Source organism: Rousettus aegyptiacus, unplaced genomic scaffold, assembly GCF_014176215.1.
Source record: "Rousettus aegyptiacus isolate mRouAeg1 unplaced genomic scaffold, mRouAeg1.p scaffold_m13_p_16, whole genome shotgun sequence".
Classification (NCBI taxonomy): Eukaryota; Metazoa; Chordata; class Mammalia; order Chiroptera; family Pteropodidae; genus Rousettus; species Rousettus aegyptiacus.
In genome coordinates, this window is record NW_023416291.1 from 20,273,217 (window position 1) to 20,383,865 (window position 110,649).

The 110,649-nt window shown below is 37.1% G+C and overlaps 3 protein-coding genes and 2 pseudogenes across 6 annotated transcripts; 2 read left to right on the forward strand and 3 right to left on the reverse strand.

Moving 5' to 3' along the window:
* The first annotated feature begins 1,091 nt into the window (after positions 1 to 1,091).
* LOC118612549 lies at positions 1,092 to 1,210 on the forward strand (annotated as a pseudogene).
* Positions 1,211 to 32,374: 31,164 nt separating this feature from the next.
* CCDC25 (coiled-coil domain containing 25) lies at positions 32,375 to 66,017 on the reverse strand. Of its 2 annotated transcripts, XM_016144630.2 has the most exons (9): positions 65,897 to 66,017; positions 61,608 to 61,655; positions 57,556 to 57,595; positions 53,360 to 53,411; positions 48,533 to 48,608; positions 43,144 to 43,247; positions 42,729 to 42,931; positions 35,173 to 35,218; positions 32,375 to 32,443 (listed from the first exon to the last, which is right to left on the reverse strand). In XM_016144630.2, the coding sequence occupies exons 1-9, from the start codon at positions 65,922 to 65,924 to the stop codon at positions 32,414 to 32,416; spliced, it is 627 nt and encodes a 208-aa protein (XP_016000116.1). In that variant the 5' UTR covers positions 65,925 to 66,017; the 3' UTR covers positions 32,375 to 32,413. The 2 variants fall into 2 exon arrangements, with proteins under 2 accessions (XP_016000116.1, XP_016000117.2); XM_016144631.2 differs by lacking the exon at positions 65,897 to 66,017 and having other exon boundaries at positions 61,568 to 61,642.
* Positions 55,207 to 55,322, reverse strand: LOC118612678 (annotated as a pseudogene).
* A 1,585-nt stretch (positions 66,018 to 67,602) lies between the features above and the next one.
* ESCO2 (establishment of sister chromatid cohesion N-acetyltransferase 2) lies at positions 67,603 to 88,520 on the forward strand. Its single transcript, XM_016144632.2, has 11 exons — positions 67,603 to 67,969; positions 68,864 to 68,932; positions 69,632 to 70,463; positions 72,229 to 72,277; positions 75,668 to 75,725; positions 77,140 to 77,266; positions 78,339 to 78,470; positions 79,372 to 79,461; positions 80,183 to 80,326; positions 82,539 to 82,714; positions 85,650 to 88,520. Exons 2-11 carry the CDS (start codon positions 68,880 to 68,882, stop codon positions 85,780 to 85,782), a joined length of 1,794 nt encoding a protein of 597 aa, XP_016000118.2. The 5' UTR covers positions 67,603 to 67,969; positions 68,864 to 68,879; the 3' UTR covers positions 85,783 to 88,520.
* Positions 88,521 to 92,557: 4,037 nt separating this feature from the next.
* On the reverse strand, positions 92,558 to 108,798 carry PBK (PDZ binding kinase). 3 transcript variants are annotated; one of them, XM_036233574.1, is made up of 9 exons: positions 108,555 to 108,798; positions 108,347 to 108,454; positions 107,501 to 107,578; positions 104,896 to 104,989; positions 100,740 to 100,882; positions 100,042 to 100,211; positions 98,473 to 98,602; positions 93,978 to 94,160; positions 92,558 to 93,506 (listed from the first exon to the last, which is right to left on the reverse strand). In XM_036233574.1, exons 3-9 carry the CDS (start codon positions 107,556 to 107,558, stop codon positions 93,307 to 93,309), a joined length of 978 nt encoding a protein of 325 aa, XP_036089467.1. In that variant the 5' UTR covers positions 107,559 to 107,578; positions 108,347 to 108,454; positions 108,555 to 108,798; the 3' UTR covers positions 92,558 to 93,306. The 3 variants fall into 3 exon arrangements, with proteins under 3 accessions (XP_036089467.1, XP_016000119.2, XP_036089468.1); XM_016144633.2 differs by lacking the exon at positions 108,347 to 108,454 and having other exon boundaries at positions 108,555 to 108,797; XM_036233575.1 differs by lacking the exons at positions 108,347 to 108,454; positions 108,555 to 108,798 and adding an exon at positions 107,877 to 107,895.
* Positions 108,799 to 110,649: the final 1,851 nt, after the last annotated feature.

The following is a 110,649-nucleotide window of genomic DNA, read 5'->3' on the forward strand; positions in this document are numbered from 1 at the left end:
AATATATAAAAATTAGTTGTATCTTTCTATACTAGCTACAAAAAAATTGAAAAATGAAATTCAAGAAATATCGCAATAGTATCAAAGAATATAAAATACTTAGGAATAACTTTAACAAATTTTGTGTAAAATTTTTACATAGAAAATTATAAAAAATTGCTGAGAGAAAATTTTAAGAACCAGAATAAATGGAGTGGTAGACATATTCATGGATTGGAAGACTCAATATTGTACGTTCTCCCCAAACTGATCTAAAGTCAATGCAATCTCAAAGTTCCTGCATGGTTTTTTTTGTAAAAATTGAGAAGCTGACATTAAAATATATTTTTAAAATATAAATGAGCTAGAATAGTAAAAAGAAAGAAAAAATTCTCAGAAAAATAAAACAATTTGGAGGATTTACGTTTTCTGATTTCAGTGGTTACTTCGAAGACACAGTAATCAAAACGGAATGGTATTGGCACAAAGCTAGACAGGCAAATGGAACAGAAGAGAGTCAGAAATAAGCTCAATATTGATTGGTCAATTGATATTTTACAAAGGCACCGAAGACATCAATGAGAAAAAGCCCCTTCAAAAATGGTGCTGGAACAGTTGGATATCTATATGGGAAAAAATATATCTTAACCTTTACCTCATACTCTATGCAAAAATTAATTCAAGATGAGTAAATATAAAAGCCAAAATTATAGAACTTTTAGAATAAAACACAGAAAAATACCTTCACGATCTTGGGGTGGCAAAGATTTCTCAACTAAAACAAGAAAATAAAAGAAAAAATTGATAAACTGGATTTCATGAAATTCAAATCCACACATTAAGAGATCCAGTTAAGTAAATAAGCATGTTACACATTAGGAGAAAATACTGGACAAATAATTTATAAATGGACTATATGAATATCTCTTGCAACTCAGTAATAAGAAGATAAGCAACCCATAAAAATGGATAAAATGCTTGAGCAGATGCTTCACAAAAGATATTAGTGCATGAGAAAATGGCCAGCATCATTAGTGATCAGGGAAATGCAAATTAAAACCACAATGAGATACCGCTACATACCTATCGAAATACAATTAAAAAACTACCATGCCTATGGCCATGCCACCTTGAACAAGCCAGATCCCGTCTGATCTTGGAAGCTAAGCAAGGTTGGGCCTGGTTAGTACTCGGATGGAAGACCACCTAGAAAGACCAGGTGCTGTAGGTGTGAAAAATAAAAAATAAGGGATTGTAAGCTGACAAGATCCTTGCGATCCGTGAGGTCAACCAAGGGTTGCCTCACCTAGAAAAACAACAACAGCAACAACAACAACAACAACAACAACAACAACAACAAAACTGACCATGCCAAGCGTCAAAGCAACTGCAACTCTCTACACTGTGGGTAGGAATATAAAATGGTGCCATCGCTTTGGGAAATAGTTGGTAGTGTCTTAAAAAGTTAAACAAATACCTATATTGTGGTCCAGCCATTCTACTCCTAGATCTCAGAGAAATAAAAACATAAATCCAAAAAATAATTGTGCAAGAATAGTCATAGAAGATTTTTTCTTAATAACCAAAAGGTAAAAACAAACCAAATGTCTATCACCAGGAGGACAAGTTAGCAATCCACATCCATACAGTGGAATTCTACTCAGGAATAAAAAGAAAAATTTTAATGTTAGACACAAAAGTACGAATGAATCTTAAAATAATTATGCCGAGTGAAAGAAGCCCTATTTAAAAAAGAGTATATAGCATACGATTCCATTTATATAAAATTCAAGAACAGGCAAAACAAATCAAAAATGGTAGAAATAAGATTAGTGGTCACCTGAAGCAGAAATGGGGTATAATTGACTGTACAGGGGCATGAGAGAATTTTCTGAAGTCATAAAAATGTTCTGTATTTTGATGAGGAATGATGGTTTATACCAGTGTATAAATTTGTCAAAACTGACCAAATTACACACTTAAAATGTGCGCATTTTTTGTATGTAAGTTACATATCAACAAAATTGATTATTAAAAAAAACTAGGATATTACATTTTACTCACTAGAATAATTAAAATTAAAAAGACTTAAAATGTCCAATGTTAGTGAGGATGTTCCTGGTAGAATTTGCCTTAAGTCTTTGTGCACAGACCTGGTGTTTCCTTTGTGGGAAGGTCTTAAACCACTGCGTTAAAATGGTAGAATCTCTTTGGAAAATTGTTTGGCAATTTCTTATAAAAGTAAATATACACCTACTCTATGATTCAGCACTTCCACTCCTAGGTATTTATCCAAGAGAAATAAAAACATATTCCACAAAAAGAGTTGTGTAAAAACATTCATAACAGCTTTATTGTAATTGCCCCAAACTGGAAACAGCCCAAATACCCATCAACAGAGGCATAGATAAATAAATTGTGGTGTTTTCATGCAATGAAATATGAACTACTCAAAAAGAAGGAAAAGGGAAGGGAGAGGGGAGGATAAAAAAAGAAAAGAAAGAACAACAACAAAAATACAAGCAACAACATAGAAAACACTCAAAAACACTATTGAGGAAAAGCTAGATCTAAAAGAGCATGTGCTATGTATGCTATATATAGGATAATTCCACTTATATTAAACTGTGAAAGAGGCAAAGCCACTCTACCATGCTAGAGATGAGAATGAAAGATCAGAATAGCTGCTGCCTCCGGTTATGTACAAGAAGAGCCGGGATTGATGGAAAGAGCATAAGACAAGTTTCTGCTGTTGTGGAAATGGTCTCTATATAGACAGATGTGTGATTTATACAAGTGTATGCATTTGGTAACACTGATCAAACTATACACATGAATTGTACATTTCACCGAATATAAATTAACTCAATTTTCTTAAAAAATGTTTATAAAAATCACAAAAAAATACAAATTCACTTCCAGAAGTTTATGAGTCAAAAAAGAAACTATAATAAAAATTAGGTTGAGATAGATATAGGAAATACTTTAAAGCTATTTTATAAGGAAAAGACTAAATCTCAGAAGTTGAGGAATGTAGCTGAGGCAGGACTTGGAGAGAACACTTAGAAAAATAAGAAAAGCTAAAATTAATGAGCTAAGTGTCCAGCTTAAAACGTTTGAAGAAGTACACAGAATACACATAAAGTAGAAAGAAGGAAATAATAAGGGGCAGAAATTAATTAAATGGGAAAAATGGGACTAATAAAATTGACAAACCCTAAACAACATTGATCAAGAAAAATGAAAGAGGGTATAAATAAAAAAATTTAGGAATGAAAGAGATGGCATAAAAAGGAAATGTTATAAACATTTGATACCACAAAATTTGAAAACTTACAAGGAACAAACAAATTTATAGGAAAATATAACTCACCAAAACTATTCGAGAAATAGAAAACATGAATATTCTGAAACCATTAAAGAAATTAATCAGTGGTTTAAGATTTTCCCACAAAGGAAACACCAGGTCTATGCACAAAGACTTAAGGCAAATTCTGCCAAAACATTCAAAGAAGGCCCAATTCCAATCCCACACAAACTCTTCCAGAGAACAGGAAAAAATAGGGAATATTCTCCAACTTACTCCATGAGGATAGAACCCCTTGTTATCAAAATCAGAAGAGAAAATGGATGCAGAAAAATCATTAGTACATTAAGTGGCCATCATGACTTTTAAAGAATTTAATATCAAACTAGGGAACTTTTAAACCTCAAATATAGTTATCCACCAAAAAAGTCCATAGCAAATATCTTTTCCTAAAAGTGAAAAACTTTTTTGTAAGGCGAAATTATTCCCTTTAAGAGAACCAGACATTACATACCTCCTGATATGATGCAATAGAAAGTACACAGCACCACCTACACGCCCTTGCCAAAAAAAAAAAAAAGGAAGAAAATTGACCCTAGTTGTAATCAAGCCTCTAGATATATCTTCCAAAGGAAGAAACATGTTAACACTATCATCATGATCTTCAGGTGTTGGCCAGTCAAATCCAGAATGATTCAGTTTCTTCAACAACAAAAAAATGAAATGGGAAAAGTAAAGAGTAGAAGGAATGCTATAGATTGAAAAAGACTTACATTCCATTTCTGGTTATTTATCTGAAAAAAACAAAAACTCTAATTCAAAAAGATACATGCACCCCTATGTTCATTGTAGCATTCCTTACAATAGCCAAGATATGGAAACAACCTAAGTGTCCATTGATGGATGAATGGATAAAAAGAGGCGATACATACATATGATGGACTATTACTCAGCCATAAAAAAGAAAGAAATTTTGCCTTTTGTGACAGCATGGATGGACTTTGAGAGCATTATGTAAGCGAAATAATTCAGACAGAGAAAGACAAATACCATATGATCCCATTTATATATGGAATATTGCGAAAAACTAAACTCATAGATACAGAAAACAGATTGGTAGGTGCAGAGGCAGGGGCTGGGGGGTAGGCGAAATGAGGGAAGCATGTCCAAAGGTACAAACTTGCAGTTATAACGTAAGTAAGTCCTGGGGATATAATGTACAGCATGGCGACTGTGGTTAATTAATATTGTATTGCATATTTGAAAGTTGCTGAGAGTAAATCTTAAAAGTTTCATCACAAGAAAAAAAAATTCTATAACTATCTATGGTGATAGATGCTAACTAAACTTATTGTGATGATCATTTCACAATATATAAGAATACTGACTCATTTTGTTATACATCTGAAACTAATATAATGTTCTATGCAAATATACCTCAATTTAAAAAAAGAGAATTAAAATTAATCTTCCAGTAAAACTTTATTGAAGAGAGAGACTAAAGAGCCATATCAACTAAATGCAGTGTGCAGACTTTGTTTGGATTTTAATTCAAACATACCAAGTTATAAAGACGTTTTTGAGAAAACCATAGATATTTGAATGCAGATTTGTTATTAGACTATATTCGGAAATTATTAAGTGTGGTAATGTATCTCTCCAGGCCTAAATCCTGCCTGTCCTGTAAACCAGCTCGAATGTTGCCTACGAGCTGTTATTCGTTTACTGAGCATCCACTCCCTCTTCTTCAAGTAACAACACCTCTATGTTACTTTGCATAAATACCTATAATCACTTCATGTCATTCAAATGGGATCGATCCCATCACTCACATCCCCCTAGTGACTCAGGTCTGACCAGTGAGAATACTATTGCTCTGGCCGTAATTATTGCAGGAATGGGCATGGTACCCAGGCAGGACCAATTAGCAAAAGAGTCTCATCTCTGGACTTTTGCTGGGAATATTAGAAAAGAGGCACTTTCTCCATGTGGGGTCAGAGACTGTAAAAGCCTGGAGTGGTTGTGGCCATTTGCCTAAAAATGAGAAAGACCCTGTCTAAGAAAGAAGTCACAGTAGGAAATCAGAGACTCAAAGCTTGATAATATTATAGTCCCTGAATATAGCCACACTTCCCCCACTCAAACCAGTCTCCCCTTCCATCTTCCAGTTAATTAATTAGGGAGGGAGGGAGGGAGGGAGGGAGAATGTGCGTTCTCTTTAAGGTCAAGAGCAAAGGTGTCTGCTGCTACCACCACCCATACTGAACCTTGAACCTGAGGGGCCTATACATTTTAATGAAGAAAAAGAAAAGAAACAAATGGTAAAAGTCATAGTCGCTGACACATGGTATAAAAGGTAAAAGGCACATGGTGTCTGAGATATTTTTTGCCTCTTCTCTATAATGATGAGCTCATTCATTCAACATTCTTTATTTTGCCATTTGCCTTTTACGCTAAACTTAATAACCCAGCTCTCACATGATTACATGCCTGCCAGTCAGAAGGTCCTTACCCTCTCCCCCAGCCCCCCTACCCTCAACCCTCCCCCCCCAACTCAAACTACTTGGAGAAGATTTTCTTTGGTCCCTTCTCTTCCCTAATGAACAGGAAGCGGAACAAGGCTGAAACCCGGTAGAGGCATGGGAAAAGCATGTGCTTGTCTAGATTTGAATCTCAGCTTCGACTAAATGTGACTTTCCAAGCCTCACTTTCCTCATCTATAAAGTGATGATAAGAAAAGCCCTCAGCAGAGCTGTTGAGGTTTAAGTGACAGACTGGGTGTGAACGTCCCCGGCACACTGCCCGGCACACTCTGGTCTTTCTGCCTCCATACTTGTTGCTGTTCTCCTTAACGCAACCAGAGCTTTTGGTCTTGTTCTAGTGTAAATAAGACCACATCTATTCCGTGCCCAAAACCCTTCCAGTAGTTTCCCTTTCCACTTAGAATAGAATCTAAACTTTTTTTTTTTTTTTTTAGGTGAGGCAACCCTTACTTGACCTCACAGATTGCAAGGACCTTGTCAGTTTACAATCTCTTATTTTTTAATTTTTTACTGGTTTTCCTAGGAGAAAATCAAAACTCTTTAAGGAGGCTCATGAGGCTTGGCTTGCTCTGGACCCTGCTGGTATCTCTAACTTGTCCCTCTGCCCCTCATTCGCTGCCCCAGACACAGTGGCCTGGAGCTTCCTCAAACAGGCTAGGCAGGTTCAATTCGCAGGGTATGAACACTTGTGGATTTCACTGCCTGGAAGTCTCTTCCCCATGACCTTCATATGGCTGACTCCTTCTCATCCTTCAGAACCCCATTCAAATGTCACCTCTTCAGGGGGGCCTTCCTTGATCATCTCTTCAAAAGTAGGGAGAGAAATTAACATATGGGGATGGGTGAGCTCCAGATGGAGCACTTCACACCTCCTTCTTGCACAGTCTGGTGTGTTCTCCCACTAGACTGTAAGTCCTTGAGGACAGATGCTATGTTTCATATGTGCATCTTTGCTTCTCCAGAATCGGGTGCTAAATCTGTGTAAGTTGAAATGGGCCCTAGGCTATTGGTTTCAAGGAAGCTGGTCCTGGGTCAACTGACTGACCGAGTAGGTTATTACTGAGCTATTGTCTCTTAGTCCAAAACTCTGTGCTCTCTGTGCCTGATTTATGATGCTGGGATTCTGCCAACCTCATTTCTCTTACCCAATTGCCTCCCTGTTGTACTCTGCCCAGAGAGGTCACTACATAGAGACAGCAAGACTGGAGGAAGGGAAAGAATCACTCTTTCCTGTCTGCTTCCTGTAAGCTTTGGTTCTTGTAAGTATCACCCCAACCTCCCTTCTTCACCTGTAACAGCAACTGAATCCAGTCCAAAGTTCGTTAGACACAGAAGCAGTCTTATTGCATCCCCTGCCCTCCGTTGGAAACACCAGCCTCAGGGGGCTGGATCCCCTTCTCTGGGCTCATAGACCCCAGCATCAGTTGAGTGGAACCCCATCTTTGGATATCTGAGTTTCAGCTTCGTGAGTTCCTCCTCCAAGTTTCTGAGTTATAATAATTCGATCTCGCTCTTTTGTTCAACCAGCCTGGAGGTGGTAGCTGCTTCCTGTAGTTGTTACCTCCATGACACCTTAGGGCTCTCTCCTTGCCTTTTCTCTAGTGGAAAACTTTGTTCCGGTCAACACTGTTTCAGAAGTGATTTCTGCTCCTGAGTGGACCCTGAAGACACAGCAAACCAGGAAGGCAAAGGTGACAAATCAGAGCATTCCTTCAAGCGTGGGGCCAAGAGGAGCAGAGGCGACTCAAGTTAGACAAATAAGAGAAGCCAGGAAAAACTAGCAATCTAATGGGTTCCTCGGGGTTTCAGGTAGGAGAAAACTCTGAGCCTACATAAGGCTGGATAATAGGAACGGGTCCAAGAAACTTTGATTTATTCAAAAATATGTATTGAATGCCTTCCGTACTTCAGGTAGTCTAACTAAAAACAATGGACGGAAATGGATTCTGTGACCAGTCATCGTACCTATATTAGTGACCCGTGTACAGTTTGTATTCTAAAATTATTTCCACCTTCAGGAAGGAATGTTTTGTTGTACTCATGACTGATGGTCAGTGATGACTTATGATGGGGAAGAAGGGAAGAAAGAGATAGAAAGGACCCAAGATAAAGGGGAAAAACTGCCAAAGTCTTTGATAGTGACCAAAACAGGGGGAAAAAAAAAAAAACAAAAACAGAAAAAAAACTTTTAAAAAAAGGCAAAAGGAAAATTTAGCATAGAAAACAACTTCTCCCTTGTCTTTGCATTTTATTAGTTAGTTTTGTTTTTGTTTTTGTTTTTTACCTATTAACACTTCTTCCTGATTCACTTGGGTGGTGTGGTGGAAGGCAGAGGTTGAGAGAAAGCAAAGTTTCAGAGCTTCATAGACCTAGAGAGAAGATCGCAGTATGTATGATTGGATGCCGTGAATATGACTAGAGAGGCATTCAGGAAGGACATCGACTCAGGGCTTTTCAGACTTGCTTAAGAGGAGAAATCTTACCTGGATCAATAATAAAATAAACCAGGAAGGGCCGCAAAGGGACCTCTACGGTACTGGCAGCATTCTGTTTCTTGACCTGGTGAAGGTTACATGGGTACTGGTTTTAAACTTATTCTTAAAATGTACATACACGTTTCGTACTTCTCTGAATGTAGGATGTAGTTCACACTTTTTCTTTAAGAGGGTGGGCTGGAGAACTAGGGTAAAGAGGCTCTCCTTAGCAGCCCAGGGCACCTCCTTAGAACCTGGAATTCCATGAGAAAGACGGAATATACTAGATACCAACCCGTTCGATCAGAAAAGGCTTGAAAATCAGAAGCAGCACCTGAAAGGAGCATGTGTTCAGACAGCCCAAAACGGTCCCGAGAAATTTGGTAAGTCAGTTCTGGAAGTGCCCAGGGGAGAGCCACTCTCTGGGTTCAGGGGTCTACAGACCACTCCACCAGTTCCAACTAGGGGGCTGACTTGGGGGAACAGTGTGAACAGCTTTTGTATCCTCACAATCTGGAAAGCTGAGAGGGAAAGGGCTTCGTGCCAGGTTAGGGGTAGAAGCTCCCGCGGAACGAGGAAATGAAACAGGAGCTGCTGATCTAAAGTGTGATTGCCCCGGGGCAGCCCAGAGCTAAACCCAGGGACCCAACCTGATGTTAATCATGCGCAGAGCTGGGTCTTCTTTCTATCTCATCATCTTCCCACACCACAGAGGAGGGACTCAGGTGAATAGAGCAGGCTTCCCGAGGCCCTGCCTTTGGGAACAAAAGTCCTCTTGTGTTTGGGCATGGCTCTTGTGTTAGAATGTAGGTGTGCAGGTACCTAATTGCTCTAGAATCTGGGAAACTCTGTGTTTTGCGGGTGGCTCAGCCGGGTCATCTCAGAGCCGCAGGGCATCGCAGAACCTGGTGGGATGGAAACAGGCCCAGGGGTGCTCTCTCAGATCTGCTCAAGCTGAGCCAGACCCAGCGGAGGATCCTGAGCCTACCCCTGTGACGGATTTGAACCAAAGAATTATTTAGGTTATTTATCATGAAGAATACTTACTTCTAGAGACCAACTATCTTCATCCTTTATCCAGAGCAGATGCAACCTTTCCCTGAATTAGCGTACCTGAGAGACTGATCAGAGTTGCTCAATGACTTTGATATTGTCAGCACTTTGATGAGCTTGACTTTCTTGGGCAAAATATAGAAATTACTTAACTCCATCCCTCACAGCGTCGTTAGAAGAACAGAGACAAAAAGCATATATAATGGTATCTCTGCTTGGTTTCCTCCCATCATATAGTTTACAGGCCAGGGCCACCTATTCACAAATGAGCAGCCGACATGTATTTCAAGAAGGAAGAGAAACATTATCCATATTTTAAAATGCACATATCCTTTGACTCTTTAATTCCACTCCTGTGTTCTCATCCTGTCTTTCTCGCATATACATAACCTGCATCCAAAATGATGTATGTTCAGGATGTTTATTGTTCAGTGTGCAATAGCAAAAGATTGGAAATTAATCAGAATTCCCATTAACAGGAAACTAGATAAATTATGATACATTTATAACATGGAAAATTCTGTGGCTGTTAAAAAGTGATAAGGCAGTTCTCTATGTACTGATAAGGAATAAATTCCAAAATATACTGTAAAAAAGAGGGAGGATGTAGATAAGGTAAATGGGGTTAAATAAATAATGACGGAAGAAAATTTAACTTTGGGTGGTGAACATGCAACGCAATATATATATATATGATATATTATTGAACTGTACACTTGACACCTATATCATTTTATTAACCACTGTCACCCCAATAAATTTAACTTAAAAATTTGTCAAAAGCAAGGTGCAAAAGAGCATGCACAGTATGCTATCACTTAGGTGAACAATAGAAAAATATAAATATATACAAAGCTGGTTTTCAATGCCGAGAACCTCTTTGGAAGATCCTTAACAGCTGGATGCCAGGAGATGCCTCCGGGAAGGGGAGCCGTGGAACCAGGCAGCAGAGGCAGGAGGGAGGCCTAAATTTCCCTATATTCTTTTGCCCCTTTTGGATTTCATGAATGTGTTAAGCGATTATTTTTATTTTAAAATATAAAAAGGAAAGAGGTCAGGCTGCCTTTCCAAAGCAAGGAGTATTCGCACTGAATCCAGACGGAGAGAGGGTTCAGCAAATCATCCGCCAGCACGGCTTTGAGGGAGCACATATTCTCACCCCGAGGCCCAGCAGTCTCTCACCCTTGGCCAGAGTGGCAGAATCACTGAGAGACTCCACTCCCCTTTATTTTTCCTCTTTCTAAACTCTGTCTCCTTCTCTCCTTGCACTTGTCATGACATCATGTTTCACTTCAATATATTTTCTTAACATGCTAACATTTCCAACTAGACCACTGATTATAAATGATGTCGGCACCCCTGCTGAGACAGGAAGAGGCTGAGTGCACTCACCCAGTCCCTGTTTCTCCTTGTGCGAGTAACTTCTGGGAAGGCTCTGTTGGCTTCATTAATCCTGCTGAATGACTCTTTTATCACTAGTGGGATCTTTTCTTCCTCCTGACCTCATCCCCAATACCTTCTCCTCCTAGATCTTGGGTCCATCTCCTTGTGAGTCCTGTGACTCCCTTTCTGCAATTTTCAATTACTTAATCTCTGTTTCCCTCACCCTCCTCATTCTCCTGTGCCTGATCACAAACCCTGCCAGATCACTCAGGTTCCAGGTGAGAGATTATAATACACAGGACCCCTAAGATCTGACCATTTCCATCAAGGCCAGGCTGGATCATGGGTCTACTTCCCACATATCTTCTTCCCTTTATTCCAACCTCATGAGCCTGGGAACTATATGCCCTTTGATTACATTTCTTAATAGACATCTTTCTGTTGAGAAAGAATTGTATAGTGAAAAGAGTCCAGATCCGAACCACAGAGTTGTTGGTTTGAGTCCTTGCTCTGTTTTTTGATAGCTATGTCTTGGGCAAGTTACTTTCACCTCATTGAATTGTAGATTTCTTTCTGAAAAATAAGTGTAGGATCTCTTACTTCATAGAGCAGTAATGAGGATTAAATAAAATGTGTAAAGGGTATATTTTAGTGCCCTGACTCAGAGCCAGTGCTTCTCCAACCCCATTTTGCCAACTTCATTCTACAGAAACTATGCCACAAACACTAACATACGCAGAAATACCTCTTATCAGGTATATATATCACATGTAAGTCATGTGTAATAATATAAACATGTAGATATATATAAATTGATTTATATACATACCGATTTACAGATATATAAATCATATTGCTATGACCCAAGAGACAAGAATGTTTTTTTTTTTAATATCAAAGAAAATAGAGGAAAAGCATGTATAGAAGAAATAAGGAATGAGCTGATAGTTGAGGAAATTATTAGCTCAGGAGATGAGGAAATGTGTGGGAATAAGTAAACAGCTCTGATCAATAAGAAGCTGGTAAGTACAAATTATTTATGATTTAATTTGTGAATCTGACCCACCCAAGATAACAGGAATATGGAGGAGGAATGGAAGCTGACCATAGAGAGACCCTGGTGCCTATTTATGGCCTGTGGGGAGTGACTCACTCATATATTAGCAATTGATTTTTCTATGTCCAACATGCTACTGTTATAATATCTTCTTAACACATTATAGGCACATACATTATAAATGCTCCATAATCTTATTATTTTTCTTAAAAAGTCAGGTGTCTTTTAAAAAAATTTAGAGAAGATAAAAATCCCATAAATTTTAAGAGTTATTTATTCACTTGCCATTTCTGCTGCTCATTCCTTCTTGTAAATCTTCTTAAGTATCTATCTGATATTTCCTATTAGCATGAAAAATATCCTTTAGCAATTCTTATAATGTAGATATTCTGGTTCTGAATTCTATTAGCTTTCATTTTTCTGAAAATATCTTTGTTTTCCCCTCATTTTTGAAGGACATTTTTAATGGATATAAAATTCCATCTTTTAGAACTTCAAAGATTTCAGTCATTCATTGTCTTGTTTACTGCGTCTCATAAGAAATCAATATTTCATATCATTGTTCCTTTGTATATAATGTGTCTTTTATTCTGAGTGTTTTCAAATTTTTATTTTATTTTATTTTACATTTTATTTTTCAATTTTATTTTTGGGTTTGAGCAGAACTGACTAGTAAGTGCGTAGGTGTGGTTTCCTTTGTTTTCATCCTCATTTTTTCTTCTAGTTTTCCAATTTCATGTATGTTGTCGGACTATTTGATGTTTTCCCATATGCCCTGAGGGTCTGCCCATTTTTCTGCTGTATTTTTTCTCTTTATTCTTCAGTTTGGATAACTTCTATTGATCTGTCTTAGGTTTACTGACTTTTTCTTTGCCATTGCCAAGGTGCTGTTAAATACGACCAGTGACCACTTTACATCAGTTTATGGCAATTTTCAGTTTTAAAAATCTCCATTTGTCCTTTTTTATAGCTTCCACTTCTTTGTTGAGATACCTTATTTTGTCACTCATTACGAGCATATTTTCCTTTAGTTCTGTGAACATATTTATCTGATATGGACACAGACCTAAATGTAAGAAGTAAATCTATAAAACTGTCAGAAGGAAACATAACAGATAATTTTTTATGACCTTGTAATAGGCAAAGATTTCTTAGTATACAAAAGTCACAAGCCATGAAAGAAAAATCTTGATAAATTGGATTTTATCAAAATTAAAACCCTCTGTTCTTCAAAATATACCTTTAAGAAAATAAAAAGGCAAAACCCAGACTAAGAGAAAATAATTGCAATACACATATGAGACAAAAGATGTACACTCAGGATATATAATGAACTCTAACAATTCGATTTTTAAAAAGACAAACAACCCAATTTTAAAATGGGGAAAAGACTTACAAAGACATTTTTTAAAGGAAGATATATGAATGACATGTGAGTAAAAGTGTCCAACATCTCGTAATATCTTATTGTAGTTACATTTGCATAAATTTAACTACAATAAGATATTATGAGAATGGCTGAAATTTTAAAAACTGACAATAATAAGTGTTGTTGAGAATGTGGAACAACTAAAACTCTCACACATTGATGGAATGGGTTGTAAAATAGTACGACCACTTCAGAAAAGTTAAGCAATTTCCTATCAATTTGAACATATATTTAACCTATGTCTTAGCAGCTCCACTTTTAGGTGTTTAGCCAAGAGACATGAAAACATATAACCACACAAAGACTTGTACATAATATTCATAACAGCATTTCCATAATAGCAAACAAATAAACACACTGGAAACAACTCAAATGTTCATCAACAGGTAAATGGATAAACAAATTGTGATTATAGCTATACCCTGGAGTAAAAAAAAAGAAACAAAACTACTTTGATATACAACATCTTTGGTTTTCAAAAATGCTGAGCAAACAAGTTAGACTCTAAAGAGCACAGATTTTATGATTTCATTTATATGAAGTCCTAGAATACATAAAACGAATCTATAATTGTAGAAACCAGGTAAGTGGTTACCTGGGATGGGATAGTTAGGATGGGACTGACTACAAAGGAGCACTAGGGAAGTTGTTGGGTGATATAAATTTTGATCGACGTTGTAGTTACATGGATATATGCATTTGTCGAAATTCATTGAACTGTACATTGAAGTATGTACACTGTATTGTATATAATTTATACCTCCATGCAGCTAGTTTTTTTTTTTTAATCCACCCATAGCTCCCCACTGCTCACAAGTGTCACTATGGTGAAATTTACCAGCTCTCCTGCCAAGAGCTAGTCTCTGCCTCCACCGAGGGCCATGCCTTTGTAAACCCTCTACTAGACCAATCATCACATGCTATTACACATTGGTCATTGTTTCCATACCATGAGCTGCTTGAGGTCTGGGGCTGGTGTGATCAACTGTCCAGGTTTTTGGTGCTAGAACTGGGAGAGTCCTGGGGAAATTGGGGCAATCATTCACCTTACCTGGGAGCTTGGGTTCAGTACCATATCAGACACATGGTGTATGTTAAGTAAATGTTTGCTGAAAGCTTACAATATATGGGTTAGTAGGGGTCTGAAAGTTGTTCTACTTTGATGCCTTCATGCAAACTGAGCCCCAGAGAGGTGAAGCCAGAGGCAGGGGCAGATCCAGGCCCAGATGCCAAACTCAGTTGTGTCCTGCCCATGTCTCCGGCTTCTCTGCCATGCTCTTGGGTGTTCTGGAAGGAGATAAACAAGCCCTATTTAATTTTTATGTAGCAGTGAACATCTTCCAGAGCCTCATCTACAGGAAGCACCCCTCCCTGTCGCCTGCCTTGCCATTTCCCCGCTACAGTGAAGTCATCTGACCCCAAGTGGCCCACAGTTTTTCTTTTCCCCACCTCCCAAACCTGCTCCCCAGTCCCAGGCTGCCTGGGATCAGTGCTGACCTTTCAGGGAGCAGTTTGCTGGGAAAGTGCCTTTATGTAAACAAAAACAGCCTTCAGGTTTTCCAGAGGCCAGCTTGTTTTCCCTCTCAGGTCCCTGGCAGAAAAATAACAAGTCGGAGGGAGAAGAGGGTGACAGAGGGAGTGACCCTGCCTCCCCGGACCCTGGGCGTCTGTCCTCTCGGGCCCGTCCCTCAGGGCCTCCTTTGTCAGAACTCGGCTCTCAGTGGGGACAGGGTATTGGGGGGAGGCCAGGGATATTTAAACAATGCCACTGTGTCTGGCAGCAGGAGCTGGATGCTTGACCTGATTAGGCTCAGTAAGCCTGGGGAGAAAGAGGGAGCAAAGGCAAGCTTGAGAAACTGTTTTCTATCCCTACTCAATGGGCTTTTCTTCCCTGCGTTTCTGCCAGGGCCTATTCTGGGTAGAAAAGTCCATATCGTCTTATTGCTGCAGGCCCATGACGGTCTCTCTCCTCTCAGCCTGGACAAACACTTTGACCTGCTGTCCCCACGTCCTCTTGTCTTTCCTTCCAACCAACCAGCTCCCAAACAGAGAGTGTTTATCACACTTGCAGTGCTCCTGCCTCGGACCTTGCCAGGGCCCAAAGCTGGGCCTGGGAGTCCAGCTGGCGCCCACATGAAAGCCCTTCCTGCTGAGAACCCACATGGAACCAAAAGCTGCCCACACCCAAGCCCTGGCCCAGGGGCCCTGAACACAGGGCCACGGAAACTTGGCCTCAATGCTCCAAGGGGAAAAACAGCCCTGAGCCACACAGGAGAGGAGCCTCCCTCGCGGGTACATCAGTCGAGAAAAGAGCCGTGCCCAGGAGCACTTAGGACGGCCCTATTGTGCAGCACCTGTGCCCAGCACAGGGCATTCAGAATAGGGAAAAAGTGCTCGAGGCAGCACTTCGTGTTTGTTAGTACAGGTGGAGGGAAAACAGGAGTGATTTCCACTGCATCGGCAGAAAAGCGAAAGCTGAGAAGTCAGGGCTGAGGTGGGAGGGGATGTGCGGGGGTGTGTGGCTGGGCTGAGAATCCAGGTTTGACTTTTGAAATATTAGCAAAAGGCAACAGGCTGGGGCTTCCGTGAGAGAAACGCCTGGTCTCCCAACTTGGGTGTGGAGCCCGGCCTGGTCCTGCAGTGGAGGTGCAGCCTGGGGAAACTGAGATCCCGGCTGCGGGGGCGGGGGATGGGCGCTGGCGGTAGGCGGGATTGTGACTTGCTCAAGGTGGAGCTTCAGCTACAAACCCAGGACTTCTGACTTGCGGAGAATCCTCTAGTGCATTTTGAAGGGTTTATTCTTACAGAGAAACCTGGGAGGACAGACACCAAAATGGGAACAATGTGGTCAGGGGGCGACGTAATTTTTTGTCATAGTCTTCGTTTGTTGCTCACCTAAACTTACCGATAGATACATATTTGCAATGAGCAAGAATTACTCGTGTCAAACATTTAAAGGAGAAAAAATAATTTTTAAGCAAAATAAGGACCTGGCATATAATAAAAAATAAATAAATACATGTTAGATCTTATCAGCTAAGGTGAGAAGGATATGAGAGACGGAAGGGGGAAAAAGGGAGAGAAACATTCAAAAGGAATCGAAGAGAAGAAATCGAAGGAATGAAAGAGGGAAAGTATAAACACGAAGGAGAGAGAGGAGCATGGGTTAATGCTCCCCTCGCAGCTTCCTGGGGCTCCGTGCTGGCCTCTCAAAAAGTGAGGTGCTTGGGACAGCAAAAGAAATAGTCATCAGGGGATCGTTTCATAAACTATATAAATGTCTAACCAATGTATTGCATAATTGAAACTCATAATGGCAATAAAACAGAAATAGCGGTCAGTGCCCTCTCGCTTTCCTTAGGGTCAATATTACAGACCGCGGGCTGGGCTGGAGCAGAGGAGCTTCCTGAATTAGCTGTGGCCACAGCTGTGGGACAGGTAAAAGCGGAACCCCTGCATGGGATTTGTTTCGTATCTTCAGTTAGGTGTCTCTCTCTCTCTCTCTCTCTCTCTCTCTCTCTCTCTCTCTCTCTCTCTCTCTCTCTCTCTCTCTCTCTCTCTCTCACATACACACACACACACACACACAGAGCCAGAAGACACTAGGCCAGCCTCCTTCAGAAGCATCATTCAGAAGCATCATTCTGGCTTTGAAATGAGTGCTCTTCTTGTCTCTCTCCCGAGGGAGGAGCTGGAGATGAGAGAAGGGCGTCTTTGCTGCCAGAGCCCCGCAGAGTAACCAAACCATCCTTGGTGACATCATATTTTCTGAGTGGATGTTTGCTTAAAAGCTGCAAAATAATCTGAACTTTCAGCCCCTGACTCTCCCCAGAGGGCAGCATCCTCTGAATTTGGCCAAAACGGAACTCACACCTTGGCTCATTAAGGGAGCCACCAGTGAGGGCACCAACAAGCTGCCTTCCTCCTGCCTCCTGCTCTGCACCTCCCACGAAAACCCTCCCAAACCCTCCCAGTCCGAGCGTCTCTGGGTGCTAGGGGCAGAGGAAATGAGTGCCGAGGCGGGGCTGGCCAAAGGAGGGGCAGGTCTAAGCAGCCTGCTAGTGAACAAGGGGCTGACCCACACCTGCTTCCCTCTGGGGCTGGTGTGGCGTTTTTATTATGGGCACTTGCCTGGCAGGACCCCGCTGCAGGGCCTTGGCAGACCCAGGCAGGAGCAGCTGGAGATCAGTGCTGACGGTAAAGCCACCCCAGAAGGCCCTGGAAATTTAATCCCCAGGGTGGCCAAAGTCAACATCTCTTGAGCCAGAGGCCAGGTGCAGGAAAGCGAGTCCAGGTGCAGCTTGAGAGATGACGTGTCCATCACCCAACCAGACTTCCAGGCTTTGGAGCCAGAGGGACCTTGATGCAGACCCTGGCTGGGTAAACTTGAATAATTGGCTTTCTGCATCTGAACATGAGAATTCAATCATTTATTCATACATTCATTTGTTCAACAAGTATTTGCTCAATGCCTACTATGTGCTAGGCACTGCTCAGCACTGGGATATGCGAGTAATCCAGCTGTCGTCCCTGCCCCAGAGGAGCCAGCAGCTTAGTGGGGACAAGCAGTGCTCCTCTCGAGAGAGAAAAGGGAAAAGACGAAATTATCAAATAAATCGTATAAGAAACAGTCCCGGAACGAAACAGTACATGTCACTGGATTGGAAGAACCTGCCAAAGGCCCAGAACAAAAAATTTAAAAGACTTTAAAAAAAAATCCCAGAACACCAAACGTAAAGCAAAGAACTTAAAAGTTTCCAGAGACAAAACAAAAGAAGAAAATTTAATTCTCATCCATACTACCTTAGGGAACTACGGAAGCAAATATGCCAGCAAAACAAAAAAAGGTGAACCCGGAAAGAAAAAGCTGCAGATTCCAGGAAATGGGGTTGCAGCTCAGAGAAGTGGCGAAGAGACGTGTCAGAGGACACGCTAAAGCAGACCCAGGGAGTGAGCGGGCTGTCTGGGCGGGAGGAACACGGAGGGCTCTCAAACGAGCTCTCTAGAAAAAACAAAGACTTGATCATGTAAGTGATATGGTAGATTATACGATGGAGTTTCTAAAAAGAAGTGTGGAAAATTATGCACGTTAAAAAAAAAGAGAGAGAGACGAATAATTCCAGGAAAAACCAAGAACTATACAGGAAAGAGAACACAATCAAAATATACTATTTGACTCTGCCACGAACAAGATTTATAAAGTCTCTCTAATGTAATGATATTACTGATTACTGATATGAAATAAAAAAGAGTGATTAAGCTATGCTGAGAGGACGGGGAGATGACGGGTGAGGGAGGGAATAGGAGCTAACATACAACACAGCCTAACACACGCCGATAAACACACCCGACAATGAGATGTCCCAACAAAGCAGTTTAAGCACATTATTTTTACGCTATAGTGATAACTACCAAAAGAAATGGGAGAAAGTAATTATCTGGGTGGTGGGTAAGGGGACAGACAGACAGTTTATAAATGTGAGGAACGGTAAACCAGAGGAGTACTAGTTTTCATTACAGACTTTTACAACCACATGTAGATATTTCTTTTATATATTTTCATTAAAAAATTAAATGTAAATAGAATAGCAAAAAGAGAAATGCTGAGTTCCCATTCTGCCCATCCGCTCCCCCTAGCATAGTAGCTCTTACATTTCAGTGTCAGAAAAAGGGAGAAAGGCAAGTTGCTGGAAAGCCATCTAGTCTCTGACTGTCTTCTGAACAGGAAACCCCGAGATGAAGCTAATAAAGTACCCAACACAAAATATAACATCAAGAAATGTCAGTTTCCCTTTCTTCTTCCTTGATAATCACTTCCCTCATATATTTGTTTACTTAATTAAATGATCACAGTTCAAAGAAAGGCAAAGGATCAGGCAGGATCAGATTCCAAAAGCCATGGTCAGGAGATTTAGTGACCATCTTGAGTGCATGGTGTCTAACCTGTGTGATCACCAGAATCTCTTGAAAAGATCTCACAAGAAAAGATTTCTGGGTCCTGCTCAAGACCTGAGGTAACTCGAACCCAAGAAGGAGGAATAAGTGACCAGGCCAGGAAAAGGAAGGACTAGAAGGCGGCCCCAGACTCCTGTCCACAGCACTGTGACCTCCTCGCACCCATCTAGGCTTCCACGCCACCCTGGTTTTCTCTTTAATGCACCCATTGGATCCAGGAAGCTCCACCGTGCACCTCATTGGACAGTGTTGTTGAGATTAGGTGCTGGGACGGGGGGAGGACTAGAGGAGATGTTTCAAGGCCTATGGCAGGTGGCTCAGACTCACCTGCCCACCCTCAGATTCCCCCAGACCAGTGGAGCCCCGTTACTAAGGCAGCTGCTTGGCTTCCTTAAGTGCCCTCTGTGCCCAGAGGCGTGGGATGAGGGCCCAGGGCTGGAGCCAGAAAATCCAGCTGTGTCATTTGCATGGCCAGCCTAGTGCTGATGCTTGGTTCCAGCCAACTCTGATTCATATACTTCATCGCTTGGCCAGAATCCCACCCACTGTCCCTCCTTCCTTCCCTCCCTCCAGATCTCCCTCCTGGCTGGCCCAGGCAGCTCCTGCCCTAGGACGCAGATGTCAGGAACCCCAGTCAGCAAATTCAGTCGTATGTGGTTGCAGAAAATCAAAGAGAGACTTCTTTCAGGCTTGAATACCACCCTCCCCCTGCCCCCGCCCCATACTCCTTTTTCCTATATTCTTAAAGCTCGGGGCCAAGAAAAGTCCTCTTCAGGAGAAGGAATTGAAAATAAAAACTATCTCCTTACATTTGATTATCATTTTCTATGTGGAGGCTCTTTCGTATATATTATCTCAGATATTCGATCCTCACAAGCGCTCTTTACCGGAGGCTCGAAATCCAAAACCCTACACCGCCTGCCACTGCATCAACCTCACCTCTTGCTTCTGCTTCCTTATTGTTGGGTAGAGGGAGAAGAAAGGTTTTCTGTCAAAGGGGACGCTATTAACACAACACGTCAGAGGATCTTTTGCTCCCTTGGAAGAGTTGGGAGGCAGGCTCCGGAAGGCACCAGAGTCAGAACCACCTAGGCAGAAATCAATGGGCACATTGTATTTAGTGACCTTTAGAAGTATTATGGCTCATTTAAAGCATAACAAAAGTGGAGAGCAATGAACTACTATGCACTGATCGCCCAGATTTAAAAAAATAAATCGACTCACGGCCACATTTCCTTCAATTGTATCTTTGCCACTTCATTCCCCATCTCCATTAATAGATTGTTTTGAAGCAAATCCAAGTTATAATCAACTATTCGGTCACTGTGCAAATTTCCCCCAAACGTACATATAGAATTTGGTAGCAAAATCTCTTTTAAGTTTCTCTGAATCTCTATAAATTCCTGCTCTTCCTTTTTCTTTTTCTTTTTTTTCTTATAAACTTCATTTATTGAAGAAACCAGGTCATTTTTTTCCTATCGTTTCCTATAATCTGGATTATGCTGGTCACATTTTTAAAAGATGTTCCTCTGTCCCAAGAATTTCCTGTAAACTGAGAGTTAGATGTATAGATGTGAGGTATGATTTTGAGTCAGAAGAGGCGGCACTGTACCATTACGGGGTATATAGTGTCTACTGGTCTCTCTTCAGTGATGTTAGCGGACACCGATGATCATTATCTAGGACCATCAGGGCTTCACAGGATGGTGATTCTAGCATCTTATCTTCACTTACCAGCTGAAATTTCTTCTATAGAAACTTTTGCTCGCCAGATAACAATTACTTTGAGGTGCAGTTCTTATGGGAAAGTCGGATTAAATTCTTGATTCCCTTTTTGGTTTTCCAGTTTTCAGAATGAGTTGATTCCCCCAAGATGACCTGAGTTCTTTTTATTGTTTTTATTATTATTATGAACTCCGGTTTAAACAATTTTGATGTATTTCAATCTATTGCACCTATCATTCTTTTTTTTTTTTTTTTTTTTTTTTTTTTTGGTGCACAAATAGTCCCATCTTTGTCTTCCTTAGGTTATTTTCTGAATTTTTCTGACCCGATCTCAGTAGCCTTTGATAGTTTACTTGCTTTCAGAAATGAAATTAATGTTCTTGGCTTATCTTGTTTATTTCCTGTCTTAGATCCGTAATACAGCATTCTATTTAAGGAAGCTTGATTCCTTTTGGTGAAAAACAGTATTTAGAATTAATGATCTGGGCACAGGAAGCATTCATTGCTATTAGTTGATCACTGTTTCTGAGAGTCTTCAATGGACAGACCTAGGAAATACATTCTTTAATGTGTATTTTTTAAAAGTATTTTTTACTTTTGAAATATATTATTTAAATTTATGAAAAAGTTGCAAGTAAGGTACAAAGAACTCCCCCCACCCCCAAATCATCTGAGAGTAAACTGCTGGCATAAATGTCCCATAATCCTCAAATACTTTAGTTGTATTTGTAACAAACAAAAACATTTTCCTCCATAAGCACAGTATAACCATCGAAAACGGGAAATGAACATTGCTACTTCACTATGTAATAATTTCACACCAGCCCACCCTTTTGTGATTGTATCAATAATGTCCGTGACTGATAACAAAAAATCCTATTCATAATCACACACTGCATTTAGCATCACATTTCTTTAGTCTGCTTCAATCTAGAACACTTCCCCATCTTTCCATGAAATTCATGCCTACTACAAGGCAGGCACTGTTCTAGATATTGGAGTACAGAGTTAAAGAAAGGTCCTCTCTTATGGAGCCTATGTGGGATCAACCTCAACAGACACAAAAAATATGTAGTATGGCAGATGGTGATACACCCCATGGATAAAAATAAGAAAAAAAAAAAAAAAGGCCTTTCCCCCCACCCCCCCAAAGCAAAAAGTAAATTAAAAAACAAAGCAGGAAAGAGAGCAGGGTTGGTTCATTGCCCATAAAGGCCCTGGGGTTTCAGCGTTCCGGCCCTTGGCCATGACTGATAAAGACCAGATAGGCCCTGGTGGTCTCTGGTGAGAGAAAAGCGGTGAGACTCCAGGCCTTGCTAGGAACACGCAGGCCTCGGGTGCTCAACCGTAACGCAGGGATGAGTCAGGTGTTGTCTGGCTTTGATTAGCTCCGTAAGTTTACATGCGTTTGCAATTTCCCAGTAATCAATGTGCATCGCTAACTTAGGAGAGTCAAATGAAACAAAATGTTCATGAATACTAAATCTAAACATAAGGATGGCATACCAGTATGACATTTGTAGACCTCAAATATGTATTAGATTGTGCTGGTTTCTATTTGATTTTGAAAGCCAATACATATTTTTAAAGGTCCCCCGGCCAAAAATAAATAAATAAATAAAAGTCTCCCATGTTTGAATGCCCTGGGAAAGCCTGTTGGTATTATGCTTATAAAGCACCTTGTTAACGAACTCCCTGAATTGGGGCAGGTGGTGCTGTGGCCTTGAAGATGAACAAAGGTCCAGGCAGACCTTGCTTGCAGGTCACTTATTGCTTCTGTTCTTATCCACTCTGGGCTTCTGCATCTATACACGGTAGATCATCTTATCCCATAGGAGGGTTTGAGAGTTCAACAAAAATCACTCCTGGCCCTCACACAGATCTCCAAACTCTTGGTGCCTTCATTCCTATTATCCACAGATCTCTCCTTGAAAAACCATCTACCAGATTCCCAGCCACTCTCCGATCAGGCTCAGCCCCACTCCTGAAACTCTGAGTCCTAGAGCTGCTGTCACAAATACCCAACTTAAACTCCAGCTTTATCATTGTGAATTTCTATTCACGATCAACCCCTTTCTCTCCCTCACCCAACTCCTTTGGCAACGCGGCATTCCCCTGTACCACAGGGACACCTCCCATTGCCGTCAGTCTCTGGTCAGGCAGCCTCCAGACCATGAATTTATTGCTGTCTCCCTGCTCCTCTTTTGAAGTTCACATCATCTGGTTCTGGCACTTTCCCCTTCAACTCTAGTGACTCTAGAACCTAATGCGTGGGCCTGATGCCCCGACTGCCAGCGGTGCTCACCTGAGCCTGCTCCTGCCCTGCTCACATCGCCCTCTGCTCTGTCTCAGTGGCATGCAGTACCACTTCCCCGGGCCACATATCCTCTTCCATCTGATTTCCTTACCCTGGGACCTAGACCCCCTCCACCCCTTTGATGCTGCCCTCCCGAAGGGCCTGAATTTACCCCTTAGAAGGTAGCCCCTCAGCCCTGGGCTATCCTATCTTCTTTCTCCTCTCCTGCTCCTTGGCTGGCAGAGAAAGTTATCATTCCATGCCAAATGGACCCACTACAAAATCATTCTAACCCTATCACTGCTTTTTGGCAATTCGATTCATTTCTCATAATTTCATGCTTTTCATTACTTCAGTGACTATCTCGAACTTGCCCTTCACGCTCAAATTCTTAATCCCACTCCTGTGGTCAATTTCTTAAAATTACTTCATCACTTTCTGGAAGCCAACCATTAAGAGTTTTGTCCTCTTCCCTTCTCTGCACTAAAAATGCTTTCCTCGTCTCAGTGGATTAGTTAGTTGCCTTTTGTCCTCTCTGAGTCATAACTTCCTGGCACAGATAAAGGATGCCCCAGGTCTTGAAAACTGGTGAAGGGAGGTTACTCAAGTGTTATTTGTGAACTCTGAGAAATCATGGAAAGCAACAGGTCACATAGTTCTGATTTTCTAAAGATCAATTTCCCGTAACAACAGGCTTGGTGAGCTTGCCATCAATCTTGGGCAAAATTATAGGAACCAAAGGGATTGCTTTATTATTCAGAAAATAGTACAGCAATTACCAGGAGCCATCGTGAGTTCTCTGAGCTTCATTTTAACAAGGTTGCTGGACTGGTAGATCAGGAAAATGCAATAAATGTTTTATCTGGATTTCAAGCAAGGTGATTTTTGATAACTATCTGAATAAGTAAGAAAATACTGTCTGAATTAAAGTAAAATTAGGAGGATTAGTTACTGGATGAGTCTAGTCAAAGAGGTGAGTCACTGATTCATCCCGGGCAGAAAGGATGTTTCTAGAAGTCTGCTGAAAGTATTACCCTGAGAGCTACTCCATTCAACATTCTCCCTAATTTTTTGGATGACAACAGAGAACTGTTTATAAATATTATAGATATTATTTGTAAAGGGGGGATATGTTAGAGAAATAATTAAGGCCAGAATGAACTCAATAGACTCTAACAAGATATCTTTAATAGAGAAAATTCATTAAACACATAATATCAAATGAAAACGAGTAATAGAAAAAAATTACAATAAGATTCTCTATGTGTAAAGTTCAAAACCAGCAGAACCAAACAGTGTGTTGTTCTGGGAAATGCACGTAGGGGATAAAAGCCATGAAGAAAAGGGCGGAATTAGCACAAGTCAGGAGAGTCGGGAAGTTGGGGAGGGAGGTGATTAGGAACAGGCACGAAGGGGGCTTGGAGGGGAGCAACTGTTCTACTTCTCAGCTTGAGCGAAAGAACACACGTATTATATTATTATCTTTCCATGTTCTCTTTTGGGTGTTTGTTACATTTTACAATAAAAAAAATTTTTTTAAAGCAAAAATTCTGAAGTCCTCTTGTTCAAGAAAAGCCCCAAAGCCCCAACAGTATGATCAACATGATGTGTGGAAAAGACTTAGGGGTTTAGTTGACAATGGACATCAGAGTCAGGTGACCTAGGATACATGGGAAGAATGGTCTCTACCCTGCTGAGCCGCTGGGGTCATGACCAGGGACTGGGCACAGTTGGGGAACTGCTCGTTCCTTGGGAGTAAGGGAAACAGGGCTGGTGGGGGGACTTCATCCTGTGATGTGAGGGCCATCTGTGTCCTCTGACGCCTGCTTTTCCTGCTAATGTAGTGTTTAGGAGCAGTCACAGGTAGCATTTGACAACTGTCTTCTAACCTTTAGAGCCCTGTGTGGCTCCAGAAGACAAAACAATGGTTAGAAGTCCCTGTGAGGCTGACTTTGGCTCAATAAAGTAACTTTCTAATAGCCAAATGGCTTTATAAAGTAATGAGCTTCCCATCTCTGGATGTATTCTGTTTCAGGGTGGTGTAAAGGGCCCAGAAGAGTACAATCAACTTTGATGACCTTTTGGTTCCCTTCCAACCTCCATAGGCTACGATTCTATGCAATTCTATGATTCTAGGGAACCTGTGCATTATGCCTGCAAAGAAAAACTAGAAGCTGATTCTAAAACAAAAGAGATTGGTTTTTAAATATAAGCATTATATTATTTTGACAGGCATTTTTTTCAAATCAATACATGGTATTGGTTCCATCTATTTCTAAGATTTCAGTGGTAAAGAGCTTTGAAACACCCTCTTCAGAAGCACAGCTTTTCCCAATGTGCTTTAAAATTCTTGGTCCCAGAGGGTGCCTGTGGTCAACCTCCCATCCAACTGCAAGAACACAGTATGGACTCACAAGGACATGGAAGCTGAGACCATGCTGTTCTCTCCTGCCACCTGCTGGTCCTTCCTTTCATCTCTCGTTTCTCCAGGACACTGGTGGTGTGCACTCAGGATAATACATTTCCAGGAGGCCCCTGCCCCCCAGAATTCCCAGGGTGTGTGTGTGTGTGTGTGTGTGTGTGTGTGTGTGTGTGTGTTGGGGGGGGGGTGGTGCCCTGCCTATATGGGTAAAGCTTAAGTGACTTCCAGTGGTGTCTACTAAATCTAGGAAAATCATAAATTCACAGATGAGAACCGAAAGACATCTTAGAACTCATTCTAACCCAGAGTCCTCAAACTGAGAGCCCATGAGCAATGTATAGCCCACAGACAGGCCTGGTGTGGTCCAGCAGTGTTGAATGATTTTGAGCTAACATGTACAAATTGGGCAATTTGACTTAAAACAGATTCATAATGGAACTGACTACTGAATATTCACAGTCTCTAAGCTAAGAATGGTAAGTAGTTGAGTACATCCACATTCTCCTTGCAAGACATACCACTAACCAGATTACAACAATGCTTGTCACAAAAGACCTCTACCCTTCCCTTCTGTGGAGTATCAAGTAGTAACCCTCCTGAAATCAACCTTCCTAGCCTCTGCCACACTTCTGGAAGAGCCACTGGCTGGAGAAGAGGAGAGAAGAGGGGGTGAGCTGGAAAAGGCAAAGACTCAGGCTTGAACTAGATGAGCTGATGTTTTGAATTATATCTGTGATTCCACTTTTGATGAGACTGGAATTTTTAAGACATAAATAGAAGTTATAATTTTAAAATGGAACTGTACCTGTATTGAGAATTGATTAGAAAGTCACAGAATCTTATCTATTTGTCCAAGAGGTCATCAAAGGGTAGAGAAATCAGAATATTGTTGAAGAAAGGGACTGGAAGAAAAAGCCTTTTCTTTTTTCCTGCCCTATCAAGTTCAGAACCTTCCATGTCTCAGTTATTCATCAGTTTCTCTTATAAACTTTATTTCTCTATGGCAATTTTAGCCAGAGCTGAGAAGCAGCTGTCCCCCTTAGAAAAGCTAGGAGCTCACAGTGTGTCCATGCGCTGGTTCACCTCACCTTGCAGGCTCATTTCTATTACCTGCCTGACCCCTGTAGCACTGGAATCCTAATCCTTGCTCTAGTCCTATTCCTCATTTTCCATTGGGCGCAAGGAGACCCAGGGGGAATAGGTGACTTCTCTAAGTTACACAGGAAAGTAGCTGAGTTATGTACTAAAATCCACTCCTAAAAACAATGTCTAGCTCCCTTTCCTTCATTATACTGTCCACATCCTCATCCACGCTAGATCTTTTCTATCCTTTTGACCTGGTAAGAAGCAGCACTAGGACAATTGGGCAGCTAAGGTAGCAGCGTGGAGGTGGGAGAGAATGAAAGGGGCGCTGGGGCACCCAGGAACATTTTCGGCTGCCTAAGGCCAGTACTGTTCCCATCACCTCCCTCCCTGCCCTGAAGCATAAACTGAGATGAAAGCAAGAGGCAGTCTTTGTCCTTGGTTCATTCTCCCACTGAGCTCAGATTTTAATGGAAACAGTCTATTCAGAGATAATCCTGTAACTTGGTGTCCAAGGCGAGTCTGTTTAGTGGGTGGGGACATCACAGCACTCCTAACCCCTCGTTCCTCTCCATTTCTGAACTCCTTATCTTTCTCTAAGCACCAGCAGCCAAGTGTGATGTCTGAAAAGTGGCTGGACATTTTCTCTTGGGTTAAATGCTCAGGGTGCAAAGGCAGAGAGAAGCCTCTCTCGTCTCACTCCTTAGCTGAGTCACTGGTACATCCAGGCTATAAAGCAGGCAGAACCCTCAAGCTCCCCGAGTACAGATCTACTGCCTTTAATAAAGCTCCCCAAGTCTAGAACTACTGCCTTTAATAAAAACCTGGTAACACGGTTGCCTCCAAGAAGGGAAACTGGGAACACTTATCACCCTATATACCCTTTTCTCCTTTTTACTTTATTTTTTAGAGTTTTAGAGATTTACTCCAAAACTGAGAACGTACAGATTTCCCACTTACCCCTACACACACACACACACACACACACACATACACACACACAGACTCCTTCATGATCAAATTGCCCACCAGAGTGGTTCATCTGTTAAGAGTCAATGACCCTACACTGACAAGTCATTATCACCCAGAATCCACAGTTTACATCAGGGTTGGACATTCTATGAGCTTGGACAAATGTGGAATGAATGACATGTATCTATTATTATAGTATCATACAGAATATGTGCCCTATGCCCTTTACACCTATCGAATTTTAAACCACATGTGTACCTCTTCATATAATTTAAAATGTTTCAAAATCTTCTCAACTTGGAAACCCTGGAGTTAGAGTTGAGTCGAATGGAGGGAGGGGCTTCACTTTGAGGGGTGGGGGGCAGGAACATGGACTGCCTTCTCCCTTCTTGTTGAAAAAGGAAACTTCTTCCAACCTTAGGCACCAGTAAAGCTTTTTCTGTGACCAAATTTAAGCTTTGTCTATTTCAGACCTTCCATTCCTTTCTAAAGACTCTTAAAGCAATTCGTTTTGAAAAAAGTTATGTAAACCTCATTGATGCTGAGTACATTAACTAAAAAATAAAAGTTCCAGAAGGGATGTAATAGAATGAAGCTAAGGGCTTCACAACTGAAGATAATCTTGGTGAGCCTGAGCTGGATAAACAGGCACACTGCCTCTCATATTTTCTTCTTTACCTTTTTCAGTCTTTAATTTTGACCTGTTGACCTTGAATTTAACCAAAGAGCTAAAAAGGTTCAAGACCAACAGACCAGCCTATACACCTGAAAGGTTCCGTTCTCATAAGCATGTCCCAGAAATCATAAGCGAATGTTAGCCTTCTCTATGCAAGGCAAACTGCTGAGGCAGAAACCAAAATACCAGAAAGAGTGCAGGCGGCTAAGACCTCATCTAGGCAGGAAGTACAACGTCAGGCCATTAGTCTTATATTTTTACTGCTGTGGTTATGGGATGGGGTTGATGTGGGAATGAAAAACAATACTGACTCTGGAGAATTCCTTCTTTTTTTCAGTGTTATATACTGACACCCACTCACCAGGCTTGGAAACTAGCAAAAGTTCCATGGGACTTCTAGGGTGAGCATTCACTTCCCCTGGCTTCCATTCCTTGGCTGTCAGTAAAGGCAGAAAATGCCAAGCCAACGCCAATTGGTGCATGCCGACGGCAGAGACCTGTTTCTTATTTTATCTGGCTACAGTGCAGAACTATAGTCACCACCACTAAGGTGGAAAGCTGGGCATTCCCACAACAATTGAGACGACCATAAAAGGCAAAACGAAGCAATCAAAGTGAGACAGAAAGACAGAGGTATGTATATTCTTAAACCATGGTCAATACATGGCATTCCGCAGGCATTTTCAGGTAGCCAAGAATCTCCTCCCTACTTGCTTAAAATAAGTATGCATAGCCTATTGGTGAGACTAAGTCAGTCTTGGTAGAACCACACACACTTGGTTCTACTCAAACTATAAGCTTTCATTGTATTTTATATATCATTCATCCAGGACATGGTTGGCATCACCTCATTTGTGAAACGACACAAGGCTCATAAAAGTCCCTCGCCCACGAGTGCCTGGAGAAGAGCCTATCTGGCACCAGCAGCGCTGTCCTCATTTCTGAGCTGTCACATACTTACTGGAGTTAGATGGGTTCAGACTGGCATTTAGCTTGGACTTTTAAGTTTCTAATTTTACACTTTTGATTACGGTTTATTTTTTACGGTCTACTTTAAAATCAAAAGGTCACCCACTCACTCTACTACAATCACTCCGAGTGTGGGATTTGTTATTCACAATGCCGTGCTTCAAAATCGAACAGAGAAAAAGCAGGTTTCAATATCACGGCCCAGGAAAAATTGGACAAGCGATCCCTTTCTCCATCCTGCTCAGTTTTTCCCATAACCGGTTCCAGCCTGGAAAACAGGAGCTTCCCCTCTCAGACAGATGCAAAGGCGGGAGGAAGTCCTAAGCTGGAAGCCAGAGCTGAACTCTCCCTCTCTCATCTTGCTGTACGTGGGCCACCCCTTTCTTTCTGAGTGGGGAAGACTGTGGGCACTAAACAGTTATAAGGCTCACAAAAATCCGAGCTTCAAGAGAGTTGAGAACAGTACAACTAAACAAAAGATGCGGGTTCAACTAAAGCCTAATGCCTTTTGTTAATGTATAAGCCTTCTATACTTTGGTATACTTCCCCAATACCTGTTCCAGCAAAAGCAGTGTGACAAAGCTCCCCCGCCCATACACGAGAAGCCTAGATCAACATAAACAAATTCTAAAGCTATAGGAACATAACAAAACAGAGTTTGTGAAGTAGATTAAATAACAATGTGAACCTTATTTACATGAGATCAAACAGACTGAGAACACCGGAGGCAGAGTTGGCAAGACAAAGCTTCCAGGATGAGTGAACTTGATCAAGGGCACAGCTTATAAAAATACCAAAAACCTGGAATTTTCCTATAGGAAGTTTAGGAAACATGCCAATAGCAAGAAATGAGAGATGACTTTAGTGCCAACGGTCTGACCTGTTGGCACTGAATCAACGTCCTCAAAAGAAAAGATCCTTGCTTTCTCTGGGACCAAGACAGCTGTGGGGAAAAAACTACCCAACACACAGGCAGGGGTAGGACGAAATCAGCACAGCGCAGCTGAAGATTCAAGCGCTTGGAAATCAACTGAGAGAATTCAGAAGAGGGCTTGACATTTTAAGCCAGCATAAACTGAGAGTTATGAAACATTTAAAATCTGGACCCCAGGATCTCTTACCCTACAGTAGAAAAAGATGCAGTTTTCAAAAGCTCGATCTATATATGTTGCAATGTGGGGTACAAAGGAGTCCTTCAGAAAGTAGAAAGTTGAGGTGATGCAGGTGATGCCGAGGCAAAATTTCCCATTTTAGATATTTGCAGCAGAGTGTCAAAGAAGTGCCTACAGTAACCAGGCAGGAGAGCATGGCTATTAACTTACACTCAATCAACAACGCGTCTGGGGAAGGTCATCCACTTTGGCTCACTGGGCTTCTGGGGGAGGGACGCATTTACCAGTGAAGGAGGAGATGATACCCCTGTACAACCTGCCAGACAGAGCCTTTGATAGATGCGTTTTTTTTTAAAGCCAGAGCCCTTTCACAACCAGCTTGGGGATGGGGATAACAAGCAAATTCTAAGAATTTATATATCAATGTCTTTCCATAAAAAATGATTCTTTATTATTATATTTTTAAATCACAAAACTCCAGGCTGAATATCATTAGAGACACACACACACACACACACACACACACACACACACACCACTAATTTCTGGTGTTGTCTCCCATACTCCATCACAAAATTTGGCCGAGGTATGCCTCAGGGAATTTTCCAGTTCAACCCCATACACCAACTTGGGATAAACAGAAACACTGAAGTCTTCTGCTTTTACCCACATTCCCAAAGTGCTAATACCAACAGAATCTGGTAGAAATCATTTTTCCTGGGTTAGAATAAGAACGAGAACAAAAATGCTGCATGTACACTCTGGGTGTGGTTTGCAAGTGAATTCATGCGCCTTCTGACCTGCAGGCTTTGTTCTCTTTCCCTTTCATTGTTTTGCTTTGTCTCTTTACAGGGGTGGCCTTACACACTTCAGTAAAAATATATCTTCTATTCAGAATCACACTGACAAGCAGGTGGTTTGAATGAGTAGTGCTGTTACATATTAAGTTACTGAGTCTACAATAGAGAAATCTAAACTCTGGGGTTATAATTCAAAATAAATATTATTTCAAGGTAAATAAACAAATTACTTGACTGGCTAGTAAAATGTTTAATTCTTTCTAGAATCATAATTACAACATGGAATTCTGCTTTATGCTGTATTCCGAAACAAAAACTAGGTAACCTACACCTTCAAAATGATTCACAGAGCAGCCTTTCCTATTTCTCCCTCAGTGCTGAGAAATGACTCCAGGCTCAAAGTTGTAATTTACGTGGCTTGGGTTACCTGGTGCTCAAGTAAAAACTGCCACCAAGGCCCAACCTCGACGAACACTGACTATTCCTTTAAGTATGATGGTTGGAGGCCCTCACTCAGAAGAAGTAAGGATGTAGAAAGTAGAAGCTAGGGCAAGCTGAGAGCTGAGGACCACTTGCTAACTGACTCAGACAACACAATGGAACGTGAATACTGAAGCCAGCAATTATCTGAAAATATCAGTATTACCTTCAAAACTCATATGCTTTTTTTTCTACTCAGGAAAATGAGGGTGAGGGGGGACATTCCTATATATTGCTCGCCAATATAGTCCTTTTAACAGAAGTGAAGCTATTTTAAGACTATAAAAAGCTTTTCGAGACATCTGTTTTCAGGGACAGACTATAGTACCAGAAATACTTTTCAGAGTTGGTTCATTCCAAAGTCTATCCCAGGAATAAAGGCAGCCAACTTTCATGAAGTAAAATACCAAGACATGTTCTGGCAAAAATATTTTCACTTTCCTAAAGTTATATGCTGTCTTCAAGTCCAAGTGTGTGTGTGTGTATGTATATATATATATATATATATATATATATATATATATATATATTCCCTATCTCTCAGCAAAAAAATGAACAATTTTTTTTTAAACTCCCAAGTTGATATTTGTGTAGAATGAACGCAAAATTTTGGCTGTTTTTGTAATTCAGAACACAGATGGAATCAAAATGTCTGCAACTGTCCTAAATTCACATCTTTAAAAGGTCCTTTTCTCCATTCACATGAATTCATCTGAATCGTTGCCGTCCTGCAGGAAACAAAAAAGTGAAACCATAAAAGCCTTCAAAATAAATAACCCAATTTTTTAAATTTATAATTACTCTTAAGTAATAAGCCTCCTTATGCCTAATCACGGAGCTCAGAAAGTAAAAGATAGTTAAATTCACTCATAACTTCTTGCCTTAAATTGTTAGTTGTTTAGAACTGGATAAGCAGCTACATTCTCTACTGTCCTAGATTCCTAAACTGAATAACAGCATTAGAGATGTTGTAAGAGTCATCCTGTATCTTTGAAGGTCAGCGTTAGAGCACAAACTCAGGATGAAAAACTTGCTAATATAATTTAGACTGGTGACAATGGAAGTGCATTACTCATAAAGGCTGTGAGTTACACTTGCAAAGAGTTCCCATGTGGCTGAGAATCTGTATTTTAGGATCATAGTAACTTTTAAATACATATCTGAGATCCAAGACTTTATTTGGACAATTTTTATAGTTTAGATTCCCTTAAAGAGTCAACATGTTTTTCAATATAGCAAAATAGGTTTCCTGTCATCCGCTTATAAAAAGTGGTAAGCAAATAAAATGTTAAAAGTAATTGTTTATGGTTCCCGATACCAAATTTACAAAGATTAGACAGAAATTATAGATTGAAAAAAATTATTCTAAATAAAAGAGCACAAACTCAAAACCAACTTCAGAGTGAAAATAAGTTTTCCTGATGAACTTGTATGAGCTAAATTAAAAATCAAGTTCCATCTTACATCTTCAACTGAAAATCAACAGAACATGCTGCCAACTTGGATCATTAAAGGTCTGTATGCCCTCAACAGAAGACAGCTACAGGAGAATTAAAGCTTGTTCTTTTGAAATAAGGAAAAAAGCTGTAAGAGTCCTTAAGAGTCCTGCTGCTGCAAGAGAGAGAGAATAAACACCCAGTACAAAGCTTCCTTGGAAACTTGAACCTGATTCTAACCTGGAGCTCAAGAACAGGGGTGGCAAGCAACAGAGGGAGAAGAAAAGAAGAATTCGTTCTCCTTTGGTCTACAAATCTAATTTCCTAATCCTGGAACTTTTAACATCTGTTGATAACCAGATGGTGTTTGTGTACATATATGTATATTCATGTATGTGTGTGTTGTGCTTATTTTAAAAATCCATAATGATGAGAATGAAAATACCTAAAATCATAACATAATTTAGGTGCCAGATGTCTGCTGGAAAGTAGCCTCTAAATAAACAAACTATCGATAAGCAACAACCATTACAACAGAGACATTAGATTTGAAGTATATTTAAGACTTCTGTTTAACTGTTAAACCGTTTTAAGAGTTTCAAGAAATCTAAGACTAGTTCCCGGAAGAGATTAAAAACATCTCGCTTTCTGATACTGAGAGTTGGGACTCTATGGATAAGAAAATAATAATTACCATTTATATTCACAGAGTGACTAAGTCCAAGAACATTCACATATGTGCCCTTGTTTAAATTTCAGAACAGCTCGATGAGGTAATGTCTTCTTTTCATTGCTATTGAATATACCCTCAGAGAAGTTAAATAACTTTATTAGCCTTATCCAATTAGTAAATGACAGTTGTTTTAAACATCAAATTCAAAGCTCTATTTAATTACATAATGCTATCTCAGAATTTTTCAGGAATAAATTAGAATGATACATCTCAAACTCATAAAGCAGCCTCATAAATTTAGTTCTTCTAGAGACAGGAACAAGGATATTGTTATTTAGTTTTAGAATAATATATAGATATGAACAAGAAGTAAAATCCTATTAACATTCTAATTCATGCACCAAATATGGGATTTGAGTAGAGGACCTTTTAAGGGACCTTAAATTCTATTATTTCTAAGCATTAAAGCTGTGCTGTTTTATCAGTATGCTCTGTGATGACAGAAACATTCTATTTCTGCACTAATATAGTAGTCCCTAGCCAAGTGTGGTCAGTATGACTGAGAAACTAAATGTTTAAGTCAAATTAATTTTTAATTAAATTTAAATAGCCATATGCAATCAATGCCTAGAACACTGATTGAGAGCACATATTTGTAAATTATACTGTAAAACATGCAATACAGCAAATCTCACTCAGTTTCAATTTTGTGCAAATGCTGTTTAATAATAACTAAATTGTGCTATCTCCATACACTTCAAAATGAATTTTGGGAAAGATAGTACCGATGGACAATAAAACCCTGACATAATTTCAGTAAAACAATCAGGTTAATGCTAAGATCCTTTCAGCACTGTACTAGGGATCACCATTCTCTTTATCTTGGGTCCTGAGGAACATGAAAGCAGCCCACGTGGTCACCTGGATTACAGATAAGATCTTAGACTTAATACTTCTGTTTTATTTTTTAATTGAAGGTGGTAATTTTGTTCTCACTGAATTACAATCTACAGTCACATTAATATAAAATATTAAAAAATCACGGTACTCTTGCATGCCTGCAACTAGAAAAGAAGGAAATGAGGAATGTGAAAGTCTTGTAAATGCCAATAGGCCTGCACCTGACAACAAGGTACAACATGAGATGACCGACTTAAAAACGAATGCATGAGTAAGTCCGCACGGAAGGAGGGGCAATGCCTAAGAATTAACCTGAGCACCCCACAGTTACCAAATCATGTCAAGCCATCTCCAACACATGAGTCAATAATGGCCAGTAACTTAATTATCAAACACCCTTAGTGAATTATTTCAAGGCACAATATTAGACCAAATAACTTGAGCATACCTGATTTGAAGACATATTCTCAACTTTCATTAGTGATGAATAGCTCCTATAAGAAAAAAATAGTTAAAATAAGGTTAGCCAGCTGGCAAGTATTACCCGAACATTTACTATGTGTCTAGCATTGCTGAGGGTCTTTCGAAAAACATAATCCCTGACCTCAAGGAGACTGTAGCATAAAAAGGATAAATATCTATGAACAATAAATAAGATGTGCACAGCACTTTATAGTTTACAGACTGCTTGCTTAAACTCATTCCATGTCAACCTCCATAACTGTGAGGTAGCTGGCATTAATCAGATGAGGAAATTCATCTATAGCCAAAAGCAAAGCGCATATATAATTCATACTGTGGGGTGTGATTACATTGTCCTAACTGCATGAGTTAACATAAGGTGATCAGCAAGAAGCCACAATACATGAGGCAGCAGAGGAGAGACATGACATTCGATAAGTATTTATTAAATATCCACAATGTATAAGACCCTTTTGTAAGCCTGGGTGAAGGAGATGGGATGGTAAGAAAACAGAAAAAGATAAATAAAACAAAGCCCCCAAAGAACTTATGAGGAGGGGAAATAAGACCTATTCAGCAATGGCTACACAAAATGTTCTATTAAAAATACATGAGGAGACAAAGGAAAGTGAGACCACATAATAGCAGTGTTTTACCCACAATTACCTTATAAGGCAAGGGACAGTATTATGGCCTCTGTACACACAGGAGGCAGAGTCACAGAAGCTGTCCAAGGTCTCACAGCTAAAAAGTGAAGAAGCTAGGTTTGGAACCCGGTCTGCCTCCTGAGCTCACGCTCTTGCCATCATGCTACAGCCTACTGCAATATCCCAACCTGAGAGCATGAAATCACAGTGTTAACAGCTGTGCTGGTAAGTGAGAAATCTGCGTGGAATCAATGATGACATCGTCTAGCTTGAGTGATCTGAAGAAAATAATGCTACAACTGAGAAAAATGGGGAAACACTGCAAAGAAGTGCTTGGATTGGGGTAGGTTACATTTGGAGTAATGGTGACACACCCAAGTAAATATGAACTGTAGAAACTGAAAACTGAGAACTACAGGTCAGGAGATTTGTCACAGAGACAGACAATGAGCTGGGAGACATTCAGAGAGAGACATTGGTAAGAGTAAATGGTATCTATAAGAAGCGAGTAAGACCAATAAGCTACATGAGCAGAAAGATAGAGACATTTGGTAAAAAAAAAAAAAAAAAATGTGGTTAAAACAGAGAATCGCAATCTTGGCTGCATTTTAAAATCACCTGTAAAGATTAAAATATACTTAGATGCCCAGTTGTGGGCATTTACAATCCAGGTTCAAGAACCACTGAATCTAAACTCCCACTTATACGAAAGCAACTCACAAATTTACCCTATTTTAGCCTACGGGTTTCCTCTCAGCTTCACCCCATCAATCCAACTGCCTATCTGACATTTTTTTGGATGCCTCAAAGGTATTTTCAGATTCCTAAGTTTACATCCAAATCATGGTCTTCCCCCTACCAAAACTTGTTAGCTTTTTTCCAGTATTCCTTAGCTCAAAGAATTGCACAGCTATCCATTCCATTTCACAAACCAGAAACCCAGGAGTCATTCTCTCTCCTTTCAATTTAGTCTCTTTCCAAATCCTGCCATTTTATCTACGAAATTGCTTTTCATCTGCACACTTCTCTCCACCTCCACGTCACCACCACAGCCCAAAGTGCCACTGTCTGTCATGTAGACAACTACGACAGTTTCTTAACTGGTCTAGCACACACACTTGGTTCCCTTTCCAATCAGGTCGGCAAGGTGACCTTTCCAAAACACAAACCTTACCATTCTACCCTTGCTTAAAACTCTTCAGTGACCTCACAAAAGCCTTAGGATGAAGACAATACAGCCAACAAGGCCCTGCACAGGCGGACTGGCACCTTGATCCATATGCTCCCTCATGCCTGCTGCTCCAAACATCTGGACCTGCTTTTAGTCCTGTGTTTTGTCTTGCTCCTCCCAGAAGGGTCTTTGCACTCCAGTTCCCTATCCACTTCCCTCTTTAATTAGTTTTGATCTTAGCTCAAGAATCACAGTATCAGGAAAGCAAATCTCAGTTACTTACTCATCCATAATATACTGACTAATCACTCACCACATATGCAAAGCACTGGGTCACATATAAAGAGATACAAGGATACACATAGGCGCTTCTTTGAAAGAGCTTATCCTTAAAATGAAGAGCTATGGCACACATAACATTATTTATAGAAGCAGCAGTAGTAGTGTGTGAGAACAAAAGGAGGTACAATTAAAGCAGTCATTTCTACATCAGACTATATCATCCTTTTAATCAATGGTCACACCATTACCTCTTCCTACATGTCGACACTGAACTCATTCTACAAGTCTATTTCTTCCTAATATCCCAGGAAACCTATAATGGCTCCTTATCACTTACAACATGAAATTATGGACTGAACAAAACCTTTTTTATTCTAAACCTTTTATTCTTTTTAGACTTTTGCCTATGTATGACTTTGACACCAGCTTTGCCAACTTGTTCATTCCTTGCCTTACAGGTAGAGCAGATGTATGGACTTCAGAATTACAGACTTGTTTGAATCTCTGCTTTGCCACTTATCAACTATAACCTTCACATTTCACACATAAACTGATGATACATGTACCTATGCCTTGCCATTTTACCTGGGTCTTGCATTTCTCTGACTTCAATCACCTGAGCCTTAGGGTTCCAACTCTGATCTCCCAGACTCCCACTTTAAATATCCTTATCTCAGGCAGCAACAGCCCTACCCTTTGTCTTTTCTGACCTGTTACTCACTTATCCACTATTAACTACTTTTCCCTGACTCTCGTTTATTTCTTCTGATTTCAATATCCACATGGTGAGCTTGATTTTGATGTTAATAAACGTTTGCTACAATACCACAAAAGCCATGTAAGAGAGTACAAAATTAAAATAGAGCAGGTAAGCTTTTCAATTACATCACTGGATGTAACCACTGAGGACTGATAAGAACTTTAATATCATAACTTGTGACCCAAAATTTAGATTTTAACAGTTTGAGCTCTGAAGCTGCTTACAAGGCATAACTTTGCCCTTTTGGTCTCCGAAACCTCCTGCAGAGCAAGCAGCCCCCACTCACCCCTCCACCCCCCGTATGCTGATTGTACTCTTTGATAAGTCATACTCTTTGCATTGTCAATAAATAATACTCCTTGTACTGTAACTGTGTGACCAAAAAAACTCTTTTGTGCGACAGGCCTGGGCTGAAACTAGGACAATGATAAATGCTTAATCATATATTACCCACTGTTCTCATTGCACAACCTCACTTGTTTGACCACTGAGTCAGCCAACCATTGAAAATTCAGTTGACCCCAGCAATCAGAATGATGTAAGTTTGTGGTCTTGTTTCCCCTAGCAACCCATCTCTTTAATCATCAGTTCCTTGCAAGTTCTGCCTTTTAAAAACCTAGCCCTATCTGCCCTCATTTTGAAGTGTATTCTTGGTTCATACCAAGAGCTATGTTCCGTGGTCTGCAAATCATTAGCTGAAAAACTCTTTTAATTTCTCAAAAGGATTCTCTGAACTTTTGTTTATACCACAAATTCAACTACTGAGATGACACAGTGTTCTTACGACACCCTTCCCTCACATATGTCAGGAAGTGACAGTGTCACACACAGGGGAGACGGCCTACAGGACCTCTCCAAATGTCCACTCTCTAAAACCCCTGTAAAATGAAGACTGAGTGGAAGATGTGCTTTTCTAATTCTCCAGGCAAGATCACGTCTCAGACTACTTTCAAAACCTGTGTCGAATCTCTTTTGCTCTCTTCTCTTATTCTATGTATGGCCTACAGTGTATAGAAAGAAAACAATATGTGAGGCTTCCTCCCTACACCTAACCCCAGACAAAGATTCGCTAAACTAAAATCCCGTTAAGACCCTAGACTGCGAGGGCAAGTGTGAGCTACCAAAACTGTCTAAAGAGCAAATGAACAGGATGGATAGGTGAGAATTTGTGAATTCTAAGAAAGGGGAAATTTTCATTATTGTTTAAATGAATAAATCGTTAATAGAAGGTACTGATATACTGCTACCTATCTAGCCTCCACACTCTGGTACCCTCCTAATAATTCAAATATTTCTAAAAACTACCTAAAAGGATGAGCTTTATATGCTCTTATTTACATGATCAGATCATTAAAATTTCTGCACACTAAACTCAAGGAGTAAAGTGCTTATTTGCAAGAACGAGATGGAGCCCCAGCTGCAAGGGCGACTACTCTTTTCACCAGAGAAGGAATGCAGCGCCTTCTCTGTTGTGGGTTTTGTTCTATTCACTCCTGAGCAGAGGGCTGATGGATGTGACCCTGACTGGAGCTCAAAGAACTGGATTATACAAAAGCACTTCCATCCAGTCTTTCCTCCTGGAAGAAATTAGAAACGATAAGCTTACTGCCATTCTTATTCTAAAAGTTGAGGATAAAAAGGAGTCTAGAGTCTAAATAATGGCTTTCGAATGGGAAAGAAGTTGGAATGTAGCTCTTTTGGATATAGACTAACTTCTTCTCTGAAATCACCTAGAAACACTGGGGACACTGGTCCAAGACAAGAATGTCTTCTTGGTTCATGTATGGAGTTCCCCGAAAATTCAAAAGTCAATTTCTTCAGCATTCTCAGCAACTAAAGTAGACATTCCCCACCAGACAGTCCAAATCAAAGCAGCAACTGTTGGTGAAATTCAAGGATAATTTCATGGTCAGAAAGCCAAGTGAACAACTTTAGAATAAGATTTTATAGATTTTATAGGCATAGCATTCCATCTCTCGGGTGGAAGAGTCAAAAACGTTAAAGTGAAATTAAAGTGATGCTGGCGCTACAAAATGTATAAAAACAGATTATAAAACATCAGAAGCTTAGAGTTTGCTGTGGAATTTCGCAAAGCTGAAGAATTACAACACGCAAACAGCAGCTCCGCACATGTCAAGCACATCCGTGCTACACCCCTGCATCGGTCTCTCACGCCACAGCCCTGCTTCACATTCTCTACCTTCGGCAGCGTGTGAGTCATTTCTGTGGCACATGTTTCACAGAAATAAACACACCAACTGTTTTTGGTTTTCTGAGGATGGTAAGTCATTAAAAATAAAACAGGAAGGATAAAATTGTGTAGAAAAACATGGACTAGAAAAGTGATCTGTAATTTATCCCACTCATATGTTCCTTTTTATATAAATGTACCAACAAGTGACAGCTTAGAAAATGGGTATTAAACTTTTGAAGCCAAAATTGTATTCAATAACAATGAAAAATTTTCTCCTTGGCTTATATATTTTATATATTGTTGACACTATAAAGAAAGTCCAGAAGATGTAAAAACTGTATTTTAGTGTATGGATTCATTTTTTAAATGCTTGCAACTTTTTAAACTAGTAAAGTCAAACATAAAAAATCTCCTAAGTTTTAATAGTACATAGCTTAACTTGAAACAAAAATGTAATGTATTTTAAGGTAAATTATGGCATCTATATATTACTTGATTTATTTATAAAAAATAATTATGACTTTAACATTAAATATACTGAATGGAGGACCGAAGAATGTGGTAATAGTGTGTGTGAACTTGAGAATCAGACTGAGACGGGCCACACGACTTTGGGCAAGTTACTTAACTGCTTCTCTTCCTCTTCTCCAAAGTGCAAAAATATCTACCTCATACGGCTGTTAGGATTAAATGAGATAATGTAGTAAAGCACAGTAGTGTTTGACAGATGACAAGTGTCCAAAAATGTTATTCTTTCTTACTAAATTTTGTAAGAAAATTAAGTGATATTATATTTCTAACAAATAACATTGTTTCCAAACAAAATGATATTAGATTTGTAAAGGGCACGAAAAGGCATGTTTTCAATTTTTTCTCCACTGTACACTAAAAACAAAAAGGGATAAACTAAATTCCACATTACTCAAAATCTACACTTTTTACCACACTGAGTTGACCATTTTTTTTCCACCCCTAACAGAAAGCAGACTCACAATTCTAGGTCAAATCAAATGTTTAAATCTATGCATTAGTTCGTCTCATGTGAGCAGATATAACTCAGAGTAATACTTCTGGAGTTCTCCATTTGAATGTTATACTTTAAGTAAAGCTCCTCATCCTGTTTTAGTAGAATCCCCAACAGGAAGACGTGTATGTGGATAACTAATAAGTATCAGTACTTGATCAAAATACTGACATTCTGATCCAACGATCTAATAATTCAGGTATTCCACGGAAACTGGTTCAGGACATGGCAAGAGAGCCCATTTTGATACAATGTCATCCCCAAAGCCAGTAATACATCAATACCCCCCCCCCCACCATCACCACCACCACTTTTTAGTATACTTAACAGAAATGATATCAATAGACAATTGTGGGGGAAAAAATCTAGGAATTATGTGACTAGAAGGCACAGGATCAACTTCCTTTCTCTACAAAGAAAAACGAGGGGCCTCTTGAGGTATAGTATTATACATCTATACAGATTCAGTGTGGTGGGAAGAATAATGATCCCACCAAAAGATGTCTATATGCTAATCTCCAGAACCCATGAATATGTTACCTCGTATGACAAAATGGACTTTGCAGATATGATTAAGGTAAGGATCTTAGAGGGGGAGTTTATCATGGATTATCTGGATGGGCCCAATGTCTGTGCTTTTGGTCCTTAAAAGCAAAGAAGCTGTTGTCAAAGATGGGGCTATGAATATGGAGGAAAGGTCAAAGAGATGCAATGTTGTTGGCTCTGAAGATGGAAGAAGAGGTCACAAGCCAAGAAATGTAGGCAGCTTCTAGGAGCTAGAAAACAGATCCAGAAAGGAACACAGACCAGCCAATGGCTTACCCAGTGAGAACCACATCACACTTCTAGCATACAGAACTGTAAGATAATAGATCTATGTTGTTTTAAGTTAAATTTGTGGTAATTTGTTATAGCAATAGAAAACTAATATAGTCAAGGATTCTTATGGCCTTATACCCTAGAATTTCAGGATCCAAACTGTATTTTAATTACTATTGTTTAAAAATGCAGTGTTTTGAAACAGGCTTCACTACATTAATTACATTAAACTTGCAAAATGTAAAAAATAGGTTTTAAAAACAGCTTTTAAGAGTTACTAGCACTGGACTTTAGAGCTAAGACAACTGCATTCAAATACCATAGCTAGTAAATGTTAAACACTTAATATAGCACCTGTTCTTTTCCTGAAGATGTTTGCAAACTGAACTCTCAAGATAATCAATCTATGATGCTTCATCCCAGAATAAAATTAGCTATTTTATTTCATACATTCTCTTATCTTGCCCCTATAAAAGGGAAATTCATTTGACCAACACATTAGTATAATTGTCTTTTTCTAACTTATTTAAAGCTCTGAGCTTGTCCCTCCCTCCATCTGTATCTCAATCTTAAGGGTTAATCCTTGATTAAAATCAGCAGTGAAGAATCTTCGAGGTCAACAATAATATCATATCTCCAACATACCTAAGTTCATCCATTTCCCTCTTCTTCTTCATCTCTTCCTTTTCTTTCCTTTTCATTTCCTGAATTTGGGCCTTCTTCTCATTCCTCTCCTCGCGGTCTCTGCATTCCTTCTCTGCTGCTAGGTCTGGGAATCGCTCCATTTTTGTTTTTTCTAATCGGTTCAAAATCTCATTCACTTTCTTCTCCACTGTCACAATGTTCACCTTTGAGAGAGGGAGAGGAAAAATATATTGAATGTTTTTTACATGAGTCCCCCTCCAGAACAGTGGAAAAGTTTTCCAGGAGCTTAGCAACCCAGATTAATTCTCTTTAGAAAACATACATGATGCTGAGCCCTCAAAAACAAAGTGTTAGGAAAGACGGATACTCCACTCAGTGGCAGGACCCCGCCTCCCTCCGTAGCGCAGAAACTTACATCCTTCTGCCTGTGGAAGCCTATCTGCCCCACATCCATGTCCGCTGTTTTCTTCAGGTTAGACCAAGGTGTATATACCACATTAATGTTGTTCATCTTGCAGCCTGCCAAGAGAGACTGTCTTCAACATGTAGGCAGACGACACTGAGCAAAGTGTTCCCTTACCCACTATAATCCAACAAAGGAAAAAGCTTAGAATGAACAGGAATCAAGTGTTTAACCCACAAAATACCTTTTTAAAAAACCACCCACAAAAGGCTGACAAATGCAATTCAAGCCAAAGTTAGAGGCGGAAAGCAGGGGTCCATTTCCAAGACTCCCTAAAATTGAATGTGAAACTTATTATGTGAGCTTTTTTAAAAAAAAAAAAAAAACAGGAAAGAACCAACCAGGTTTCCCCAGATTCTCATATGAACCTTTAATCCAACAAAGCAAGCAGCAAGATAAAGCAAAAAGCCATGGCCTGGGATGCAAGAGACCTGCATTCCATTCCGGCCCTACCACAAACCAGCTGTGCCACTTTGGGAAAGTCCTCATGGCTCTTGGAATCTCATCTAAAACACGAGGAAATCGGACCAGTTTAGAATTTTTGTTTTTTGTTTCTTTTAGCAGTGGAACCTCTTTTACCAAGGAGAACACATCAAAGTAGTGAAAGCAGAGACGCTCTAAATGAAAAGGGTGCCGAGCACCCTATTCATTCCTCCTCCTCCTCCTCCCTAACCACCTCCACCTCACATTTCCCCTCTACACTGACAGCCTCCCCAGCAGCTCAAAGAGTCAGTTTAATCACTGGTCCAACACTCTTTAAAGCTCTTCAAAATTAGATGGCATTATACTTCATAGTTTATTATATCATCATAGACATTGGAGAAGTCTTATCAATACCACCTTACCTAAATGATCAAAGTTAACATCACCAGAAATGGGGCCAAATGGCAGGCACTATGTGCCTACTCACTGCAATGGGCAAGACTTTACCTATGCCTGAAAACTCATCAAGTGATCCAACTCAAAAGGCAGCATCAGACCAATACAAATTGTGGGATATTCTACAATCACTCTCCACTCTGAAAGTGTCAATGTATTTAAAGATGAAAAAGTGTCTCCAGATTAAAGAAGTCTAGAGAGATATGACAAGTAAATATAACACATGATCCTGGATCAGAAAAAATGCCTTGAAGGGACAATGGTGAGACTTACAAACAAACTATATATCAGATAATAGTTTTCGATCCATGCTAAGTTTCCTTAATTGATGCAGTTCCTTAAGACAATGTCCTTGTTCTTAGGGCATACTGAAAGTTAGTGATGTCTAAAATATTCTTTCAAATGGTTTAGCCAAAAAAGTTAATAATGAGTATGTTACAGAAAGAAAGCAAAGAAATATGGAAAAATTGCTGAATCTAAATGAAGAGTATATGAGAGCTATATTTTTCTTTCAATTTCTCTGTAGGTTTGATTTAATTCTCAAAATTAAGTTTTTAAAAATTCTCCAATGTACAAGGGGATACAAACCTGGATTAGAAAGTGGATTGATCCCACCTTCCAAGACTAAAGGAAGGTAGATAAGTACATAAGTAACTTCAATTAAAAATAGAACTCATCAAATACTGGAAAGATACAGGTAAAGTGCTAAGGTAGTATAGTGAGGGGACTCTAAACTGGAGGAGGAGAAAGGCTTCATGGGAGAGGTTAATACAGCCTAGTGGGTAAGACAGAAGACCTTATTAAAGTCAGTCTGACTTCATATGCAGCCTCTACATCATGTCAGCATGCTAAGATCTTGGGCAAGTTCCTTTATTCTCTTCAAGCTCTGCTTCCTCAGTCTATGGCCATGCTACCCTGAACAAGCCCAATCCCATCTGATCTCAGAAGCTCGGAAGCTAAGCAGGGTCGAGCCTGGTTAGTATTTGGATGGGAGATCACCTAGGAAGAGTAGGTGCTGTAGGCGTAAAAATTAAAAAATAAGCGACTGTAAGATGACAAGGTCCTTGCAATCTGTGAGTTCAACCAAGGGTTGCCTCATCTAAAAAAATTTTTAAAAAATAATAAAAAGCTTTGCTTCCTTATCTATAAAATGCAAATAATAATATCTAACTCAGGAGGTTGATAAATGAAATAATTTATAAAGTTTTTTACCATAGTGCCAGGCATATAATCAAAATTCGGTGTTAGCTATTACTGCAATTACTATGTGGACCTTGAACATTAGCTTGGATATGGACTTGCAATGACTGATGAGAACAACACTGAGAGCAAAGAAAACAAATCATGTGATACACAACACCTTTCTGTCAATGATGAACTCCATATACGACAGTGGTCCCGTAAGATAATGAAGCTGAAAAATTCATATCACCTAGTGATGTATGAATGGAATCTGGAAGAAGACACTTAAGAGGTTTGTCTGTGACTTTCAAGGATTTGCCAAGGAAGAGGTTGCAAAAATCGACAAGGCTATAGGTGAATCAGAAACAGCTTTAACCTGGGTGTGGATGAGAAGTTCTTGAAGCTGGTTCCTAAAGAGTTGAATAATGAGCTGTTGGAACTGGAAGAGGAACATAGCTGAAGAGGCAAGAGAAAAGGAAACTGCAGGAGAAGAAAAAGAAGAACCCCCCAAGAAAACTGACAGTAAAGGGTTTAGCAGAAGATTTTGCAGAGCTCAGCAAACCCCTTAAAGTTAGAAACATGGATCCCCAACAACAAAAGTTTTTCATTAATAAAGAAGAATATTCATGGTGTGTTATCTGCTTACAAGTAAATCTATGATGCAAAATAAGAAACAAACAAAGCAAACCACACCAGTTATGGACGTATTTCTGAAAAGAATGACACCTCCTGAAAAAGAGCCTCAGGCAGGTCATTCAGGAGGTATTCTTGAAGAAGGCATTGTCATAAGAGATGACAGGTCTACGTGTGTAATTGCCCCTGAAGACCTTCCAGTGGGATGAAACATGGAGGTGGAAGACAGTGGTGGGAAGGGCCAGCCAGATGCCTGCCCGGAGGCTTCCCAGCTTGATATGGGAATCTAGATCTCCCAGCTTGACATTGGAATCCGGACAAGGGCCCACCCTAAAGCCCTGGCGCCACCGCCCTAATCCAAATGCTCAACTGACATTCCCCATTCTATACTCTACCCCCACATAATCCTATAAAAAATATGCCCTCCCGTCCCAGGGCCCGACTCCTCTAGCCCCTCTCCTCTCAGGACCAGTGAATGTGGCCCGGGAGCCCTCTCCCAAGAAAGGCTTGCTTTTAAAACTTCTCTCGGCATGTCATGCGTTTACCTTACAAGTGGTATTGATGATCCTGACCCCTGTGTAGGCCTGGGCTCATGTGCATATGAATGTCTTTGTTTTTAACAAAAAGTTTAAAAAAATGTTTTGGTAGAGTAAAAAAAAATTAATTAAAAATACAAAAAAGCTTACAGAATAAGGTTATAGAGAAAACATTTTTATACAGCTATACGATGTGTTTTAAGCTGTTACTACAAGAGTTGAAAAGTTAAAAAAATAAAGTTTATAAAGTAAAAAAGTTACACTGGAGAAAAAGATTTTTAAAATAAATTTAGTGTAGCGTAAGTGTACAGTGTTTATAAAAGCTACAATAGTGTACAGTAATGTCCTATGCCTTTAAATTCATTCATTGCTCACTCAGTGACTCACAAAGAGCAAATTCAAGTCTTGAAAGCTCCATTCATGGTAGGTGACCTATACGGGTGTATCATTTTTTATCCTTTACATTGTTTTTTTTTTTTTTAATTATACCTTTAATATGTTTAGATACACAAATACTTACCATTATGCCTACAGATTCAGTCCATTAACACGTTGTACAGGTTTGTAGCATAGGAGTAATAAGCTAAACGTGTGGTAAGCTATACCATTTGGTTAGTGTAAGTTCACTCTATGGTGTTTGTACGACAAAATCGCCTAACGATGCATTTCTCATAACATACCCCTGTTGTTAAATGACATATGACTGTATAAGCAAAGGTACAAGGTAGAAAAACAGAAAATATTTGCTTTGGCTAGAGTATGAAATATGGGAAGGGAAAAGAATTCTGTAGTCAGATCAAAGATGCTTAAATGCCAACTTAAGCAGTTTGGACTTAATTATATACACAAAGTTGGGGTGTCACCGAAAAGTGGCTAAGCTTTTAAAAAGTTTAACCTGGCAAGAGATTACAAGATGAATACAGAACAGGCTGATCGGATTCTATGAAGACAAACAAGTTTACTCCCAACTCCTTTGGTTCTGAGTGCTAAAGGTGGTCAACCTGGGAGGAAAACATTCTCACTACGCAGTGACTCAAATGGAGTGTACTCAGCAAATCTCACAGCAAAGACAATCTTCACTCCTTAGCATCCTCTACCATTAACTCATGAGAGTGAAACTCTTAGGCTTATAGCTCATTTTCTACTAGTGAGCTGTCACTGTGGGAAGCTGAAGAGACAGTTAAATCTATGTCATGAGTCTTCCTTTTCCTATTTTCTCTAGAACTAGTAAACTATAAAGAAATAAAGAAGAAAGAAGCTGGGCCAAGGATAGAGCCTAAGGTTCTTTTAATAAAGTCACATCTGCTGGCTAGGGGCCTTGACAGGGAATACGAAGATGTGAAAGAGGCTGCAACACACAAGGAACGAGGATATGATGGTTTTAATTTTTATTACCTTTATGTCAATACTGAAAATCTTAACTGGGAATCTTAGACACTCTGTTCTACTCATAAAAATGGAATGTCCCAAAACTAATTGCAATTTAGTGATTTATCGAGTTGAGAATCAGTGGCTCTACAGATAAGACTTCCACTTTCTTTGGCTAGGTACCTGACTCATTAAAAGCTGCCTCAGATTCGGAAAACACAAATTTCCAAAGTGATGGGGATCACCCCAGATCAATTAAGTAAGATCATCTGGGAGATAAAAATCAACTAACTTGATACCTTACAAGGAGAAAAAAAAAATATGTAATGGGAGGAGAGGAGAAAGAAAAAGTAGAAAAGAGTGATTTGGAGACTCGAGTCTAGCATGTAATAACAAGGGATAGAAATAAAGATATCAAACCATATTAAAAAGAGAGCCATGAAACACATCTCTTGTTTAGCTATTAACATAACCTAATTTCCAATAGTCTCTCTACAAACAACCTTAAGGCAATCTATTCAAAACAAGGAAAACGGTAAAAAGAGTTGAAATAGGACCATAAACATCAGAGAAGTGGGGAAATTTGGTTTTAGTTCATATTAAAGAACAAAACAAGGCAAAAGCATATTACATGTTATTCCATTGACTCAAGCCAAAGTTAATAACATGTTCTCTAAAATGTAACCCATTTCAGATACAGAACCATTAGGGCTAATTCTGAAAACACCTCTAGGAAAACTGACCTTGAATGCTATTAGCCTTCACTAGATGAGCACAGTCCATCAGTACTTCCTTTGGAATGTCTTCTATCTTCTCTCCCTGAAACACAAAAATAAATCAAATGGTCTACCACCTTGTTACTGATCGACACTGAAACACTCAAAGAGCTTTGCTGCCTTACTAGGCACAATTTTATTAAAAACAGGGACTCTTCAAATTGGATTTCAGAACACTGAAAAATGAAGTCTGTTATGGGAATGTTTATTTAAACTAAGAAAAGGCAAAAAAAACATAGGCTATGAAAGAAAACCACCAAAATATTAACTGTAAATATGCCGAGTAATTTCTCCCTCTTTCTTCTTCTAATTCTTACTTCTACAAATCTTATGAGGAAATGGTGCCTATGATATTCCTCTCAAAGAGATATCTTACAATTGTGAGTTCCAAACATCTAGTAGTTCATCTATCCTCAGCCTTAAACAGAAAGCAAACCCTTGGTGTTTTACATAAAACTATCCGCCATTAGAGAGAAATAATATTGATTCATTTTCTCTGTATCAAAGTCAAATCTAAATAAACAAAGCCATTTCAAAGAAACAGAAATATTTAAGAGGCAAGACTGAGTGGAAATCAACTCAGTACTGGCTCGGATTAGGCACAGGATTACAGAAGCATTTCAATTTGGGAATGAAATGTTCTACCTACATGAATGTTTGAGATAAATTAAGTGTTTTTCATTATGTTTCTACACTTTTTTCTTTATGTTAAATATTTTAAATGGGAATCTCTCAAATACATAAATTTTGACCAAAAAATGAAGTGATTTAAGTTTGTTATTACTTTAGGGATACATTTCATTCTGTGAAACTCCCTGACTGCTTAAAGAATTTAATATCTTAATAATACAATGTCATCATTATGAATATTAACCATTATACTAGGCTATAATATAGTGACGGTGATACCTTCAGGGGCTTCTACATTCACAGGAGACGAATGGCCTTATAATAAATAAATTAAAATGAAAAAAAAAAAACTGAAAACAACAGCTACGAGCTTTTGAGTACCTACCACATGCCAGGTACTAAGTGATTAGCCATACGAAATGAATAGTAGTATCCTCACTTTACCAATTAAAAAAAATGAAGCTTAGCATGCTAAAGTAAGTGGGCCAAGGTCCCACATAGCTAGCGTGTAAGTGACAGAGTTGAGAAATAAACCCAGGACTAAAGCTCTGTTCTAAAAACTGGCCACAGAGTATGCTGCCTACAGAGTTCTTGTGGAAATGTTCGTTCGTCGGCCTGGATGTCAGGCTATGTCCAATATCTCTTCCTAGTACCTGTGGCTGTCACTATTCCTGAAGCCATCTCCTCTTCCTGTTTCGCAACTTCTAATAATATGAGCAGACAAAACTCATTCAACTTAGCATTATGCATAAAGTCAGAGTAAACAAACTCTGAGTGGAGAGCTTAAGGTACTCTCCTATGTAAAGGTTAGAATTTTAACTGTGAGCTTTGTGCTATTTATGTGAATAAGATAAGAAAGCTCTAGAAAAGTGAGGTTTTTCTATGGGTTTTTAAAACTCAAAGAAGCCCAGGAAAGAACACAACTGAATATCGGTGATTTTCAGGGTCTGGATTTAATTCAACTGACTTCAACAAAAAGAATTAACACATATAGTGCTTAGCACGTGCCAGGCATTATTCTAAATGCTTCTGATGGGTGAGCTCATTTAATCCTTACAACGACCTAATAAGATAGGTACTGTGGCTCCCTTTTACAGATGAGGAAATGGGCGCAGTCAAGTAACTTGCTCAAAGTCACATAGCTAGTAAGCAGCAGAGCCAAGATTCAAATCCACAGTCCAGGTTCTGAACCACTTAGTCTTACCACATCTCCAACACTTAGTTGGTACATACTAGGTAACAAAGGGCTGTGCTGTTTACTGCAGATCAACCAGGTAAAAGTTCCTAAGGAGCATATGTTTTTATTGAGCATATTATGTATTTCCAAAAGAAAATAACATTAAACTTCTATTTAAACAAGTAATAACTGGTGATACCATGAACTTGGGATGATTATTATTTCCATTTTCTAACACAGCAGAACCCAAAGGAAATACTTCAATCTGAACCCAAAGGAAATTTGATAATACCCCACTCTATTTTCTCTAAATTTAAAATAGTTCCAAAAAAGCAAGAGGCTGCCTAGAATTTAGAATTTTGCTCCAGCACAGAGTTTACAATCTTCTTCTTCTCCTTTACAGTTCTCAAAACATTAATAGTATAAAGATGAACCACAGTAAATATTATAGCTATAATGAAAGAAGCACCTTGTATTTATTTGAAGTGGTCAAAAGTTTTTTTGTATTTTTTTTTTTTTAGGTTATAAAATCCCCAAAAGTGTTTGAAAAACCTATATATATCTGACAGCATTTTAAAGTAGCACAATACTTTCAGAGCACAGTCTGGCATAAAAGAAGTTACCAAACTTTGTATCTTTTGACCCAGTAATTCCATTTCTGAAAATTATTCTACAAAATAATTCAAAAGAAAAACAAAAAACAGCTCATAAAAAGATATTTCTTGTTGGAGAGTCGTAATGCTAAAAAGTGCAAACATAAATTCTAACACAGAAACTTTCATATTAATTGTGGCATGCTACCAACTCGAAGCAGACAGCCAAAATAATATATATGAACATAATACAGTAACATGAAAAAGTTTGTCGACTGTCACTTCGAAAAATAAAACAATCAACCAGGGACGCCAGGATGAAATGTTGACTGAGACAAAAGAATCGAAATATATTACAAGTGCATGACGACACCGCTGAAGGGAGTCGGGGCCGGGGCGGGGGAGTGTGGAGCGGCTTACGAGCAACTGAGAAAATCAGTGTTTCGACTGGAAACTAAGGCAAAAAGACAAAAATAACTGCACATGAACTGTGCAGTTTTTCCTTAGCTGATAAAACTGTTTCTTATGGGGATACAGGTTATTAAATCTGACACTACTTACACACATGCTGAAGTCAAATAAATAATCAAAAGGATGGTGAATGGTAACAGGCTTCTCATTCTCTGAAAAGGAAGTTACAATTAAGCAAGGAGGGAAGGCTAGAGTGGCCCCTGTAGTAATGGATTCATCGAAGATATTAGTTTGAGCTCCTGTTTAGCCTGATGAAGATAGAGAGGGAGAGATACAGAAACAATTCATTGAGTGTATATGTGGGTTAGTATACATACGTGCATTTCCCAGCTCTGTCAAGCGAGAAGACCTAGAAGCAATGAACACACCAGAGTCTAGATTCTGGTTTCTAAATATCATTCCCTAATAAAAGGTACCAAGGTTCCTTGGAGAAATAGCTGATTCTAGGGCAGTGGCAGAGAAAATATAAGATGACCCTGGAACATCTTGTGTCAGAAAATAAGAAAGTGCTCAAAAAACAAAAGGAAGGGGGGAAATCAAAGGAGCTCAGGAACCAAGCTGAAAGCTCCGGCCCAAGGTGGGACAATCTGAGCACCAACATAGTACTAGATTATAACCCAAAGTATAAAGTAAATAGGGGAACCCATACTAAAGCAAATAAATAACTGAATAAATAGGGGAAAGAGACAAATCTTTCTTACAGAAGGATTCCAAACAATGTATGTAAATACTTCCCATTCCAGTAAGTGCAGCTTAATTCCATCCTCTCTCCTTGAATATGAGCGGGACTTAGTGACTTCCTTCCTAATAACAGAGTATTGAATAGGGGAGAAAGCAACGCTATGGCAGAGAAACCTAGCAAACACTTCCCTGGCCAGGCAATCGTGGCTAATACCATCATTGATTGGTCCTGTTAATGCATTAAAAGGGCACTTCACCCTCTGTGATACTCGTTCCCCAAAACCCATAACTCCAGTTGGGATATGACAAAAACATCAGATAAACCCAAATTGAGTTATATTCTATAAAATAACTGACTAGTGCTTCTCAAACTGTCAAGACCATGAAAAATAGGGAAAGAGTGAGAAACTGTCACAGATCAGAGAATAGGCAGACATGACAACTAAACATAGTGTGGCACTCTGGACTGGATCCTGGAACACAAAGAGGACATTAACGGAAAAACTGGTGAATCAGCTTAGTGAATGTTACCGATGTTGGCTTCTTAGTTCTGACAAATCTACCATGGTAATGCAAGACATAACAATGAGGGAAACTAGGAGTGAGGAACAGGGGAACTCTGCATTCCTTTTCAACTTTTCTGTAAATCTCCAATCATTCCAAAATCAAACATTAAAAACAGCAATACACATAACAAGTATATATACACCCATTATTCAACTATATAAAATATAACATATGGGTGTAAAGACAGATTGAAAAATAGTGGTTTATGTTACTAGGGAACATTAAATCGTCTTGCTTTACTATAGTGCTGTTTTAAATCTTCCAAAGAAGCCCCTGAAAGCTGGGAACATCTGCCCTTGGCGAGGCAGGAGAATCACATGAACCTGACAGAAAGGAACCACAACATGACCTGCATTAGAGAAGATACAAAGTCCCGTAGTGTTAACTGAAACGAAAGGGAGAGAAAGCAGAGGTGACAGAAAGCACACCTGAACTGGCGGGACAAGACAGTGCTTCTAGCTGGGAAATACGTACTATGCCCAAGTTTCAAAAATCACCAGAATTTCCCTTAGTGATTTTCTGGGTCAGGGGGAAGACATCTCTTCATTTGCTAATTTTTAGACTTGTACATATTTATTATTCTAAGCAATTTAATTGCAGAAAAAGGATAGAGAACAAGGCATGATGCTCATCACTAAAGAAAAAGTCATGAATCCATGTTTAAATCCAGTTTACCTTATGTAATCGAAGGTATACATGAGCCGAAGAGAGTTTGTCCACATGAAACCTACAAAGAATGAAAACCACTTTTAGCAAGAGGTACAAGACAACCATCTCCTCGGGCCACCTGCATTTAAAGCATTCCAATTCAGAAAGTTATTACCTCAGCGCCTACCGCATGCTAAGCGTCATGAGGAGTATAAAACATAGTCGCCACCTCCACAGGCTCATTATTTACTGGGAGAAGATAAATATGGAAAGTTCTGCAGCTGTGTGACACTAAGAGCTGAGATGAGCACCATAGGCAGTAAATGTTATATGCCCTGGGAAGGGTGATATTTCAAGTGAGAAAAAGCTATCAGTGACCAAAGGCTTCACTGACAACTGAGATTTGCTGGGTCCTTGAATGAAGCATAGGACTTAGAGAATACAGGAAGAGGAATTTCAGGTGAAAAGAGAAGGGAATGAAAGAAGTCAGCAAGACTCCAATGCTGCGAGTCTGGGAGAGATACCTTATAGTTGGAGAGGGCACCAATTTAGAGAAAAAGATGAGTTTGGTTTGGGACATCCTGAGTTTCAAGTGATGGCAAAACAATCCAAACAGAATGTCAAGCACAGAGTAGGCAGAGCCATGTGAGGATGGAAGACAGTAAGCAACCACATTGTAAGAAGGGTCAGACCACCAATTTACCCAGCATTACATCTGACAATGGCACTAAGAGCATGGTGATTGCCCTTTATGATATTCTCCTAAGAACATTCAGAATCCCCCCCCACCCCAATGTCCTAAATAGTACCTTTTATTCAGACTCTATCACCCACCAATTTAATTAAATCTCTTAAAACTTACTTCCTTTTTCACCTATCCAACATTTTGGGATATTAAGTTTTTCATATTTGCAATTCACCAAATGAAGTTTCCAGAGAGATGCCTGCAGAATCTTAGTATCAAACAACGATTAATACATGATTCTCACCCTGATTCTGTTGACTTCAGTCATTTCTTCTTTAGTCCTTACTTTTCCAGGCTGAAGAGTGTTCAGTAAAATCTTAAAGAGGCACTATCACATCCCATTATGTATTTCTCTAGACATTTTCTTAGCATGAATATCTTTTACATGACAAAGGTCACACATTCATAGCTAGTACAAGATGTAGACAGTGTAATCCTATATAATAAAGGTTAAGATTATGCTGTTTCCAACATCCTCTCTAAAGAGGTTAAGCATCTTGCTCGTCACTCTGGATTCAGGAAAATATGCACTTTGGGCAGTCTATGACGACTCCAGGTTTTATTCTTAACCATGACAGAGAGCTTATTTTTCTCCAAATGGTTCATTTACTCATTTGCATTGCCATGTAAGAGATTCCTTCTGATTACTGTCTTCGGCTTGGCATTTTCCACTGAGAAAAATGTTTTTGCAAATCTAGAAATTATATATCTCATTGTCCTTGTTCAAGATCTTAGGAAAATACCCCATTAGCAAGCAAGCCCAATTGAGAAGCAACTTCTCCCATTTCAACTTATTTTAAGCCACCTCTCTAATTACAGCTCTCCCATATAACCATAATAGCTCGATTGTATTCTAACTTTCATAAAGGTCTCTGGTGTGAAATTTTACTCCCAAAAATACATAAATAATTCAATATACATCTAACGGATTCATACATAATTAGTCCAAGTACTAAAACACGCATGGGAATATTACTGCTGATACCCACCAATTTCAGGTTCATAGGTGCCCCTCTACAAAAGGCGGGGGGATGCATATAAGTGGGGTTTTGGCTGAAATGTAAAACGAACAAACAAAAGAGCCAACTCTGTTAACAAACTCTTTTTTTTTTTTTAATATTATCATTTATGTCTACAGCACCTGGTCTTCCTAGGTGGTCTCCCACCCAAGTACTAACCAGGCCCAACCCTGCTTAGCTTCCGTGATCAGACATCGGGCTTGTTCAGGGTGGCATGGCCAGAGACCATGGACCATGGCTCCACCAGGGTGCAAACCCGGGACCTTCTGTGTGTAAAGCGGATGTGCTAACTGCTACACTATAGAACCATGTCCGATTAACAAACTATCTTAAACAAGTTTCCTTAGAAAACTTTTCCAAACTTCTCAAAATGCTTACTTACAGTTTAAATTATGCCCACCAGTTCCCTAGTTCCCTCTTGTCCTTAATTATCTTCCTCTTCCCTGCTTAATCATGTTACCTTTACAGAATGCAGGAACTACAAACTTTAATAAATGAGAATCAATGACATGAGGGTGAAGAGATGTAGGGCCCCAGAAGCTGAGTTGTTTAACTCCTTAAAGTGGGATCTCTGGAAATACTACCCATTAAGCAGTCTGGAGGCAGTAAATGCACACTATTTCTAGTTTTCTTTGTTTAAAGATAAATTTAGTTCCATTCTCACTTACTCCTAGAAAAATCCGTTGCTTAAAGGTACCTCAGGTTTCCTGGTATAAACTCAGATGGTGACATTCATAGTGGTAAGTTTCCAAAGTCTGCATCAGAGTGAACTAGTGAACCAGAAAAATCTGCCCTGGAATGTAAATTAACAGAGCCATTCTCAGCACGTCCAGGAATGTTTCCAGGACTGACACTTTATGCACCAGAAAAGGTCTTGAATTTAGGGCTATTTCAGTTCACATCAGACTTCAAATAGCTTCTGAAAGTAAAATTCAATCACTTTTAACAACAGTCATTAATCTCAAGATGATTAAAGAGTGTCAAAATGGGTAATGGGTGTCTAGGTATCTGTAGACACCGGTTTGAGTTAGTAGTGTTCCAGGAGGTAGTCAATCTTAATGAAATGAAAAACCCAAGTCATAATATATGCGGTATAGTTTATAAATTGGAGATTTCTCTTCCATTTAATTTTTTCCTATATGTCAGATAAAAAGGCTATGGCAAATTGACTTTCACGGTACATTTGAATATACAACCTTTTCTAAGCAGATAGTTCTGCCTCAAAGCTGACATATTAAAAACAACAGACAATAACTACATAAAGGGTGCAGCTGTTCTCATCTCCCTTGATAGAATCTGGAGATCTTCAGGCTTTAGGGACATCTGAAATGATCCAGCTGGGGATAGGGATCCAGGTGCACTAGAACTGGGTAGAGGGCCAGCAAGAACTACAATAGATTTATTCAGTTTCTCTTAGCCTTAGTTTCCTCAACTGAAAAATGGGCAAATGCGGTAAAAATAAAAGTATTAGTGGAGGTAAGCACTTAATAGCATTTGGCATATAGTTAAGTGCTCAATAAATGTTCATTATTTCTATCATTAAAGCAACAGAATTTGTCAAGGACAGCATATGGTATGGGTGTTAGAAAATGGAGAAACCATATCCTGCTCTACAGGTAGAATAAAGCTCTAAGAGAGAGATATCATGAGGATTAGAGTGAGTGGTGGAAGCTGAAGATAGAAAAAGTAAGCAAACTCAGTCTGAGAGTGTGACAAGAAAGGAAAACAAAGTACTTGGAGTCCATGAATTCCTAAAAGGTCCTGGGTCTGAGTGGTAGAAAAACTCATATGGCTTTCTAAGCCAGTCAGAAAAAGAATTCGACTGAAATAAAGGGTTTTTGTTGTTGTTGTTTTATTGTTTTGTTTTGGGTTTTTTTGGACTGGGTTTTATAAGCTACAAAATAAATTATCTTGGAAGGAGACTAAGAAAGTATATATTATTATTATTTTTAAATTTCCACATAGTATTTTAGAAAGAGGGGGTAGGGGCTGGATCAAGACCGGGCTCATGAGGAAGTTGAGAAAACAAAGGGAAGCCAGTCTGTGTTTTCTTCAAAGCTGAATCTGGTCAGATGTTCTATTTATTCCGTCTACACAGAAAAATGTGTATATTTTCTTCAATGCTTCTTGTGAAGTCTTCATACATCCACTCAAGATGAGCGGTCTGAACATATAAGTGCAGTGGTCTCGGTAACTTACTACGAGGAGACACACAGGAAGCAAAAGAAAGCCTATGTTCCGCGGGCCTTTGCAAGCCTGAGATCTAACCTTAAGACATCATTCCCAGTTTACATGGTAATTATAAATGAAGAGAGCTGGTAGCCCGCTATTTACCATTGAATATTCATAAACAAAATACAAAGAACAAGTTCTAGTTTAATCATAAGAGTCAGGTGGTTGGCCAAGTCTAAGAAAGTAAACAATGATCCATTAAAAGCAGAACCTAAAGTGTTACTTACCAAATATCTTCAGGCCAGCCATACTTTATTAGATCCTCATCTACAAGGAGATATAAGAGAATAAAGAAAAGGTAAAAAAACAAAAACAAAAACAAAAACAAAACTGTCAAATGAAAACATGCTAGTTTATAGATAGGAAGGAGAAAAATATCTATCTTTTCCACAACTTTTTCTTTCCCTTAATATGGTAAAGCTAATTCAGAGAGACTTTGATGCTTGAAAATTTTGTAAAAATAGTTTTTACAACTGGAAAATTATGATCATTGTAACTTTTTATATGTATAATCTAAAGTTTAAAGAAATTTCTACTTTCAGGTTAAACACTGACAAATCAGAGCAGCTGAGAAGTTAGATGACGTCTCAGAAAACTGATTTACTGTAATACTGCTTATATGTCAGAATGGTTTTGCTAAACTTTAAAACCAATGAATTATTTTACTTTTTCCAAAAAAATCCTCAATTATAAAATCATAGAAAATTAGGGAATAAAACAAACATCAGAAGTACAAAAAGAAAATAAAAATTGCTTAAAATTTGTAACATATGAAAATAAACAAGAAATTTTTAAAAAGCTTAATGTTAAAAGTAACTGTCTTGGAGGGGTAGAATGTGAGTACTGGAAAGGATGGGGTTGGGAACTGATTTTTTTTATCATAAGCATTCTGTTACTATTTTAAGTTTTTAAGTATGTATGTTAGGTAAAAATAAGATTTTAAAAAGTTCTTCAGAAATAACGGCTACTTAATTCTATTATATGGATAAATTTTTCTATTGTTGACATTTGAGTTATTTCCAATTATAAATGCTTCGATAAATATTTTTTAAAGAAACATGTCCAAATTCCTGATTATTTCTTTCAAGTGTTTCTAAAAAGTGAGTTTTCAAATTTTATGCAAGTTTTTAAGGCCAGTAATATATATCTCCACAAATAAATTATATTCACTTATACTTCTAATAGCATATGAATAATTAGTAACTAATTGTGCTTAATACAGAAGAATTATTTAATATACCAGACACGAAGTTAAAAACTGAGGTAAACAAAATGATTCACATGACTTAAAATGTACTCAAGAAACTATAATCTATTTAAATTGAATGGACACATTTTCCAGAAAAACAAGAAGTTGATAATCCTTGGATGAGGGTACACTTAGAAATTGCAGGCACCATGAGGGCTTTCTACTAGCTTAAGTGGGAAGCTGAGCTAACAGCTAACAGGTAATCAGAAAAAGTAAAGAGAAATAAAAACCTCTTCCTCAGACAATGTTTGGCTCCCGAGTGACATCTGCTGGATAATAAAAAGAACACACCTGAAAGCTTTTTAGTGAAAAATAATTTGATATAAATTTCATTTATATTCCACCTAGCCCTTGAAGTCATCACAGCTATTAGAAATAAGTGTGATGTGCTAGGAGCACTATAGCACAGGGTGTTTTAACAATGTTATATACCTTTCTTATACTGCAGACTAGAAAAGTTGGCGCCACCAAATGACTCTAAGAGTTCTGGGGAGAAAAGTATTCTATATATAGATTTTTCTCACATATATTTTAATGATAGCAAAACATCAAGCCAGTGGACTCTGGATAGAATCTAAATGTATATATGTAGACATAATCCTACATCTAGATTTATATTTGTAGATATAAATTCCTCCAACAGACATTTAAAGAATTTCACAATCTAGCATATCCTAACTCACTCCTCCACAGCCTTCTCGGCCCTCTCTCTCTGCCCCCTCTACTTCTATAGCATTTGCTCTTAACATTAATATATTTTGCCCATACTTTTTATAGACTTTATTTTTTAGAGCATTTTGAGGTTCACAGCAAAATTGACCCATACTTGTTTTTGTGTGTGCCTTCACCTGAATACTGTGAAAACAGACTCAATTTTCCTCTTCAGATAATCTCAGAGGGTGGCACACAGCCCCCAAAAGACAGACCCAGCAAAGAATAACAAAAATGGACAGAAAACAGATGGTGGGAATGTCCCCAGCACAGCTGCCTTACGTCAGCACCACTGGTAGCCCATCAGTGTGAACCAGACTCAATGCGGCTCTTCACTGTAAGAAATATATAAAGCACTCTCCCCAGACCTGCACGACCACACATAGCAGCTCTGCTTTAGGCGCTTCTCAGTGACCTCTGAGAAGCTTATACCCTTGGTCTTACACCTGTGATATGGCAGACAGAAAAGCAGATTTGGTCAGGTTTGGATGCCTAACTACTATAAATAACCATGGCTTTTGTAACTGTGCCCTACTGTTCAATGTAATACAAGAAGGTAGCATTCCCTTCTCAGCTACATCCATCGGGAAAATGCCATGAGATAAATACAAATTATCTATGACAATGTATGGATTATTAAGAGAAATATAAGATTGAAATAGTAATGTACTGCAAAAAGTTTCTCCATTAAGTCACACCGAAAGTCAATGCCACAAATTCATTACAAGGAAAAACTGTTTTAAAATGAGTTATTCTGGTTTTTTTTTCCCTCTTGGCTAGGATATGATAGTCTTGCTTATACTGATTTTGTTTACAGCAACCAGTCTTACAGCAAGATAATAAATTATTTATATATAATTTATAACTGTTTTTATAACTATTATATATCACCTTATTATATATATTCTATATGTTATATTTTATATATAAGTATGTATACACTAATATATAACTGGCACTGTGACGTCTTTTAATTTGGCCTTATTTATTTCATTAATATCGAATGTCTCACACCGAAGAATATTACATCTGCCTTTCAAAGGATCAAGTTTAAACTGTTGTCAGTTTCAAACTGCACCTAGAATCGACACTGATGGGTTGGAGCGGCGGGGGGTGGACCAAAAAAACAAGTAATAACTGAAGGTTAAAGAAAGGTGACTGCAGTGAATAGCCAGCTCTCAGGTTCCTGAGGCAGAGTCATCTAGCCCTGGAGTGTTCACAGGGGAAGGAGGAAGGGGCTTTAGAGAGCTAAAGAAGCTCCAGTGATGGTAACTACAACTTACTGACTGCCCACTATGGCCCAGGCACTTACCCAGGCTCTTTCATTAACCTTCGCAACCCTGCAAGGCAGATACCATCCATGATCCTCTTCTTACGGCTAAGAAATACAAGGTTAAGTAACAATAGCTACTTTGCTAAAGAACTGGGAATTTAACCCAGATTGGCCTGGTTTAAGAGCTAACTTTTCCAAAACAATACACTATCCCTATGAGAAGAGCAGCTATGTTTTCCAAGCTGAATTAGGGTAATTCTGCCATTTTCTCCAAGCGCCTTTGTTGCAGTTCTTTTCTCGCTCAGGGTGCAGTTCCACACCCTGAGGGACAGTGCTGTCAACTCACTGCTCTCTTGATCAAGGAAGTTAAACTTCACTTTCATCTGCCTCTTCACTAGTGCGGTCGAAAAAGAAGCAATGTGCTTCTTTTAAACTTTAGTTTGAACTAAAGTTCAAGGCAAAAAATTAACTTAGCAGGTTGAGACTAGCATTTAAAAGATGAAATAAAACAAATGAAAATAGAGGGCATAGTAAATGATATGGGTTTTTTTTGTAGATTTTTGTTTTAGTTATAGGAATGTGTGTAGTATAATATATTTCATTCTGAAAAGAGTGGTCAACAACATTAGATAAAAACTGTTAACATTTCATGTCTTAAAAAGAGCCATCTACAGCCTCAGAAAAACCAACAGATATGTTTCCACTAATCTTAAATGTAGTAAAAATGTACAGAAAATGATCTTTTCAAGTCCAAGTAAGATTATTTTTTATTTAAACTAGCATAGGTTAACCCCTGATTCTTATCACCCTAAATCAAATGATACCACAAAACTCTTTGTAAAGTAAGTTTCTAATGAACAACAGGTCAAATTAGCTCAAATATTATTTTGATAAAACTAAATTCTAGGAAGGTTAATTCTCTGGAGTTCTTTGTAGTCGGTTAGTTGGTAGTAGTTGAAAACTCATAGCCTATAAACCAAGGAGGGAACAGGCAATTAACACTTACCTGCTGGAAATTTCAAAATCAAGTGCTTTTGAAAACTTACTTTCGTATTTATCCTTTCCCATGTAAATAGTGTAAGTAGATGAGTTAACTAAGACAAAACAAAAATAAAAATTGGTTAGATAACTTCGTCACCAACAAAACCGTTTAACAGGGAAAACGAGTGACAAATGCTTAGCTTAGGGTTTGGCAAAACATGGCCCATAGGTCAAATCCAGCCCTGTTTTTGGACAGTCCTGGAGCTAAAAATGATTTTTTCATTTTTAACAGGCTGAAAAAAGCAAAAAGAATAAGCTACAGAGACTGTATCTGGCTCACAAAGTCTAAAATAGTTCCTCTCTGGCCCAAACGAAAAAAGTTTACTGACCCTTATTAAAAATGGCTACTTTCCTACTTTCTCAGGGATACAGTTCAATGCAATTCCAGTTCAGTCCTGTACTTCTGCCTTCATCAAACGAATTTTTTAAAAAAGAAAAAACCAACCTTCACCTCGACTACTTAAAAATAGGTTCCTATACTTAGCCAAGTTTTATTATTCGTAATTTCATTAAGCCAATACTAGTTACATTCCAGGTGTGCTGCAAATTATAATTGGGTTCCCTGTCCCATTCAAGGGCACATGGCTCTCAAAGTTCTTCTAAACCAGTGACTCTGAACACTGATTACATATTAGAATCACCTAATTTTACCCCAGATCCACTTCAGACTAACCAAATACAAATCTCTAATTACTTAACCCCATCTGGATCTAAACTCATGAACTAATTGTCACTGGGGCCTCAGTCTATAAAACTTGACAGATAAGTACAAGGTTGGGCTGGGCAGTCTGTTAGCTGTGGCTCTAGAGTACAGAACCACCACATGTGAGTAGAGCTCTGAAGGCTGAGTAGCTCTTTTTCACTCATAAATTCTTAAATTCAGCATTGCCTGTATATTTTGTACTGAGAAGTGCAGGAATAAAACTAAAAAGTGCTTCAGATTCTTCGCATGACCTGGAAATATTGTTATGTGTATACCCTTTTGATCCTATAATGTCACCACTAGGAGTATATCCTACTAACTAAACACTCCATCAAACAATGATGTTTTTTACAACCTAAACACTACTTAAGTAAGACTGCTTAAATACTCTATAGAACATCCATAAACGAAATACCATGTACTCATTAAAAAAGGAAGAGTAGGTGAAGAAATTAAATAGCAGACGGTATTTTTGTGTATCTATATTCAGTAAGATTCAATTTGTAAAAAATAAATATTTAATTGTGTATGCATATAGATGTTTACATATTTTTTTTAAATGCACCCATTTTCCTTAATGTAAGGAAGGATAAACGTATGTTAAGACTAGGTACCTCAGTTAGCTTGCTTACAAAATACAGTTTTTATAATCAGAACAAAAGAAAATTTTTAAATGATTAAAATAAAATAAAGCTGTCTCTTTATTTTGGATAGGCCAAGCTATCTAAATTACACCCAAGAGAAAGACAGATGACTATTTAGACAGCTGACCTATAAAATGCAGTGATTAAGAACATAACTTCAACAAACCTAAACTGAGGGCATTCTGCAAAATAATTCAACTAACAGTGTCATAACAGACAAAGACTGAGCAACAGCTCCAGATTAGAAGAGGCTAAAGAATGAATGACAACTGACTGCAACAATAATTTGTAATTTTCCCTTGTTATAAATACATTAGGACACTGATGAAAACTGAGTAAAAATTGATTAGACAATAGTATTCTTGCAATGTTAATTCCCTAAGTTTAACGATGAAGAATATTTTTAAATATGAATATCCCTTATTTTAGGAAAAAAATACTTAAGGGTTTGGGGTAAATTGCAACTTACTAACGAGCAGTTTGGGAAAAACTGCGTGTGCAGATGCACACAAGTATGCACAAAGAGAGAAAGAAAGATGAAGGAGAAAAGGGGAAAAGAGATCAGGCAAATGTGGTATAACGTTAGAATCTGGGGAATCTTGAGCGAAGGCTAAAAAGGAATTCTTTTACTATTCCTGTAACTTTTCTAAATGTCAAAATAGAAAATTAAAAATAAAAAGGGCACGACTGTTGAGCAAGAGGTCTGAATTAAGCTCCTGCCCATGTTAAAGGGATAAAGGAAAAGTCCAATACTTTTGTTATTCTCACCCAAATAATATGGTTGATTAGTATGGAAACTAGTCATCTTAAAGACACGCGACTCAGGTGTAGCTAACAATCCAACTTTTAGAGGCCCTGTGATAACTTCACAATTTACAGAACATCTATCTTAAGGTGGATGCTATTAAAAGGTACTAAAAGTATAAGTGGACTTAATGAGCCAAGTATTTTGAGAATCCATAAATCAGATGGTCTCGAATTTAACACTGGAAATATAAGAAGTCTAATGTTTCATTATTCCATTATGAGAAAGCATGACAATAAAATTACATGGATTTTAGTCAGCGATACTAATCTTAAAACAAAAGGAAAGACAAAAACTTTCTATTGAGATTTTCTCCCCATATTTTAAAAAAGTTTTTATGTAGTAACCATCAGTTGGTTGAAAAGCGTGGCTATATGAAGTCATTTCCTGAAAACTGTATGTTTCAAGTTGTTGTTGTTGTTGTTGTTTTTGTATTGGAATATGTAGTTTTACTACTATTTTACTGAAAAGTTATCATTTTTCCAGGAACTTTGCTATTTTAAAAGATTTGCTGCACAAGTGCAGTTTTATTAGACTTAGGGGCTACATATTTTTCCAAGAGGAAGTAGTTCTGACATTATAATGGAAGCCAATGAGAAAAATATAACCCATAAATCTGCTGAAGCACTCTATTAAGGGCATCTGTGTATGCACAACTAGTGCTCAAAAAATTCAGATCTAAGTTTTAAGGAGAATAAAGCAGCTAGCAGAAAATACATTTAATACCTATATATCCTGCTTGTACTTTTTAATCTATTTTGGGCTTGTACGTATATCTATGTATGTATGTACATATATCAGGACTTTCATGAGTGGAGAAGCTACAAAAAGATGTTTGAGGTATCTTATAAAAGGAGGATTGAAAATGCTATTAGGGGCTTATAATGATTTTCCGAGCTAGTTTGAATTTTGTTTCTAGTAATTTTAATATCATGGGTAAGACAAACCAAAATCTACAGAGGCAGAGAAATAGTATTTGGCACACTTTAAAAGTCTAAACTACTGAGAAAAAAGGATGAGATGTGACAGTGTGATGGAGTAGTAGTGGGGGTCTGTGAGTAACACCTTCTCTGGGCCTCAGTGTTCTCATCTTTAAAGAGAGACTACCACCCTATTAAAGCCACAACATACAGCTAGTTTCACTTAAATTTCACCTTTAACAAGCAAGCAGAGAGAGAGAGTAGCAATAGAACAGAGTATGCTACAAGTAAATCAAAAAATACTGTTCATTTATTCAACAAACGTTTAATGGGTAACTATTATGAACCAGGCACTACGCTAGGGAAACAAGATAAGATCCTGTTTCTGCCCTCAAGGGGCTTGCGTTTAATACCATATGATAAGTGCAATGCCAAAGCTATATACGCTCTATTAAGAAGGTCCCGGAAGAGGTACACATAAGCAATCTCTGGATGGGAGCTAGCTCAGGAAAGGCATTTGAAAAGCCAGAGGTGTCCGTAAGAGTGTAGCAGTTAACTGAGGGTTGAGTCTAGCAAAAGAATAATATAAGCAAGAAACGATGTCTAGACACAGCATTTCCTGGTAACTAAAAACACCCTTTCCTTGCCTGTCAACAAACGAGAAACATTACGTCACTTTTCAAGATCTGGGACATCAATCCTGCCCAGTGAGTAGCTGTATCGTCTTTCTAGGGTCTTTTAATTGCTTTTTGTTGCATCTTCGACCCTACAACCCTTTCCTAGAAGGGTGAGGTGCACTTCCTGTAAGGCGGAGTTTTTGGCAAGTATCTCTTCTCTTTCTCTAAAGTAGGTAATTACCAGGGCAGAGCCAGAATAAAGGCAATGGGTCGGTAGGAGGTCTTGAAATGGGAGTGTGAAGCAGCCCACAAACTCTGCCCAATGCCAGTAACGACGGAAGGTCATTCTCATTGAGTGAAGAAAACAACGCCCGAAGCAAAGGCCACAGGGGAGACGGTCCCTCAACGCCCCCCAAGCCCTGACAAGAGGGCACTCGGAGACCACAAGGACGAACACGGCGGAGGTACCAAGACGGCGCGGGAAGAGGCATCCACCGCCGAGGAGGCGCTTTAAGATGAGGTCTAGGCTCCAAGGTGGCCTGGGGGACCCGGCTTCAAAGACACATCGTCAAGCAAGAACCCCGGAGGTCGTGGCACCCACTCACCGCTACTGCTGGTGAAATAGAACACCATGATCGCGGCGGCGCAGCGACTCCAGCGCGCAGCAGCAGAACTCAACTCGCCAAGCTTGGGATACCAGAACCGCGGTGGCTGCCGGGTCCCCGGAACTCCTCACGCATTTCCGGCGGACGTCGGGTTGCGTCATAACGCCGGCCCGTCGGCGCCATTTTTAATATTGGCTTGGAGCGTGATGGCCGGCAACAGTACCTCCCTCAGGGCAAGGGTGATGGGTGGTCCCAAGACAGCTGGTTAGAAAACACAGCAGGGAAAGTCCATCTTCTTAAAAGGAAAATGCCCGTTGGCTGACTTTATGTTCAGAACCTCCACCCAGTGGGCATTCAAGTCTTGAGGCTTAACTATTGGTTAAGCCCCATATGGGTGCACTGAATGCAGAAACCATTTTCCTTTTTCAGTTAAGTGTTCACTGTGCCAATCGCGGTACTTAACACGTTGTAGTTTAAAATATTCGAGTGATCCCAAATTCCTCCACTCTTCCCATTCTAGCTCCCCCGCTTGTAAGGCATACATTTAAGCACATTCTGTGCTTCACATACTGCATCTGAAAAATAATAGAGCAGCACATTTACAGATTATTTTGCTACTTTTAAATAAATAAGCAAAAAGGGTTTAAATCAGTAGTCCCCAACCTTTTTGGTACTAGGGACCGGGCTCCTATGAGAATAATGCCTGATGATCTGAGGTGGAGCTGATGCAGTGATGCTAAAGCTGGGAGCAGCTGTAAATACAGATGAAGCTACATTTGCTGGTCCGCCACTCCCCTGCTGTGCAGCCCAGCTCTGGTACCACTTCCTAGACTGGTGCCGGTCTAAGCCCAGGGGTTGGGGACCCCAGGTTTAGAACGTAGTCAACAACTCAAGTAAGTTGTTAGTGATATTCCCCAGGGACAATATGCCTCTTGGAGTTGGACTGAGGCTGTTCTGCCTATAAATGTAAGACCTATGTGATTGGGCAAATTCTAAATCTGTGATCCTCAGAGATCCTCCTGCTGTAAAGTGGTAATAATCTTACTCCTATAAAGCTCACACAGCACTTAGCTTTAACCTATTTCTCTCTTCATTCTAACAGATTTCATACTATGAAGTTAAGTACATCACTTTATTTAGGACAAAACGTGTGCCAGAGATGGAACCAGACATTGGTAACACAAAGATAACAATGGCTAACAACCAGAGTGCTTTAGGAACCTCTAGCTCCCCAAAGCAAGAACCTAGCCATGTATTATAAATAGTAATTGTTTTCAGGCTCTCAGTTTTAGTTTCTATAAAATAGGAATGCTTACACATCTCATAGATTGTGGTGCGTAGTAAATAAAACATGTAAAGCATGTAAGAATGTCTGGCACATAGCAGATATGTGCCATGATTTTTTAAGTTTAACTTGAAAAATAAAATATGAGCTAAAAATTCAACGTATTACTAATAAAAAAAAAAAACGTTTAACTAACGCTAAAGCTTCAAATGTGAACTGCCTCGACAATCTCGGAGAGGCTACTATACAAAAATAGCTTACACCAATTGACCCCAGAATGTACGGAAAACTACAATTCCCAGAATGCATTTAAACAAAACCTGGGGAACAGAGCACCGCCCAACCGCAAGGGATTGTGGAAGGCATGGTTTCTCCAAGAAGAGAGCTTTTTGCGTCCCAAGGGCGGGAGAATCTTGGAGACCGCCTCCCTGGTGGCGGGGCGAGGAATAGTGCGTGACCAATCACCCCACCCAGCTTCTGAAAGCGCTGAGAAACGACGAATCAGAACGCAGCGGCTTCGGCCTTGCAGGGCGCGGGATAATTTGAATACAGTGGCGGAGCTCTGGCTGTGTTGAAGAGAAGCAGCTGTCTCTGAGGTGCAGGTAACTGCTGCAGAGGGCCGAGGTGTGGGGTGGAAGACCGAGGAGAACGGGAGATTCTTTAGAACGTGGAATTGAATGTCAAGTTAAAAAAGCTGTTCCTCTGGGCTTGGCGCGTCTGCGACTTGTGACCGAAGACACCAAACGGTTCACCGCATTTCAGGTCACCCTGTTTCCATCTTCCTGACGGTGAGTTTTCTTGTCTTTTGGCCCTGACAGGCATACCTTTCCTTATTCAGCCTTAGAAGAAAGGGTCTTCCCTTAAGCCGCAGCTCGACGTTAATTCCCAGAGACCCGGGTCTTTCTGTTTAACTTTAAAATCACGCTTGTGTAATTTTTTAAAATAACCCTGGTCCGAAGGAAGGGGAAGGGAAAAGTTTTACTGAGCAATAGATTATCTGCTGTAGAGTTAAGGTGCATGATCATTGTTTATTTTCAGCAGCCTTAGGAGGGCAGGGTATTTTATAAAGAAAACGAGCGGTTTGGTCAAGGCTCCTCGGCTAGTAAAATGGGAAAATTATGCTTCACTTGTTTTCTTGCTGGGCTCTGATGAAAAAGTTGGGAACGCTCTCTGCCTTTATTGAACACACAGGCTGTTGAGACAGTTTAACCAATAGGAAAAGGTATTAATGGAATATTAAGGAAGCGTATGGTGGAATAGAAGCATAGGGCAGCATCTAACAGTGAGAGGAAGGGGGTGAGGGCAATGGTGAGGAAGGAGACCCAGAAGATAAGAGTGTTTAAACTTGGTATAAATTAATCAGGCTAACTAATGGGGAAAGTGTGCCTTGCAATGGAGTAAAAAATATTTCCTCCTTAGTAGGATCATTTTCTAGCTTGAAACATATGTACTATCCCTGCTTTTATTTCCTGTTTTTAAATTGCTACTGTGATGTAGTTTTTCATTTAATAAACCTTCATATCAAATTTTCATTCAAGTGCTTTGCTTTAGAACAAACCCCTTTTTGTGTCTTTAGACCATCACACATCTGAAAATTTTTGCAGAGTTTTAACGCATAATTTTGGTAGAGTGATTTTTATATGCATTGGATGAATTTTGTTATAATTGTCTTGTTGCTTTAGGAGTTCAATTAAGAAGATGTCAGCTTTTACGCCAAGGAAAAGGAAGCGGGATTCTTTGAACCATAACAAGTGAGTCTCATTTTATGGGTAGAAACTTTTGAAAAATTCACCTCGTCTTTCTTACTTTCTCTGTTTTATCTCTTAAAATTTCCATTCCACTCACCTACAGCTTGTGGCTATAGTGATATTCTAATTCTGGTCTAGAAATACTGTAAGCTTTCATAATTAATTATTTAATGCTTTTGGAGGGAATCAGAGAAAGAGCTATTTTCTTTGGCTTTGAAATGTATGTCAAATTTTTTATTACCTTGTTCCTTTCTGCTCTATTTAACAGTGTTTTGCATACAGTAAATGCTCATCTGTAAGTACTCTTTAAAAATCTGTGTACTCATTATTTACTACATGTCATACCAGATATAAATTACTCCCCACTGAACAGGCCCTAATTACATAGAATTAATCATTTTAGGGCACTGATAACCACTAGAGCAAAATATATGGGCTATAATTTGTATATGGTCAGGACTTAGAAATAGGTTTTAAAACACACACATATGTACATATACATGTACGTCAAAGCTTCTTTGTAAACAGTGTTTTCACAAACACTATCTTACTTTTGAAAGATATCTGAATGCTTGGTAAAAACAATTTGAGAATCCTACTGTTAAACTGTATATGGATGGATGTTTGGATATATTATTTTTAGTATGACCTAAGTTGAAGCAAAATAACAATATTATCAACAGACTTTGTTTCTTTTCATAGCCTATTATCAGACATTCCATCAAAGAAATTAATTTTGGACTTTACTGAAAACATATTTTCATCACCTGATCAAAAGCACATTTGCCAAAGCAGTGAAAGAAATGAAGAAAAAGTACATTGTTCTCAACAAAGCCATTTCATTTCAAGTTCACTCAAGACAACTAAAAAAAGTAGATTACCTTCTGTAAATCAAGGTTCACCTTTTAAATCTGCTGTGTCTACTGTATCTTTTTACAACAAAGATAAGTATTACCTCAATCCATTGGAGAGAAAGATGATAAAAGAGAGTAGATCCATTTGTTTAAAAACTAATAATGAAGACAAATCTTTTCCCAGTGTGACAGAAAAAATGCAGAGAAAACCAGTCTGCTCCAAGAGGATGAACAAAAAACCACAGAAGAGTTTAACATCTAAGTATCAACCAAGTTATAAATGCACCAAGCCTGTATCAAATATTTCTAAAAATTCTAAGCAAAATCGAGTGGCCTATAAATCAATTATAGAGAAAGAGAACAATTGTTATTCAGCTGAAAATAATGTGAATGCTCCTCGAGTTCTAAGCCAGAAAGTCAAACCACAAGTGACACTCCAGGGTGGAGCGGCATTTTTTGTTAGTAGAAAAAAATCCTCTCTTAGAAGGTCGTCTGTGGAAAATAAGCCATTACTGGGAGTCACCCAAAAGAATAAATCAGAAGCCACTGAAGATTCTGATGTAGAAACCATCAGTGAAAAAAGTTTTGAGGCAAGGCAAGTCCCAAAGTGCATGTTACTTGAAAAGGAATTGAACATTGAGCTGCTGGGTACAAGTGAAAATGAAGAGAAATTAATAAAGGTAAATAAAACTAAATATATCACTTTAAAAACTAAGTTGGCTATATAACAAAACCTCAATATACATAATACGTACATAACAGGTGAACAAAATTTTATTTCTTTTGCAGTTTGAAGGATTGCTTTTATGAAAGCAATCTCTATAAAAAATTTAGAAGCAGGGTAGAAAGATGGGACTTTTCTTCCATTTTTGGCTTAAGGAAACCTACCAACATTTTCTTGTCATTAAGGTATACATTTTATTAAATTCCCTCATGACTAAAGTCTGGAGAAGCTTAACAACTTTTATTTGTTAGTCGGTGTTTTTAAAAAGTAGAAAACAAAATTCAAGTAGTAGCTTTTCAGAGTACGAGCATACTATTTTTTGTTTCAGCTTATTTTTTAAAGTCTACTAGGTTATTCTAGTAAACTTAGAGAATACAGAAAATATAAAAAATATGTCTTCTGTAAACCCACTACTTGGAGATGATCACTGTTAACATATAGTTGGGTTTTTGTTTATTTTATATAGTATATTTTCATGGCTGCCATTCTATGCTTTTTGATCTTCCTCATAAATAACAGCTAGCCTAGACTGATAACAGACTATCAACCACAAGCAATTTAAAATTTTCTAGTGGCCACATTAAAAAGCTTTTTTTAAAAAGTTTAACCCGATATAGTTTAAATGTTACCCTTTTAACGTAATGAAGATAAAATTATTAATGAGATATTTTATATATTTTTTTAAATTTGGGGCACAACTCAAGCTAAAATTAATTCTCAATCCAGTAAAACAAAGTGCGTGTGTAAGGGTCTGCATTTCGACCCAGGCATCTCTTTATTGGTATGCTTCATATCTATTTGGTAATGGAGATTCAGCCTTGATATAGTGATGTGATAAATTCTCTGCAACACTATTTTCTGCCTTATTTTCTGAGCTTCATTTTAAGGGACTAGGTCTTGAGTTTTGTCTACTTTTCAGTAGTCTGAGAAGTGGGGCTTTTGTGCATATTAAATTTGTGGAACTGGGCTTTTTTCTCAAGATTTTGTTAAATATCCAGTACTAGTATTCCTCTCTACTAGCTAAGGATGAATCCTGTTTTCATTATTGGTAACATTACATAACCTTTTCCCATCTTCTCATGGAGCCGTGAGAAATGGCAAACTGATGAGTTGACTCATCTCTACTGAGAGATTATGGTTTTAAATAGGAGTTCTACTTTAACCAAAAGTTTTCCCCCAAGCTATATTTTCTCTAAGACTCACCAAATTAGTAATGCTAGTGAAATTTGTTAAAATTTTTCCTACTTTGCTTTCCCTACTTCCCAGCTACTGCCTAAAAAGCAGGAGTTAGAAGCTTCTCCAGCTACTCCAAAATGTTCTCCCCCACCCCGCCCCCTGGCTGCCTGTTTTTAAAGCTTATCATATAATATTGTCCTTTTCCAGTTTGGCGGCTACTGGGGAAATTTTTGCTGTTTCTACTAATTGGGGGGAGGGCGGTTCTTATTACAGAGGGATGTTCTATAATCTCCATTCTTCCATCTTTATTAGGAATTATAATACATTTTTGTTAGGGTGACAAATTACAGACTTAAATATACACACCCTGTCCTTTAGTGAACAGAGGAAATTTTCCTTAAAATAGGCTGAAAATCAAGGATTCAAGATCACATTATAAAATATAATTCATAGTGTAGATATTTTGTTTTAGAAACATCTATTGAATTCATTCAATAAATAGAAAACAATTAAGAATTATAAGTTTTCTTTCCTTTTATTTTCAGGATTCATCAAGTGGTGTAATTTCTTCAAGGGAACATAAGCCTGATGAAAGTAAGTGTTTTCCTTCAGAAAATTCTCACAGTGAGAACATGGCAGGTAAAGAAGAGAAAACTTCTCTTCTCAAAATTAGTTCATTTACTTATAATAATGCTTCATTCCATGTGTCAATTTAAAGTCACATACAATAATATTTTGGGTTTTTAAATATTTGTTCCCTGTGTTTGTATCTGCATTTATCTTGGTGACAGTGTTTTCTGTGGTAAACAATGCAGTGCATTTTGAAAGGAGGAACAAGGAGACCTTAGGCTGGAATTAAGACAAAATACTGATGCTTAATTGGTCTGTGGGATGTGGCCAAGTTATTTAAGCTCCCTAGAGCTGGGTATTCTCATCATACCTACCCTACCAACTTTTTACCCAAAATTATAGGAAGGACTAAAAACTATTTATGTTATATATTTGTGATCAAAACCCAATCATAAGCAAAATTTACTAAGCCATAGAAAGGCCACCAAATTGGGCATCAGGAACCTTGGGGTTTTGTCTGTGTCTGCTACTAATTTAACTATGTGACCCACGGAAGAGGTCTCTAAAGTAAGGGATTAATATTAACTTTTAAATTCCTCTTAGTTCTGAAATTCTATTACTCACTTATGGTGCCATTATTTAATTAAACAGTATTTACTAAACTGTGAATGTATAACGAGGTTAATTAAAACATTCTTCTTACCAAGCAGACTCTTGGTAACTTTACCTTGTTGATCAAATCTATAAATTTGGAAATAAATGAAAATTCTAAGAGTAGACATACTGAATATAGTTAGGAACTGTAGCTCATAGAAGGAAAATAAAAAGATAAAACTAAAAGCATAATCTAGAAAAATAGCCCTCAGGATCTAATTTTATACATATATAATTTTATAAATATATACTTACATACATATATATAAAATGATTGTTCATAATGATAATATTTGATATTTACTGGGTGATGACTATGTAACAGGCAGTGCTAAGTATTTAGTATGCATTATTTTCCATGGGTTGTTCTATCACTGATATAATAGAATATGTAACAGAAAAATAATGGCTTTCTATTTACAGTAGTTATAAAATTTTTTAAAACAATAATTTATTTCAGTGCATTGTCTAAGTATTTAAAGAAAAATATTTAGTGAATCAATAACACAGGCGGTATAAGGATATGGCAAAATTCATGATAAAGGTTTATTACTTAGTAACTATAGTTTATCATTTAATTCTTACAACAACTCTGGGAAGTAGGTTTGTATGTGCATTTTACAGATGAGAAAACAGACTTAGGTTACATAACTTACCCATAGCAGATCAGATTCTCACCTATCTTGGCCTTGTTTCTAGAAATGAGCTCTAATTATTTTTCAATGCAAAGTAAAAGTTTGCTATTTACTAAATAGCCCACTTTCAATGTACTGTTTTTCTCTAATCAATTACTATTTTGATTTTGGTCTTTTTAAAAATAAGCTTTTTATTTTTCAGTAATTTTAAATTTGTAGAAAAGTTGTAAAGGTAGTACAGATAGTCCCATATATATCCCTCACCCATTTCCCCCATTGTTACCATCTTACATTACCATGGTACCTTTGTCAAAACTAAGAAACTGATATTAGTACATTACTATTAACTAAGCTCTAGACTTTATTTGGAGTTCACCAGTTTTTCCATTAATGTCCTCTTTCTGTCCTAGGATCCAGTCTAGGGTACCACATTGCGTTTAGTTTTCACGTCTCCTTAGTCACCTCTTTTCTTTAACATTTTCTCAGTCTGTTTCCTTATTTTTCATGACCTTGACATTCTTGAGGCGTACTGACCAGATTATCTTATAGAATGCCTCTGAATCTGGGTTTGTCTTGATGTTTTTCTCATCATTAGACTTGGGGTAATGAGTTTCGGGGAAGAATACAACTGAAGTGAAGTACTCTTCTCACCACATAGGATCTAGGGGTGTTGGCATCCACATGACATTACAGATGGCATTAACCTCTATTACTTGGTTAAGGTCAAGTTTTTACCTTTTTTTTAATTTTTGAGGTGACACTGGTTAATAAAATCATGTTTCAGGTGTGCAATTCAATAATACATCATTGCATTGCATGTTCACCCAGGTTAGGGTTAAGTGTGCCAGGTTTCTTCACTGTAAACTTATTCTTGTCCCTTTTTTGTACTCTTCTTTGGAAGTAAGTCATTAAGTCTAGCTTACCCTTTCAGGAAGGAGTGGGGATTAAGCTCCATCTCCTGGAAGGGGGAATATTTATCTATATTATTTGGAATTCTTCTGTAAGGAAGAGTTGTCTCTTCACTCTTATTATTCAATCTTTAGATAAATAAATGGACTCAAGGATTCTTATCAATATAGACTCATGAATATTTTATACTTTGAGTTATAATCTAATACTACGTTATTTATTCTGCTGCTCAAATTGTTCTAGTCAACCATTGCAAGGTCTTTTCAAGTTAGTTCTCTTCCGTATGTCCCATTCTTTTGTTTTTTGAACTGCCAAACTGTCCCACCAGCAACTTTACCATTTTGCACTCTCACCTGCAATGAATAGCAGTTCCTGTTACTCTGTATTCATAAACAACATTTGTTATTGTCGGTTTTTTAAAAATTTTATCATTCTAATAGGTATGTAGTGATCTCATTGTGCTTTTAATTTGCATTTCCCTAATGACAAATGATGCTGAGCACCTTTCTTATGTTTATTTGCCATCTGTATATCTTCAGAGAACTGTCTGTTCAGATTTTTGCCCGTTTTTAATTGGATTGTTTTCTTATTGTTGAGTTTTAAGAGTTCTGGATACAAATCCTTGATCAGAAGTATGGTAGCAAATATTTACTGCCAGTCTGTGGCTTGTCCTCACATTCTCTTAACAGTGTTCTTTGGCACAGCAGAACATTTACATTTGATCAAGTCTAATTTTTCTTTAATGTATTGTGCTTTTTGGTGTTTTAATGTAAAAACTTATATAACCAAACCCAAGTTCATGCAGATTTTTCTCATATTTTCTTCTAGAAGTTTTACAGTTTCACGTTTTACATTTAGGTCTATGATCCATTTTGAGCTAATTTTTACATATGAGTGTTGTCCTTTTTTTTGCATATTCTAGCACCATTTGTTGGTTCTCCTTTCTCCATTTAATTACCTTTGCCTCTTTGGTCAAAAATCAGTTTACTGTATTTGCATAGGTCTGTTTCTGGGCTTTCTATTTTGTTCCATTGATCTCTTTATCTTTTTTTTTTTTTTTTTTTTTTTTTTGCCAATACCATACTATCTTCATTATTATTAAGTCTTGAAGTCAAGTAATGTGAGTATTTTGGTTTCGTTAACCTTTAAAATCTCATAATATAAACTTTGAGTTTATTTTGTAATACAAATTATTATGATTTTTTTCCCCCACCAGTTTCTCCTGAGTCCATTGTCTATCCCATCTTCAGTGCATCTTCAGTCAATACAAAAAGGTAGGAATTGCTCTTATTTTAATGTTCAACAATTATTTAATTATAAGTTCTATGGGTCTCTTTTTCTTTCTTATACTATTGAATTTGGAGAGCATTTTTTTCTTTCTCTCTAAGGGAATATAAAAAATAGGAGATGAAATCAGATCATCTCAGAAAAACTTCATAACAACCTAAGAGTTGAGAGATGAGAAAGATCTTTATGGGTTTGAGTATTAATAATTGCTAAATTTTTATACAGAACTTAATAATAAGTAGTTTATGCCCATTATCTCACTTGATTCTTGCAACAGATAGATACTATTATCAATTTCATTTTCAGCTGAGGAAGCAGTAATACAGCCATGGTTGCACAGCTATTAGGTGGCAGAGCCAGGACTAGAATCCATATGTGAATCAAAGCCCATTTGGCTATATTGCCTTCCCTGAGTGATAAGATATTAGTAATAGTGTTTAATGAGTATTTACAACCTTATGGTGTAGGTACCATTATTACCCCCATTTTATAGATGAGGAAACTGTGGCCAGAGAAATAAATAACTTGCAGCAACTTATGCTATTATAAATCCTAGCTGAAGCTACCACTATCCTGGTCAAAGCTAAGAGTGGGATAAAGGAGGCATGGGTGGATGTGAGCATGATAGGTGGAAAGCTCTGAAAAAGATGTTTCTTATAGTCTGAATTTTCCTAAGCAGCTTTGGTTTGTCTCTCTCCATTTGATGATATATAACTAGAGGTATTGAACCAAGAACTTCCTAGCAAGTGCCCCTATTCTTGGGGTGCTCCACCTGAAATCACCTCAGAGATTGGGATAGATGGGCAGCTTTCTCCCTTCAAAGGCCATATTCCTATTTTTTTCACCTTTGTCTTTTCTCATCTGTGTCTTCTTTCATGGCTGTTTATTAAGGGTCGAAATTACAATTAGCTGATTAAAGTATGTAAACTAATTTAATCTAACATAAGGAGAAACTAGGATACTATTAAGTCATTTGAAATTGCTTTTTATGTAGGACCTAAAAGGTGAGATATCAGTTTCTTGTGGTTTATTACTTTAGGTACAGTATAGATTCTCTGAGTTCTTGGTCTAACATATATTTTTTGTTCATTCTTTCATTTGGCAAACATTTATAGAGTACTGTGTGGTACTGAACTATACTGAGTTTTTAGAGACGTGAAGATAAGTACCACCTGGTGCTGCTATCAAGGAAGTTATAGCTGGAGGAGTAATAAAGTGTTAAAATTGGTAAGATAGAAGTAAAGAGATTGTGGTCATGCATGCTGGGATGGAAGAGCTGATAGAAAGCACTAAAAATTGCTGGGTACTCGGCAGACGTTACATACACATCGGTTTTCTTTTCATTGTAATTCCTCAAACATTTTAAATACTAAATAATGTTTATCAACTCTCTATTTCAAGATCTCTAGTTGAAAAACAGTCTTCTATGGGATCCATCACACCTTCTAACTTCTTGAAACAGAACAATACACAGAAAAGTGCTAATGCCAGAGATAAAAATAAAGAAACAAAAGACCAGCTGATCATTGTGAGTAGATTTAAAACAAAGCTCCTCCTGTACATGGCTCTCTCATACAGAATGTGAAGTCAGACATGTTTTCTTAGCATAGTTAACATGAGTTATAGATATTCTGAGTTTTGTAAATGCCAGTTTTGTTTGGTGACAGCATTTAAAGCTAATCCAGTATATTTTAAAACTGACATTATTGGGCAATGCTAGTAATTTAGTAGAATGCTGATGAATGAGATATCTTCAGATAAGAAACATTATTGTTGATCAACAAAAGATTTAATGAAAATAGCCACATATTATTAAAGCTGGATTTAGCAAACTATGGCTTGTGGGCTGAAAATGGCTTTTACATTTTTAAAAGGTTGGGGGGAAAAAGAAGACTGTGTGACAAATTATGTGTGGTCTGTAAAGCCTCAAATATTTACCATCTAGCCCTTTACAGAAAGTTTGCAGCCCCTGTATCAGAGAGTTCAGAACGTATTTTCAGTAGCATTTAACAATGCTTTATAAGATATAATGGGAGTTAATAAGCCATGACACTAAATATTTCTGACTTCCCTGTATTTAAGAATTTATCTGTGCTTTTCTTTAACTTTTATTAATGTTTATTTATCAATTTGGCAGAGTTTTAACATTCTTAAACATTTAAGGGGAAAAAATACTATATAATGAATATAGAAGTTCTGAAAATTTTGCTCTGCCTCTTTGAAATAAAAGGCTTTTTTTAGGTCTCCCATTTAAGAGTCTAATAAAGAAGTTCCATTGTTCATCTTAGCTGTAAGTTTTATGATTTAAGTTTATTCCTTCTTAGAACTATAGATCTAGCTAAAGAATCTCGGTGTTTTTTTACACTGTCTATTCCGAAAGACAATTCCATTTCTTTCATTAAATTTATTGCATTTTTTGGTTTATTCCCTTTCATTTTGTTTGGGGACAGGGGAAGGAGAATGTAGTAACCAGACTTTTAGTATTTCAATTATGCCAGCATAAAAGAAAAGTAAGGAGAAATTTGAATGAATGGTTACATGAACTAAATGTAGAGCTATTTGTGATATGTTTTGATATCCCCTCTTTCCCCGCATTAAAGGATGCAGGTCAGAAACATTTTGGAGCCACCATGTGTAAGTCTTGTGGCATGATCTATACTGCTTCCAACCCTGAAGACGAACTGCAGCATGTTCAGCATCACCACAGATTTCTGGAGGGAATCAAATATGCAGTAAGTAAAAAAAAAAAAAAAAAAAAAAAAAAAAGTCATATTTTGTTTTAAAAGTAAAACTGCTTTAAAAGACATATTTCTTTTGCTTAAATACTGAAAGATCTATCCATAAATATATGTATCCATCATCTGCCATTTTGTCGTCCTTAATATTTGAGGATGATGGTATTTAAAAGTTAACTTTTTTTAAAAAGTGCCATTTCAAACTATCCTAATATAAGAGAAACGTTGTTCTATGTTGAGTGAACACCCTGCATTCTTACCTCTATGACAATACTTTCCAAGCAGAGCTAAACGATCAAAATACTGAATTCAAAGACTTGGAGTCCCACCCTCTCCTCGGTTTAGTTTCTTCTTTATAGATAGCCTTAGAAAAACGGCTTTTCTATGAGTTCTCCAGGCCTTTTCTTTTTTAAGTGGTCACTTTATTGAGCACCCTTCTAGTCCAAACACATTCTATCATTGGCCTTATCTTTATGATCGCACCTGCTGCTCAAGTGCATTCTTTTTCCCTGCTACTGTTACTGCCATAGTTTGTACTTCATATTTTTAGCCTGGTTTATTAAAATTCTGCTTATCCCACCCCTCCCCTGCTTTCTCATTCCTAATAATTCATTTTTTTCTCTATATCCTGTGAAGAGCTCTTATGCGATTCTGCCTTGTGTTATAATAGATTATGTACATGTTTCTCAGTGGGGTGTCAGCGCTTGACAGGCACTTTGTTTTAGGCATCTTTAATTTCTCGTCCCATATTCCTTTATTTGGACTTACATTCTTTTATTTGGATTTTCTTCTAACTTTTCTCTATCATTTATTCTTTTGTCCTCTTCAGACTGAATTATTTAATGTTTGTTTTTTTTTTTCTCTTCAAATTAAACTGTGACTTTTTTTCCTTTGGCAGGGCTGGAAAAAAGAACGTGTAGTAGCAGAGTTTTGGGATGGGAAAATTGTGTTGGTCCTGCCACATGATCCAGGCTATGCTATCAAAAAGGTATGGAGCATTAGCTTTTAAGCCTTGTTCTCCTCCTGTTCCTTCCCTGCCCCACCTCATCACCACCACCAAGAAATTACCTATGTTGAAGTGTAAAACACTTTTGCAGATAGGTAATCCACTTCGATACACATGTAAAGATGACTTTCATGATAGTTCATACAAAACTAAATGTAGATTAAAGAAAACAGATAAGTCTCTACAGTTTTTCTTTTACCTTCATCTTACACTTGTGAAGATAAACTAAATTTTTCCATGTTGAGAGATTAATGGTCCCAGAGTTTATTTCTTATATTGGTGTTGCCTTTATCTCTTGGGTTGGATGTTTAGCCCCAGTAAACAAAAAATAAAGCTGAAACAAAATCTGTGTTGGCGCTTTCTACTCATCCTTCCCAGGAGCCTGAATTTCTTTCTGCTGAAAGTGATCTTTAAAATATGTTCTTAAAACCCTGTTTGTAAAGTGGCAGATACATGCATCAATAATGAAATAATTGCGGAAGGAGGGTATGTGAATTTAGGAAGTAGAGATAAGAGGCCAAAATGTTAGCAGTCATAAATTTGTGTATATAAATATAAATGGTTTCTATTATAGTTTTAAGAACAAATTCACCTCTTTTTTTTTTTTTTTTCCCTCCAGTTAGAGTTGACATTTAGTATTATTTTATATTAGTTTCAGGTACACAGCATAGCAGTCACCTCTTTTGGTTTTTCACATCATTAGGTAGAAGATGTCCAAGAACTTGTTGATCATGAATTGGGCTTCCAGCAAGTGGTTCCCAGATGTCCCAACAAAACCAAAACTTTTCTCTTTATATCTGACGAAAAGAGAGTAGTTGGATGTTTAATTGCAGAGCCCATCAAACAGGTATGATATAGCGTTTTAAATTATTGGCATAATTTGTGAGCAAAATAAAGTAGTTGGGGGAAGTTTCATTAAGCATTTAAGACCACTACTAGTAATGACTTGTTTTCCTACTAAAATATCCCTTGACCATATGAATAATGGAAGTCACTTATTTCTATTACATTTGATATTTTGCCTTATATAATCATCATAGTCAGTCTTATGTTCATGTAGTTGTTTCTATACCTGGATTATATTGTGATTTTAAAGAAGCAAATCTATAGAGCACAGTTATTGAATATGTGGCTTAGTGTAGTGTAGTCATCGCTTGTCCCTTAATTAGAATCTAGGTACTAATTAGCAGTGTTCTAGAAAGGAGTTGGCAAACTATAGCCTGTGGGCCAAATGTGGTCTGCCACCTGTTTTTGTAAATAAAGTTTTATTGAAATATAGCCATGCTCATTCATTTCCATTTTATCTGTGGTTGCTTTTGTGGTACAATGGCAGGGTTGAGTGGGTACAACAGAGATCACATGGCCCAAACAGTCTAAAGTATTTACAGTTTGGCCCCTTATAGAAAAAAAGTTGCCAACCCTTGTTCTAGAATAGAGAGATATAGTTTTTGCCTTCAAGAAGCTTACAGGTTAATTTTTAACTAAAGAAAATTATAGTTCATATGTGTTCTTTTTATGTGACTATATAATATTCCACACTTATGTCTCTTTCATTTTAAAAATACTTATGTCTCAGTACTTCTAGAAATGATGCTAGCATTAATTTATCTTGTTTTTTTAAGTGCCTTTCTTGTGTACCCTCATTTCTACCATCTTATTTTCTTTTCCCTGCTTTTTCATCATGTATGTACTACACACACACAGTCTCTTGTGTGTTTATCAGAAGCTGGAGAGAAAAGCAGTTCTTTGTATTATTGGCAATAGAAGTAATCAGTTTGACCATTTCTTTCTTTGATTTTAAAGTAGATTGTTTATGTAGTGTTCATAGGCAAATATAGCCATATAACATACATATTCTCTTCTACTCATTCTCATTTCAAAAGCAAAGTTTTCTTGATGGTAGTTAAAACCTGGTTAAGTATATACCTATTAAAACAGCTACAATAAAAAACAGTGACCATAGCAAATGCTGATGAGGATGCAGGGACACTAAATCTCTCATGCATTGCTGGAGGGACTATAAAATGTTACAGCCCTCTGGGAGAAGTTTGCTCGCAGAGAAAGGAAAACTTATGTCTACACAAAAATGGTACCTGAATGTTTATAGCAGCTTTATTTGTAATAGCCAAAACCTGGAAACAAAAGTGTCCTTCAATAAGTGAATGAATAAACAAACTGGTACATCCATACAATGGAATATTACTTAGCAATAGGAACAAACTGTTGAAAAGGAACAAACCGTTGATATATGCAACAACTTGGAAAGATGTCAAAAGCATTGTGCAGAGTGAAAAAAGCCAATCTCAGAAGCTCACGTGCTATATGATTCCATTTGTATGACATCTTCAATATCAGCATAGAGATAGAGAACACAGTGGTTGCCAGGGCTTAGGGATGGTGGATATAATTATAAAGAGGTAGCAAGAGGAAGATTTGTGAAGATGCAGAGCTCTGTATTTTGGTCATGCTAGTGGTTAAGTGAATATACAGAAAAAATGAATTGTCATGGAATTATACACACACATTATACCCATGTTAATTTCTTGGTTTTGGTATTATACTACAGTTACAGAAGGTGTAACCCTTGGGGAAACTGGGTAAAGGATACATAGGTCCTCTACTATTTTTCAACTTCCTGTGAATCTATAATTATTTGAAAATAAAGTTTAAAAAAAAACCCTAAATATCTACCAAATTTCATAGTTAACATATAAAAATCTTCAGTTACCAGTTTTTTAGAACACATCTACATTTTAGACTGAAGAGAATGGGAGTTTATATACTTCATTAAAAGTCGGTCTGATTTTTTACAATTTTTTTAATCAGTAAAAAGTTGCATAATGATACGTTGGGAATATCTCAACACCACTAGTGTATTTTTAAGCATTCTGTGGCTAAGTGAACAAGAATTTAAGAACTATCAAAGAATTTTAACATTTTTTTGATGAAGGTGTAAGATTAATTTTAGATATTTAAGTTTTGTTTAAGGAATAGTTTTTTAAAAGAAATATGAACTTATCTGTATTGTCGACTCTGGATATTTCTATATATCATTGTAGGCCTTCCGTGTTCTGTCTGAACCAGCTGGTCTAGAATCTCCAAGTTCTAAAGAATGTCATAGGGCTTGGCAATGTTCAGATGTACCAGAACCTGCCGTCTGTGGGATAAGTAGAATTTGGGTCTTCAGACTGAAGAGAAGAAAACGCATTGCAAGAAGACTGGTTGATACTCTCAGGTAAGAATAAAATAAAATGGATTTAGGCCCAGATTAGCTTTCCCAGCTCATGAGCCAAAAAGAATTATGTTGGTAAGGCACTTCTATATAAATTCTATCCAAGGCAAGCAAAGGCAAGTATTGATATTGCAAAAAAAAAATACTAAATATACTCAGTTTAGGGCACAATGTTCCAAGTCTGAAACATTCTAACCCAGTGATTTTCAAATTGCCTGTGGTGAAAGACTAGTTTAATTTGTTAAAGACCAACAGTTTAATAAAATAAAGATGAATTGCTAGAAAATGGAAAATAGAAGCCCTAATTTTTATTAGAGTCAACAGATGTAGAGTTAACATTGCAGTAAATATAATACTTAATATAATTAAGTAGAAAACAAAATATAAGTTAAAAAAATAATTACAGAAATTATACACGTTAATTAATAGTGAATAAGTAGGTCATTAATAAAGATGAACTGTAGCTCATAAGTGTAACTAAATGTCAAGTGCATTAGTTAGATAACCCATAGAATGGGAGAAAATATTTGTAAATCATGTATCAAGGGTCCAGTATATCTAGCATAATAAAAGAACTCTTCAGTACAACAATAAGAAGACATATAACTTAGTTGAAAGATGGGCACAGGATTTCAATAGACATTTCTTCAAAGACATACAAATGGCTGATAAGCACCTGAAAATATGCTCAACATCATTATCTGTCCAAACCAAATCACAAATCAAAACCATGATGAGATGGCACTGCGTAGAATGACTAATTAAAGGAAAAATAACAAATGTTAGTGAGGATGTGGAGGAAATTGGAATCCTTATACGTTGCTGACAGGAATGTAAAATGGTGCAGGTGCTGTGGAATAGTCTGGCAGTTTCCCAAAAATAGATACCATATGACTCGGCAGTTTTACTCCTAGCTATGTACTCAAAAGAAATTAGAGCATATATGTCCACACGAAAGCTGATATATGGTTTCATAACAGCAGTATTCATAATAGCCAAAACAGTATAAATAACCAAGTGCATGATTAATGGATAACAATGTGGCATATCTGTACAATAATACGAGATATCATTCAGCCACAAAAAGGAATAGAATACTGACACATACAACAACGTGGATCAACCTTTAAAATTTTATGGCGGTCACAAAAGATTCCATATTGTATGATTCCATTTATAGAAAATACCCAGAATAGGCAAATCCGTAGATAGAAAGTAGTTTCCAGGGACTGAAGGAAGGGAGAATGGAGAGTGCCTACTAATGGGTACATGAGTTCTTTTGGGGGTAATGAAAATGTTCTGGAATTGGATACTGGTGATGGTTTCACAGTTTTGTGACTATTACTAAAAACCGATTGAACTGTACTTTTAAGGAGTCTTATGGTATATGAATTATATCTCACAAATACGTGATTCTCCATTTTACACTCCTATGCACACACTTTGAACTAACACTGTATATTGATATTCTAATGTGACAAATGAGCTTACTTGTTAATTTACCTAACCTAGGGTGGATGGATGAGTTTCACAACATCATTCTCTCAACTTCTGCGTTTGAGATAGCAGATTACTAACCAGTGACCACACTTTGAGTGACACCAGTCTAGCCTTTCGAGTTCTGTACACTTTTCAACAAAGAACACCGAAGGCTACTGTGGGGATCCAGTCTTGGACCATAATCCTGGTCACCCACATATACCTTATAAAGGGAATCAGAAAAATTGATGTTTATAAAGATTATTTGATAATTATGAAATACCTGCTTTCTATATTTATATTAAAATACATGAATTTGACATGAGGAATACCGGTATCTAACATAGTCTCACCAGGCAGTAGTACAGTGCTTCTTAAACTTTAAAGTGCGTTATGACTCACCTGAGGATCTTGTTAAAATTCAAGTGTGGTTCAGTAGGTCAGGGTGGAGCCTAAGATTCTGCATCCCTAGTAAGCTCTCAGGTGATGCTAAATGTTGCTGGTCTGTAGATCATACTTTGAGTACTAAGGCAACAGATGATCTATAAACAATGATGAAGAAAAATGAAGTCTCCCTCAAAAGAGAAATATATCTAAGAGAACATACTTCTTCTCACACATCTGAGTTGAAGATAAAGGTAAAGTAATTGACAGCTTTCATGCATATGAGGAGCTATCATGCATATGAGGAGCCTTAGGCTGAATTCTCTCTTCTCTACAGGCAGTATATGTTTAAATCCTCACAAGAGTAGAATACTGCTCATAGTTATTTTACATAAGAATCAACCAAAACTCAGATGGGATTATTAAGTACAAACTTACTCATGATGAGCTAGTAAAATTATCAGTCTTCTTTCATATGTCCTTTAGAGCATTTTTTCCATCCACTTGTCATCATTGCTCTTTAGTATACTCATTTTCCTTAACCTAGAGCGGTTTTTTGAAAATTTGTTTTTGATGACATTAAAGAATTTGATGTATTTTACAGACTATCCCTCATTTTGTTGAATTTCCACCATTTCATTTTATTCCTAGTTGAGCTAGATCAAGTTGTAGTCAAAAGGCAAATTAGTTATTGCCTTAAAGCTCTGTGTATGGTATAGTTGAGAATAGGTATTGGTTAAAGTCAGTGATGGGTTTTTCTGTTTTGTCTATGGCTTTTAATCAGCAATACTACCTAAAATCAGTTGCTCATTTCCATGGATCACCTAGGAGTGGATAGTTTGGTTCCCTTTGCCTCTAAGAATTTTTTCTGGACCTTGGTTTTCTCATTTGTGAAATATTAGACTTCCATATCTAAAATCTAAAGTATTGTCATTTTACCACTTAATAATATTGCTTTTAATCGAGTATTTAGAGATTGAAAGTTTATTTTTGGATTGCTTTTAACATAAATTGTGCTGTTTAATCAAAATTTTAAGTTGGTTCCATTGTTAAATCGTCTTTTCCTCTTTTTCAGAAATCGCTTCATGTTTGGCTGTTTTCTCAGCACTAACGAAATAGCATTTTCTGACCCAACACCAGATGGCAAGTTATTTGCAACCAAATACTGCAACACCCCAAATTTCCTTGTATACAATTTTAATAGTTAAAACCAATTTCAACTATAGAACAGTTACTATGTGGATAAGTTCAGATAGCTCCTGATCATATATAAGAACCATTTAACAAATATAAAAAAAAAAAAATACTGAGGAGGACACACACACATACACACACAAACCTCTACCTGTTTCGTTCCTTATGAAGTCAGGGATAAATTTGTTGAAAATTACCTGGAGTGTCGAAGGAAAAATCTTTGGCTGATGTATACTGACTAGCACTCTGAATTCTTAATTATGAAACTTTGTAGCTGTAACTGGAAAATTACTTGCCTCTTACATAAGAATGACAAAGTAAGATGGTTTTCCAGAAATTTGACCACTTACCTTTTATAAAGCACTTATGGACTAGGATTATCTCATGCTCGATCAGAAGCAAACAGGAAAATTTAAAAACAATTTTCATGCCCCATTTTTTAAACATAATTGCTGAATTTTGTACACAAAATTCTCTATAGGTAATAGCTCAGTCTGAATATATTTAGAAAGTGTTTTGAATTTCTAGTGTAATAAAGATGGTAAAAAATAAGATTTCCTTATATTTTATGTGGAACAGAATTTTATAGCTTAATGTTTAAATATTTCTAAAATTATTAATCAAAAACATACCTGTCATGTTTTAATTTGCACTATTGTCAGTTCATAATTTTTGATGTGTGAAAATGCTAATTGTGCTAGTTACCTTTATAGAACTCATTACTGGTCATTAACCAAATGGATGCCCATTTGGGATTAGATGATTCACATGGTTATATTTAAAATGTTTTTGCATGTCTAAAATACTTACTTGTTCTGAGACATCTGACAAAATGTGTAGTATCAGAACAAAGTTTAGTGAATAAATATACCTAAGCTGATGGGCCACAGAACATGGTGTTATGTAAATACACCTAAATATGCACAGTTTTCTAGTATAATACTTGGATACTTTGAAAAGGAAAGAATTATTCAGATTGTTTTGATTCTAAAACATATTCATTGCTATCTGGCAATAATACTCTAGGGAACTAGTTTTCCAGGTTATAACTTTATGTAGAATACACTCATTTACATTCCTTTATTTGCCTATAAGTTAACATAGTTCAAAGATTTAAAGGCCTGGGCTCCAAAAAGAATGTGTAAGTGTTGAAATGTGTGTAATTATGCAAACATTTTGATGCTATTTTCTGCACTGCTTTTTTTTTTTTAATATTTTATTTTAAAAATTTTATTAACATTATTTGCTAAATGCTTTTGTGATGATCTATTAAAATTCTTTTCAATATTCTCTTGTTATACAATTGAATGTACTGATTTTCTTTTCAAATTTAGTGGCTATAAAAACAGTACATGCTCTTTGTAAAAAAACAAAACTAATCATTGAAAGCACATATCCACACAAATACCTGCATACAGATAGTTTCATTCATAATTCCCAAACTTCGAAGGTAAGATGTTGTTCAGTAGCTGAATGTACAAATAGATACATCCAGATGGTGGAATATTATTCAGCACTTTTTAAAAAGAAGCCACTAAAAGCATGAAGAAACTCTAAGTATTACCAAGTGAAAGAAGCAAATCTAAGGCTATACTCTATGATTCCAACTGTGAGACATTCTGGAAAAGGCAAAACTGTGGAGACAGTAAAACTATGTGTGGTTACCAAGGGTTGGAGGGAAGAAGCAATAAGTAGGAGCACCAGATTTCTAGGGCACTGAAAAGTACTGTCTATACTCTAATGATGGATACATGGCATTTTACATTTGCCCAAACTCATAGAATGAAGACCAAGAGTGAACTTTAATTTGTCAGTGTAGATTCATCAGTTGCAAAAAAATGTACCACTCTGGTAGAGGATGTTGATAATGGGGGAAGCTATGCATATGTGATGGCAGGGGCTATATGAGAAATCTCTGTACCTTTTACTTTTGTTGTGAACCTAAAACTGCTCTATAGAAAGTCTGAAGAACAAAAAAGTGAAAAACTATAGTATTCAGAGACATGCCAACTAAATATAATGTGGATCCTGAATGAGATACTGAAACAGATAAAGCATTCAGTAAAAACTAAACTCAAATAAAGTATGGACTTTAGTTAGCATTAATGTATCAATATTGGTTCATTGATATATTGTGACAAATATACTACAGTAATATAAGGTGTTGATAACAAGCTCAGTGTAGGCCTATATGGGAATTATCTGTCTTTGCAACTTTTCAGTAAATCTGAAACTGCTCTAAAGGTTTTAAAATGTAACTCAGTGAGTGACCTTCATAACTACTGCCCAGGTTAAAAAAAAAAAAAAAACATTGTGACCTTCCCAGAAGCCTTCCTCGTGCCGCCTTCAAGCATTATCACATCATCTTCCTCAAATGCAACTACCTTTTGATGTCTAACTCTTTAGTCTGTTTTTGAACTTTATATAAATTGAATCTTTGTCAAAATGCATCCATGTTATTGCATCTAGCTGAAACTCATTTTCATTACCTATCACATTCCATCATGAGACTATACCATAATTTATACTACTGTTGATGAACATTTTAGGCTGTGACTATTTAAGTCTCTTGTCCTTTGTTTTATGATTTTTTAGTTATTGATTTGCTACCTTGTCAAAAATTGTGCCCACATATGTGTGACTCTGTTTCTGTTTATTCCACTAGTTTTACTGGTTATCCTTATGCCAATATCACATTGTGTTATAAGATTCTTGTGGTATATAGTAAATTCTCCCACATTTTTTTGCTACAGGAGTATTTTGTCTATCTTGGCCCTTTGCATGTATTTTCATGTACATTTTAGAATCAGTTTATTAAGTTCCTCAAAGAGCCATTACTCATAAAGCCAGTATGAAGGTTAGAAGACAAAAGTAGTAAAAACTACTAGAACTATAATTAGCTAAGGAGTACACATGATAAAATATGTAAAATATGATATCAAAACAACATGGAGGTAGTAAAATGCAGAACTGTAGAATGTGTTCAAACTTAAGTTATCAACTTAAAATAGATTTACAAATATAAGATGTTATGGGTAAGCCTCATGGTAACCACAAAGCAAAAACCTATGTATACAAAGGATAAGAAAGGAATATAAGCACATCACTACAGAAAATAAACCAGAGAAAAAGAGCAAGAGAAGGAAGAGAAGACCTACAAAATGACTAGAAAACAACAAAATTGCAGTAAGTACATACCAATCAATAAGTATAAAAGACTAAACTCTCCAAAAGATAGAGGCTGGATTAAAAAAAAAAAAAAAAAAGACCATCTAAATACCACCTACAAGAGACTTTCAGCATAGTAAACACAGAAACTGAAAGTAAAGGAATAGAAAAAGATATCCCATGTAAATGTGCACCAAAAGAAAGCCAAGGTAGCTATACTTGTATCTGACAAAACAGACTAATAGACACAGGAGGAAATTATATAATGGTGAAGGGGTCAATCCAACAAGAGGGTATAACTTCTATGTTGGGTAAATACACACCCAACATAGAAGCACCTAAATACATAAACCAAATAGTAACAGACCTAAAGGAAGAAATTGACAATATTATAATAATAGTAGAAGACTTTAATACCCCACTTACATCAATGGATAAATCATCTGGACAGAAAAATAAGGAAACGTCAGCCTTAAGTAACACGTTAGATCAGATGAACTTAACAGGTAGATATAGCCAAAACATTCATCCAAAAGCAACAAAATACACATTCTTCTCCAGTGCACATGGAACATTCTGCAAAATAGACATGTTAGACCACAAACAACTCTTAACAAATTTAAGATTGAAATTATGTCAAGCACCTTTTTCAACCACAATGGTATGACACTAGAAATCAATTACAAAACAAAACTAGAAAATTCACGACCATGTGGAGATTAAACATGCTACTGAACAGCCAAGAGGTTGCCAAAAAATCAAAAGAAATAAAAAAAATATCTTGAGACAATGAAAACGGAAACACAACATACCAAAACCTGGGATGCAACAAAAGCGATTCTAAGAGGGAACGTTATAGCTATAAATGCCTACCTCAAAAAACAAGAAAAATCTCAAACAACCTAGCTTTGTATCTCAAGGAATTATAAAAACAAATGAAGCCCAGTTGGTAGAATGGAGGAAATACAACGATTAGAGCAGAAATAAAAATCATAGACTAAAAACTGAATAGAAAAGATCAATGAAACCAAGGGCTGGTTCTTTGAAAACTAAAAAAACAAAAGAAAAGAAAGAAAAAATGGTGCCTTTAGCTAGACCCAAGAAAAAAAAAAAGGGCTCACATCAAATGAAAGAGATGTTATAAGTACTACTACAGATACACAAAGGATCATAAGAGACTACTATGAATGATTATACACTAATAAATTGGAAAACCTAGAACAAGGGTCTCCAACTCCTGGGCCATGAACTGGTACCGGTCTGTAGCCTGTTAGGAACCGGGCTGCAAAGCAGGAGGTGAGCAGCAGGCCACTGAGCAAAGCTTCACCTGTATTTGCAGACACTCTCCAGTGCTAACATCACTGCCTCAGCTCCACTTCAAATCATCGGACATTAGATTCTCATAGGAGCACCAGTTGCTGATGCTAAAAAGGTTGGGGATCACTACCTAGAAGACATGGATACATTCTTAGAAACATACAACTTGCCAAGCCTGAATCATGAAGAAATAGAAAATCTGAACAGAACAATTACTAGTAAGTAAACTGAATCAGCAATCAAAAACCTCCCAACAGAAGTCCAGGCGCAGACAGCTTCACTGGTGAATTCTACCAAAAAGTCTAATAATACCAATTCTTCTCAAACTCTTCCAAAAAACCGAAGAGGAAGGAACACGTCCAAATTCATTGTACATAGCCGGCATGGCTCTGACACCAAAACCAGACAAGGGCACCACAAGAAAAGAAAACTACAGGCCAATATTCCTGATGAACATAGATGCAAAAATCCTCAACAAAATATTAGCAAAAATAAAAATGAAATTCGACAATACATAAAAAGATCATATGGGGGAGTCACTTTCTAAGTTATATAATGTCTAAACACTTTATACCTGAAATTAATATAACACTGAACATCAACTGTAAGTGAAAACCTTTTTTTAATTTTTAAAAAGGATCATATAACATGATAGTGGGATTTAGTCCAGGGATGTAAGGATTGTTCAATACCTGCAAATCAACTGATGTGATAAATCACATTAGCAAAATGAAGGCTAAAAATCATGATCATCATAATAGATCCAGAAAAAATATCTGACAAAATTTAATGTCCATTTATAAAAATTCAACAAACTGGGTATAGAGGGAATGTGCCTCAATCTAACAAGCCCACAGCTAACATACTCAATAGCAAAAAAATGAAAGCTTTTCAGCTAAACCAGGAACACAAGATGCCCACTCTCACCACTTTTATTCAACATAGTAATGGCAGTCCTTGCAAGAACAATTAGGCAAGAAAAAGAAATAAAAGGCATCAAAATTGAAAATGAAGAAGTAAAACTGTCACTGTTTGCAGATGACATTATTTTATATAAAAACACTGAAGACTTGATCAAAAACCACTTAGAATAATTCAGTGAAGTTGCAGGATACAAAATTAACATACAGAAATCAGATGCATTTCTATACACTAATACCAAACTATCAGATAAATTTTAAAACAATCCTATTTACAACTGCATCAAAAAGAAAATACCTAGGAATAAATTTAACCAAGGAGATGAAAGACCTGTAAGCTGAAAACTATAAGGCATTAATGAAAGAAATTGAAGACACAAATAAATGAAAATATATTCTGTACTCACGGACTGGAAGAATTAATATTATTAAAATGTTCATACTATCCAAAGCAATCTTACAGATTCGGTGCAATTTCCTATCAAAATTTAAATGGTATTTTTCACAAAAACACAACAAAAAATTCTAAAATTTGTATGGAACCACAAAAGGCCCCCAAATAGCCAAAACAATCTTGAGGAACAACAACAAAGCTGGACATATTGCACTTCCTGATTTCAAACTACATTACAAAGCTACAGTAATTAAAACAGTGTATTGACATAAAAACAGACACATAGAAAATGGAACGAATAGGAAGCCTAGAAATAAACCCACACATATAAGGTCAATTCATTTATGACAAAGGAGCCAAGGCTATACAATGAGGAAAGGGCAGTCTTTTCTATAAGTGGTATTGAGAAAACAGAACCACTATCTTATTCCATGCACAAAAATCAATTTAAAATGGATTAAAGACTTGAATTTAAGACCTAAAACCATAAAACTCTTATAAGACCTAATGATACAACATATGAGTAAGGAAAACTTAATGTCACAATACAAAATTGTACATAAGAGTTTTCCATAAATTAAGTCAGCTTTCAGTTTACTTTGTCATTTTAATAGCATTTTGATAAGTAATGCTCATTAATTATCTGTGTACCATTGCTTCATACAATCTTATACAAAAGGAGTCCTCCAGTGAATTCTAATGTTGTTCAAAGCTCAGAGCACAGTTGTTCCTAATCTTTCTAAGATCTCCCATTTAACAGTAATATTTTAAATTCTTTTTACAGTCGAGTCTGGGCATATTACCTAGATTCACAAGCATAAGTCAATAACTGAAATTCTGAGGGGGCTGTGGTTCACAGAAACTACTTATCCAGATCACCCTCATTTTACAAATTAACAAAGTAAGGCCGAGAGAAAAAAACCTACTCACATTCACTCGAGTTTAATGACAACACACAAAACAATGGAGTATAAAATAAGATAAAACACCTCTGGTAACTAAAGTGTCCTTTATTCTATATCATCCTATTGGAGTTTTATTTCTACACCATAAATGTTAAATGCTTAAGATACAGATTAATAAAAAATAAGAGATCTCAGTACAGAAAATATACTTAATAAATGAAAGCAAAAACCAAAGATGTGGGAAGAGCCAAGAAAGCAAGATAAGCCCTAACCAAAAATGCTGGAAATACTCAAAGAACTACTCTTTTGAGCCACATTCTCAGCTTCCAGTGACCATATTTATAAGCACAACAGCTAAGAAAGGAAAGCAGAAAGTTAAATCTTTTAAAAGCAAATGTAGACATATTTTGTACTGTGCAAAGCACTAATTTCAATAGATCCATTAAATAGAGAATATGTGAAAATATTTGAGAAAAATCATTAATAAAATAGTAACTCTAACCAAATTAATGGTAGACAAAAAGTTTACAGTATTTTATTCCTAGTGTTTTAAATCTGTATGAACAAATTTAAATACTTGTTTCTTAAAATAGTTTCTTAAACTTAATAAAAAAAAAACCCTCTATGAACTCAAATGCTGATTATTAGTACATAGGAAATACCTTTATAACAGAAATTGTACAAATATTAACAAGGTGCCACAGTCCTAAAATAGGCCACTTTCAAAAAGTCTAATTATGGATTATCATAGTTAACTATCTAAATGTATTACAGTAAACAGAAGTTATATACATGAACCATACTTGAAGCTCAATAGTCACGACTATGAGGCGATCACTGGACTTCTATTTCCAAAGCTTCGACAATGTGTGCAGCAGAAGGACGATCTTTAGGATTTTCATTAGTGCATACAGAGAAGAGTTCGATTACTTTCTGGTATGTTTCATCCAGTTCTTCCATATTAATAGGTGGCCTAGTTCCCAAAGCTGCATAGTATGCCTCATCATCAAAGTCACTTTCATCAAAAGTTTTATCTGTTCATGAAAGAGTTAAAGATTGAAATAAAATCACGGAAAAGCTTAGTGACTGCTCACTGACCCTTCTGAAACATCCAGTAGGTTTTTCATTATGCCCCCGGCAGTCTAGTCTCTCTGACTGTCCTATACATTAGCTATTATCATGGATTTACTATCAATCCATCGTTATCAACCCTTTCCCCCTTACTATGACAGCTTTCCAACCTTGTTCTCAGGGAAGGGGAGTTTTTAAGGTTACTTTTGCTCCTCCCAATTTTCTCATTGTTTCTCCCAGTTCTGAATTAATCTACATCCCATTTGTATGAGATTAAACTGAGATGGTACCAAATTAGCCATCAGTATTACTAAAATATATCCCATGCCACTAAATCAAATAGCTTTTTAAAATTTTAACTTAATAGGAAAGTAAGTTTTATAAACTATTTAAAACTGAAGAGATTGAGATTTATGTTAAAAATGTTATTATACCTTCATCATCATCATCATCATCATCTGAAAGATTAATGTGTGGAATACATAAAGTCATCATTTCCCACAGAGTAAGGCCAAAGGCAAATATGTCAGCCTTGTCAGTAATAATTCCATTCTCCTCCAAAGCTTCTTTGGGTTTCCAAGGCTCAGTGCCAATATAGCAGGCCTCAGGGTCGGTCACTGAAAAAGTAATACTCAGGTAAAATGATCATAAAGGCAAGCACTAGAAATCACTAAGAAAAACAACCCAAAGAAAAATGGGCAAATGATCTGACAGGTAGTTTAAAGGTTAATAAATGTAGCCAGTAAACATGAAAAAACACACCCAATCTCATTAATAAGAATTACTTTTCCCCTATCAGATTAAATATTCAAAAAGAAAGCTGGGAATTTGTAAAGAAACAGCAATTGTCTTAGAAAGTGGTAGGAACATAAAACAATTGTGTAGTCAAGGGTACATCTGGGAGCTAGATTGCCCTGCCTGGGTTCAAAGACATTTGCAAGCTGTGTGACTTTGAACCGACCACTTAATCTCTGTGCCACAATTTCTTCAATTTTCAAATTATGCTGTCATTATGGTGAGAGAAATACCATTTATATGCTTCTACTATTGCTAAACAAGGGGAAAGGGAACGGGGAAAGGGTCGAATCACATATTAGCTCTTAAAGCTTCTGCCCAGGAATGATATTTCCGTCTAAATTTTAGACTTGACTTGCCAATTTCAATGAAAAATCCAGCTAAAATTTTGATTGGAATCGGACTGAATCTCTAGATCAATTTCGGAAGATTAACATCTTAACCGTATTGATTCTGCCAATCCACAACCATGATCTCTTTCTCTTTCTCCCTTTACTTACGTCTTAATTCTTAGTAACGTTTTATGGTGTTCAGCATATAGTTCACTTTTTTGTTAGATTTATTCTTCAATATTTTATGCCTTTTGGTAAATGGAATTTTTAATTTTTTCATTTTTTTCAATTATTAACTATATAAATACTTAACTTGATTCCAGTTTTTATAGATTCCTTGAGATTTTCTACCTAAACAATCACATCAATTGTAAATATGAACAATTTCATATTCTCTCCAATCTTGACGGCTTTTACTTTTTTGATTTAATGATAGGAAGATAGGACGGTGCTAACACTGGCCAGAGGTGGAATGCTGGCCTTATCCTCTATTGAGGTATAATGTCACCTGTAAGTTATTCTGTAGATATCCTTTTTGAGGTTAAGTTCCCTTCCATACCTGGTAAGCAAGAGGTTTTTTTAATCATGAATGAAAGATTTTGTCAAATGCTTTTTCTGCATCTATTGAAATGACTATATAGTTTTCAAATCTGTCAATATGGTACACTGTGTTCACTTCTGCAGTATTAAAATAACTTTCCTTTCCTGGAATAAACCATAGTTGGCTAGATATACTATCCTTTTCATATTCGATTTGTTAATATTGAATATATTCAATTTGTTAATATTCTGTTAAGGATTTTTACATCTGTGAAGGTACTGATCCATGATTTTTTTCATGATATACTTTTCAGATTTTGACATTAGAGTTATGCTGAACTTGGAATAATTAGGCAGTGAACCTTATTTTCTGAAAATATGTGTGTAAAATCAATGTCGTTTCTTCCTTGGATGTTTGATAGAAATTAACAGTAAAAATATCTAGGTCTTAGGTTTTCTTTGGGGGAATGTTTCTCTAATACAGGGCTATTTGGATTTCCTATTCCTTCTATTTACTTTGGTAAATTGTATTTTTCAAGGAAATTGTTCTTTTCATCTAAGTTGTCAAATTTGCTGGTATACAGCTGTTTGTAATAATCTATTAACCTTTAAATTTATGTATAATCTGTAGCAATAACCTGTCTTTTGTTCTTGATATTGCAACTTGCGTTCTTTTTTCTTGATCAATCCAGCTAAAACTTTGCCAATTTTATCTTTCAAAGAGCCAATTTTGGCTTTATTAATATTTTCTAGTGTTTATTTCTTTGATTTCTGCTCATCTTTACTTTTTCTTCTTCTGACTTACTCTGAATCTGCTTCGCTCTTCTTTTTCTTGCTTAAAAGGGAACATAGGTTATTGATTTAGAGCCTTTCATGTACACAACTCCAAATTTCCCTCTAAGCCCTACTTTAGTTATATCTCAAGCAGTTTGATATATTTCTTTTATTCAATTAAAAATATTTTCCAATTTCTCTTTTCATTTTCTTTGATGCATGGGTTATTCAAATTTGTGTTGTTGAATTTTCAAATATCTAGGGGTTTCCTAGATATTATATTGTTATTGGTTTCTAACTTAAATCCGTTGTGGTCAACATAGTTCATACTTTTATACATTTTCCTTTTCAGATTTAAAGGCTTTACTTCTGCTATGACTAGGCTAAACTCAAGCTCTTACGAAGTGAACATTCACTAGATAGTGTTAAGATACTATACTAAAAATAAAAATTTCAGTATATGATTGTTATTAATCTCCATTTCTTCACAAATATAATTCACTTTCAAATAAACAGAAAAAAGAAACAGGAAGCCTGATTAATGATAAAAGCTTCTCTTCAGAACTAAAGTTCTGCCTTGAAGGTCTCAAGAAATTTACAAAGAAAGTGGAGAAAAGAAGAAACTAACATCTGAAGAAAACAAGACTGAGAAGGAAAATGAGAATAAAGAAGTCAAGAAATTAAAGATTCCAGGCAATAAGCACTCATTCATTTATTCAACATTTTGTTGGGAATACTTAATAACTAAGTAGGCTCTGTCTGAAGATGAAGTGAGAATAAAGATGCTAGTATCCAGTATCAGGTGGTGAGAATGAAAGATGTCCCTATGACAGCCTTTCTACTTAACTCAGCTTTAGGACAGTAAAGTTTGGAAAGTGGTCATGACCAGTAAGATTCATGAAAAAAAAAAAACAAATACTTTCCACTATATCACCTTACACCTAGAAAGCACTACTAGGTAAGAGTCTGCATTGTCCAATATGAGCCACTAACCATATATAGCTACTGGGCATCTAAAATGTGGCCGAAGTAGCTGAGGAAATCAATTTAAACAATTTTTAAATACAAATTAAAGAACCAAATGTAGCTAGTGGCTACTGCAGTGGACAGCGAAACTGTAGAGCATTTTTACCTTCCACACTATGATGGCAATATTTCATAGAGTAGATGTTACATCGGCTTAGGCCCTAAAGTGAGAATAACATGGAACACAGCCCTAATGGATATGTAGCTTGAATACTAAGCTCTGGTTATTTTAAGCTACTAAGGTTTTTGAGGGTCTATGTTACCAGGGCAAAACTTAATGTAAACTGAATGATACACCAATTGCAATATCTACTAGTGTTTGAGAGTACATGTTAACCTGTACTATTGCTCTTACTAGCATACAGACCATTTTTCAAAGAATTTTTCAGTTGTCGTGGCTTTTGAAAAATGGTTTCTAGCTTTGATATCCTTCTTAAGCCCAATATTAATTTAATAAGCATACCAGCCAAGATGTGCTCATTACAATTTTTTTCGACTTTTTTTTCAATCTATAATCTATGGGAATTACAGTTTTAGAAAAGTTTTATTTTTTCTAAAATGCCCAGACATCATCATTTGACTCAACTATTTTCTTACTGATACAAAAATGTCACCTCTACCATAACAAATTACCTATATTTCAGACTATTTCTTGATTCTATTTTTTTCTATTTTGGCATGATATCACTGCTTTAGTTACTACAGCTTTATAATACTTCTTAATGTCTGGTCGGGAAAATTCCTACAACATTCTTTCATAAACCTTTCCTGGCTATGTTTGAAAATGTCTCCTCAGGATGAACTTTACATTCACTTTGACACATTCTAAAATAAAACAGATCATACTGGGATATTGTAGTATTCATCGATTTTCTAATTCATTTATTCGTTTCCTTTACCTTATACTCATATAAGAAGGTAAATTTCAATGTTATTTATTAAATATATTGAAAGTAAAAGCTTTCTCTTTGAGGCTGGCTCTTGGTTCTCACAAACAACATATCTTAAAATTCCTAAGAAAAGGGTCAATGTTTACAATAAAAAGAGATGAGTTGGGGTGGGCCAAAAAGTAAAAAAAAAAAAAAAAAAACAGAAGAATGGCCTTTACGAGCAACCCTCTTTCCTAGTTCCACTCCACTTTCTTCTATTGGGTTAAGAAACTTGTCACTATGCCGGATGCTAAATGAATTCCTTTATAAAACCTAATTACAATTTTATTTTCTATTCCCAGAGTTATCTTCAGTTAAAATATGTATTAATAAGAAAACAATTTATATTGCGTGTATAGCAAGAAAGGGGGTTAGAGGCTGAGGGGAAGAGTTAGCAGGAAATACTTTTAATTGTGTACCTGTTGATAAATAGTTTTTGATTTTTGAAGAATGTGAACATACTACCCATTTAAATATGTAAAAATTAGAAATTTAAAAGATAAACAAAAACAAATTTAAAAAATCAGACTTACCAGTCATATTTTCATCCAATGGTAGAGATACTCCTACATCACAGATTTTAATTGTTTCAAAATTACCTTTAACTACAACATTTGAAGACTTTATGTCTCCATGAAGCAGTTTCTTTTCTTGGTGGAGATACTAAAATAGAGGAAAATTTAACACACCTGAGCAAAAATACAAACTAATAAAAGATATATACAACCTTCAAACAAAATACAACAACTTGAACTCCCTTCCTAAGCTACAGGATTTTACCTGTCCATCATTTCAAATTATTTGAAGCTTGCAAAGGGAACATCCCATGTTATCTTATCTGCCATACTGACCAGAAACCTAAAGGATTCTTTGGAAATCAGTGTCTATTTTTAGGTAAGCTAACTTTTAATTTTCACACCTATCTCACATAGTTTTATATGAAAAGATGCTACGGCAGACTTCAAAATATATCCCAATTTTACTTGAGGCTAGTAATTTTTAGGAACAATTTTGGAATCTTCACAATGAGGCATCCTTTCTTCAAATGAATTGCTGAGATAATACATAACAACAGAAGACTTAGGGCTACACATTATTCGCAAGCAGAGGAGGAAGCAGAATGTAATCTAAGACAATATTTTGTTTCACATATTAACCCTTTCTTAGAATTGACAACTAATGATATCCATGCATAATGATAAAATGTCCTATAAAACTGTAATATGTTTATTCATCAGCATTTGAGCAAGTACTTTGTGATTTGGGCTTGAGAATGATAGAGACAAATCTTGATATATAACTTGAAACACTCATTGTGCTTTAAATGTTGACCATCGAATTTTATCTACTCAAATATATTTATATTAATCCCGTGATACATTTAAAATCATTACTTATTAAATAATTCAAATTATTAGTTTTTCCTATCCAGTTAAAACTGGTTTTTCTATACATTAAAATACACATATATAGAAATACTGATTTTTTCTAGTCTCATATTTCATGAATCGATTTTTATTCAATACTTAACATGCAACTTTGACATCTGTATGATTACCATGACCCACTTTTGAGTCACCCAACAGTTTTCTGGAGCCATCATTACTTCTAGTTCAATTAATTAGGATACAGAATTATTTTTGCTTCTTACACTGTGTCTATCCAAAGACATGATCATTTATTTGTCAACACTGAGAGAGCTTTTCTCATTTGACCTATAGAAGTAGATTCACGATATCCAAAACTCAATAACCCCCAAAGCAATCTTTAAGAGGCTATTTATAATCAATAGAGGTTAGGCTATACTCTCAGGTATAATTACTAAATTTGTGTTAAATTTATTAATTCCTGTAACTAAATCTAATGTGATCTCTATAAGCAAAACTACCTGACTTGGGTTATCTGAGATTATGTGAAGGCCTCAAATAATACCTTGCTGATCATATTAAGGAAATAGTGCACTGCAATGAGATTTTATAAGGCAACTAACTTTAACTTAAGGCAACCCTATCTTTCGAGGAAAAAAATCCTACCTTGTAATTAGGTACATATTTAGCTTCTTAATGTTCCACCAATCATTTAAAATATAATGGCATAGTTACCTTTAACCCTCTTGCCATGTTTAAAGCAACTTTTATAATTATGGCTGCTGGAAAAGGACCTTGGCTATCTTTATTTCGTTCTTCTATTAAGTCGTTTAGTGACTTTTCACCCCCATATTCCATAGCAAGACATAGACTACCATCACTGGCTTCAGTGAAAGCACGATAACCTTAAAGAAACATAACATTTTCTTATTACAATAGGGAAGAACAACAATAATATTTAAGTTTTTTACAGTAATGTGATTAAAAACAGATGTCAATTAACACTGATGAAGATATGATGAAAACAGCTATTATTTACAAAATGAATTCAGTAGATCTAATTTAAAATGCCTTCAGTGTTCGCAAATAGTATCACGAATTAAAATATTTTAAAATATTTTCTGCATTCTAAATATAATGGTTCACCGGCACTACTTATCTAAATGAAGATCATTTTATATTCCTGAAACCTCCATAGTACCAGCACCATAATGACTGTATTCTCATGAAGTTTTAAATTTACACTTGAGCATCTAAAAATATTATACAACAAATTTAGAATGTTCACATTAATTTGATTCTTACCAAACTCTACCACCACCTTCCTCAATTTTTATTAGTGAAATTAACTATATAAGAGATTATATAAACTGGTTCCGGATAAACAGAATACTATTCTATCAGGTACTACTACCAAATAAATTTAAACTTACCCACAATGTTTGGATGGTGAAGGCTTTTCAAAATCTTAGCTTCATCAGTCAGTCTTTTTTGATACATACTTTGATAATGACCATTACATTTAGAATTAATCTTTTTCACAGCCCAAGGAGAATGAGACAAGCCTCTTGGAGATCTTTAAAACAAATTAACCATAAAAAGTATAGAAAGATTAAAAACCAAAATGTATTTCAAATGACTAAGAAGAACTTCCAAATTTTAAAAAAGATAACAGTAATTTGTTTTTGTAAAAAAATTTACAATATTATACTACACTTCTGCTACATGCCTTTTTAATTAGGAGAGAAATAACTAATATATCTACTGATTACAAGAGAAGTCTGTATCTACTGCTAGAAGGGAGGAGATAAAAAGAGCACTAGAAGGAAAAAGGTGGAATGTTACAAATTTTAAACTTCAAAATTACTATTTTCTAATTTTTCCATTCAAGCATATCAGACTACTAACTGCTTAGCAAACACTTAACTATATGTAGCAGATATGAGTTCTGGAATGGTAAAGTAATAAACACTAATCTCTAAGAAACAATTTAAAAAAGAGATGTACAAAAAACATTTGGTCCATATATATCCGAAGAATAGAAGACTTCTTCACCAACAAATATTACACCTCTACACTAACCAATTCATTTTATACCTTTCACCATATACTCAAAGACAATGCACTTAAGGTAATAATAATAAACATACAAATGAGAAAAAAAAAGTTGTCTACTTTCTAGTAAGATTCAGCCATCTTAAAAATATTTGAAGTGTAAATATTTTGAGGCCTAAATAAATAATTACAAGTAACACAAAGTCAGGGAAAGTTTTACCTGACAAGTAGGTATTTATTTATGAGTATGGTAAACTATTAAAGACAAAGTGTATGCAGCATATAGGCATAAAAGAGCCTCAGAAGTTAAAAAGTTTAACCATAAAGAAATAACAATATACTGAACTAATATCATTTAACTTTGTACTACCTCATGAGAATAACTCTATAATTGCAGGACCTTGTTTAAAAAAAAAAATCAGAAAACATGTACTCAGGCAATCACTAGATTTCTTAATTCATATATATCTATCATCCATAAATTTACATAGTTTTACACCTCCAGTTTTAGATAACAATAACATTTGGGGATGACTTCTTTTATGTCACTTTATGAAATTTATGAGATATATATTTTTCAAGTTTCAAGGGGTACCCCGTAACTCTCAAACATTTAGAATTCAGTGAGTAGGTCCATCTTTACCATTTCCTAATCTACAGAATAACAAAAACATATTTACAAAACCTGAATAAAATACTTTACCAAACTAAAAGTTGGTTCACTGAAAAAGCTAATAAACAGGCAAAGATCTGATGAGATTGCACATGGAGAAAAAAAATAAAAGGAGACACAAATAATATTGCAATCAAAAATGGGGACATAATTATAGATAGAGCAGAGATAAAATAGAAGTGAACAAATACTAAAACTTTTACACCAATAAATTTAAAAGACAAAATGGTCAAATTCTGTTTAAAAAAGCTAAGAAAACTGATGAAAGAAGAAATTTCAGTTTAAAATCTTCCCACAAGAAATACAAAGCCTAGATAACTTTACAAGTAAATTTACTAAGCTTTCAAGAAACCTACCATTCAATCTTAGACAAACTGTTCTAGGGAATAGAAAGAATTTGAGTCTGGTATAACTTTAATAAAAAAATCAAATAGGTACAGCAGAAAAAGGAAAACCATAAGTCAATTTCAGTTATATTATAGATGCATAAATAGCAAACTGAATCTATCAGTATTTTAAAAAATAATACTTTGAAACTATGTTAGGTTTAATCTGGGGATGCAAACTTGATTTAACATTAAAAATATAGACTTTTAGATTAAAATGACAGCTTAAAGATACACATATAATTTTGGTCCCTCTCAAGCCTCACGAAAATAGACACAAATGGGTATTTTAAGACATACATCATTTACATAATGAATGAAAAAAAAGACAACTTTTGGAAGCTGGAAATAATGAATGAAAAAAAGACAACTTTTGGAAGCTGGAAAGCAGATGTAAGTAGATGACTTAACAGTAACAGGCTCATTGAATTTACTGAAAGTTATTCAAAAAGGCAGGTGGATTCCTAGATACTCTCCCCATTTCTATATCATTAGATAGTGGCCAATTTCCTAGCCCCCAGTTTCTCAAGACTGGAAAGTGGCTCCGTATGGGGCTAAGGCAGAAAGTCTTTAGCTTGAGGTTTACTGGCATAGCTGAATACCTGTGAACCATACAGGAACACAGTAGTTCATGACCCTATGCATACTAAATACTCAATGAGTTTTCACATGCTTATATACACCTATGTTATCACTGTCCAGATCACAATATAGAACATTTCTAGCAGCCGCAAAAGACTAAGGATGGCATTTTAAAAAAAGAAAACCTTCAGATATTTAAAAACAGGATATACAAAAATGAAAAACACAAAGTATCAAAAGGTGAGGTTGGAAAAAAACCTTCCAGAAAACAGAGCAGAGACATAGAAAATAGGAAAACCAGGCCAAAAAAAAAAAAAAAGACATTATAGATCGGTTCAGCAAGTTCAACATCCAAATAACAGGAGCTTCAGATAAAGAACAGAAAAATGGGTAACAATAATCAACAAAGTATTAAAATAATTCCTCAAAAATTTAAGAACATGAATTTTCAGAATCCAAGAGGCCCACACCCATGCATGTTACTGTAAAATTTCAGAACACTAGTGACAAACGGAAAACCATATAAGGTTCAAGGAGAATGAGAGGAACAGATCACATAAAACAGGTTCCATAAACAGAATCAGCAATCAGAAAGGTTTCAGAATTCTCAGCAGCAACACTGCAAGCTCTCAATGGAACAACATCCTCAAACTTCTGGAGTCGAATCACTTCCAACCAAGAATTCTAACTCAGAAAAAACAAAAAGGGCCATTAGAGTATGAGGGTAAAATGTAAACATTTTCAGAAACGCAAATTCTCAAAACTATCTCCTGTGCACCTTTTTATGGAGAGCTACCAGATGTCCTCCAACAAAAGACATAAACTAAGAAATAGGAAGACATGAGGTACAGAAAAACAGAGGATCCAATTCACCAGAGAAGCGAAGGAAATCCCAGGTTACCAGGAGAGGCTAACAGGGCCACATCACAAGGAGTGGTACAATCAGGCAGGAACTGCTATTTTTCAATATCAGCCATATGAAGCTTCTGATTAAGTTACATACAGTTTAATTTTGTTAACAACACATTTTACATTTAAAAATATTTAAGAAAAAAAATGAGCCTAGCCATGAACCTGTGAGAATTTTCTTCTTTCAAAATAACTTAGACAAGTTTTTAGACACTAAAAAAGAATGCTTACAAATAGCATACAAACACGCAAATGGGTGTTTAAATGCTTCAAGAACTACCTACTTACATATAATTGCTATGCTATTTTCAATTCATTAGCTTTTTATTAAAGAAAGCATTTCTGAAACAATATAAACATAACAACATCCTATGTTGGACTAGATTCCAAGAATGCATTAAGGAATACATAATGACTTAGATGTTTGCCACTTAATTAACATGAAACTAGGTACAAGTAATGAGTAAAAAAACCGACTTTTTAAAAAAGGTGTCTGTTGACATATTATTAGTATATTAATACAATTTTCCTACTTTAAAAGCATGTATTTACCTTTCTTATTTTATGATATATAAATGAAAACTTTACTTCTTTCAGTAGAGAGTACCTTGAGAAGGCAACTTTCCAAATAAAAGGGATTAATAGTCACTGATATCCCCCAACTGGAGTCCTCCTTGAGGTTTTCTTATTGAGAATCCTGCATCATTACCACACAGGAACCCCTTTCTCTTCCCATATAAGCCAAAAAAAAAAAAGGATAAGGTAAATTACTGCTCCTTTAATAATCTTTCAGGAGGAACCTAGGAGGAAAGTATACTAGGCAGAGAGCTATGGTAAAGTTATAAAAAGTTCTAGGACTAGAATATAGCAGCCAGGTAGGACCAGGAAAATTTAAATATTCAAATATTCATATTCCTTTTTGTCTACAAGTACAATGGAACTACAGTTCCATGTAAAAAGGTTAATCTGAAGTCTTATACTTACCTTTTCATAAGGTAGACATTTACCCCTGTACCAAAGCCAAGCTTCTGCATAAATGGAGAGGCAGGAATATTCACACATGGAGTTGAACATAATGCTAAATGTCAGAAAGAAAAATAAAAAATTAGTATTTGAAAAGACCTCTACAAATGCATCCTAACATTCTCAACACACTATCGCTAAGAGTATTAATTGTTATAATCTTTTGGAGAGTAATTTGACACTATCTATCCTAATTTTAAATAGATATCCCTTGACCAAGTCTACTTTTGGAGCTCTATCTTACAGTAACACTAAAGCAGGGGTCAGTTGTTTTTAGTATGGCCCTCGAACTAAGGACTGCTTTTTCAAAGGGTTGGTAAAAAACAGATAAAAGGAATACGCAATGGTGTCCCTATGTGGCCCACAAAGCCTAAACTATTTACTATCTGGCCCTTTACAAAAAGTTTGCTGATGCCTATAGTACAGCATGAGCCCAAAAACATCATACATGTGCATGGATACATGCACATATATTTGAATATTGGGATTCACTTCTGCTGCTGCAGAAAACACAAAACCCAAGTAATCAATACTAGTCTCAATTATAGTATATCTATATTATAGACCATTATAGAATCATTTAAAAAAATGAGACAGAGGAGTCCTACTTTTGCTAATGAATAATTAACTGCTCCTGGAATTGCCATCTAGAAAACTTGATAAAATATAATGGTTTTCAGATACTTAGGCACAGCAGGGTTGTGATCTTTGGGAGAAGAGAAACAAATGAGGTGAGCCCTATAACTGCTCTAACTTACCTCTTGAAGGCAGTTTCCAAGCAACAGAACAAAGAAACACGGCCCAGAGGTCTTATGAAATTGAGAAGACAGAGGATCAGAGGTCAGGAGACCCAAGTAGTTAGAATGTGTGGAGCACAGAACTAAAGACGAAGCCACAAAGTGAGAGAGAATGCTCCAGAAACCTGAAAGGAGATCTCCCTCTAAGCACTTGGCTAAGTACTTATCGGTACTTAGAAACAGCAGAAAATATGACCTTCTCAAGTGTATGAAATCGTTCACCAACATTGATCAAGTCGGATTGATCTAAGAAGAAAAACATAAAATACCAGTACCAGAAATCGAAAAGGCAATAACACCACAGATCCTACTGACACTAGAAAGGTAATAAGAGTATAAAATAAATAACTTTATGCCAGTAAATTTGACAACTTAGAAGCAATGGACAAATTCCTTAAAAAACACTAACAAAGCTTACACAAGAAGAAGCAGATAATATGATAACCCAATACCTAGTAACTGTTAAGTTATAGTTAAAATCTTCCTACTAAGACGACTTCCTACTAAGAAAAGGCCCACATGGCTTTACTGGTGAATTCTACTTGTTAAGGAAGAAATGCTATCAATTCTACATATACTCATCAAGAGAAGGAAACACTTCCCACATTACTTTATGAGTACAGAATATCCTGTTACTGAAACTAGACACATTCCAAATAATAATTTTAAAGAAAGACAGCAATAGTTCAATATTCCTCATGAACAGAGAAAATATCAACAAATTGAATCAAGCAATTCGTAAAATCCATCACAACTAAACTGGCTTTACCCCAGGGATGAAAAGCTGGTTTAACATTTGAAAATTAACATAATTTACCATAGCAACAAACTGAAAAAGAAAACTTTACCTCAACAGATTCTGAAAAGCTTTTGACAAAGTTCAACACCCATTCATGATTATCAAGAAAAGGAAAATTTCTCAACCTGACAAAGGACATCTGTGAAAAACCTACACCTACTCTATGAGTATGCCGATATGCCTGTGTGAGGGCCCAGGTTGTATGAGAAATCTCTGTATGCTGCTCAATTATGCTGTGAATCTAAAATTGCTCTAAAAATAGTCTATTACAAAACAAAAAACAACAACAACAAAAAGCCCTATTACCTAAAACAATACATTATTGTGAACAAGGCAAGTGAGTCTACTCACACCTCTTCTATTCAAAAACATACTGGAGCCAGTGCCACAGAAAAGAAAAGGAAAGTAATATAGACTAAGGAAAAAAAGTAAAACTGTCTTTGTTCACATATATTACAAACTAATGTACAATGTACAATACCTTAAGCAATCTATTAAAAAGCTACTAGAATAAGCAAGTTTAGCATGGCTGCAGGATACAAGATACAAAAATCTATATATTAGAAATGAACAAGATTTTCTTCTATGTTATCTTCTAAACATTTCATAATTTTGACCATCTTTGTATATGCTCTGCACTGAGGGTCAATTTGCATATTCGTATTTAACTGTTAATATGTTTCCCTCACAAGAACAATGCATGTTTGAGGGGGAAAGCAAGTAGTTCCTTAATGGTTAAGTTAAGTTGATTTTTCACCAGGGAGAATCTCCAAATCTACTAGACTGTCAATAAAATTAGCTCACAGATGACCATATCCCAGCTTATAAAATAAGTCCTATTTGTTAAGATCAACATCATAAAGAGGAATTACACTAAAATTGTGTACGACAGATAATAAAGCATCAAACTACAATACTAAGACATTTCTAATAGCAATAACAATGAAGAAAGGTTTTATATTTATCTTACCAGATTTCTTTTTTTCAGATACTTTGCTTGGTGTCTTGAAATTATTGATTTCTTCCATTGCAGTAATCACTACAGGTCCTACGACAAAAACAAATTGAAAAGTTACCCAGCAGTTAAAAAGACTACAATTCGTTCATATAGAAAAAATTCCTACATACTATATCACTCATTTTTTCACATAAACATAAAATTTGAGAACTGGAAAAGACCACGACAAATAATTACTCCAATTTTATTAACAATGAGAATGAAATCCAGAGACGTACAGTTACTTACCCAAAGTCATACTATTAGTAACTGGGGGTTTTTTGTTGTTGTTTGTGTTAATTAAAAAGTAATATGTGCACTTGGTTAAAAATAAACAAACAAAACGAACCCTAATCCAGGAGTTCGGAGGGCTCATGTTGAAATCCTTCTTCCACTGCTGTCAGCTCACCCACACACTGGAAGCAACATTACTTGAGCAGTTCAAAGTGGGGAACTGTGCTTTTCAGTCCTTGCTCAACCCCCGACCCCCTCCATTCCACCAGAAATCCTTCGCCAGTTTTAGCCTCCCCTAACAGCTGGCTCGGTTGCGGTAACGAACCGTTTCCACCTGGTACAAAGCCCCAGGCACAAGCCCCAGTGTTCGCATCTGGCGCATAATTAAGATATGCCTAAGGACCGGGCTCTCTCCTCAGGCCGACTCGGGCTACCCAGTATCCACCAGCAACATTCTGTAAAACGATGGCAGTTTGCTAACCAGCGGCTCTAACCGTCGTGTTCTCCCATGGCGCTTCCATAGAAAGCACAGACTGCTAGGCCTCGCTTAAAGAAAAGGCAGTTTTTTTGAAATCCCCACCCTACCTCGAGGTTCAGATGCGCACTTGGGTTTGGGTCGCAAACATGATTCCTAAAAGAACTCCTAGTTTAACGCCATATCCCAACGTCTTCAACTTTCCTCTAGGCCTTGAGCTGTTACAAAAGCAAACGCAGAGGCTTCGGCCGCGGCTGGGCGCCCGACCCCCGCCCAGGCCCGCGCGCGGTCGGCGGCCGAGAAAGAAGCTCCCCTTACCCGAGCGGGGCGGCGGAGTCACACCCCAGGTAGGTAAAGCCCGGGATGACGAGCGATCCAGGCCAAGGCAGTCTTGAAATCTGGTCTCCAGTGGCCCCTTGTGCGACCCCACCCCGGCCTCAGCGCCCAACGGACCAACACCCACACTCGACAACAGTCGCTACGACCGGAATGCTCCCCGCTTTCAAATGCACGCGCGTTGTTCCTGCGTCGGCCGCGAACTACGGGGTGTCGCGAAGGACACAATTAGCCGTAGTTCCCGTTCCTGGTCTTTTGGTCTTTCCTGACTCTTTAAGGATCCTATTTTACTGCCAAGCAGGGACATTTGGGGGCGGAAGGGGACAGAGGTGGAGGGGGTAGAGGGAGTGGAGGGGGTGGAGGGGGTGGGGGAAGGAGGGGAAGGGAGGAGAGAAGGGCCTAAAAAGACAAACTGATTTTTATAGCCACTGTCAACCCTTCAGAGGAACAAAAAAATATATATGCCTGTATTTCCTGTATTTAAGACTGAAATTCTCCCCAATTGCACCGAACTCAGAATGTGGAGTAATTATTATATAAATTTTTATTACAGATTTATTTGGCTTTGAAACACTATAACTAAAAGTGCATTAACCTAGAGTAATGATCATTTTTAGCCGAGAAGAAAAATGAATATTTAGAAATTTTGCTCTTATAATTACCACATTCAGCTCAACAATTGTTCGTTTATTCAAAAATATTTATAGATCACTTACTATGTTCCAGGTGTCGATTGAAAGCCTACTGTACTATATAGTTGTCTATGCAAGAGACGCTGAGATGATAAAATCACTAAACTCCCACCCAGAAGGAGCTTAGAATCTTTGGGGTGAATGGATGGAGGCGGGAGGGATGGGAACATGCCCTAAGAAAACACACACACACACACACACACACACACACCCATAGTACAAAAGAGGACTTTATGTGGGTTACTATGTTCATATTTCCTATTTTTCAATTGAGGAAACTATAGCGCGGAGAGGTTAACTAATTTGCCTTAAGTTGCAGGGCTAATAAATAGCACTTAAAGCTATGTTGAGCTTAGACTTTTACAATTGTGCTCAAAATCTTTTTCATCTTACATACTCTTACACATACACAGACTCCTACCCCTCCACCCCCAGTGCCTTCCCATTTTTGGTGACCCTCTCCTAAACATAGATGGTCGCATTACACCTTCCCTCTATCTCAGCCTAATTTTTTTTTTTTTGTATATGTGGAGTCATAATGTAGACCTCGGCATCTTTTAAAAGACTATTTACAGTTTTCTATACTTTTTATTAAGTCCTACATTTTCCAAACCCTTTATTTTCTATTCTTACTGGCTACTAAAATCCTGCCTAAAGCAAGAAACCAAGAGTTTATTAATTAACCACTGCTTGTGAAAAGAAACTCTAGGGAGACGAAGATATTGACACAGGTGTAAGATGAAGCAGCAAATATTTACAAGAATAAAGGCCTTTGGGTAAAGACTTATAATCATTCTGTTCCCCATCTTGTAACCATAAAAATATCTCCAGAGATTGTCTGTAGAAGCATCTGAATTTCACAAACTTAATGTTAGTGAACTATAATTATTCACCTCAAAATCTTGCATATCGGTCAACTGTCACGGGAAACAGCTTCCAACTTGAATCAGTTATTTCTCCCAGTATGTCAATGGCCTGGATTACTTGGCTTAAGCAAAAGAGCCTCAAACTCTATATTTGACTCTTGGCTGGTTGTGCCCCAAAGGAACATCTGCATCATCCTTTTTAGACCATAAACCCCAACTTTTGTTCCCTTCGGAGCCTCCCTTTTTGACTTTCATGAGCCTAGTTTAAAGAGGAAAAAAGAATATAACGATTCCCCTGCCCCTCTTTTCTACTGCTATTACATTTAAATTCTCTTCAAGGCCATGTGGATGCTGCTGATTTGCTAGAAGAATCGTGACAATGTTTAGGGAAGAGGAAGGAAAAAAAAGTTAAAATTTCAAAATTTTCCTATTGTTACAGCTGTGTGTTCAACCAGTCAACATGCTACAAGGATGCTGCTCAAGCATCTTGAAGCCATTGGGTCCATAGCTGAGGCTCCC

Excerpts from the sequence above, each read along its gene's own strand:
- CCDC25 (XM_016144630.2), bottom strand. The coding sequence starts at position 65,924 with ATGGTGTTCTATTTCACCAGCAGTAGCG. Across the intron at positions 35,219-42,728 it reads AGGGAAATGGATGAACTTAG|GAGCTATTCATCACTAATGA; the intron begins GTATGTTGGAGA and ends TTTTTCTTATAG. Across the intron at positions 32,444-35,172 it reads AGAATATGTCTTCAAATCAG|GACGGCAACGATTCAGATGA; the intron begins GTATGCTCAAGT and ends TGTTTCCTGCAG.
- ESCO2 (XM_016144632.2), top strand. The coding sequence starts at position 68,880 with ATGTCAGCTTTTACGCCAAGGAAAAGGAAGCGGGATTCTTTGAACCAT. Across the intron at positions 77,267-78,338 it reads CAAAAGACCAGCTGATCATT|GATGCAGGTCAGAAACATTT; the intron begins GTGAGTAGATTT and ends CCCGCATTAAAG. Across the intron at positions 78,471-79,371 it reads TGGAGGGAATCAAATATGCA|GGCTGGAAAAAAGAACGTGT; the intron begins GTAAGTAAAAAA and ends TTCCTTTGGCAG.
- PBK (XM_036233574.1), bottom strand. The coding sequence starts at position 107,558 with ATGGAAGAAATCAATAATTTCAAGACACCAAGCAAAGTATCTGAAAAA. Across the intron at positions 104,990-107,500 it reads ATCTGAAAAAAAGAAATCTG|CATTATGTTCAACTCCATGT; the intron begins GTAAGATAAATA and ends TCTGACATTTAG. Across the intron at positions 93,507-93,977 it reads TGATGATGATGATGATGAAG|ATAAAACTTTTGATGAAAGT; the intron begins GTATAATAACAT and ends TTTCATGAACAG.